Here is a 131,867-nt window from a genome sequence, read left to right on the forward strand (position 1 = left end):
ATATATGGCCAGCACAAATTAGATTCAACTGATTATTTTTTAAATAATAATAGGAGACAAAGTTTGGGAAGTTGGAGAGTGGGGGTGGATCTTGAAGGAGTTAGAGAAATGAGTTGAATATGATCAAAATAAATTGGGTTAAATGCCCAAAGAATTAATAAAAATACTTTTTAAAGAAAGACATGTGAGCTACCGAGTGTGGCTCCAAACCCAGACACCCTAGCAACAGAGGTACATGCTTAACCTTCACACTGCACACCTCTCATTTGGCCTCAAGTATACTTTCAGCTTAATTAAAAATGACATTCCAGTAAGTGATTTTCATAGCTTACTTGATAAGAGGGAATTTAGCCACATAAAGTTTTAGGCAGCATTTACAAAAGCTAGAAAAGAATTTTAATGCGATTGCTGAGTTCAGCAGAGGCTCAGAGAGGTCTCAGAGCCATGAATAATATTACTGGTTTTAAAAGCAACTCTGTTCCTTAAGACGGCAGAGCTCTGAACAGAACAGAGAGACTGAAGTACACGCTGAAAGCCCCTATGCCTAGTCACAAGGAGTCACTTAACAACCAACAGCTCTGCCATCAACACATCCTAAGAGTTAACAACTGATTTGTAAATCATGAGCATTTTAATGAACTATGTGTCTCACAATTTAGACCATTTGGTAGGTTTTACAAGTTTAGACAGAGAACACAAGAGAATACATTATTTACGTCTTTTCACTTATTTTTATTTATTGGTTTTTCAAGACAGGGTTTCTCTGTGAGGCCCTGGCTGTCCTGAACCTCCAGGCTGACCTCGAACTCAGAGATCTGCCTGCCTCTGCCTCCTGAGTGCTGGGATTAAAGGCATCCACCACCACACCCGGATGATTTCTTTTTATTTCTTGCTTGAGTTATACATGAATTTATATTCTTAAAATGCTTATTAAGTATTTAATACTATCCCCGCATATACTCATAAAAAGATGTTTTCTTAAGTGTGTATGAGAGTGAGCCCATGAACTTATGATAATCTATGAATAATATTCAAGTACCACTACTTTACAAAATAGAGCTCTCCAAATTCAGCAATCACACAGACCACTCATCTCATCCATGTCTGAGGATAGGGCCGTGCACAGAGAACCAGAATGGCCAGATAAACCTAAAAGAGCCACTGCAGATATATTTAGATGTCTTTTTCCTTTTCTCTTTTTAGGCTCCTTAGGGGAATCAACAGCTCCCTAATTCGCATGGTCCTGTCAGACTGCATCAGGATGCTTTCTGCGACACAAATTAAGACATAAAGAAAACTCTTGGCAACCAGCCAAGAAAGCTCACACAAAAAGAAAGCCTAGAGGTACAGCAATGCAAAATTCTCTGTTCTTTAGAGAGCTGAGAAGCCTTTTTCCTGAAAGCATCCTCCACCTCAGCAGACTCCCTCCCAAGTCACAACCAGAGGCCAGAATTGTCATGTGTGCAGCTCAGAGCAAACACACACATAGGGAAAGAAATTGTGCTAAATGAAGCAAACTTGTCAAATGCCCATTACTGTCCACAGCATCCTTAATGAGACTTCATCAGTTGAAAGTCAGAGAGAAAACTATTTGGGCTACAGCGCTACATTCCCTTAAAAATTTATAAAGCTGGACCATAAGGAAGAGAAAGAGTCATTTACCATACTGATTATATAATTATTTCCCCTTCTTTCAAAAGACTGCAAATGCTGTCAAATAAAGCAATTATCATATCTCAACCCTGACAAAAATGCCCATTAGTCATGCAAACAGAAAGCTGGGTCTATACTGGGATCTATTCTTGCCATTTCTTTATATTTCCATCAAGAGACTAGTGGGCCAAGCATTTGGAAGAAGCCATTCAAATTGTCAAGCAAGCATCTATTCAGAGTAGGTATTTAGAGATGTCAAATATGAGATTGGAATCTGTAGCAAATAGTTGAAAACCACTCAAATGGATTAAGTAGTTGAGTACAGTTTGGGAGGGTCTTCCAATGAAGCTTGCTGGCTCAATCATTTAAGCAATATTTCCGGGGACCCTGGGTGTCTCGGTTTCTGTTGTTGTTGTTATTGTTTTCGTTTCAGACTCTGCCTTTTACAGGTCAGCTTCATCATCAAAACACATTTGATGGATATTCCTTCAAACATACATAGTAACTTAAGCTACACCATGACAACAAAATAGAAAATTAGCTGCCTCTGTTTCGTCTCACATTTTTATCCTGTATGATCCATGAAAAGTAACATGTCAGCTCCACTGGCACATATCCAGGTCTTGGGATCTCTTTCCTCACCTTGAAAGACGTCATTTGACTCAACAAAAATTAATACAGGGGACCAGAGGAAGAATATGCAAATTGACTTGGGTCAATCATCGCCTATTTCTGGATCTGTGTGTGGGATCTGTGCCACTCAAAATCACATGACAAAATAGAGGGTGTGTTGAGTTTATAGTTAGAAGAAAACATGGAAGGGATGAGTGTGGGAGTAATCAGGCGACTCCTAGCACACCTGCTGTCCATGCTTCAGTGCTTCCCTGAATAAAGAGATTTTCCAACAAGCATCCAATTCCCAGGACTATTTCAGACAGAGTGACATTTTACAAAACCACATGGCAAGTTTTACTCATTCAACTTGAGATAAATAAATCCATAAAATCGTGGCATATTTTAATAACAGCATCCCAAGAATGGGATCCACGGTACCAGAGGCCTCCCCCATGGGCTCTGGCACAAGGTTGTGGCTGCATCTCTCCCGATGAAGCATCATGTCAAACAGTTTCTGATTCATGCTTACTGAGCTGTAACCATTGCTAATTGAGCTTGGAGATTTAGTTACTGGCATTGAACACAAGATATGAGCCTGGCTAAATGATAAGATGCCAGCACAGATTGGCATGCAGATCGTTTTCACTCAATATCCTTCCATTGATGGATCAAAGCACTCTGGGCACAGCAGTTGACCAGGAGGAGATTCCAATACCTGTGTCTGTCCATTGTCTCCAAGCTGTAGCCTGGCAACACAATCAAAAAAAAAAAAAAAAAAAAAAAAAAAAAAAAAAAAAAAACACAGAAAGAATTCTTACCTTCCAGTGATCTACCAAGCAATGAGATGAGAAATGAGCAACACAGAATCTACAGACCAAATATAATGTTACAATCATAACTTCCCTATAGTCTTATCTATCCAAAGTAAATATGACCTCTGGAGGGAGTCTATACATTTATACTTGAAAATGACTACTTGAACAACTCACTTGATGGCCATACAATTTGATTGCCTACTCTGAAAACTAGTAGCAACATAGTGGCATATCCACCCAATCCATAGTTACACCCTGTCTTAGTTACTCTTCTGTTGCTGTGAAGAGACACCAAGACCAAGGCCACTTATAAAGGAAAGCATTTAACTGGGGGCTTGCTTACAGTTTCAGATGGTTAATCCATGATCATCAAGGCAGGAAAGCAGACAGGCATGGTGATAGAGCAGTAGCTGAGAGCTTTATATCCTGATCCACAGGTAGCAGGCAGAGAGAGATAGAAACTGAGGTTTTGGAAACCTCAAACCCCACCCACAGTGACACACCTACTCCAACAAGGACACGCATCCTAATCCTACCCAAACAGTGCATCTGTCAACTGGGGTCTAAGCATGCGAATATATGAGCCTATAGGAACCATCCCTCATTCAAGTCACCACACCCTCTTTTCAGTGCCTTCTAACACACAGAGGCGCTGATATGCAGGTTGTAGCCCTTGTAAGTAAAACCTGGCCAAAGTTAATCCACTCATTTTTCTCCCTGTAAGTATGTTTTAAAAGGCTAGGAAGGGCGGGGCGGTGGTGGCGCACACGCCTTTAATCCCAGCACTCGGGAGGCAGAGGCAGGCGGATCTCTGTGAGTCCAAGGCCAGCCTGGGCTACCAAGTGAGTTCCAGGAAAGGTACAAAGCTACACAGAGAAACCCTGTCTCAAAAAACCAAAAAAAAAAAAAAAAGCTAGGAAGGGAAACAAGTTAATCTCTATTAGAATAGTGAGTGGGCAAAATGCCTTCTGTCTGTGATGCTCACAAGCCAGAGTCTCATGCACTGATGGACAGAGGAAGACTATGCAAAAAAACAAATGCCTAGAATGCAAAGACACAAAGGAACTGAGAGGAGACTAATGGCGTCTTTACCACTCCTGCCCTTCAAATACCCAAAGGAGTCCTGTCCAAAGTCTCCACAGCAAACCTATGTTCTCAAAACCAAACTTCTTCCCATCAGCTCTACTTGTGTAAGACACTCTTTTTTGTTTGTTATTTACAAAGAATTTTAATGAACAAATGACATCTAACTCACTGGATGACTGAGAATTAACAGTAATCTATAAATGAAAAGCAATATTGAAAACTACTAAGGGCTGGAGAGATGGCTCAGTGCACTGGCTGTTCTTGCAGAGGACCTAGCTATGATTCTCAGGAGCCTTGGGAAACTAACAACTGTCTGAAATTCCAGTTTCAGGGGATCAGGCGCCCTCATCTGGCCTCTGTGGATACTGCACTCATGTGATGCTTAGAGACACACGCAGGCAAAACACCTATATACACACACACACAAAAAAAAAAAACTTTAGAAAAAAAATGAAAACTAATAGACACACTAGATCTGGACAAATGTGCAATTTTTTATTTACACATGAAATTATTTTGGAGAAAACTACATCTCTGTATAGAAAAGTGTCTCCCGTAAATTAGATAAAGTTAATCAAAAGACATTGGTTTTACATCCTTAGGCATCAGGGAAATGCAAATCAAAACAACTCTGAGATACCATCTTATACCTGTCAGAATGGCTAAGATCAAAAACACTGAAGACAGCTTATGTTGGAGAGGATGTGGAGAAAAGGGAACACTCCTCCACTGTTGGAGGGAATGCAAACTTGTACAGCCACTTTGGAAATCAGTATGGCGGTTTCTCAGAAAATTGGGAGTAAGTCTTCCTCAAGACCCAGTTATACCACTCTTGGACATATACCCAAAGAATGCTCAATCTTACCACAAGGACACATGCTCAACTATGTTCATATCAGCATTATTTGTAATAACAAGAACCTGGAAACAACCTAGATGCCCCTCAACTGAAGAATGGATAAAGAAAATATGGCACATATACACAATGGAGTACTACTCAGCAGTAAAAAAACAATGATATCATGAAATTTGCAGGCAAATGGATGGATCTAGAAAATATCATCTTGAGTGAGGTAACCCAGACTCAGAAGGACAAACATAGTATGTACTCACTCATAAGTGGATACTAAATGGGAGGGAATGGATGGCCAGACTGCAACCCACAACTCAAGAGAGGCTAGCTAACAGGAAAAGACCCTAGGAGGGACACATGGATGACCCTGTGAAGGAGAAGTGGATGAGATCTACATGAGTGAACTGGGGGTGGGGGGTGGCCGAGGGCGAGGAGTGGGGGAAGACAACATAGGGAAATGGGAGGGTCAAGCTGGAACAGGGACAGAGTGGGAGGGCAGGGAGGAAGATACCATGATAGATGAGGACATCATAGGAATAGGAAGAGGCAGGATGCTGGGGAGACTCTCAGGAATCCACAAGGTTGACCCCACCTTGGTCTGCTGGCAGTGGTCCAGAGGGTGCCTGGACCGGTCTACTCTAGTGACCAGCCTAGCAAATAACCTGTCATCACAGAGTCTTTGTCCAGTGACTGATGGAGGCAGATACAGAGATCCACGGCCAGGGACCAGACTGAGCTCTGGGAATCCAATTGATGAGAGAGGGGAGAGATACTGCAGGCGAGGGACATCAAGATCATGATGGGAGGACGTGCAGAGATGACCGGCCACACTGGTGGAAGCCCATGAATTGTGGACTGGTGGCTGTGGTGCCCCCATGGGACTTGACTAGGCCCTCTGGATACGGAAGACAGCTGTTTGGCTCAAACTGTTTGGGGGGCACCAAGGCAGGGGGATCGGGATCTGTTCCTGATCTATGGGCAGGCTTCTGGAATCCGGTGCCTGTGGTGTGACACCTTGCACAGCCTTGGTGCAGTGGGAAGGGGCTTGGACCTGCCTAGGCACAGTGTGCTGGCTCTGCTGACTCCCCATGGGAGACCTCGATTTGGGGGATGTGGGGTTGTGGGGTGGCTTGGGAAAGAGCGCTGGGGGGTGGGAGGAGGGAGGAGGGGGAGTTTGTGGATAGTATGTGGAGTGAGTAGAAAATTTCTTAATAAAGAAAAATGAAAGAAAAAAAAGATGTTGGTTTTATCACCGGTCTTCAAACTGTTGCAACAGAGAACCAGACAGTAAACAGTGAAGCCTGTGAGCATCTCAGCTCAATAAAATTGTTCTATACCCGGGGTGTAGCCATAGATAAATTGCAGATACTAATTTCTTCCAATAAGATTGTACTCATGGACACTGAGGTGTGAATTTCAAATACATTTTACATATCACAGAATATTATTATTTTTATTTTTTTTCAACCATTTACAAATATATAAGGTATAAACTACATTCTTATCTGTGGGACACACACATAAACAACTTTTAAAAAATCTTACTTCAAATTGTTAAAAGAATTTACCCTCAAGTGTAGGGGTCCATGCCTGTAATCCCAGCACTTGGGAGGCTGAGGCGGAAAGATGAGTTCAAGGCCGGCCAGTCTAGGGGACATAGTGAGATCTTGTCCAGTAGTAGGAAGGGGCGGGGAGGGAAGATGAGAAGTTTGTAATTGTATGTTTCAGAAATACTTATTTTTTTCATCATCTGTGTTTCTTATTTTTCTGTGTAGGCAAGTTTGCCATTACTTATGGAATTATTTTTAGGTAAATTTTATAAAAAAAAGAAAATGGGTTTTGAACTGTTGTTCAACTATCATGCCACTTGTGAGTGTGCGTATGATGGATTTCCAAGTCAACATATCTCAGAGATACGTGCATACCCACGGCTACAGCTAAGCTATTCACAAAAGCCAAAAAACAGAAGTCTGGATGCTCATCAACAGAAGAATGGATGAAGAAAGAATTTTGTTCGACTATAAAAAAAATGAAATGATGAGATTTACAGGAAAATGAATGGTATTGAAGATAATTGTGTTAAGAGAAATAAGCTGACCTCAGAAAGAAAATCTCTGTGTGCTTTCTTTCATATACAAACTCTAAATTTATATGGAAGGGGTGTGTGTGTGTTGTGTGTGTGTGTGTGTGTGTGTGTGTGTGTGTGTGTGTGTGCATGTGTATAAAATGAAGGTGCAAAAGAGGATCATGAAAAGGGAGTATGAGACCTTAATGGGCAAGGGGAGGGATAAGATAGGGTAATGGGATGCATGGGCCATGACAGCAGAAAGCAGGGCTATTTGGACTATTTAGAGGGAAGATGAGGACCAGCAATGGCAGAACAGTCACAAGGGAGGGCAGCAGATGGGAAAAGTTGAACAAATATAACTACATCTGCACATGACCATGGTAAAACGAAACCCACTACTTCCTCACTAATTTAAAGAGTTAGAAAAGGCCGGTGTGGCAGCACATGCCTTTAATCCCAGCACTCTGGAGGCAGAAACAGGCAGACTTCTGAGTTTGAGGCCAGCCTGGTCTGCAGAGTGAGTTTCAGGACAGCCAGGACTGTTATACAGAGAAACCCTGTCTCATAAGAACCAAAAAGAAAAAAGAAAAAAGAAAGAAAAGAAAAGAAAAAAGAAGGAAAGAAAAGTTAGAAAAGAAGAAAAAATAATTTGCAACAAATGAGGGGGAAAATGTAGTTCAAAGACGCAGGGAGGCTTGGGAGGCTCCCTGGACCTTCAGCAGTCTTCTGAGAGCTGAGCTAGACCCAGGTCTCACTTTGACAAAGCAGAGAAGCCTACTCAACATAGAACACTTGACCAAGTACTCTAGCCTCAGGCATCTGGGGTCCCAGTTCCAAAAGATGAGAGTCCTTACCCCACAGCCTAGAATCTGGTGTGCTCCATCAGCAAAAAAAGAACACTCAGTGAGCACAACTACTTTCTCACATGATTGAACAATGTGTTGTTGGGTTTCCCACCTAGAAAGGAGACTGGGGGAGCCTATAAACAAACACTCACAATGGCCTGCCATTCCTACACAGCAGTAGGTCCCCAGCAGCGTGAACTTTATAGACACCATCCATTCACCTCTGAGCTTTGCACTGCTCGCTAGACACCATCCAAAAGATGGGTGCACTCTGCCAGATGCTGCGGTCCCTTCTCCGGCATCCTTATTGTCAACTTGTAGTGTGATTTGTCAAAACCTTAACTAAAAATAGCAACACAGCTGGCGACAGTGGTGCATGCCTTTAATCCTAGCACTCAGGAGGCAGAGGCAGGCAGATCTCTGTGAGTTCGAGGCCAGCCTGGTCTACAGAAGGAGATCCAGGACAGGCAACAAAACTACTCGAAGAAATGCTGTCTGGAAAAACCAATATATATTGTGTGTGTATATATATATATAATAGCAGCAGCTGCAATAATAATAATAAATAATGCTGTGATTGTAACACTGTTCTCTTAAGCTCCACTTTTCCTGAAAAAAACAAAAATGACTCCATTTGAGAAACAGGCTCAGAGGCTGTAGTGATGGCTCCATGGATACAGGTACTTGCCACCAAACTTGATGGCCTGAGTTCAGTCCCCACAGCACACAGGGTGGAAAGAGAAAGGGACTCCCAAAAGTTGTCCTCCAGTCTCCACATATGCTTACTCTCTCTCTCTCTCTCTCTCTCTCTCTCTCTCTCTCTCTCTCTCTCTCTCTCTCTCTCTGTCTGTCTTTCAATGTAAATAATAATAATAATTTGTTTAATGAAAAAATCACATGTCAAACTCTAAAGTCATGAACATTTATGTCCTAAGTCTTGGGATGTAGCTAATGCTGGAGAGACTGCTCAAAACGCAGAGCCTCAGGCCTCCCTCACAGACCTGTCACTCTGTGCCTTCATGCCCCCATTAAGCACCTTCGAATCAGACACTTTGCCACTTCCATAACAGTGCTGCTCTGTCCTCAATAGGAGTTCTGCTTCCATGCTTGTTACAGTAATCTGTACTGGAGGGGCCTAAAACTCGGGGAAGTTAGATAATTTGCCAGGGATTTGCAACTGGTAAGTGGCAGAGCCAAGATTTGTCTCCCTTGCTCATATTAACATCTGTCCTTCCTGATTTCATGCCAGGTCCAAAGGTATGTATGCAGAACCATGTAGCCAGCTTCAGAAAGGGCCAGCTGACTCAGGATGTGAGGTGAGCATTAATGCTGCAAAGAAGATAATGTCTATACTGTGGTCATCCTGCTTATCCACAGTTTCCCTTGCCAGGGTTTCAATTACACACAGTTGGCTGTCAAAGAAAGAGAGGGAAGAAAAGGGAAGGGATGGACAGAAGGTGAAGGCAAGGCAGAGAAAAAATACTGCATGAAAAGTTCCACAAATAAACATTCATACATTCTACATAACGTTCATTATGTCATATATATATATATATATTTTATATATATATATATATACACACACATATGGGACTAGCTGTTGTTATTAATTTCTTACCCTACTTCATTTCCAAGCTAGCTTTGATCCCAGATATGTCTAGGAAATCCATAGTACTGATGCAGTTTGACATTAGCCACAATTTTAGGGACCCACTGCAGGTCTAGGAACACACCCTTTGTGGATAAGAAGAACCGCTGTACAAACTTCACCTTAGAATATACTACATTAGGGACAGCAGAAGCAGACACTGTAATTGTGCCCCACAGGAATGAGACTTCCTTCATACTCTACAAAAGGAGCATGCTCATGTTGCTTAGGAGATTTATCTACCAGCTTTAGGATGCTGATGTGATGGTGGCGGTCATAAGAAACTCATCTTCTCTAATGAAGAGTGGCCCAAGGCAGCTAGCTACCTACTCCACTGCCAGCTACAGAAAAATGCTCTGGTGAGCACTGAAGATATGGATGACTTCTAAACAAAGAAAAAAACAAGAAGTACTTGAGTCAGAAAAACACAAATACCAATTTGGAGATTCTTGGGTTGATTTGTGCTCAGAGTTGTCTATGACTCAAATTAAAGGGCTATCCAGACCCGCAAGAGAAAATGCCAGCTGGGACCTGAGCTACAGGCCCTTGAGACCCTGTGGGAACCCCACAGCACCAGACTGCATGCCTTGACTCTCCTGTCGGCTTTGCTCAAGGCTGTATTTATCTTACCTGGAAAGATCCCTGGTGCATAATACACAGTAAGTAGTCACTGAATAACTAAGAATTCCATCACTAAAAACGAAAACAAAATTTTTGAAAACAAGAAAAGAAATGATTACTCAAAAAAAAAGAACAAAAAAAAATGGAGCTGGAGAGATGGCCTAAAGAGTAAAGCATTTGCCTTGTACATGGGAGGACAGGAGTTCAGACTCCCAGAACCCAAAGCAGTTAAGTGTGGTGGCACCCTGTAATCCCAGCACACAGGGAAAGGGAGGGGGAATCCCTGGAGTGAACTCGCTATCCAAGCTAGCTGAAACAGTGAGTTCTAGATTCAGTGAGAGACACTGTCTCAATACATAGGTGGAGAGCAAGGAAGACACCTGACATGAACCCCAGGCCTCTACATCCATGCACACAAGTGTGTACATACATGTGAACTCAAGTACGTACATGTGCACTTACCTACATGTGTCCGCAACGTTGGAACATAGATCTATTCTAATTTCCTTTCTGTTGCTGTGATAAAGTGCTCTGACTTAGAGCAACTGTCTTAGTTAGGGTTACTAGAACTGTGATAAACACCATAACCGAAATCATCATGGGGAGGAAAGGGTTTATTTATGCTTCCACAACTCTATTCAATCATTGAAGGGAGTTAAGACAGGAACTCAATCAAGGAAGGAACCTAGGGCAGGAGCTGATGTAGAGGACATGGAGGAGTGATGCTTACTGGCTTTCTCCTTATGACTTAACTGCACCTATTTTCTTATAGGTCCCAGGACCACTAGCCCAGGGACGGCACCACCCACAATGGGCTGGGCCCTCCCACGTCAATTACTAGTTAAGAAAATGCACTGTGGGCTTGGCTACAGGCCATTCCTATGGAGGCATTTTTCTCATCTGAGGTTCCCTTTTCCCAAATGACTCTATCTTGTCTCAGATTAACATAAAACTATTCAGAACAGCAATGCAGGGGGAGAAAAGATTTTTTTGGTTTACACTTCCAAGTCTTTGTCCATAACTGAGTAAAGTCAGGGCAGGAACTCAAGGGTAAAAACCATGGAGGAACACTTCTTGGTGACTTGTTCTCAGGCTCATGTCCAGCTAGTTTCCTTATGCATCCCAGAACCACCTGCCAAGGGAATGGTACTGCCCACAGTGAGATGCACCCCCCCATACCAATTAATAAGCAAGACAACTCTTCACAAACATACCTGCTTTGGGATGTTCTGTATGTTAAATGTGTTGCTCTGATTGGTTAATAAATAAAACACTGATTGGCCAGTAACCAGGAAGGAAGTATAGGTGGGACAAGGAGAGAGGAGAAGTCTGGGAAATGGAAGGGTGAGGCAGGGAGACACTGCCAGCCGCCACCATGACAAGCCGCATGTGAAGATGCCGGTAAGCCATGAGCCATGTGGCAAGGTATATATTTATAGAAATGGGTTAATTTAAGATATAAGAACTAGATAGCAAGAAGCCTGAGCCATTAGGCCAAACAGTTTAAATAATATAAGCGTCCATCTGTTTATTTTATAAGTGGGCTGTCGGTCTGCCAGGCTTGGCGGGACCTGGAGAGAAAACTCTCCAGCTACACATGCCTATGGACCAACCTAATAAAGACAATTACTCAGATGAGACTCTTTTATTTCCCCCAGGTGATTCCAGGCTGTGTCAAGTTGACAGTTAATGCCAAGTAGGACACATACACAACACCCACACCACGTGCACATACAAATGGATGGGAAACAAGCCAGATCCAATGATATAAGCCTAACACTCAGAAGGCTGGGGCAGGAGAACAGAGAGTTGGAAGTAATTTTGGACTATGAAGGGAAACTGGCCTCAAATAAACAAACAAACAAATAAACAAACAAATGTAAGGGAGGGAGGACAGGAAAGAAAAAAAGGGACAGAAAAAAATGAAAGACTTTAGTCCTAACACTTATTTTTCAGCTGTGTGGCCTTGAACGAGTTGCTTCTCTGGAGCCCACTTATATCACTGATAAAATAATTTGATGAGTTGGATTAATTACAAGGTCCTTCGCAGATTCAAAGTAATGCTACTTTAATTAGCAGTCAATGTTATTTATTTCTTTTTTATGTGTTTGTGTTTTCTGATTTGTTCTAAGTTCTTTTCAATGGGCGTACACTTTCTATATAGGAAGAAAAGATTTACTTTCAAAGACTTACAAATTAAATTAAATTAAAAACAAGGACAAGTCCCTCCCGAGTGTGCCCTGCATCTGCCTCGCTTTTAACAAAAGCTGGATGAGATGTTTTTCACAGTCTCACCTAGGGGGAAAAGAACTTACAATCGTGCTGTAGGGAGAGCTGAAGCCTTCAAAAGCAAGCGAGACTTAAGCTGTTCTATTTCTGAAGCACAAAATAAAATCAAACAAAAAGGGAAAATAAGCTGCCACTTGGCCAGTGCCAAGTCTTCTCATGCATAAACAGAGATCCATCCAGAAAAGCAGCATTCTCAGTCGGGTGAGACAAATCCCCGTGCTTTGTGGAAAATTCCCCCGGCGAGCTGGCATCAAGGACACTGTCTGCAGTGTGTGTCACTGTGTGCAGCCAGGAAAGCAGAAAGGATGGAAGGATGGCCTGGGCGGGGAGAAGGAGCGCCTGGGTGACAAAGCTGCCCTGCTAAGTCCCCTGCAGGCTTGTGGCTGATACAGAGCTGAATGTGAGAGCCCCGCCCACCACCACCTCAAGCAGAGCAAGCCCTGGAGATGAGGGCTGGGGTTAGCCCTGCATCTCCGTTCATCTATCTTTTCCTGATCCACCAACCTACCCAACTCCAGGGAGACCCACTGTGAGTTGTTGCTACTGCTGTTTTTAAATGTTGTCTCTTGTAACCAGGCTTGGCCTTGAACTTGCTATGTAGCAGAAGCTGTTCTTGAACTCGTGATCCTCCTGCCTCCACCTCCCAAGTGCTGAGATTACCGGTATGCATCCCTGTACCTATCCCACTTTGAGGCTTAACAGGGCATGCAGGTAGGCCCTTTATTCCACGGAACTATGATCCATTGACTCTCTCTTCTCTATGCCTCCCTTTGGAAGGGACTCAACCCTTTTAAAGCGTAGATGACATTTCCTGCAAGCCTTTGGCTGCATTGAGAACTGAGGGCCGGCTTTCCACTTGTGGCAACTCTGGCTGGTGAGGTTATAGGCAGAGTAGAGCTTTGCAGGGCCATCTGAAACCACATGCCAGAGCTGCCTTAACGCGCACGCGCGAGGGCAAAACTGCCTTTAGCCAGTTGCAGGGCTCCAGTCAGTAAAATGGAAGAGAGCCTGAGGGGAACATGAGAGCAGTTCTAAAGACAGGTGCAGGGGCAGGGTGGCTTGTAATCCCAGTACTTGGGAGACTGGAGACAGGAGCATGATTGAGAGTTCCAGGCCAGTCTGACTACACGGTGAGTTCTAGACCAGCCTGAGCTACACTGTAAAACCATATCACACACACACACACACACACACACACACACACACACACACACACACACAAGAATGAGAAAGAAAGGGAGGGAGGGAGGGAGAGAGGGAGGGAGGGAGGAGGGAGGAGGGAGGGAGGAGGGAAAGGAGAAGAAAAAAGAAGAGAAGAAAAAAAAAGCCAATAAGTCAAATGCAGGAGACACACACCTGTACTCAAGGTGCTCAGGGAGCAGGAGGATTGTGGGTAAACCCAGTCGGTGCAACAAAGCAAGACTCACTCCATCTAGTCCTAGGTCTGGATTTTTTGAAGACAGTGAATGAAGAATGTCAATAATTACTGCCCAAAACAAACTTAAAACTTCTTGAAGGTGGGAATTTTACATGAAGAGACAGGAATCAAAAATAAGTCAAAGAATTTCACACTCCTTGTTCCCGTTCACGTGCGGTGTTTAGCAGGCAGGTACAGAGCACCCCCTCTGCACATAGCCCTCCTCTAGATGCTTGGGTCCCTGGGCTGTGGCCACCACTCCCAGGCTGTGTAGCTGAGGACACTGTGTGATTGTACATCGAAGGCTCTGTTGTGGCTACTCCAGCAGCCTTTTGGTAGAGGAACTTTCTGAACCACAGAATTTCTGTCCCTAGAGAAAGCGTGACCCTGTGTTATGGTTTCCAATTTTGAAAGGAATTGGATAAGTGTCTCACCGATCTATTCAGAAATTCGTACTTATTTAGTTTTTTAGGTTTTGTTTTTGAGAATTTTATACATGAATATTGCATTTATATAATTTCTACCCTTTGCTCTTTCTTCTCCAGCTCCTCCTGTGTCCCTCTCCTGCTCGTTCTCAAATGTATGACTTCTTCTATAATACACACCTAGAAATTAACCTAAGCAATAAAGAGCAATACCTCTCTACAAAACAGTTTTAAAATCTAGTCAAGACCAGCAAAGGGATGAGAGATGTAGTTCAATGGCAGAAGATTTTCCCGGGTTGAGCAAGGAAGACCCTGAGCGCTGCCTCCATCACCACAAAATTCCAACTAACATTAAAATGATAGTAAGAATGATGAGAACAAGGGAAAGATCATTCATGATTTGTGTAAAATTAATTATTAATTATTTTAGGGTTTTAAATCTTCCTATCACTAATCTATAAGTTCTCAAGCTTCAATCTGAATGTATTTGAGAAACTTAAATATATTCTAAGACCACTAAGGGAAAACAAAGGTCCAGGCATAACCAAGTCAGCTTTACAACATTGCACTAAAACTAGGCACTCAAATATTATGAAATATTCTTATTATTCAATCATAGACGGATGGATCAACAGTGTATGATAAGCAACTTAGAAATTCGGTAATGTCAGCCCAGCCAGGCAGTGGTGGCACACGCCTTTAATCCCAGCACTCAGGAGGCAGAGGCAGCGATCTCTGTGAGTTCAAGCAGCCTGTCTACAAGTGAGTTCCAGAAAGCACAAAGCTACACAAAGAAACCCTGTCTCGAAAAGACCAAAAAAAAAAAAAAAAAAGAAAAGAAATATGGTAATGTCTTAGAGTACTTCATCTATTATAAAACATAAATGTTGACGAAAATATCTGAATGCCCAATAACATGTATTAGAAAGCCCTGTTTTTTGTACATAGGGAAATAAAACTAGATCCTAGTGGTACATATCTGTAATTTCAACACTCAAGAGCTGAGGCAGGAAGATCACACTTTGAGATCAGCCTGGTATACACAGAGATCTTAAGTGACGAATCTTGGAGTCACTAGTCTAGCCACAGATATTTAAAAGCCTGGGGACCATCTTAACTGTCATGATGACAGACCACCATCCCAAGCCACCTGGGTTTCCACTAAGGTCCTGAAATGTGTGTTGGCCTGTGCTGTTTTCAGTAGTAAAGTGCATGTACAAAGGCCTGGGTCACTCACACAGCTGGCAAGGTTGTTGCTGGCCTGTGGAGGGAAGGTCATAGACTCCCATCATGTAATCCCCTTGAGAGTTACCTGAGTGTTTTCATACCATATAGCTAGATTTTACGGGACAAGCGATCCAAGAAAACAAAACCGGAATGGTAACTACTTGTTTTATGTATTATCTGATTGCCACTGTGTTCCCAGGACAACTGTCACTTATCAGTTAAAAACTTTAAAGTTTAAATAAAAAAAAAAAAAAAGATTGACAACTTTAAAAACACTGACTATAAAAGGCAAATCAATTAGAAAGCCAGGTTTGTGGTGCTCCTGTCAGGAAAGGAGAAGCCAGAAAGAAAAGTTCCAGAATGACAAAATAAATGATGCTTTTAATGCCACATGCTGCAATTCAAAGTGTTCAGCATCCGTCAATGACACGGCAGCCATTTTTATGGAGCAGAAACTACAGAAGAGGCACACTAGTACCAGACCGTGAGGACACTTTCAATCTTCCACAGGACAAAGTAACACAAGAAGGGCTACTCGAGACCTAATCCACATCTTGTGGAAACACGTCAGACATTAAACTCTGATCTCGGAGGATATGTTATCATGCCAAGAGTGACTAGAACATTTGCAAAACTGGTCAAATACTAGGTAACAAAGGAAGCATTGGTATGTGATGGGGAGAAGAAATGCATTAAATAACAATCTCTGATCATAGCCATAAAAGATTAATAGCAACATTTTAAAATAGCAAAATGCTTACCTGGAAATTAAATTTTTCTCTTACATCTTAACTGAAGGGGGAAATGCCACCCACCCACAAAAATTTTCATAATTTTGACAATGTCATAATGAAAACTGTACATGTAAGAATCTGTGGGAAACATTTAAACTAGTCAGAAAAAAATAGTGACATATTCATATCAATAAAAATAAAATCATGAAAAAATAACTAAATTAGAAATTTAAAATGTTTTTTCAAACAACAAAGTTAATCAAAAGTCAGCACAAATAGAAAAACAATAGGCAAAAGTGAAAGTCTTAGTAGAAATTATAGAAAACCTGGTTGATAAACCAAAAAGCCTGCTTTATTAAAGAATATTAATAAAGTAGGCAAACTACTAGTTTACTTAATCAAGAGAAGAGGGTAGCTAGACACAAATTGTATACAATAAGAAATGATAAAAGGGAAAACCATTGAAATAGAAGAAAGCTTTGTGATTGGTATATGGAATGAATAAAAAAATTCCTTGATTAAAAAAAAAAGAAAAAGAAAAAAGATACTGAAATTGTACACCACCATGCAAATTAATGTGAAAATCTGTATCAAGGGAGCAATGTTTGAAGAGTACAGGTTATCTTAGTTAGGGTTTCTATTGCTGTGATGAAACACCATGACCAAAAAGCAGGTGGGGGAGGAAAGGGTTTATTTGGCTTACACTTCTGGATCACAGTCAATCACTGGAGGAAGTCAGAACAGGAACTCAAGCAGGGCTGGAACCTGAAGGCAGGAGCTGATGCAGAGTACATAGAGGGGTGCTGCTTACTGGCTTGCTTCCCTGGATTGCTCAACCTGCTTTCTTATACAGGACCATCAGCCTATGAGTAGCACCACCACCATGGGCTGAAGCCTTCCCCATTGATCACTAATTGAGAAAATGCCTTTCTGCTGGATATCATTTCCTCTCTGAAGACTCTAGCTTGTGTCAAGTTGACACACAAATCCAGCCAGTACTCAGGTTATCAGACTTACTCAACTTACAAAGCTAAAATGAGCCAATTTTTAGAAATTAGGAAAAAAAAGTTAATTATCCTTCTCACATGGATAACACACATGCATACACACACACACACACACACACACACACACACACACACACACACACACAAAGACTTTATAAGAAAATTTTATCAAACCAAACAGTAAGGTAGTTTCAGTGCACAAAAACTGTCCCAACGGAGAGAAAATAAAAACTTTCAAAATCTTTTTATGAAGCAAATATAACATTCATCCAAAAATCTGATTATCTTGATTTTAGATAAATGCCTAAATCCAAACAAATTTAATAAAATTGTAGAGTAATACAGCTTTAAATATTAATGCAAGAATATTAAATATTTACTATGAAAAGCACAAATCATTACCACACTGTGAAAATAATACATAATGACCAAGCAAGGATATAAGATATACTTGTTTCAGAAAAATCTGTGGAGCAAGGCCTGGTGGTACACACCTTTTAATCCCAGCACTGAAGAAACAGAGGCCCTTGGATCTCTGTGAGTTCAAGGTCAACCAATGCTACACAATGAAACCGAGGCTCAGAAAAAAGGAAGACAGGAAGGAAGAAGGAAGGAAGGAAGAAGAGGAATGGAGAGATGGGGCAGGGAAAGAGAGAGGGAGGAAGAATCGGAAGAAAAAACCCATGAACAAGTGCTAGTTAAAAGTGACTCAGTGGTTAAGAGAACTTGCTGCAACTTGGTTCCCAGCACCCATAGTGGGTGGCTCACAACCACCTAGAACTGCAGCTCCAAGAGAGTCAATGCCTCTGGACTCTGTGGGAACCTGCACTCATGTGCACATACCCACACACAGGCCTACTCACATACATATAATTAAAATTATATAAAAGAAAAAACTGATGAATATGTATATAAAAACACATACAAGCATATGCACACATGTGCATAGCAGTGATTTTGTGTGCCATAATCATACTTAATATAAAAATATGTGCTAGAATGGAAACACATAAACTATGAGCCAATAGCTGAGGAGCCCCCAACTGGATCAGGCCCTCTGGATAAGTGAGACAGTTGATTAGCTTTATCTGTTTGGGAGGCACCCAGGCAGTGGGACTGGGACCTGTCCTCAGTGCATGAGTTGGATGTTTGGAACCTGGGGCTTATACAGGGACACTTGGCCCAGCCTGGGAGGAGGGGACTAGACCTGCCTGGACTGAATCTACCAGGTTGAACTCAATCCCCAGGGGAGTCTTTGCCCTGGAGGAGATGGGAATGGGGATGGACTGGGGGGGGGGGGGGGGAGGGCGGGGGGGGGGGGGAGAGCAAGGGAATCCATGGCTGATATGTAAAATTAAATTAAACTATAAAATAAAAAATAAATATGTGCTAGATTAGTACCTCCAAAATGACCCCAATAATCCCCATTTATCACATGCTCACTCTTTGTTGATCCGTCCAGGTTGACTAATCCTTGAGCAGTCTTGACCTGCACACACCCAAATATTGTAAAAATGCTGTGATATGGCATCTGATGTTATGTGGTGCTTCCATTCTGTTCTTTCTTGGCTCACTTTGCCCAGTGGAATTCAGTTACCATGCTGCAAAGACACTGAAGCAGTCCTGGAGAGGACACATGGTAGGAAACTGTGGCCTCTAGACACAGCCCAGCTTCAACCTACCAGTTATGTTACTGATCCTTTTTGGAAACATCAACCTATCCTCGGATGTTTGAAGACCCAGTCACCATCCTGGCTGCTACCTCTTCCTAAGCCAGAACTGCCTAGGTCTGCCTCTCCTGAACCATTTACTTACAGAAACTTTGGGAGATGATAAATGTGTATTGGCTGGAGGTATCACTCAATAGAAGAGTGTTGAGGGCTTGCCTGGCATGTGTATGGCCCTGGGTTCAATCCCCATGTCACAGAAAAGAAAAAGAGAATGAATGATTATTGCTGTCTTAAGCCACTGGGTTCAGGCATCATTTGTTAAACAGGTGTAGAAAAATCTGTGTTATAACACCAGACAATGGGATCTTCTGACACAGAAATAGCAAAATGAGACCAAACTACATTTTATGAATAAGACAAGCAAATCTTCCATGGAAGCTGGGATGGCTTTACCTGTAGGGCTGAAGCAGGCTGTCACTGAACAAGCTTTCCTGAGAGTACTCTGGATTTTTGTTTGCTTTGGGGAGGTGTGCTAATGTTGATAATTGTCTGTTAGTTTTATGCATGGTCAAAAAATCTTTTCCTCTTTATATGCAAACATTCTGGCCTTGTACTTGGCTAAAGGGCAGTGAATGGACTCAGAAAATGCTAAGCCTCTCAGTCCTGTAGTTTGATCTGGTCCTTACAATATATGAAAAGGACACAGGGTACTTGAGTTGATGAGAAAACCAAAGGCAGAGTGTAGGACACATGTATGCACTCCAATGGATACGTCTGCCTTGGAAAAGTATTTCTCAATCAACATGTCTACTAGCAGAGTTAAGTAGAGTCTGGTGCAAAGACTGAAGTAGAAAGGGGACAGACAGACCCGAGTATGGAGACCGAATCTATGTCATTAGTGTCCTGCACCAAGTATCTCTAGACACTGGTAAAGAATCAACCATCGGTAAAGAGACTCTAGCAAAGATGTATCTGCAGTAAAGCTAGAAGCTGATGATGTCTTAGTTCTCTATGTGCCCTCTAAACTTGGTGACCTTTGGGTTGACTAGGGGACAGTAAAGCTAGAGTGTATTGGTTTTCTTTGGTAACAGTTCCATCTTGCCATTGCGTGTCATTGTGCATCTTAAACCCCACTAGTCTGAGCTTGGCTAAGTCATCAGGGACTTTTAAGCTATAACTATTACAGCCTTGTGACCCAATCTGTTGTTTGTGGCAAATCTAATGTTTAAGGGTCCACTGTTTACCTGCCCTCTGTCCCCTTGTGGAGGCCCTGTTCCAACAATGCCTTAAACACTACTGAAAGACACAAAAATAACTTAGAACCAATGGAGAGTTAGCCCTTATTCTCAGACAGGATAAAGTAACAAAGTTAAGAGATTATTCTCCCCACACTAATTCACAAATTAAGATAGCAATAAAAATGTCAATAAACTTTTCTGTGAAGCTAAATGTGCTGCAACCAAAGTTTGTATCAGGAACAAACAGTAGCTACAGAAATACACAAAAAAAAACAAGCTATGTGAAGTTATGTGAAGAGGCTAGCTCCACCAGATACTAAAAACACTCAGCAATGCTTCTGTGATCAAAGCAGTGTGGAACCCACTCATGAATACGCAGACAAACCAAGATGCCTGGACCCAGGCACGAAAGAAAATTAACCTCCAATAAAGGATAAAGGTGGCCTTTATAACACAGACAAGACCTTTTTTTTCCCCCTTTGTTGATTATTTCTAAATTTATTTTAATTTTTTATCATTTGACAGTTTCGTGCCTCTATATAATGAATTTTAGTCATTTTCATCCCCTTTCATCATTTCCCTCCCCTGAGATACTCTCAACAAGCACCCCCTCACTTCCGTGTCTTTTTTTTTTAGTGTGAGAAAACACACAACTCAACTAAGTCCATTAATCCCACTCTACACAGAAGTAAGTTCCATCTACATGTAAAAACTAAAAGCATGAAATATACAATTTATCTGTAGCTTGGTATTCTAACTAAGAAAGGAAAGCTGGTTGCAAAGGGGAAAAAATAAATTTAACCATATGAAAATGCATACAGTTCATGCAAACAAAGTAAAACGGCAAGTAGCCAATGGGGTGAAATATGTGAAAGATATATCATAAATCCAAAGCTATTTCTTAATAGATCTGACATTTTTTAAATAAAAGAGAGGCTGAGTAGTATGGCATACACCTAACATGCCAACACTCAGGTGGCTGATACAGGAAGATTGTCTGAGGCTAGCTAGCTTGGCCTACAAAAAAGAACCTTGTCTCTAAAAGCAAATAAAATAAATAAAAGTAGGCAAATTCTTAGTAGAGCAATGAGCTAAAGACACACGTGATGCCTAAAAGGAACAGGCAGTAATCGTAAATCATAGGAAACCATTTCACTTTCACCTGTAATAAGAGGAATTCACATAAAATTAGCCCAACATACCATTTCTTTTTCATCAAACTGGAAAGAAATTTAAAAGCTTGGCAACATATTCTGTTGGCAAGGCTGGGAGGCAGCCTTACATGTTGCTGGTGGGACTATAAACATCACAACCCTTATGTTGAGGGAATTTGGCAATCTCTAACAAAATTACACATGGATTTTCTTTTTAACTCAGAAATGTCCATTCTAAAAATGTGCCCTGCAGGTACATCTCCAACAATAAGAAAATACATTTGTGTTTGGTAACTTATTACCACACTATTTATACATCCAAAGAATTGGAAACAACCTAAATATCTATATCCAGGCAGTTAGTAGAATAAATTGTGATATATGTAAAAAATAAGCGCTGGGCATTTTGAATAAAGAAAAAAAGGAAGATTTCTATTCATGCAGCCAATATTGATGAGAGACAGAGCAATAGCACACAAACATATTTGTATTTCTAAAATATGCAAATGTAGTTCATTACAAAAGAAGAATTGGTTCTTGGCAAGCTCACCTTAGTCATGAGATTACAATTAACACCTTCAAAAATTGAGGTGGTTTGAATGAAAATGGCCCCCGGAAGACTCATATGTTTGAATGCATTAGCACCAGTTAGTGGAAATGTTTAGGAAGGATTAGGAGGTATGGCCTTGTTGGAGAAAGTGTGTCATTTCCAGCAGACTTTTGAGCCTTCAAGAGCCCATGCCAGGCCCAGGCTCTCTCTCTCTGCCTGCAACTTGTGGATCAGTTGTGAGATCTCTGCTATTGCTCCAGTGCCATGCATGTCTGTCACCATCTTCTGTGCCAGGATAGTCAATGGACTGACCCTCTGAAACTTTAAGTAAGCCCCCAATTAAATGTTTTCTTTTATAAGTTGCCTTGTCGCCGGGCGGTGGTGGCGCACGCCTTTAATCCCAGCACTCGGGAGGCAGAGGCAGGCGGATCTCTGTGAGTTCGAGGCCAGCCTGGACTACCAAGTGAGTTCCAGGAGAGGCGCAAAGCTACACAGAGAAACCCTGTCTCGAAAAACCAAAACAAAAAAAAAAAAAAAAAAGTTGCCTTGTCATCGTATCTCTTTACAGCAATAGAACAGTAACTGAGATAGCAATGGTACAAAGTCATTTGATAAGCTTGTGGCCCTGATTTGATGTCTGAGAATGCATGTCCTTTGTGGAGATGTATGTATGTATGTATGTATGTATGTATGTATGTATGTATGTATATGTGTATATATATAGAGAGAGAATATATATAGTCCCTCAGCTCACTAGCCCATTGATTTATACAAACATATATATATAAAACCCATTGTTATATACATATTCATATACATTTAAAAAATCATTAAAAATGTCAGATACACCCAAACTTACCAATGATCTGCAAAACCATACAAAATAGTACAAAAGATAACCCCAAGGGACACAGAGAAAGAAGGAAACAAAAGATGATAGATAGATGTGTGTGTGTGTGTGAGAGAGAGAGAGAGAGAGAGAGAGAGAGAGAGAGAGAGAGAGAGAGAGAGAGAGAGAGAGAGCTGCGTCTAGTAGAACACCACACTTTGGACTAGAACCTGGGAGTTGAAATCCAGTAAGAAGCCTATATGTGGAAGAATTCATGGAATTATGGCTGATAACAACTGTGTAGATTAAGCATCAATTGCCTTCACTAGTGTTGAGAACTTGACCCAGCTTTGAGAACAGCTATAATTTTCCCACAGAAACAGCTTTCCCCTTCAAGCCTGTAGCATGCACCTAAAGAAGGCTCAGGGGTTGTCCCTAAGTTTAGAAGCATACAGCACACAATGATACGCTGTGTGCTGGCTCTAAAGACTTCTCTCTAGAAGAGCCTCACTTATATTCTAGTAACGTTTCATTGGCCAAAGTAATTCCCACAGTCATGTCTAATTTCAACGAGTGGGAAAGAAGTATAATTCTACCATGTATCCAAAAGGTAGGGAGTAGGTAAATTTTAATAATTAGTGTTTATGACGAGTGCAGCCCCAATGTGAAAATCTCAGCTACTATGTTTGCAGGAAGATCCGTGACATGAAAGCATTTCTAATGTTGCTGAAGCATGGATTTGAATCAACCATACTGTAAGCAGCAGCCTGTCGGACAGGAACAGGAATATGCTAAAAAGATACATGTGTGCCTCTCTTTGACGTCAGACTATTGAAACAAATAAGCCCAAAAAATTAGAATTTCTCCAGGAATTTCATACTAGGGGGAGAAAAAAACACCTAGACCTGGGTCTGTGAAAGACCTTTTCTCCAGGAAAGAGATCTGCAACTTCTCAGACCCTCTTACAGAGGAGCAGAGGAGTGAAACCAAGAAAATGGCAGGTCAATGATGTCAAAGGAAACCAGAACTGCCTAATCGTGCATAGTTCTTTCCTTCTATTCACAACCAAATTTCACAGTGGAGCCTTGATGATGGACTTTGTAGAGGGGGTGGGGATGTCACTGGAACTTTTCATCCCTCACCCCAATGTGACCACATTAAATAGACCTCCTTTTTCTGCTTTTAATCTGGTTCTTTAAATTGGCTAATTGCAGATGGGTACCCAAGCTGGGCTCGTTAGGGATGCAGGGGTACAATCTTGACCCTCAGTGTCTCTGATAACAATACTAATGAAAGTAAAGCTTTGTAAGAGTAGAGATGCAAATTCCTTACCTGTGAAGGAGCCAAGATTGCAACTTGGCTGTTGTCAGTTGTAGCATGTATGAGACCTAAGCATTCTTATACATACTTTGGGGCAGTTTTGTCCAACAGTGAGTTCTACATGGATGAGCACATTGTCTCTCTTCATTGTCTAATACAGCAGCAGCCACTAAATACGTATGTATAACCATTACGCACTTGAAATGAAGCTAATGTTGCTGAGAACATTTCAATGTAATATAATCTTAAATAATTTAATTTGAATTTAAGTAGCACCCTGAAGCTAATGTTCACTGAATTGAACAGTAAAAATTTAGAGTTAAGTTTCTGGACTTCCAGTGTCTCGGATCATCTTCAGAAGATGCATAAAATCATCTAGAATTATAGATGAGATGTTGAGTATGCAGCAATAACTGTTTGTCTTTAATAATACACAGCTACTCAAGAACCAGTGTTAAATAAATTAGGGTGGATGTCTATGAGGAGAGGGTATAGGGTGAAGATAAGAAAAGAAAAAAGAAGAAAAAGAGAAAAGAAAAAAGGAAAGCAAAACAAAGCTTTGTTCAAACTAAAAATGATAGCAAGCCAAGGGTTGAAGAAAAAAACTTAATTCTTTGCACCCAAGGTACTAAAAAGAAACAAAGATTTCATTAATTTTCAAGATTGTTCTTAGCTTTCAAAGGAGTCTAAGACTCCCACCAAAATTGGAAGAATCACTGACCAAAATCTATTCTCTAACCTCAGAACAGACAGATCCAGAAAGGAGTGAAAATCAGATTAATTCTAGGATACTTGACATAATTAGAATTGGCAGTTGACTGGTTAACCCACAAAGTGAAAGTTTTATATACTTGTATGTATGCATGTATGTATGTATATATGTATGTATGTATGTATATGAATGTGTGTATGTGTGTATGTGGTATGAGTGTGTGTGTGTGTGTGTGTGTGTGTGTGTGTGTGTGTGTGTAAAGTCTTAATACATGATCTAGAGCTGGTCCCAAACTCACAATCCTCCTGCCTCAGTCTCCCAAGCACTGAGGCTATATGTGAACACCACCATAGCTACCAATACTATTTTTATACAGTATTTTATTAATTCTTTGAAAATTTCATACAGTACATCTTGATTATATTCACCACACTTCTCCAAGATCCACCCTCCACCTCTCCAACTTCATGTCCTTTTTTTTTTCTTTAAAATAACTAATCAAGTCCAATTTGTGCTGCCCATATGCTCATATGAGAGAGACAGGTGGGTAGGGCAGGAAAGGGCTTGAGGAGAGAGAGAATAAACACTAAAGGGTGCTTGAGAAAGCCACATGGAAACCTACAGTTCTATAAATTTATCAAATAGACTTTTTTTTTTTTTTTTTTTTTTTTTTTTTTTTTTTTTTTTTTGTAGAAAAGAGTTTAAGGGATAATGAATGGTACTCCAGAAAGCCACAGGCTGCAAATAAAAAAATCCAGGGCCAGGTATGTAGAAAACCTCCCCTCAAGCTGCTGGTCAAGGGTGTCGCAGAGACCTCCTCAGAACAATGCATTTTATTGTCGCTGCTCTTGGTCACCACCAGAACGCCACGGTAAGGCCCTGTCACTGAAGACCCCACACATTTTGTTCATAGGACATGGAGGCATCAAGTTGGTACTGACTAGGGCGCTCCCTTCCCGGTGGCCAGCTTCCATAGTGGCAGAAGGTGCTGTGCCGGTCGCTGGTGAGGGAGGCGTGACTGACTCATCAGCATCTTACCTACCCTGCTTTGACCCCTGTAGACTGTAGCCATGACTTGTGTGGCAGGAGAGCTCTTGGGTGCAACTGTGGCCTGTCAGTTTTCTATCTTACACTGGGAAACACGGTTCTGAACAGTCTTTATTTTCCTCTGCGCCATCTTTCTTCCATAAATCAAAAGCGTGTTGTATCTCAGGATTTACGTAAGTGCATGCATCAAGAGCATACACTTCTGAAGTAATCCGGGTGCAGCTACACCAGGGAGTTTCACAGCTGCCCCAGATGTTTGCCTTCACCTAGCCCACATTTAATTCAAAAGCAATTTTTCTTAATTTAATGTAACAAGTCTTTCTAAAGAAAAAAAAAACCTAAAATTCATTAAAATAGTCATTCATTCTCTGTGGTATGTCCTTCTCTCCCTCCCTGCTTCTTCCCTTCTCTTCCTACCTGCCCCTCCTCCTCCTTTCTTCCCCTCCTCAAGTGTCATGGTAAACCAAACACTGTCCATAAAAGATGTCCTTGGGATCTTTAACAAGTTACTTGATATGATAAAGGAGTTTGACTTGAGGAGATTATCTTGGATTATCGAGTGGACCCAAACTTAGTCCCAGGGTCCTATCTGAAAGGACAAATGGAAAGTCAGGGGACAATTTTAAAGTGCTATGCTGGTGTCTCTGAAGCTGGAGGAAGAGCTGAGCCACAAGCCAAGGTATGTGTGTCGGGGGTGTGGTGGGGATAAGGAAGACATTTCAGTCCAGTGAAGTCCATTTCTGCTCCAGTGCTCAAGGAAGGTTTTAGGTCATGGAGTTTGTGATGCTCTGTCAGAGTAGCGACAGGAAAGCAACACACCAGTTTACTTCCCAGGCATTAGACGAAATAAATGCAGGAACAATAGGCATGATCCTTCTGAAAAAAGAACTCTTGGGACACACAAAACCCCATATTTTAGATCCCAAACCAACAGGTTGAAGGAGTGGATTATTAAGAATGCTGTATTAATCGTCATATTTTGTAGGAAACTGGAGAGTGTTCTTGAAGAAGTCATGATTAGTTTTCTTTTGTGAATAAGCAAATGAATTCAGAGGGATTAATTAAGCTGTCTGGTCACATCAGTAGTCCATGGCAGGCACCAGCCAGCACCTGAACTGTGATCCCTTTCATTGGAAAGGTCTTTTTTATTTCTCAGATGTTAATCCTATTTCATTTTTCCAATAAAATCTTACTTAATCTAACCTGCCATAGCTTTATTATTGTAATAGTGAAAAAAAATCACAGTAAGAAATAACCACAATGGGTAGATAATGGGAATTTAATGAAGGGATTTTTCCCATAGCTATATTTCTACTCTTATTCAATAATACACCATGGAAGTCCAGATGACATATCTCTCTCCTCTGGGAAAGAGGACAAATGAGGCTGCACTATAATGACATGACATCATTAAAGAACACAGTATGTCATGATCTGAAAAGTTCCACATTGGTGGACATGCTAACATGGGAGGTGGAAAACCCATGAGGCCCCGCACATAGAAAAAGAACTCCAGGCAGCTAAGGAATGCTGAGTGGGAAAAAATCTTCCCCAGGGAAGAGTCCCCTAATTTGCTATCTAATACCAAGTTGTCAGCTATGAAATGGTATACATACAAGTAACATTATACAAACTGAGTAGGTTGTATTTCTATATTTAGGTGTGTGTGTGTGTGTGTGTGTGTGTGTGTGTGTGTGTGTGTGTAACAACTAGAGAAAAAGAGTCCATGATCTTGAGAGGGATCAAGGGTGATGGAGTACATGGAGGGGTTTGGAGGGAAGAAAAGGGAGGAGGGGGACACAATGTAATTATATTTTAATTAAAAATTAATAAAGGAAAGGCAGTAATAATGTTTTAAAAAAAAAGAATAAGTTTGTGGCAGGAGACACAAGTCAAAGGCCATGCAGACATTCATCTTTTCTATCGCAGGAACTTACTGTACATTTACTTTTGAAGTTTGCTAGAAGTATGGCCATGCAGCCATTGAATAACCTCATTCTTGGATAAGCCACATCGCCACTGTGAGTCTTAGGCTCGTCATCTTTAAAACCCCTGCTACTATTAACTTCAAAAAGTTCCTTCCAGGGACTAGGGAAAATTACACACAGATGACGACAACACACACACACACACACACACACACACACACACACACACACACTTAATAAACTCAAAGGTCCTGCTCAGAGAAGAGGAATTACCATCAGGAGTGAAGCAAGCAAAACAGTGATTGGCATGCCCAGCGGCACAGTGAGAAGAACCCACCCCCTCCAAAGTGAAGCTTGAGCTCATCAGAGACCACGAGCCTTTTGTTGAAAGTCTTGCTGGCTTCACAGCACTGTCACCCAGGACCTTTCATCACTGCCTCTGATGTCTGGGAAATGTGAGCCAAGCATCATTTTAGAAGAAAACAAAATGACAAATTGAAGAAGTCCAGGCAGGTTCCTTTGCAATTGCAGCCTGACCCTCACCGCAACTGGCTCCCCCTTAGATGGTTTCATTCAACCACGAAGGCACTCTGACAGGGGACAGTATTTGACTCCTGCTGTATAGTGACACGATACATTTATTATCAGGGTAAAAATGTCAACAAAAAAAAAATCACAGGCACTTTCATTTTTCTGTTGTTTGTTCATTCATTTTTGAGTTTGTATTTTAATTACAACATTTCTTCCTTTTTTCTCCCTCCAAACTCTCCCACTTAGCCTGCCCATTCGCTTTCAAATTTCATGGCCTCTTTTTTCATCAGTTATTATTGTATGCATACATATGTGCATATACATATATATTCCCAAATATAACCCGTTGAGTCCATATGATACTAGGAGACACAATCTCATAGCAATGTATCTGATCCTTTGACTTTTTCAATCTTTCTGCCCCCCTCTTCTACAATGTTCTCTGGAGCTTAGGTAGGGGAGTGTTTTGTAGATGTATCCACTGGGACCGGGCTCCACAAATCTATTTATTCATTGGTTGTGGTTTTCTGTAATAGTTTTTGTCCATTGCAGAGAAAAGTTTCCTTGATGAGGGATGAAGACTGCACTTATACTTTTGTTTCAAAATAAAAATAAAAACGTGCCTTTGCTCTTTAAAGTTGTCTGTTGTGGGCTATCACACTGTGTGAAAATGTATTGCTGTGATTGGTGTAATAAAAAACTGAACAGCCAATAAGTAGGCAGGAGAGAGAGGCAGGACTTCCAGACAGAGAGAGCTCTGAGAAGAAGAAAAAGGGAGTTGCCAGCAGGACACAGAGGAAACAGGACATGCAGAAATAAAGGGGACTTTGGCTAATGACCAGCAAAACACCAGATGAGCACCCCAAGAAACACGAGGAAACTGCAGATGACACGGACCCATCCATCTTGAAAATGGCCACAACTCCCTCAACGTGCAATAAAACCCTGGATTTGCCCTCCAACCATGAAGGAAATGAAATTGACCATTTAAAATCTTCTCAAACAGAAATACCAAGCTTCCAAAAACTCCAATAACACAGCAAGCACACAACATTTCCAGGATTTGAGCTCAGCTTCTGGTCCTGGGTCTTCCGTCTCATCCACCATGACATGCAGAGTTAACGAAAGAATTTGTCCATAGCCACTTCTCAAGGGACATTTGGATCCAACCAGATGCAAAGATTCCTAATCTATTACAAAATTTACTTTTCGAATTTGACTTTTAAAAATGGAAATTCAAATCTCAACAGGAGACACTGTTTCAACAGAGAAGCTTGGGCACTACTTGACTTTTTATACTTCCCATAAATGCACTCATTGTTCAAATAAACAGGGAGGCTGGGTATTCCTGCCAGCAGCTTCCATGTAGTTCACTCAGAAAACAGGTAAAATGTACTTGGGAGAACACACCGGAAGGGAGGTCTGTTATCTGGAAAGTGAAGAGCTTCACGGAGGCAGGGCCAGCTCTACCACTGTAATTACAAGAGCCAGGAATCAAAATACTGTTTCATTAAATTTCCCTTTTCTTCAGGTTTTTACACCTTCGAGACTAATTATACCGTGGGGTGGTTTGAATGAGAACAGCCCCCATAGGCTCAGATGTTTGAATGCTTGGTCCCCAGCTGGGGGAACTGGTTGGGAAGGACTAGGAGGAGTGGCCTTGTTGGAGGATCTTGCCAGTGGCTGTGGGCTTTAAAATCTGTAAGTCATTGCAGCTTTATGTTCTACAAGGTTAGGGGTTTGCTTCAATATTAAAATTTTGAGAAGAGCAGATGCTTCAAAGGGCTTCTTCATACGCATCTCAGAGATGGTCCTAGGTTTTCAAGGGAACAGGTGCCCTAGTCTGAGAATCACCGGCCTTGGACCACAGGAAGACGTATCAGAGGGGAAAAAGTTAACAGTCTGCTGCTTCTGCTCTCCCGTAATTTGTCTCCACAAACCCTGTCCCTTCACTAAAGCCTAAAAACATTGTGAACACTCCTTTCTCCAGGGAAGTCATTCTTATACCATTTGACAGAACAATTAACACCAAAGGAAACAGGTTACTGGGCCAGTTTCTGACTTCATACATAAAGACTATTCTCTATGCTACACTGGCTCCAGTTATAATCTTACCCGTAAATGTTTAATCTAATTTAAAACTGTAATTAAAATTTGCAGTAAGCCGGCACCTATCACGTGACTGCAAATTTTCCAAAGGCAGATAGCCAGTCCACAAGACACCAGGAAGGAAACCGCCTTGAACTCTTTTCTGCTGGCTCTAAGGATATGTTGCCTGGAGTGAGTGTGTATTGGGGGGAGACCAAAAGGGAAGACATGATTGAGCATTCTAAACCTTCCTGCCAGAGCCTGGATGTCTGAAATGCTATTTGCAAAAGAAAAATAACAGACAATAGGGTTCCCTCATAGCCAGTCAAATCTAATCAGCTGCAGGTATGGCCTCGGTGGGACACCCCTCACAATCTCCAACATTCCATTTCCATTATAATAAACTGTACTCTGGGGTCATTCATTCATCAAATTCTTTTCTTTCTAGCATTATAGGGGCTTTTAATCTCGAAAAAAAAAAAACCCACTTACAACCATGTATTGAGAACAATGTTTCAGCTTCTCTTATAGCTTCTGTATGACCCACACCTGAGCATGTTTTTTATATCTTGAATTTCTAGCTATCCACTCCCCTCCAAAAGCTTCTACCCTAAAGACCAGAAAGATTTTTTTTCTTTGACTGACAGGGACAACTTTAGTTTCAAAAGATCAAACTAATAACCACATACTTAAACACAAATGACAGTAGGCTTCCATCCAGCAAGTAATCTCCCCAAACCTCTAGAAAAAAGAAAAAAAGACAAAAAACTAGCAATGTGTCCATTTCAATGTCTGAACAAGTGACGAACATCCGAATGCAAGGAGACACCTGAACTCCAAACAGGAAAAAAAAACATGCATGCAAATAGCATTTTCTCCTCTGTCATCGGATCTAAAAGTTCATCTTGGCACCAACACAAAGAAGTAATGATTCCATCAGCAGCTACCAGATGGCAGGCACGAAATGGCTGTAACCTTCTCAGAGAATGCCGGAGAATGGCTCCGTGGAGTTTAATTTAACGGTGACTGCCATTTCCTCTCTGCTACTTCTTGCACAGCATGTCAGGCCATAGTTCTCAGGTCTGGCCATGCAGTGACTAAGGTCAACACCATGAGATATGCAAGAGGAGTCGGGAGGCATTTGTGAGACTTCTTTTTTCTTTCTCTTTCTTTCTTTCTTTCTTTCTTTCTTTCTTTCTTCCTTTCTTTTCTTCTTTCTTTCTTTCATTACCTTGGATCTTGTTTTTAGACAATGCAGGTCAAATTTCTGGTCATAAGAAAATGGGCTGCCCACGGTGGGATATTTTTTACATCACTTTTCTTCTCTTGGTAATTAGGAGACATTGGAGCATCTTTTGTCATTAGCCAGTAAATCGATCCTTAGTAAGGGACCACAGGCAAACACCAAAGGGAAAGGTCTTCATGAGACTTCCTCCTCAGCTAGCTTCTTACAGTGCCCACCCATTTAGACCATTCCTCTAAAGTTGGTGAGAATCGCCGCCCAGCTTATGACCACCTGCGGTGCCTCCCCCAACCCTGGCACCAAGAGCTGCAATGCAGCCATAAACCAGAGTCCTCATGGGTGAGGCCCAGGCATCAGTCATTTTTCAGATTCCTCAGGTGGTCCAAGGTTGGCTAAGGTATGTAAGAAGTAATACATCTGAATTTTCTACAAGTTTCTGTAAATTGGTTTATAGAAAGCTAACCTCTGTTCCTTAACTTCTACCCTAGGTCACCCCAGCATTGGTTTGTTATTCTTGGGATGTTCCTTTCCCACTCTCTCTCTCTCCACTAGCCTCCGTCTCTCCAAGGTTTGGTTAAAGTTATGGGGTTTGGAGGTCAGCCTGCAATAGTGAACATGGGGTCCCCTCACCCCAGGGAGATGCTGTTCTGGCACCGCAGCTCTGATCTGGAAGGTGTCAGACCAGGCTGCTCCTATGTGAAGGTTGAAGAGGCTCACGCCTGAGTGTCCATTCCCCTTTAACCACTGTGCACTGGAGAGCTCCCGGCTGTGGTAAGATGGTTGGGGGAGGCTGCTCCACCCTTCTGTCTATGAGGCTGGACCTACAAGAAGCTGTCTTCTTCTAAGATGCCACATGACCCACCCTAACTCAGGCACTATCCGCAACTGTGCATCTGACAGTGAGCTTTGGGTCTACCAACCTCTATGTTTTTGTGATGTGATGATCTCTGCACAGTACATCTTATGCTGACCTCTCCTTCCTGTATCCCTTAAACCAATAATCACAACTTGCTTTACCTAAGAAGTGGCGACGTCGGGTCTTATTGTCAGCGTCATGTCAGTATAAGAATGCTTCAAGCCTTCTAGTGACCTATTAGTTCAAGTCAAAAGAGATTTTTATCTTACACACAGCAAGTACTTGGTAAGTGCTGGATGAACCAGAGTCTCCTCCTAAAAGCAAGGTCATCACCCAACCCTGGCTCTAGCAAAGGAAAACATCAATAGCGTCTAGACGGGCACTTCAGTAACAAGGCACAGAGATCCACTCAAACACATCCAAGTGAAAACAGACAAACAGAAACAATGTGCAGGAGGCAGAGCAGAGGTTCAGGCCGACCAGAAGCGGTTCTGCCCCGCCCCCTTCCTCTTTTGTGCCATCTAGCTCCACTATGGACAGTGGGCCTCATTTCTCCCCCCTAAAGACTCCAGTCCTTTGCACTTGGCCTACTTGGGTCAACCACTAATGGTGGCCTCTCTTTATATCTCAGAGAAAGTTTATTGGCTCACCTTGAGGGAGGGAGGAGTGAACATCCTGTTACCTACTACCTTCATCCGAAGCAGATGGCAAAACCCAGGATTGCTACTACAATCACTAAACACACATTATGCTGGGAGATGTGATGTCCTCAAGAAAGTGTTGTGGGATATTTTGATCTCACTCTGACACTCCTTAGACTGCCAATAAAGTTAAACCATGAATCAGGGGGCAGAGCCAGAGACTAGCTGACTGGAATTAGCCATAGAGAAGCCAGGAAGTTGGATAGAGAAGATCTAGAGGAGGAAAGGGTGGGACTACAGCTTGTCACAGGTTTTTGGTTTTTCGGGATGAGGAAGAAATGGACTCATGCTGTGTGTCTGGCCAAAAAGCCAAGGTCAGCTGGTTGCTTGGCTTCTCTGATCTAGCAAGTTTTCACGCTCACATCTGACTTTTGAAGAGTCTTTGTTACTAAAAAGAACAATAGAAACTTAGTTTAAACTTGTACATCGCAGCTGAGGCCGAGTCCGGCTGCCAGACTGGAAGGTCCTCCAGGGAGCAGCCTACGTGGGCAGTGGGCCGCTGACTGGGTGGCTGTGGGGCCTCAGACAGTAATTCAAGTATCAGCAGATTCATTTGCAGCTGCTAAGCTGACAGAAAAACTATAGTAGTTTTTACCCATAAATACTCATTGAAAAAAAAAAACTGCCTTTATTTCTACAGGACAATATTTCATAGCTCTAACTCACAGTAACACTGACTTTAAAACACTTCGTCCTTTATCAAATCCTAGTCAGAGGTATTTCCGTTTGGATTTTAATCCATGCTGTTTCACATTATAGAGCAAAATACATCTGAAAACGCAAACAAAGATGGGGGAAGGGTTTGTACAGCAAGAGAAATGAGTTCGAGCCACGCCTCGCCTACCTTGAGTCCGCAGTCTGACAACTGTGGCTGAAGGCAGGAAATCGGAAGGCCACTCAGCCACTGAAATAGTGTCCCAAGTCATGACAGCCACGCTCACTCACTTTAATGTGAGCAAGGCAGCATGGACAGCCTCATCAGATGCTGTTCACTGCTACTTGACACAAAGTGTGTAGTCACATGACTTCCCAGACCCCTGGAAAATGAGAGGAAGGCTACCAGAGGCTGGCACGGAAATGGTGCAGGAAATGTTGAGGAAAAGGAAAACTCGCAAGGCACCCTAGAATCCAAGGAGCAAACCCTGTCTGAACGGGGGCATTCACAAACCCGAATAGGGCCCAAAAGAGTTAAAAAGAAAATGACAGCCTTGAAGAGCCTTCCTCGATAAATTCCAGTTACAAAAGCAGGAAATGTATGCAAAATTGGGGGGAGGGGTGATGTAAGTGGTTTTTTAAAAAGATGTGGAGTGTAAAAGAATGGCCTCAAGTTGTTTATACTATGTGCCCCCACAATGTCTGAGAAATGTGTATTAATTCATAGATGGCACTGTCTATAAAATGTACAAAGTAATTCACATGAAAAGAAAATAGTAGCTTTTCCATTGGCCAATGATTGAAAACCTAAGAACCCTCCTGGTGAAAACGACTCAAGTTAGCTTCCTTCTTTATAAGAAGGTTCTGAGTGATCACATGCGCTGATCAGTGGACTCAACTGACGCAAAACCTTCTTAAAGGGCAGGAGACATATAGACCAAAATAATGCTCTCCCCACATCTGTCTTTCGCAAAACGTAGTCTGTGTTACAGAACCACACATGTCCTAAAGAACTTGCTTCAAAATGTAAATCCAGAGTCTCAAGTGGATATTACAAGAATCGGAGTCTGTCGAAGAAGGTTGAGCCTGCACTGCACGTAACAGTTCTGGGGAGGTCTGGACAGTCTCTCCATCACCATACAACGTCACCTTGAAGGGAAGGCTCAGCAACACAGTCAGGAAGCCAGCCAGATCTGTGAATGAACCTTCCCCATTCTTGTGCCCAGTGTGTCCAATAAAGCCACACTCCTGACTTTGGCATTTCTCATCCAACTCAGTAGATGACCAAGTGCACACTTTGATAAAATATACGTATTTTTTAAACTAAAGAATCCTAATTAATTCTAAAAAGATGAAGATTTTTAAGGATTTATTTTTAGTATTTTTATTTATATGTATATGTATGTTTGTATGAATGGATGTCATATGTATGTGAGTAGCACTCAGGGACCAGAAAAGGGCATCAGATTCCTTGAAGCTGGAATTACAGGAGGTTGGGAGCCTCCAGATGTAGATGCTGGGAACCTAACTTGGGTTCTCTAGAATGGCAAAAAGTACTCTTAGCTTCTAAGCCATCTCTCCATCCCCAGCTCTGTAATATTTTTATAAATGTTTTATTTTTCTTTAAGACTTCCTTTTTAACTATGTGTCTGTCTGGGAAGAGGTATGCATATGGATGCAGTGCCATCAGAGGCCAGAAGGGGGCATTGGATCACCTGGAATTGGAGTTAACACATGGTTTGTGAGTTGCTAGGGTGGTTCTCAACCTGTGAGTCACGACCTGTAAGACCATCAGAAAACACAGATATTTACATTACTATTCATAACAGCAGCAAAATTACAGTTATGAAGTAACAAGGAAAACAATTTTACGGTTGGGGGTTACCACAACATAAGGAACTGTATTAAAGGGTCACAGCATTAGGAAGTTTGAAAACCACCACTCTAGAAGCATGGGCTCAGAAGTACTGGCTGGCAAGCATGCATGGCAAACAGAAATGTTTGAGCAGTTCAGAATTTGTTGTTGACACTTAAAGTTAAAAGGTTTCTCCTCCTCCTCTCCATCCGTCTCCTCGGAATTCCTCCTCCTCCCATTCCTTCTCCTCCTCCTCCATCCTTTCCTGGAAAGGTGAACATCTCAAGGACCACATAAAGCAGCCATGTGGCCAGTCACGGAGGCAGGGGCTTAGTAGCAGTGTTCCCACCTTCAACCACCTTCTGCAGTGACCTCAGCCCCCCCATCCCCCACCCCCACACCCCACCCCCACACCCGCTTCACTCACCACAACAATTGTCAGGACCCGCACACTTTTGCACCAGCCACCCCAGCTTAAAGGAACCTGGCACAAATTCAGTCTCTCTCTGCCTCACTCTCTTGCTGAAAATTCCTGCCACAAAAATCCTTTCTTGCCTCGCAGGTGTTAAGGAAGAAATCAAGAACTGAGCCGGGCGGCGGTGGTGCACGCCTTTAATCCCAGTTCTCGGGAGGCAGAGGCAGGCAGATCTCTGTGAGTTCAAGGCCAGCATGGTCTACAGAGTGAGATCCAGGAAAGGTGTAATGTAGAAACCCTGTCTCGAAAAACTGAAAAAAAAAAAAAAAAAGAAAAAAAAAACTCAAGAATTGGACAGCTGCCACAGTTGGAGATCAGCCTGGAGTACGCAGCAAGTATTGGACCAGCCTGAGCCACAATAGTGAGAACATATCTAAAATAAATAAGAAAATAAGAAGAAAGAAGTCAGATAACGTATGCAAATGGCCCAGACTTTGGGCACAACTGAGTTACTTTAAAAGTAGTGATCCCAGGATTCCACAATCAGAGAGTCTGACTTCTCTGTCTGGGGTGCACCCTGCTCTATGAGATGGATTGGAGTCTCCTGAGTAACTTTGGTAGCTAAAGAAGAGAAGCCTGGCCGGGCAGTGGTGGCGCACGCCTTTAATCCCAGCACTCGGGAGGCAGAGCCAGGCGGATCTCTGTGAGTTCGAGGCCAGCCTGGGCTACCAAGTGAGCTCCAGGAAAGGAGCAAAGCTACGCAGAGAAACCCTGTCTCGAAAAAACCAAAAAAAAAATAAAGAAGAAGAAGAAGAGAAGCCTGGCTTTGTGAGCTTTCGAGTGCAGAGAGCTGTATTTACTCCCGCATCAACCCCCAAGTAAAAATTTCTTGTCGCTCTCATCCATAATAATTCACTTACTTTTGGAAAAGGAAAATTATTCTAATGCCATTTACTAAGTGGAAAACAAGGTCAAAATCTACTCTGACTTCTACCATTCAGTTTCCTTCCAACGTAAAATGCTAAGGAAATGAAGGGAAATTATCCCAAGAGACAAAACTCAAACAGCACCAATAGCTCAAACACAGTAAGAGGAGGCTCACAGTGGCAGGCTTGTATGCAAAAGCACAATTGCTTTGAAATTCATCAATGCACATAGCAGAGAAAATTTCAAATACTGAAAGGGGGTGGGGGAGGAACAATTTCCTTAAGTCTTTTCAATAATGGCCTAATTTTTATCTTAAGATGAATTCCAAATTATTACTTCCTTTCAAGCTTTCTGTTAGACGGTATGCATTTATATTTTGGCTTCTCATCATGGGAAATGCAAACTAATGTCATCGAAATTTCAACCACTAATACCATCTGCATCACAGCTGAAAAGCAGGCGCTCAGGCTAGGTGTATAACGCCATTAGTACAGTGCTTTCCGGCATTCACCAAGCTGAGTTCACTCCTCAGCATCCACCTGTCATCCCAACACTCTGGAGACAGAGGCAGAAGGATCAGGAGTTCAAGATCATTTTTGGATACATAGAGAGTCTGTGTCTCAAGAAAAAAAAAAAAAAAAAAGAAAGGTAGACAACAAAAAGAATACAGAAAAGCAAATGCTCAAAAATCATTTCACATAATAATAGATCCTATTTAATATTTTTAGAAACTATCTTAAGTCAGTCCAATAACCTCATTGAGAGCCATTACCCCATTGCACAATTTTTATTTAAATTAGCTGTGGAAAGGTTTAAAAATGATGTGCACACCCATTAAATAATCGGTGGCAGAACCTGGATTTAATCCGTACCAATCTGACTGGCCCCAAACCTGTGCTCTTCAAGCTAAACCCACAGATAGAAAGAATCGTGCCTGATTACTCCCACTTTACTAGTCAAAAACAGAGCTGTATAGTTTGTGCCACATCACAAAACAAGTTAGTGGGAGCCACAGCCAGACTTATTCTTCACTCCATGTTCTTGCAGAGGAACAAGCCAGAGTTTACACGTCATCTCCTAAAAACTGTACTGACTTCTGAGAATCTCAAATATTCATACATAGGTGGCTTAGCTGATCATGGTATAGATGTGATTAGCTGACCATGGTATAGATGTGGCTTACCTGACCATGGTATACAAGTACTTAGCTGACCATGGTATACGTGTGGTTAGCTGACCATGGTATACATGTGATTAGCTGACCATTGTATACATGTGGTTAGCTGGTATACATGGGGTTAGCTGACCATGGTATACATGTGGTTAGCTGAACATGGTATCCACGTGGTTAGTTGTTGTACATGGGGTTAGCTGAGCATGGTATATATACATGTGGCTTAGCTTCACCACAGCTCTGGCACACTGCCTTTCTATTCCATCTCTCTGGAGAAAGGTACCAGGGTGGACCTCTTTATGTGTCCCAGAATCCCCTCCTGGATCCTATGAATGCGGATGCTGACAGCCAATGAGTATAAGGTGCCTTCCCAGGCCTCCATCCTGCCCTTGGCCACCCTGACACCATCACATGAAATCAGCAGAACATCTTGAAGAAGCATAGATATCATCTGATATATTCTCTCCTTTTATTCATTCATAAGATTGTAAAGAGACCATGTCATAAAATCCAGCTGAAAAGGTCTCATCTCCATGAGTCCCATGATTTGAAGCAGGCTCCAAAGCAGAGTGTCAGTCTGTGCTCGGCAGGGAAGGTCTCCTTTTCTCTAAGCCACAGATTCTGTGTCCTGAAACTTGCATCCAATAATTGTGCCTATGATGTCGTGGCCAAGAAGGAATTCTCAAAAAAAAAAAAAAAAAAAAAAAGAAAGAAAGAAAAAGAAAAAAAAAGAGTAAACACAGCGGCAGCTTCCCTGCAAGAGAAAGAAATAGGTTTTATCACCTAATAAACACGTCTCACCAATCAATACTTATTTGGCCTCTTTTCTGAAGCAACTCCCAAGAGTCACTTGAATTCTCTCACTATGGATAATTCTTGAAGAAATTGCATTCCGACCTCCTAATGATCTTCGAACAAAGCAAGCACCTCATTTTATTAAGTGCAGCTACCTAGAGGAGCTAGTTCAGAGTGGAACTCAAGATACAGCTAAAAGTGAGATCTTAATCATCCCGATGAGATAGAACTCTACTGTGTTATCAAACCTCACCAAGCCAGTCTCCTGAATGCCAGTGGCAAGAACAAACAGATGTCAGGGCTATTTGTTTTGTTCAAAACTGACAGGAAATCAAAAATCCATCAAAAAGATGTGCCAGCAGCAATGCCACAAGCATATTGGCTAGTGAGATTTATATGCCTTCGTTTTGGTCCATGAGAAAATTACCTAAGCTTTCTACATTTGCAAATGCCCACTTGGACACACGGGTCAGCGAGTTCATGAATGTTACTTTTGATGCTAGGTACCATGAAAAATGTAGGCATGTGTTACATGAATTTAAATCCTACATTTTTATGTTTTTGTGGGGGTAGGGTTAGCCCTGACTTGTCTGGAACTCAGAGATCTGCATCTTAAGTGCTGGGATTAAAGGCATGTGATGTAAAAATATGAAATAATATCTCCTCTGGCACATTTATGTAACTCTACAAATTGTCTTTTAAAGACAGAGAACTCGGCTGCAGAGATGGTTCAGAGGGCAAAGGGCCCAGTACACAATCGTGATGTCCTGAGTCCAAATGTCCAGAAACCATATGAAGTCAAACGCAATAGTATGTGTGCCTATCATTCCAGGACTCAGACAAGATTGCTCCCAGGCCTGGTACACACAGCAAAACAAAAAGCAAGAGACTCTATCTTGAATAAGGTACAAGGTAAAAATCAATACTTCAGATTATCATCCCCTCTCTCCTTCCCTCCATCACACACACACACACACACACACACACACACACGCACACGCACACGCACACGCACACGCACACACGCACATGCACACACCTGCGTTTATGCATATAAATGCATGCATATATATATGCACATATGCAAAAAAACAAAAGAAAACAGAGAGTTGCAAAATTCCAAAGTTGGTATATCAATTGATTTATAAACAGTGCCCATATTATTACCATGCTACAATGACATTGTCTATATTAACAGAATGCCTGTATTTCTATTGCACTGTATTCATGTGCACTGGACCTCTCTGAGTGTGTCAGTGACCACTGTTGATGGCACTTTTAATTTCACTGTTGTTAGCATTTTGATATCTTTTCATGCCTTAAGATAGCATGATATGAGTCTTCACTAAGTGAGGCTGTTAGCATAAATGCAGAGGAGATAAACTGTCAAAAACTCAGGAGCAGAGGTATGATGTGATCCATGTTATAGTTTTTAAAAGGCCACACAATCACCACCACAATCCTGGACACTGATTTATGAAACTAACTCAGGAGACAAAAAACTTTGCCCTTCTTGTTTCCAACAAACAACAAAAGGAGAATAAAGTAAATAATTTAGGCTGTTAATGGCTGCAAGGTCTCTGTCAAAACTATTCCAGTCTGCTGTTGCAGCTTTGAACGTGGCCAAGAGCACAGTTGTGTTCCAATAAATCTTAATTTATAAAAAGCAGCAGCCTGGTTACATTTTTCGGCTACAGTGTTCTGAACTCTATTCTCTGTGTGGTCCCTCCTACCCATTATTATATATTTATTTACTTTTTATTTTAGTTACATCTCTCTCTCTCCTACACCCACCCCCCATGTGCGCGTGCACGCATTTACATACACCGCACATGTGTGCAGGTCATGGGACAACCTGTGGGAGTCAGTACCCTCCTTCTACTACCTGTGGCCACAAGACTGAACCCAGACTACCAGGGTTGGAGGCAAACACCTTCTCTCACTGAGCCATCTTTTCAGACATTGTTTTTAGTTTCAAAGCGGGTCTCACTCCATACCCCAGGCTGCTCCCAAACTCTCAGCCACCCTGTCCCAGCCCCCCAAATGCTGGCTCCTTTCCGTTTAATTTTATCACTTCACAACTCAAGAACAGTACACGCCCCACCTACAACTTATTTTCCATAAAGCTATTTTTGAGAAAGGAAGAACGTTCCATGAAGACAGAAGCATTTTAAACTACAAAAGCTTTGTAAAAATTGTCGTCAAGAAAATGGGAAGGAGAGAGAATAAAGCTGTGGCTGGGCTACAACACCAAAGCCTCAAATTTTTCTAAGTCTGATTTGTAGTGATGATTACAGAACTATTTATTTATAATTCACAAAATGGAATCATCAATTTAATTTGTATATAAGTAATAACTCAATGAAGTTGATTGGAACAGCTTAAACCTTAACTGGTAGTCTTTAATTTACAGTAATTGTAGATGCATATGTGAAGAATATATATCCCTTCCTTTACATTTACTCCTTTGAGAAAATGGGTTATGAATTATGGCAGACTGCTCTATGTGTATAACACAGGAACTCTGTGGCACCAAATGCTACTGCCCCACTCCAAAGTCCTGGTACTATGCAGACGTCGACCACTTAGCTACCTGAGGCTGCTTCTTATACACCAGGATAAGCCCAAGTCATAGGTTAGTCTCACATGGTAAAAAGGAAAAAAGACAATCCAAGTGTCCTACCTCTTGATACTACAAAAACATTATCATCTACGAAATTCATACTGGAGAACTGTGTATCAAGTCATACACACAGGCTAAAATCATCATCATCATCATCATCATCATCATCATCATCATCATCATCTCCAAAGTACAAGTTTATTATTTTGTGCTAAGCTGTCCTGGGCTCCAGGGGCCACAGGCTGGGCATGACTGAAAGACAACAGGCCACACTGTAAACTTTTTAAATTTACTCATCTTTACTAACAACACTTTAAACCCAAACTGACTTAGAACCACAAGCTGGCATGAGCCTTGACTCCTTGTTTCAGGTAAATTTTCTCTAACCTGGAGCTTGTCTACATTACATTCAGATAATAAACAAACAAACGAATGAATGAATGAATAATGCAAGAAGAGGCTTTGATGAAAAAAAAAAGGGAAAATACAGCATGCAAACCATTGATAACTGATATAAAGGTAAACATATACCCAAAGATGCTAAAAGCCCAGTTACCTGCTTTCTTGGTGTCCTAGCACTTGACTGCCTCCATCATCTCTACCCAGGGATGAGATCAGGAGAAACACACACCCCCCCCCCCCCCCGCAAGACTTGGTCAACCAGAACTCCAGGAGTGGGTCCACTAGTCTATGCTTTAAAATCCTCCACCTGTTCCTGATGTTGACTAAAATTTCAAGACCACTAATTCAAAGCTTGGAAACTAGCAAGCATTGCCTTTCCAAAGTCACTCGTGTAACTTAGAGCTGACTTCAGAGCTCACCCCCTGGGTAAGTCGGGATCAGTGCCCAAGAGCGCGCGCACATTAGTACTCAGTGAGAGCGGGGTCTATTAAGATGGAAGTGCCCAAATGGAAGCCATTAAAGATGCCTCTACCTGGGACTACAGAAAAGCAAAGCCATTACTGCATCCCTGGGGAGATGGTGAAGATGAGAGCCACCATCAAGGCCACAGGGGTGATGGCTCCAACCATATCTCCATTTAAGTCCATTTGGCCTGTGCAGCTGGTGGACACTGGAGAAGGACAGTTAACTATTGTGAGTTGAATCAAGTGGGGACTCTAATCATGAACAAGCTGCACTTGCCTTGATTGAATAGATTAATACATTTCCTGGTCTCTAATATGTGGCTGTTCTTTTCTTTGTATCTGACCATAAGACCCATCAGAAGCTACTGGGTTTTTTTTTTTTTTTCAGTTGGTATCTTTTATTACATTATGAGATGTATTTAGAAGATCTCATCATGTATTATGAGAGGGCCATGAGCCCTTGAGGGACAAAGGGTAGAATGTTACAGTTCAAGGTGTCTGGGTGTCACATTGATAAAGGATGGGCTTGTTTGTCATTACTGTCAACTGACTGGGTGCAGAGGTGGTTGGGACATACAATTCTAGGTGAGGCTGGGAGGATATTTCCAGAGAAATGTATCCAAGAACGGAAGACATGCCCAGAGTGTTGGTGGCATCATGGCATGGGTTGGGATTCTGAATTTAACATAAATGGAAAAAGGAGAAGACCGAATGAGCACCAACATTCCTGTCTCTCTGTTCCCTGCTGGGCAGGCAATGGGACCAGCCACCTTACAATCCTGCCACCACACTGTACTCCATCTCTTCTTAAAACATAAGCAAAATAAATCTTCCTTCCTTGTAGTGGGTAGCTGTTCCAGCTTTGACCTGGAAGTACTACCCCCATTGAGGCTTCGGTAACTGTCACACCTACAAGGTGGGGCTGAGACAGGAGCCCTTAAGACCTGAGATCTGGATGTGCTGACTCTCTTGGTTCCTGGATCCTGGATGCTGGAGGTAGACCGAGCAGAGTTCTCCAGAGAACACCGCCGGACTGCGCTACACCTTTCCCAGACCCTGTAACCTATCCCTTCACTTGTAAGTTATCCCACAAAATAAACCTCCCTTTTAACTATGTGGAGTTGCCTTAATACTACAACCAATACTTCCTTAAAGTTGCTTCTGTGAGGTATTACATCACAGTAGTGAGCAGAGTAACTAATATAGTCAGCCTCACAGACATGCCAGCCTAGAAAAACAGGGAGATGAAGCTAAGTTCTTTATAATTTGTTTAAGGAGCAGGATGGATATAAGAGCAAACCATACTTAGATTCAATTCTAACACTCTATGAGCACCTACCACGTGCCATGCCTGTACTAAATTATCTTGTTTAGTCCTCCAATAACATTGAAATCTACTATATGTCAAGTGTATACAGCTAAGTAGTCATCAGAATGGTGGGCGTACAACTTGCAAATCAACAGAAATGCAACTCTCCAACTCGTGTCCATTCAGAGGCATGACTGACATGCTTTGAAACTCAAGGTACTTGTATATGAATGGTCCTATCATTTCTTCTTCGGTTAATTGCTCTCAGAGTTTGTTGTATGCCACAATTAAAACACCAGGTTGTTTATAGAAAACTATGTGTAGAGTGTCCTTTTAAGCTGGCCTAAGGTAATTATGAATTGCTAGTCTGTGCCCTTGACAAACACTCCTAATCACCTAAGGCACTCAAGCCAGAGCCCATGAATTATTCCTAAGATTCGGACTCCTCCTGAACAGCATTTCAGGCAGTGGAAAGTATGTGCTTATTGCGTATCCCTTATCCAAACTGCCTGGATCCAGAAGTATTTTGGATTAGGGAACTTTTCATAATTTTTGCACTATTTGCACATATATAATGAGATTCCCTGGGATTAGAACCCAAGTGTAAAGACCAAATTCATTTCCTTTTTATATAGACTGTATACTCACAGCCTGAAGATCATTTATATACAATACTTTCAGTTTACCTTGTTTGGACCGCCACCCACCACATAAGGTCAAGTATAAAGTTTGTCACACAGCACTTTAGGTCAGCATTCAGGAAATTGTATACTTAGGAGAATTTCGTATTTTGGTCTTGGGGATTAGTTTCCAGACTAGTAAGATGTATTTGTTTTAGTTGGCCAATCAACACGTTCCTTTTCTGTGATCCTTCCTGCCCCAATTACAGCTTTAAGTCTCCCTTCTTATTGTTCTGAGAACAATAAGTAAGCTTCAGTTAATCCTGAGAGCGGCCTTTACAAATCTCTGCCACCCCAAGGGCCTCAATCATGGCAGATTATACCGAACAGTTTTAGCAATTTGAAAGCAGTTGTAACTCAGCGCATAGTACAAAACCTGCTTCGAAAATCAGAAAGCCAAGCAAATAAAGCTGCTGAGCAGATAACAAAATGCCTGTGAAATAGTATTCTATGGGTATCACTGGGAAACGTACAGCGAATAGCTCAGGGAGGCTGATTCATAATGCCAGGTTTATAAGCATGGAAACACGGCTTGAGTAAATAATTCTGATTTTGCTTTTGATACTCACTGATGATTCTTTATTCCACTAAGGGGGCACCACACTGTTCCTTTAGCAGCATCTCCATTATTCTAATTCCCTACAGAGAGAAGAAAGAAAAATCAAAATGCCATCTTTCATAGACAAGCACCATTACATTTATCACAACCTTTTCCCTTCAGGGAATCCGGGTCCTGACCATATACATTCATTGAAGAAAAGTGGGCTCAGTCATCCCTGACATTTGTGTAATATTTCACTCAGCAATCCCCCCTTCTGCTTTCTCGGCACGTTCTCAGAGCTGTTTAGGAGGTGGGCAGAGCGGAGTTTGGAATCTGCTTGCAACATCAGAAGGCAGTCCAAGCCCAGGTAAGCAATGTCTCACAAGTGGCACAGCTTGCCAGCGTTGGGATAATGGCCACTGTAAATGTTTGCTGAATGGCGACAATTGTGCTGGCTTCACTGCCAGGGTTCATGCGTGCTGGTGTAGGCAGCAGGTGCTACCCTACCCCACTGAGATGCTCTCCAAGATGAAGGCACTCTTTCCCCACCCACAAGAACCTATTAGGGACCGCTGCAGGCACAGGGACATCTCAGCCAAGGCACATCATCACCTGAGGTCATGCCCTCTCTCCAGTGCCAGCTCATATCCTATGACTGGTGGATATGAAGACGATAATGACTCTCTTCTCTCAGTCGCCAACAACTGGGAAGGGTATTGCACCCCCATGGCTCTCCGTGGCACAGCTGAGACCTCTGCTGCAGCTGTATCTCAGCCAGCCTCCCTGGTTTCCCTCCTTACAGAGATGCTCCCCGCACAGCCCTCTCCAACACACTCGATACATACATCCCCACTCTGACGCCTTGTTTGATACAGACAAAACTGCTTTCCTAGTTAGAACACAGATGTTCAAAGAGGTTTAAGTGTGCGCCCAGAGCTCTGACGTTGTGAGGGGAAGCCAGGAAAGCGCACAGGCACTTCACCCTGCTTTCAGCCCCACACACCAGTCTTCTGCACGGTGCATTCCATGACTTCCCACGCCACCCTGCCTACCCTTGTTCCTGAAGGAAAGAAGATGGCAGATACCCCTGTCCTACTTTTAGAGACCAGTTCTGCAGGCTGGAGAACAACTTGCAGGGAAAGATGGGGCTGGGGCCTAACTATGAGGTAAGGTCTTAAAGACTGCACAGCTGGATCCAGAAAGAAAGGGGGCTGCTCTTCACAGAGACTAGAAATGTCGAGAATCATAGCAATGAAAAGAACTTCAAAAAGGTTCCCCAGGCCTCTCCCAGAAAGGCGGGTTTAATGGGACTCTGGTGGGGCCCCAGAGTTCTGTACCTTTAACAACCTCTCACGTGATTCCCTTAAGATCAAACAGGGCTGGGCAATGCTGAGTTGGCCTACAAAAGAAGGGCTGGGACCCACCACTGGTGCTTGTGTGGGACAGGAGACAAGGACTGGAAGGAAGCAAAGGCATCACTAGTGAACCCAATAAAACAGGGGCTTGGGAAGTGGCCGCATGGTTGAAGTGCTTGGCGTGTGAAGATGGGGACCTGAGTTCAAACTTCCAACACGTTCTTTTAAAAGACCAAACAAACAAACAAACAAAAGACGTTGACCACACATCTGCATTTCCAGCACTGGAAAGCAAGAGAGCAGAGACAGATAGCTGGGTATATCAAGTTCATTGTCAGTTCTAGACAAATCCATGGGCTCCAGGTTACACAAGAGACACATCTCCAAAAGATATGGTGGAAAATGGTCGAGGAAGATGCTTAACAGCAACCTCTGGCCTCCATATGCATGCATATACATGTGAACCTTGTATTCACATTAGCATACCCACATGAACATGAACATACATCACAACACACACACACACACACACACACACACACACCCCTTTCACACCAAAGCAGAACAAATGAGATATGATTCTGAAAGACCTTCCAGCTCTGCCAGGGCCATCACCCCAGACAATGCTGCAGCATTAAAGGATCATGACAGAGGCTGAGAAGCATGGCTTGTCAGATGAACCAGGACAGCAAACCAAAGGACCAGTAACAGTCATCTGAGCCAGGAGACTTGGACCCTATTTACAGCTCACAGCCTTTCTAAAGCTGGGTTCCTTAGGATGGTCACTTTTACCAAGAAGTGCCTTTGACTACCAAGGTCAGGGGACTTTGAGGCCATCTACTTCCAGTACACCAAACCACCTAGGGCTACCCACAATAGAGATTACAGGCTCCTCAACCCCAACAGTGACTTCCATATGAAATTCCAGGGCCAGGACCTGGAGCTTTGCATTGATAACACACTTTGTGAGATTCTGAAATGCAATTTCCAAGGATTTGTAAATAGTAGCTCTGTAACATTTCTAAGGTCCCCCTCCAGCTCTGCCCATCTGGGCATGATGAAGCAGGTGCTCTGTAATCACACCTGGAGATGTCCTCTCAAACTGTACTTTGAAAGTTAGTCTCCTGTTGGGACCAGAGAGATGGCTCAGTGGTTAAGAGCATTAGCTGCTCTTTGTAGGGGACCTGGATTCAATTCCCCGCACCCACATCAGACAGCTCACAACCTCCTGCAACTCCAGCTCCAAGGGGATCCTACACCCTTTTCTGGTCTCCTCAGACACCTGCGCTCACATGCATATACACTCACATACACATATAACTAAAAATAAATCTTAAAAAACAAACAAAAAACTAGTCTCCTAGAACACTGGGGAAGAAGAAGTGAGGACCAGGGGTACAACAACTAGTAACATAAAATCTACCAGATCAGGACAGTGTTCACTTCCGTTTTCATTTATTCAACAATACACCTGACTAATATTTATCGTGTGCCTGCTATGTGCACTGGATAGTAAATAGTGAACAGCTAAGAAAAAGTCCCTGCCCTTTACAGGGAATTTTCTTTCTTGTTTCACTTTTTTTTCTTGTTCCAACAACCCCCCTAATGTCCTCTTGTTTCTAGAAAGAACAAAAACTGCCACCTAAATTCTTTTTTCAAACTTATATTTTTCAGAGTAGCTGTCCACATCTGGACAGTATGTCTTTAAAACAAGGAAAGCACGTTCTTTCTTGGGAAGAGAGAACTAACCCGTAATCTGTCTCATCCGTCTATATTAAGACCTCCACCACTTACCAGGCCACTAATTGACGTAAATAAAGATTCCAAGGTTTGCCCTGGGAATTCAAAGACGTGGTTTATTGAATCAATTACGTTCACAATGTGACAGTTGATTTTTCTTTCCCTCTTTTCCCCTCTCCTAGCACTTCACTCTTAAGTAAAGTTAGATCTAGAAAGGGGAGCGTGAGGGCAGGGGAAAAGGCGAATAAAGTGAATTAAGAAAAAGAAAACTCCGAACAGTAGGCTAGCCATTATTTGGCACTTCTCTTGGTAAGGAGGGGCCAAATCAAAGCCCAGTCAATAGTACTTTCAAATAAAGTTCATTCTAACACTCAAATCTCACCCCAGAGATGAGCCGTAAAGAGGCTAAATTTATACCCCTTATCACACAATGAGGCCTGCATGCAGAGTAAACATTAAGTGCATCCACCTTTCGGATATGCTTTAAAAGCTTTTTGGGCTGACAAACCATAAACCAGCTTGATTTTATTATCTCTCTGCCATCAGAATGGTTTTTCCTCTATTACTAGGCCATCTTTCCCCATTTGTCAATGCACAGGCAAGTAAGCCATCTCAGGGCCTCATGTCCCTAATGTCAGGACAGCAACGCCTAACGGTACTCCCATTTAGTCTCAGAGCCTTTCAGGTTGGAAATCCTTCACAAAAACCCTTTTCTGTTTCTGAGAAGTCACTGATGATTACTGCAAGACCAAACTGTGTCTTCGGGAGAGGTAGAATCAAAGATGGCTAGATCTAGATAGTGTGTTTATTTTATAATCAAGTTGATGCTCCCTTAATGAACATCTGATTTACCTGGGAGGCTCCAAAGGGAGTCATATTAGACCTTACAAAAATTACAGACACCAGAGCAGTTCCCCAAAGGCATACCCACGCCGAGCTCCTAATAAGAGAGCTGCTCACTTAATTATCGCAGTAATAAAAATGGTGTCAAAGACCCCACTGGAAAGAACTTCCTTCTTGTGATTCATGGCTTTAGAGCAAATACTGCCTGAGCTAGCTAAATTTTTGTCAACATGACACAAGCCAGAGTCATCTGAGAGGAGGGAGCCTCAATTGAGCAAATGCTTCCCTAAGACTGGCCTGTAGGCAAACCTATGGGGCATTTTCTTGACTGGTGATTGATTGATGGAGAAGGGTCCAGCCCATTGTGGGTGGTGCTATTCCTGAGCAGGTGTTATTAAGATATAAAAAAACAAACTGAATAAGCCATGAGGAGCAAGCTAGTAAGTAGCGTTCCTCCACGGCTTCTGTTTCAGTTCCTGCCTCTGGTTTCCTGCCTTAAATTCCTGCCCTGACTTCCTTCCATGATGAACTATGATGTGGAAGTGGAAGCTAAGTAAGCCCTTCCGTCCCCAAGTTGCTTTTGGTCAATGGTGTTTTATCACAGCAATAGCTAACCTAATTTAGACACTGTCCATAGTACCAGCTGCCACTGTGTGTATGAGGCTTCATCTAGCAGCATAAAGATCCAACAGGACATGATGTCCTCCTGACAAAAACACACACTCAGAGGTCATGGTCTCATGGAAGAATGAAAAACAACTGAGAGGCAAGCCAATCTCTAAAAAGTGTTGTAACTTATAGAAATAAAAAAAAAAAGTATGAAAGAAAGAGGGAAGGAGAGGTCAGGTACACAAGAAGAGACAAGTCGGAAGAACAACCAAGAAGAGGAGAGATATGAGTAAACACCAAAGTGGCTTCTGAGCCACAGACACCAGAGAAGGTAAGGAGGGACCCCAAGAAGGTTAGGAAAAGGCCTTGGAGCAGGGAGCTGCATACAGCACTTTCGCTGTTAAGCAATTACCACAGGAAACTGGACAGAATAGGGAAGGAAACCGGATGATGATACAACCCCATCTTCCAAGCTCCTGGTTCTCCACCCCTCACACACACACACACACACACACACACACACACACACACACACACACATTCTCCTCCTTAGCTCCACTTCTTCCTGAAAGAGACAATAGCACATAAAACCTCCTATATAGCCACAAATGACACCGTAATCAGCTAATGACTCTATTGGAGACATTTGGGGCATATCCAAGTTTGCTGTGAAACTTGGTGCAAAATTTAAAATTCTTTATACCTTAACTGCCTCCTCTTTGGATAGAGATAGCAACATGGGCTTGTTTTCAAATCTGGGGAAAATCATGCCTAATCTGATTACCATAATTCCTAGCGTTAAAATGCTAGTTTATAGTAAACTGCCTGCAATTAAATAGCTGTGCTTCCCCTGAATCTTCCTGTAATCCTGTGGGGCTGGAGGCACAGCTTCACTGGTTCCCAGCATGCACAACGGCTCCATCCCCAGCACCGCTTAAACCATATGTCTGCAATCCCAGCATTCAGGAAGACGTGGAAGGGGGGGGTCCAAAATTCAAGGTCATCTTTGGCTACCTAGCAAGTTCAAGATCAGCCTGAGATGAATGAGATCCTGTTTAGACGGGGACGTGGCTGATGAAGCAGCTTAGCAGGTAAAAGCACTGGCCATGAGGTCTTGACCACCCAAATTTGATCCCTAGAACACAGGTAAAAGGTGAAGAGACTACTTCACAAAGTTGTCCCGACCTCCACGTATACAGCATGGCATGTGATACCTCCACTCCCCAACTGCCACTCCAACACACACAGAAGAATAACAAACGGGTAAACAAACAAGGATGCATGCATCTTGTGGAAGAGGACAGCCTTGGGACACAGGAGACACAGCATCACTGTCCACTGAATGAATGCAATAGTTAACCAATCAATAATCAATTTATATTCCTACCACTTTATATGAGATGGAAAGGTACACACTTAAGGTACAAGTTTAGCTTATGTTTCAATCCCAGCACCTTCGGCACAATTCAACACACAGTAGGTGCTCAGTGCTGATGGGCTGTAAAACTTACCAACATATGACTTATGGATGCTAGAATAATGAGTTTAGGAAGAACTGCTCTGAATGAATCTGCCTCATGCTCAGCATCCGTGAAGTAGAAGTGGGAGGTTCAGCATCACAAGAGCTGCTGCAGAGATGAAAGGACCAAACAGGGAAAGGATGAAGGCATGAGGAGGAGGAAGAGGAAGAAGAAAGAAGAAGAAGGAGAAGGAGGAGGAGAAGAAGAGGGAATGATGGAGAGAGAGTCAGGAGCACACACCAGGTCTGGAGAAATCTGGACTAGTCAACAAATATTGAGAAAGAGAGATACTTTTCAATGTGAAAGTTTGTGTTATAAAATCACTGGCCACTTAACAGAAAGCTTTGCATCAAATTTAGTTTAAAAACTTCATTACCCTTCAACTTCTATTTTCCATTAAGATGGCTTCTATAGAACTTGTTCAGAATCATCTTGTTAACAATGCAGAATTCTGAAGACATGAATAAGGTAAAGTAATAACACTTGGTTGCCTCAACTCCCAACGTGACCTGTGGCCCTAATCATACTCATCAGGCTCTGTTTGGTCTGTTTCCTTCCCAATCTTCCAGCCACAGCCCCTCTGCATTCTCCTCTGACCATGGACATGACCCACATGCCTGCTTCCTACTCAGGAACATATCTGAGCCTTCTTTCTCACCCACTGTTCTCTCTAAGGAACCCCAGGTCTTCAAGGGGCAGTCCTCCTGCAGCATTCACAGCTCAGTTGACCTACCCCCTCCTCAGCGAATGCCAACTCCTGTCGCCATCCCCGCATACACAGCCAAGCCAGTCTAGATCCAATCTCCACATGTCACTATCTCTGTAGTGGCCGTATAGCTTCTAAAATATCTGTCACCCCCATAAGAAGGTATATTTCATGAGATCAAAGAAAGAGCCCATGTGTGTCCACTGCTGAATCCCACCTACACTAGAACCCAACAGGATGGGCTTCATTTGTGAAGGAAAGGAAGGAGAGAAAAAGAAATGGATGAAGCAGGAGATGAAAGGAGGAAGCTATCTGTATCCAGTGTTCTCATTAAAATATGAGAAACACTGAGCAAAGCTCTCCAGAAAAATATTTTATCACAATAAAGCATCTTTTAATCTGATGCCCAATTCTTTTCAACTTAGAGCTACCTTCATCTCCAAAACTGGAACAGCACCAAATAACAATAATAAAAATTTATTAGCCCATGCGTTGTGCCAAACACTGTGGGAAAACCTTCCCAGAGCAAAGCTCCTCTGCACTAAAGGATGGTTATTTGTGTTTGGGATGACACCAAAGCTCAGAAACATTGAACATCCCATCCGAAACCACACAGTAACTAAAAACCAGAGCCTCCAGTTGACTCAAGGCAATCAAGCAGAAGAGCCTAGAATCTGGCTAGGCTGGAAGTTCTAAGGAAAGTGTGAGACCCCTATTACAATGCCGGATGTATACCAAGAGCTTTTCTCTCTTCCCTGTTTGACTATGGCTCAAAAATTCTGATAAACAAATCAGACATTTTAGTCCTGTTCCCAAACAAAATGTCATGAATTTTAATATCTGAGTCAATATCTAATCGTATCTACAAATTATCTCAAATACAATACTTTTCGAGTAGGAATAGTCAGATATAATATACAGCTTTGATATAATTTCCCCAATAGTAACTGATACATTCTTCAGTAAGTTTTATTTTCACTAATCACCCCCAAATCTTTAGGTATAACTACACAATATTAACTGCTACAATGATTCACACACCTCCGTTTCACATTATTAATCTTTCTCTCTCCTGAAGGAGAATATTCGATTCTTACAACTTGCAACAGGAAATAGTATGTCCCCAAATAAGAAAATCTAAAACTTGGGAAAGATCTTGTATTTTCTGAACCAGAAAGAAAACCCTCAACAAGGGGTTGAAAGTGGCCCATCTGATTTAGAGAGCTCGATAGCCAAATATCAGGAGGAAAGAGGACACTGTCATTTTCATGGTCCCTTCTCCCCCTCAGCCCCACCTGACAAGCATCAAGTCTCTAGTGTGCTTCTGTATTTACATTCCTTCTCCACCACCCAACATGACTCCATCTGTCTCTATTTTGACTGTCTAGAAATGTGAACTGTGCACAGTTGTATTCCTCCTGACTTGAACTTCATGTGAAACACAGCTTTCCTTCACCGTTCATCAAGGCCAGCCTCTCACACAGAGCCAGCCACACCCCACCTGAGACCATCACGCTACTGAACATTCATCTCTGCTTAGAAGTCGCCATCCGTGGGGCACATTCACTCATGCCGTCTGTGTCTGTCCTAATGACAAGGAATTCTCTCCTATCCTCCAGCAGAGTGGCTTCAGCACCTGGCACCAGTGGGCCCCATTACCTACTCTTGTTATGACAAACTAAAAAGTAACAAGCCTTCTATCAATTCCCTTTGAGTAGAGTTTTCTTTTTTTTTCCTGTTCACCAAACTTAAGCCAAAACATAGCTTCTCCATTTTCCTTCCTTACTCCGAGATAAAATAGAGAGCCAAAGTGTCTGTACATGTTATCAATGAATTGTCTCTAACAGAATGCATAAAATCTAACTGTTGCCCAGGAAATAAATAAATCCAACAGATTCCTAGATAATTCTCCTTTTGTTTTTATTTCCACCCCGGCCCATCATCCTGCTTCGGTGTAAATCAATAATATTTGCATGCATGTCTTCAAATTAGGTGTTTCCTTTGAACAAGCTATCATTTCCTACACCCATACATTAGTAAAAAGCCCAGTTCACCAAGTCTCAGCAGCATCAGCGTTACTGCAGATGTGTTATGGGCTGACTACAAGCCTCCGTCTCACCCACATCTTTAATGTTCTCCACAGTCTTACGAGGTGAGCTGCTTTCACCCTCCTCATCTCCAGGGAAGGAAAGAGTCTCAGGTAGTGAGACCCTAAGTCCACACGGTTTGCTCTGAGGATATTGCAAACACTGCTTGTAGTTTGTTCTCATAGTAGACCCTAAGTGGCAGGCCTGGAATTTCACCCTGGATTTCTCCAGCTCCTTGTAACAATGAGCACTTACCTCAATGAATTTGTTTGCTTGCCTGCGTAGAGAGAGCAGAAGAAGCATTTTGCTTCGCAATGCTATCTTATAAGAATTAAGTGAGACATCTAAAGCCACTTGCATACTGCATGCCTGTGTTAACAATGCTTAACCTTCCAGTCTCCCTGTGGCCTAAAGACAAGTGCTGACCTCTGCAAACGGAGCTGGCGAAGGGGGGAAAAACGATGGGGGGAGGGGTGTCTTTCACCACAAAGCTCTCTTCAGTCAGTGTCCAGTGTCCAGTGACTCACAGAAAACGCCTCCAGCGACCCACCTCGAGCATCTTTACATTCACAAAGTGTATTTCATCCCCTCAAAGAGACCCTGGTGCTTCTGGGGTGGCTGACACACCGGATGGTGAACCAGCCTTCCTGAGGTCACAGCATTGGTTAACAGCCGGAACACAACTGGAATCTGGACCCACTGAAGAACTGGTTCTCAGCAGGCAGACAAAGCCTTCTACTGTGCTACAATACTCCTGGACTCATCAAATCCTCACGCCCAGTCTATGAGCTAGTCACACGGGTTAAGTGACACTCAGAAAGGAAGTTAGGCGGTGGTATGCTTGGCTAGAAAGCAGCAGGATCTAGTGACTCTCTCAGTTTCCTAATGCCTTTAAAAGGTGTGATCATGGTCTAGCATGGTGGTATGCTGCTATAATCCCAGCGCTCGGGAAGCAGAGGCCATGGGATTAGTAGTTCAAGGCCAGGCTTCACTTCACAGCAAGTTCAAGACCAGCCTGGGTTCCATAAGATGCTATGGAAGGGAAAATGGGATGGGATGGGGAGGAAAGATGTGTTTGTAGCTTACACATTGTGTCATGTCACTTACTTCCATCTGCATGTATGTGGTCTTCACTTCCTAAATTTAGGAGCAGAATGAGAACAAACCACAAGCAGCATTTGCAGTATCCTCAGAGCAAAACATCTCACCACACCTGGGCTCTAGAGAAGCCAAGCATACCCACAGGAAGCATTTCTGCTCCAATAAGTTACCTATGTATAGAGCGTCTTGGTCAGCTGTCCAACCAACATTTTATTTCCCACTTGCACCGGTGACTTTTTGTTGCTGTGACAAAACACCATGTCCAAAAGCAACCTCAGGAAGAACAAGCCTGTTCTTGCTGACAGATCCAGAGGGAGAATCCGTGATGGCGGGGGATGGACGATATAGCAAAAAGCTAAGAGAACACACGTTTAACTCCATGCAAAAAGCAAAGAGAATTGGAAGTGGGGCTATCAAGTCTCAAAGCCTGGCCTCAGGGACATACTTCCTCCAGCAAGGCTCACCTAAAGGTTCCATAAGATCCCCAAACAGTGCCAACCACTGGGGACCGAGTACTCAAATACCTGAGGTTATTGGCTATCAGGGGCATTTCTCATTCAGAATACCATATCACTAAAGGTCTTTTGTTGCTAACCATGCCCATCATTTCTTGGGGGACAAAAACCACAGATGAGCAAAGTGCTAAGTCCCTTTTTGGAGCTCATGATGGTGGTCTTCATCATACACTCTGTAGAGGGGCACACGAGTAAGCCATGGAAAGTTCCAGAAGCAATCGTTTTAAAGTTCTAAGTATTTCACATTTAAAAATCAACCAACTTAAAACAAAGGCAACATTTAGGAAAGCTCTTGTGGAGAAACACATGTGAAATCCTCAAGGTGGGGAACAACTCTTCGGTCTATTTACCTCATTTGGAATTCAACTGGCCAACTCAGCTTCTCTGAGAAATATATCTGTTACAATGGCAGATATTTGTTAAAGATAAAAACAAAATCTTTCCATAAAGATTTAAAGGTGAATGACTACTAACTTCGTTTGTTTGGCTAGTTGGTTGCCTTTTTGTTCCTTTTTGTTTGTTTGTTTACTTGTTTTTGCTTTGTCTTGTTTTGTTTTGTTCTGTTTTTGATACAGGGTCTTGCTATATAGCCCAGTCTGGCTTTAAACTTGAAATCCTCCTGCTTCAGCCTCCCGAGAGTTGGAATTATACCTGTATATCACTACACACCTCTTGTTCACCTCTTGCTTTCAAAAGACAAGAGTCAGGCAGTGTTTATGCAAACAGATATTTAAAAATCCCCAAGTCCTGTTAGAAATTAGTAAGCGGTAAAGGAAAGTTGAAGAACCGGACGCAATGGTGACAGGCTGACGGTTTGGAAAAGTCACTCCACCAAGTCAACTAATTAAGCAGGCAGTGTTTTAACTGATTAATTCCTAAGCCTCTGCTTAGTCTCAGATATATCTCTATGGATTAATAACTCCCACGTGGATGAAGCTCTAAACCTATCTTTGATGTGAAAAAATATTATGAAATTCTTTCCTTTGATAAAAAAAAGTATTTAAAACTCTTTCCTTTGATAAAAAGGTATTTAAAGAAATTACCTTTAAAACCAAAAACGGAAAGCAATCCCAGCTCTTGTGGAGAAACTCATGTGAAATCCTCCAGGTGGGGGACAACTCTTCGGTCTATTTACCTCATTTGGAATTCAACTGGCCAATTCGGCTTCTCTGGGAAATATCTGTTACAATGGCAGACAGAAAGACTTGGGCTGCTAGGAAAGTAAGGTGGGGAAATGGGGTGGTTGTCTATCTTAAAGCCACTTAGCCTAGGGCTAGGGGTATAGCTCGGGGTCAGAGCACTTGCCAAGCAGGAAGCCCTGGGGTTAATCTTCAGTACTGTTAAGACCAAGACCATAATTTTTTTTATAACAGAAACACAGCAATAATAATTTTTCCTATTTAAAATCAGACATGTATGTAGCCTGCTCTTCAGTGTAGAGACAGAGATCTAACCACTGATTTGAATATGGCACTAAGTCTTGCCCCCTGTGTGGTCTTAGGCCTGTCCCTTCTCATCTATTACATACTCATGAGGGTACCCACCACAGATGAGTGTTGAGCCATCTGAATGACACAATGCATGCAAAGTACTCGGGCTCCCAAGTCATCACCTAAGAGATATTTGCACATCCATGTCTACTGTTTACTATTCATGGTAGTAAAGGACCAGCCAAGAGGCCCATTCAACAGATGAGTGGAAAAAGGAAATGTGGTACATACACACAACAGGGCTTGACTCAGCCATAAAGAAGAACAAAATTAAGCATTTTCAGGAACATGGATGAAAATGGAGATCACTGTAAGCAAAAGCCAGGCTCAGAAAGACAAATATTGTATACTTCACCTCATACACAGAATGTAGGCTTAAATTATATGTATGTGTATAGGTATATGTTATACAGACCATAAAGTAAAAGGGAGGCCATCAGAAGTGAGAAAAATGTCTAAAGGGGAGATCAACAGAGCGTCATGAAATATGTGTGACTTAAAGGCAGAAGGAGGAATTATTTACAGGGTGAAAGGGACCCAATAAGAGGATAGAAGAGAGGATGAGGAGAGAAGGTTGTGGTGGCCCAAATAGTAACAAAATATATACAATCCCAGGTATAAAAATGCCACGTTGAAAACCATTCCTTTCTATACTAACTAAAAATCAATAGATAATAATAATGGCAATAAGTAAAATATTGGAGTAAAAGATATTACCTGTGCCTAGTGTTTTTATTACCATCCCATTGGTTCTGTGTTTAAAAAGAAACTACTTTGCTTTAATATTAACTCGAAATAGAATAGAATCATAAAATTATTACCAGTTCTGGAAAATAATATAATAATGTATTCATTAAGTCAATAAATATCCACTGAACCCTGAGAAACTTTTGGATCCTGAGGGCAGAGTAGTCTGAAAATCTAGACTTGACTTTACAGACTCCATCTTAAGAAAAGGGCCACCTAGACTTGACTTTACAGGCTCCATCTTAGGGAAAGGGCCACCATCTCAGACCACCTGCTGTACTCAGTCTCAGGAAGAATCACAGGAATGTGCCATGACAACTTGAACAGATACAGGGCAGTAAAGTTTAACAAGATCCAGATATTCCTGCAGACATCTTCTCTGCGATTTATGGCCCTTGAAGATATCTAGATATTCCTGCTGAGCAGTCCAGATAATCCTGTTCAGCAGATTGTTGTGGTTCCCCATCAAAAGTCTAACCCAATGGTTTCAAATATGGTTTCACGCCCAAAGTCTAGACCAATAGTTTCATAAAATCACCTTGCCCCATATCCCTTCTACCCAATCCCAAGCATGTAATTCCCAGCTTGTGGTTTTCTCTATTAAAAACTTTCTACACCTGGGCTCATGGCCGCTGCACATTTCCTTCCATCTGCCTTGCAGTGGCCCAGGTTGAACCTGAATAAAAGGACCCTTATGTGCTTGCATGGGAAACTGGCTCCTTGGTGGGCTCTGGGGGTTTCCTGAAATGGGTACAACAGTAGTGCATTCCATTTGGAAGTCACTCTGCAAGAAACATGCAACTTTACAAAGCCCAGGGAAACAATTGCACATTTAGGAGTTCTTCAGTTAACCTTTTCTAAGACAGTATTGCAAACATGAAAGGTTCTAGACTCCAAATGTTTACCTTGTGTCACTTGTGACATTGTAACATTGACTAACATTAGGAGTTAGAAATAACCTCAATGCTCAGTACTAAATAGCAAAGTAAGTTATAACCACTTAATGAAACATAAAGTTTATGTAGTTCATATAAAAGGCACTTGTGATGAAATGTTATTTGAAAAAGATATATAATTGTACTAATAGTGTGGACATCGATGTTTGAAACATACAAATAAAGACTAGATGGAAATGTACCAATTTGTGTTGTTGGCTTGTTTTACTGTTTGTTTTGGGGTTTTGTTTTTGTTATTGTTTTTGTTTTTTGCCAGTCTTGCTATATAGTGCAGGCATGATTCTCCTGCCTCAGCACCTTGAGTGCTAGGATTACATGCATACACCATTAAGCCCGATTCCAAATTATGCTTTAATGCAATGATCCCTTATGCTTCATTACACTTGCCTGTGAGTCTCATGCTCACCAGGTAGACAGCATTATTCAAATGTCATCCAGAGAAAGCTGGGCAAGAAGACGAGGAAGGGCTCAGATTTAAACCCAGGTCAGGCTGACTTCAAAGGCAGGCTCATTATAACCACTAAACATTGTCTGCAATGCTATAATGGGGAAAATAAGTTTTTGCTTTTAACTTCCTTGCACTTTGCTTTTTAAATAATGACAATACAACAACCGATCATTTGCTTTGTGCCAAATCCTGACCTGTGGTATTTTATATAACTCATTTACTCCTTCCAAGGACTCTAGGAAGTGGGAACCAATACAGTCCTCATTCTGCAGATGAAGAAAATGAGACGCAGATTCTAATGGCTTGTCCAAAGTCACACAGCTCTTCTGGGCAGGGTATTGCCACGAATGGCTCTCCAAACAATCCAATTTAAAACATGGACTAGTTATTCAGTTCATATACTAGTTATTCAGAACCATTTTTAAACAAGCCTCATAAAAATTATGTAAAAGATTTTCAAAGTCTTTGGGAGGAGATAGTCACAATTTCTTACATTTTAACCATTTCAGATATATCTAGAAGATTACAAACTAATAAAAAAAAAAAGAGTCGATTTTGTTGTTGTTTTTGTTTTTTGTTTTTTGTTTTTGGAGACAGGATTTCTCTGTGTAGTCCTGGCTGTCCTGGAACTCACTCTGTAGACCAGCCTGGCCTCATACCCCGAGATCCACCTCCTCTGCCTCCTAAGTGCTGGGATTAAACTCCTGCACCACCACTGTCTGGCAACAGTCAAATTTTTAACAAATGTAAGTCTATTTTAAAATAATAAAAGCTGCCGGGCAGTGATGGTGCATGCCTTTAATCCCAGGACTTGGGAGGCAATAAAAATTTTAATTATAGCCTTTAAATTCTATTTACCTTGGGAATCAATATGAAAGAAGTTAATAACTGCAAAATGAATTAACTCCATTTTCTTTTGCTCAGGAAATTTGGAGAAAAATAGAAAAAACAGTTGAGGACCAGGTATGATGGCTCACGCCAGTAATCCTAGCGCTTGGGAGGTTGAGGCAGGAGGATCAACATGAGTTCAAGGCCATCCTAAATTCCAGGCCCAGTTAGGGCACATGGACACTGTCTCAAAACAAAACATGAACGACAACAAAATGCCAGGGAGAGAAGTGAAGGCTGAGAGGGAGAGAGGATTCTAGGCAGAAGGGGAGAAAGAAAAGCAGTGTAAGACATCTCTAAAGAAGAAAGACAGCTAAGGACCAAGGTGCATCAAAAGACAAATCCCACACAGCAAAGAGAATTAAAAAACGATCAACTTGAAAGTGGCAAAAAGACATCACTCTAGCCAGGTGGTGGTGCATGCCTTTAATCCCAGCATTCGGGAGGCAGAGCCAGGCAGATCTCTGTGAGTTCGAGACCAGCCTGATCTACAGAGTGAGTTCCAGGACAGGCACCAAAACTATACAGAGAAGCCCTGTCTCAAAAAACACTCTAACAAACTCAGGGTCTCTAAACCCAATATTCCTTTTCTATGGAACAGGCAGACACACGGAAGGAAGCCTCTTCCACAGCACCATTGCTGATGTCTCAAAAGAAGCAAAGCACCCAAAAGGAACCAAAAGTCCCCACATCAGGGAACCCAGGGAGCTTTTCATTAGCACATCACACCATTGCCTGTGGACAGCTTACTGGACCTACGGGAAAGAAGTGAAGTTACCTTTCCAATCCAAGTAGCCATTCCTACACTTTTGAATTTAACTCCCAAACTGAGATTGACTGATGGGATTTTCTGGTCCTTTTGGTCAAACTGAGCCTTAATTTAGTGCCAAGAGCCTAGCTGAGGACAAGATGGAACTTACAAGTGGTCTTATTGATTCACAGCAAATCTGTACCTCAAAAGCACTCAGTCCACACATGTGCATGCACAAACCCTGCTCTCTTTCTTTCTTTCTTCTTTGTCTTTTCTTTTCATTAGTTGTTGTTGTTGCTACTTGGTGCAGGCCATTTCATACCTTTAAGTTCTATGCCTGCCTCAGGTTTATATCGGGTAGGTAAAGATTTATGGTGGCCACAAATCCTGTTCCCATTGTCTTTTTATGTATTTGAATCTTGTACAACAGACAGAGAGAACAAGCTCTGGAAAACTCACACACTGGTGGGAGATTTGATCCAGGACAATGGCAAGAACTCAGCTCCCGAATGTCCCAGTGCCTGACTGAGTGGAACAAGGGAGCACTGGAAAAAAGAATGTCACAGTAAGAGCTAAGACAGCAAGGACACTTTCTCTACTGTCTAACAAATGTCAACTTCAAGGTCACAGTTAACCTAACGCTGTTGGAGTCAGGTCATTCTCTTGACTTATCTCCTCACCTAGACTTCTGTCTTCACACTGGCAGCTAAGAGAATGGGCTCCAAAATCACACAGCCTGGACTCAAGTCCCAGTATTATACCTCCATGCCCACATCTGTTAAGAGGGGAAGGTGGAATAGCTGCGGCCTCTTTTCCTGGCTATTGGGAGTATGAATGTTTGAGAAACTAGGAAGTATTTGGACCACAGTGTGCAATCAGCTACTATCATGATTCTATCTGGTTTCCCCTAGAGTTTCTAAACTGTATTTATGGGAGGTATAGATCAAAAGTAAGTCATCTTACTCTATTACTGGGACCAGCATTTCAAAAACCTACAAATATTTATAATATGTAGCTTGGCTCATATGAACAGGACTGTGATACAAAATTATTAAGACCCTACCATGTGCTCATGGCCACTTCTGCTAAGCAGTGTTTTATTAGCATTTTTTTTATTTTTAGTATTATTATCTCCGCTACACTTAACCATTTACTTTTTAAATGAAGTATCTCTGATGCTCTTTAATCCCTACATAGATAAAACTATTTAATTCTTATGTATGCTTAAAGACAACAGATAGGAAAATGTTGTTTAGAGATAAAGGGAACTAGGAAAGAATGAAAAATGCATATAATTTTAGAATTTAAAATGACTTAATTCCATGTGATTTTACAGAAAATGATAGGTCCTGGGTTCCCTAACTCACAGCCAGATCAGCATGCTCATTGTCACACTATGGAGGCATGGTCTTTCCTACCATCATACACACAAGGACCCACACACACACCCAAACCTCAGGAAACCACTTCCTAGCCTTTCAGACAAGCCTTACATTCCCAGCTTTCACCTTATTTAAGAAAAAAACACATCCCAAATTTCCCAGACTTATGAGAATCCCGAAAGCTACCACACTGAGCAAATTCTATAATAAACAGGTGAATTCAAATGAGTCATTTGGGGATTTGTGATTCCTAGGCCTCACAGTCAAGGCAAAACAAACAAATAAACAAAAAAAAAACTATTATGACTCAGAGATCTCTGACCCTGAGATGTTTTCCCCAGGAAGGCGGTGTTTCAGGGGACTCTGTGACAACAGACTGAGCGGAGCGGAGAGGGAGGGGCCATTCAAGATGACAGACCGATCTAGAAGTAAGTTGTTATTCTCACAGCATCAAATGAATTACTGTGACCTGAAGTGGTCCAGTTGAGGACTCAAGAGTGGGATTCAAAAGCATTATCACCAGACATAAATAAGAGCTGGGAAGAGACTTCCGGCACTGAAGAAAGAGCATATTTCATCTGGTCTGTCAAGTGGCTCAAGCAACATAACGAATATTTAAAGGATGCACATGAGCAAGCAGGAAATGGAAGTCCTCAGTCCTCAGTCTATGTCCTCATGATACGCCTGTAACTTTAACATCTGTTGTTGAATGACACTAATCCTTGCTCTGTTCCTCTCTCTTGGGATTACTGACTTTAAAACATCCCCTTTTCAAGAGTTGTGACTACCTCTGCAAGTGTATACATGGGACGCACAGTTCTCAGTTAAGGAACTCAGCATCCACACAACACCCACATCAACGTCACACAACATAAAAGCCCAGAGGGGGACTGAGGCCAAACAATGTGGCACTGGCAGAACCAATAACTGTTATCATTTCCAGAATAGATAATCAGGGGGGTAGAGCTGGCATTTTTACTTCTGCTTCACAATTCTATGAGCTAAAAATAATCAGGCCGACAGTTCTAAGACCCCAAGCCATTCATTCAATTCAGACAAGCCTAGTACTGAACTGGTAGAAGAAACTATAAGCTGGCAGAATTATTTTTGGAAAGGAACTTGATAATACGCACAGAAGGTCTTAATCCTAGAAGCAATCAGAAATGTACAGAAGTATTTATACTCAAGGATTTGACTCAACACTATTTCCAATGTGGAAAATGAAGAAACCAATAATAAAAGCTATTATACAAAAAAGGGTATTATGCAAACAGTACAAGGAATATGTACTGTCTAGATGTAGCCATGCACACCTGTAATCCAGTGCTTGGGAGGCAATTGCAGGGGACCTAAAACTCAACTACAGCATGAGCTATGAAGAGTTTGAGGCAGCTTGAGCTATTTGTGAGAGCATATCTTAAAAAGTAAAGAACAAAAAATACAGAAATATGTGATGACAAAGAAAAATGTTGACAATATGCCCATAAATGAAAATACTGGGCTGAATAATTTCAACTTTTTTAAATATAAAAACAATTCATCTATATCTATGCAAACATACAGAGACACATGGAAAGAGCTACATCAACAGGCTAAAGGAGAATGCATTATTAGAATTACAGTTTATATTTCACTGTATTTTGATAAAATATTTGTGATTTAAGAAGATAATTAAAATGTTTTGAAAGAAACAACACAAACTTTTCCTTTACCATTGTATATCTACAATAGTATTTGAGGCTGAGAACACAGCTCACTGAAAGTGTGTTTACTGAGCATGTGCAAGGCCATAAGCTTGATCTCCAATAGCGCGGCGCGCACACGCACACACACACACACATACACACACACACACAGAAGAAAGGATGAAGGGACGCTGAGTGAACAAGACTCCAATGCTTCAGACCCAAAGTAGTGTTTGGCATGGGCACAGCCATAACAAAGACTCCAGTGCTTCAGACCCAGGGGAACAGCAAAGCCTTCCCTAGTTGAGACTCAGCGAGATGGCAAAGCCTTTCTTGGTCTGAGTGAAAATGCTGACAATGTGTTTGGAAAAACATATCCACCATGGCGTTCTCCTCCTGAATGTTTAAGGCCTGGGGACTGCTCCCCTACAGAAACTGCTCCTACAGAGATGAACCAGATTTGCCTCCTTGTTCAATTGTATATAATAAACCTGTCTCCTTGTTTATCCGTATGAAATAGCCCTGCCTTCCTGCTCGACTGTATGTAATACATACACTGAGCTCCAAGAGTGCTGTGGCTTCTTCATTAGAGAGCCCAGACCACCTGATCCCAACTTTTCTATACCTGTTTATAAGTCATTTCTTCATTCCCTCGCTGCTCCTAATCAGGGTTCTGGGACCCACGCCAATAATTAAGCAAAAGAGAGAAGCAATAACATCTAGAGCCAAGCTCAGTTAACTGTCAAAAGATTTCCAAAGATAACTAAAATCTCATCTAGGTGGGTGATGGGGACCCACACCTGTAACCTGCACTAGCAAGCTCAGGCAAAATTATGAATTTCAGGCCAACTAAGCTACATAGCAAGTTCCGAGTCAGCCAAGGATGCCACCATAGAGAGATTCTTGTCACAACAAAACAAAACAAGATAACAACAAAATCTTCCTCAAGTAAGTACTGAAAAGGCTATTTACAGGACCGGAGTTCAATCTCAGAATAGACGTACAAAGCCAGGACTGGTGGTGTACACTGGTAGTCTCAGTGCTGGGAGCACAAACAGACAGATAGTCCTGCCACTCACTGGCTTGACAGCCTTGCCTGCCCAGGGAGCCCCAGGTCCCAGCGACAGACGCTGTGTCAGCAAACAAGGTGAATGACATCTGAGGTGTAACACCAGAGGCTGGCCTCTGCCTCCACGCTCATGCATACACATGTTGTGGGATGTTTATACACTGCGTGAAGGTGTAGTACTGTGGCTAGTGTAATAAGAAGCTGAACGGCCAATAGCTAGGCAGGAGAGATAGGTGGGATTTCTGGGAAGAGAGAGGAAGGAGGAGGAGGAATCTAGACACTCAGGGAGACAGAGAGAGGAAACAGGAGGTGCAAGATGGAAGAAAGGTAAAGCAATGTGTTAGAATGAAGATTAATAAAAATATGGGTTAATTTAAGTTATAGGAGCTAATGGGACAAGCCTAAGCTAAGGCCAAGCTTTCATAATTAATAATAAGTCTCTGTGTCATTATTTGGAACTGGCTGGAAGGACAGAAAACGAGTCACTACATATACATGTGCATGTGTATCTGTGTACACGCGCATACACACACACACAAACACACATATACACACACAGTTATTTGCCTATAACTACACTTCTTGTCAGAAAACATCTTTTAATACTAGTGACTATTGAAGGTTAATATATGCCAAGCATGCTCACAGACTTACTAGTCCTTCCCAATCTCCATGGAATAAACAGATGAAAAGCTGGGTGTCTGGGTTGTAAAGTGTAACATCTAGAATATCAGACCAGTGGTCAATGAGCCTTTCTATGAAGCTTCACGCTTACTCACTACATTGAGCATACGCCCAGAATCCCATTTCATACTAAAAAAAGTCTTTGAAAAGCACAGCACACTCTTTCAGTTCAGGAGTTGATACTTGTATATGGTTATTAGGGTGTCTACAATTTGCTTCAAAGCACTTCAGCATGCACAAGGTAGTCCTATGGCATGTATGTGTTACATCCTGTCATATGCTAAGGACAGCCAGTGCCTTCACGTGGGCCTCACAGTCCAGTGGATGGCATGACTATTCTAATCAGCAATCTCACTCTAGAAATTACAGTTATCTTTACCCTTGAAAGGAAATTAGCACAAGGCATGCTAAAATTGAATTTTCACTGGTGAAATTGGTGGCTGATTAACTACCATAATGCACGTTAGAAATAGACTCTCTCGTTAATGCAATGAATGGGACTTAAGATACAGGGATCAGCTCAAAATGTCGGAGATTTTCCCATCCTTGCGTGACTATGGAAGCTATACATCTCAATTACGACCATTCAGGACCAGCTAGTCCTACAGCAGACCTCTGGTCCAGAAGACACTGGCTGCTTCACACTGCCTCCTTCTAACTGCTCTCCTTATTATGAAACCGTGGTGCTCAAACACACTGAGGATCTCTGTGCATATTCTGACTCTAGTTTACATACAGAGAATGCATTTTGGCTCCCCAAACCCACGGCCTCCTCTCGTTGACACCACTCCCTTGAGAAAGGGCATCTTATGCTACAAAGAACAGGATCCTGAGGAGCTTTGCTTCTGCCTCCACAAAGTTACCACCAGCTCCTCCACCCCACCCCACCCCACCCCACTTCCAAAATAGCACAAGGCAAAGAGGCAAACCGAAATCACAACTTGGGGCGAGCTGCTCCCACATGGCTTCTTTTGAGGCCAGAATTCACTTTTCACTTCTCCACGGAGGCTTTGGAAGATAATATGGGTGATAACAATCTTGCCATGCAGTGTTCTTTTTTTAGCCAGTTCGTCTCTGTGGTTAGGGACGACTACAAATGCCGAGGAATGCAGAGTTCTCATTATCCGATCGCACAGACGTGCTCTTTCTTTAAGTTTGTGAAATACATTTTTCAATGTGTGATAAAATAATTTGTTATCTCAACCACTCTTGTAGAAGGCCCCGTTATTAGTGCCATCCTTATTCTCATCACGCTGATCAGAAGGCTGAAGCAGACGTGGAATTCAAGAGTGTGTGAAATATTTGTTACAGAGACAACTGTAGGCAAGTCAGACCATTTGAACATGACTTTAAAGGTCTGGTTTGGGCATGCTAAATCTAAAAAATCTGAACATGACAGTTTAGGATGTGAGCTTGTTACTTAGGTTTTTTGAAAAATCCAGTTTTACAATGGATGATAATTTCCTACAGTCAAAGAAATTCTGATCTAATACATGTGATCCAAAATAACATTTGAAAAACCCTGGCTAGGCTGAGTATGGTGCTGAACACCTTTGATCCCAGCACTCAGGAAGCAGAGGGTGGTGGATCTCTGTAAGTTCAAGGCCAACCTGGTCTACACAGTGAATTCCAAGACAGCCAGGTTTATTTAGGAAAGAAAGAAAAGGCCTGGCTGTATCTGGTTGCATGATTTTTTCAAACTCACTCTATTGGTTATTTATTGCTGTGTAACAAATTACCCCAACTTTGCAGATTAAAACAACATGTACCTAGTATCTCTCTGATTCTGTGTACCAATGGGCTGTGCTCACATTCCATTACACATCTATGTGATGCCTCTCAAATTGAGACACATGCCATATGTTCTCTAGTGCTCAAGGGCTGAGAACTTAGTGTATATGGACTCTCTCTTCAACACAGGCTGGAAAAAGATACCCAATAATGGAAAAATTATAGCTGCTATGCATAAAGTTGTATGAGAAAAAAAAACATATTTTTAAAGTCTAGTAGTTAGACAAAGAGGAAGCAATAACGGTCATTCAAACAGGAAAGGAAGGAAAGAAATGTGTGTGTTTGTCGATGAGATGATCTTACCGTATAAAGACCCTTAAAAGATTCACCCCCAAAAAGATGTTAGAATTAATAAATTTAATGAAGTTTTAAGATACAACGTTAATACACAAAATGATAGTATTTCTTTATATGGGCAACTAACTAAAACACTTTGAAGAGAACCATTCACAGCAAATACAAGAAGAAAGTCACTCACAAATAAATTTAACCAAAAAGTTCAAAGATTGTGTGTGTGTGTCTGTCTGTCTGTCTGTCTGCCTGCCTGCCTACCTGCCTGTGTGTCTGTGTGATGTGTGTGTGTGTCTGTGTCTGTGCATCTGTGTGTGTTTCTATATGTGTATGTGTGTCTGTGTGATGTGTGTGTGTGTCTGTCTGTGTCTGTGCATCTGTGTGTGTTTCTGTGTGTGTGTGTGTGTGTGTGTATGTGTGTGTGTGTGTCTGAATGTATATGTTTGTGTCTGTATATGTCTGTGCATCTCTGTGTGTGTCTATGTCTGTGCATGTGTGTCTGTGCTGGGATTTTTGCGCAAGTGTGTGTGCAGATATATGTCTTTATGGAGTAAGAAATGAACCCCCAGTGTTGGTCCTCAGGAGCTGTCCACCTTGTTTTGTGAGACGAAGTCTCCCACTGGCCTGGAGCTTACTGGGAAACTAGGCTGGCTGGTCAGCAAGTCCCAAGGATCTACCTTTTTCTGCCTCCTCAGCACCAGGGACTAAAACCTAGCTTTTTTTTATGAGTTCTGGGGGTTGAAGTCAGGTCCTCATGCTTTTGTGACAAGCACTTTATTGACTGAGCAAACGATATCTGCCCCTAAAACTATAAAAATGACCATCCCCTATTCTTCTGCTGTTCCATGTTCTTCCATCATAACCCGGCTCCCTCTTCTTACATTCTTTTATCCTCGCTGTACTCACATCCCCTTGTTTTGATTATCTTAGACATATAACACTGCCCTCAACACACACATGGTTCAAGTGCAGAGACTGTAGATGGGACTGTAAGAGTTAGAGACCAAGGGCACACTCTGGGGTCAGACGAGCTTTGGATCACATTCCAGTTCTCCCACTTTCTAATTTAGTAACCTTGAGAAAACTGACCCATCGACTGGCACCTCAGTTTCCCTTTCCCTGTGCAAATGAAAGAGAACAGAAAATCCCAACTCACTGAGTTGCTCAGAGAGGCAGACACGCAATTCACGTGAGGCGAGGCCTAGAGCTTGTCATCTGCAACTCTCATCCTCACGGGCTGCCTTGTTAATACCCTCCTCGGACTCAGAGTGTTGAGCATGAGCACGAAGGCAGGCTTTATCCACTCCCAGCATCAGTAGATGTTTAATCACTGTCTGCCATGCTTCCCATCCTCAGCAATATACCCCAAACTAAAGCTGCACAAGGCACAGTCTCCATCCTGTGAATGATGTCTCGTATCTATGTGTCTCCAGCACTCTACCCAATATGCCCAGCACACGGCTCATCAAAAGATGCTTGTGGGGTTGAATAAAGTTGAAAATGTAGCTATGAGCATGATTCATGTTCACATGGCTGGCAGGGAGGTGAGGATAAGTAGAAAGTATGACAGAGAAGCTTGTGATTGTGATGTTTTTAACTCTTAAAAGCAAAGAGAACATGATTTATATGTGACCTGATTGTTTCAACTTAAAGACTCTCACAGTTTTCACTCATATCTCCAGGAATGCGTAAAAATACCTCTTTGGTGGATGAACAACCTTGGGCAGAGGAACTGCTGCCAGGTCACAAAAGTGATGGGCTGGTACACAGCAGCCAGCTTAGGTACAGCCTGTACCACTGCCTGGGCATGCCTGAGGCTTGGCACCCAAGGGAAATCAGCAACGCTGATAACCACTGCGTCTAATCCAAGGAGAGGGCAGCTTCTGACGGGTATGTGAAAGCCAGCATGTGTCCAAGAGCCCCAATTGCAAACTGCACTGGAATAGTGAAGGAAACGGAAAAAACGCAATTGAACAAGCCCCTGGAGACCCAGAAACACAAGTGACCTCACCTCCAGCCCAACACCAACAGCCTGGCTTTAATTTACAAACATAGATAGACAGTTTGAGTGTCTAGTTTTGCTTTTACTAGCGGAAAAAAAAAAAATAGCTATCGGATCCCCCTTTGACACCACTAAATAGCCTCAAGGATAAAGTCCGAAAATGAAAATACAGTCACCTAACACACACACACACCGGCAAGAGCACTTGGACAGAAGCCAGTTATGCAGACTCGGCTGTGAGGTTTACCAGGAAGGCAGGCTGGCCCTAGAAAACAGCCTCGCGTGGGTAAGAGGTGAGAGACACTTAAGCATGGCTGCCTTCTAAAACCAAAAAGCTAATTAAACTTAGCCTCTTCAGAAAGCAAAGTTAGAAAAGCCAGCGGGAAAAACATATTCTCTTACTTCCAAGCATAATCAAGAAGAATGAAGGGCTCACCAGGTTAAAGCATTAGAATCACCTGGTTTTGTTGGCTTTGTTCCCGTGAATATTCCTAAGAGGCCAACGATGCACTGCTCTGCATGCTACTTCCTGCCTATTCACTTCAGCACACACATGTGAGGTGCTACCCAGAATATCACAGGTTAGGGAGCAATCAGGGTCAAGACTGAGAAAGCTGGGGCTGAAGACATGGCTCCGTGAATAACAGTACTGGCTGTGCAAGCATGTGAACCTGAGTTCAGATACCAGCATCCACATAAAAAGCTGGCCATACGTGTGTAACACACACACACACACACACACACACACACACACACACACACATGTGCATGCCTATGACCTAAACTTGGTAGGGAGGTGGAAGACTGGAGGATGGCTGGGTCTTGCTGACCAGCAATCTAGCTTCGGGTTCAGTGAGAGACAGAGTAAGACACCTAACATCCTCTTCTGGCCTGCACAGCATGTGGTGGGGGGAGGGGGAAAGTGGGGGATAAGAAGGAGAAGGAGAGAAAGGGATCTGTGTGTGTGTGTGTGTGTGTGTGTGTCCGTCCCTCTTCTTTTTCCCATTAGGGTACAGAGTACAGAGTGTACTGTGAGAACGTTGTAGAAACAAAAATGCTTTGGGAATATTTTCCCCCAAAGCCCTTTCTCTGAGAAGTGACCGCATCCCCAATCCCCACGGTCACGGCAGAGAAGAAGGTCATGTTTGTACAGCTGTCATTCAACCCCCTGGTCCTGTTTGACCTGTTTGCAAACAAGGGCCTCTTCGTCCAGAGACATAAGAAAAAGAAGAAAGACATAGCCATTCTGCTGGTAGAAAGAAGAGAGATGCAGTCAGTCTCTTCATTGGCTAGAACTCTATTCAATCCCACATTCCACTAAACAGAGAGAACCAGACTGACTGAAGAAGAGAACCAAGAAGCACACACATCTCTACAGACCAGGAGGGCGGAACTGGAGAAGGAATCCTACAAGGGTCCTCAGAAGCTCCACCTCAGTGCAGCTCTTCCTGAAGCCAGCAGCCAGCCTCAGCACCCTTGCACCATTCCAGTGACCAAGCTCGAGTGTGTTCTGTCACTTGCAACCAAGAGATACAAGAAGCGTAGGACACAACGCAAGTCTGTCCTAGCACAGCCATTCATGTGAAGGTCACTGGGCTGAGACGGTCAGGGCTTTACTGCCTCTACCTGGGGCCTTGAAGAAGAGTGAACACTTGCCAATAAAAGATGGGATGTGAGTCTAGAGCCTACATTTCACTATTTCTATGACCGAATAAATACATTTAGCGCCTGGTCTTAGTCTGATTCCTAGTGCCGTGAAGAACACCATGACCACAGCAACTATTATAAAGGAAAACATTTAAATGCAGCTGGCTTACAGTTTCAGAGATTTAGTCCATTATTGTTATGGTGGGAAGCAAGGCTACCATGCAGGTAGACATGGTGCAAGAGAAGGACCTGAGAGTTCCACACCCACAGGCAACAGGAAATGAACTGAGTCCCACACTGGGCATAGCTTGAGCATATGAGACCTCAAAGCCCGCCCCCACCATGACACACTTCCTCCAACAAGGCCACACCTACTCCAACAAGGCCACACTTCTAATTACGTCACTCCCTATAAACCGAGCATTCAAACATGAGTCTATGGGGGCCATACTATTCAAACCACCACACCCACATTTCACACGGCACCTAGCACAAGGCAGGTACTCTCCTGTAAGAATAAAGATGATAGGGGAGACGACAGGAGTATACTGGGTGTACTTATTGAATCACCTTTCACCAATAAAATGGGAATGCAGATCACTTCATGTATCTTACAGGATCAAGATATGATTAACAACTATTAAAAGGTTCATACTGATGACAGATAAAATACAAAACCACTTGGGTGAATGAACAACATGTATTTATCTAAAGTGAAGTAAGCGATAATTTCCATGATGAAAACAGCCTGCTATCTGTTTTCATAGGGACCACCCGATAAAATTTTATTTTATTTTACAAATGACTATGTGTAGCCAATTTAATAATAAGAAACCTCAACTCAACTTTTAAATATTATCTCTCCCAAAAGGGATTCCATCCTTTTGATGAATAGACTTGTGTGCAAAACAATTATACTTAATTATTATTATTACGGCTTTCCTAATACAGGATTTAATAGATGAACAAGGAGTCAACTCAGTCAGAGACACAGTGATAAAATTAATTTTCCCACCAGGGGCATTACTTTGAGACTGCAGTTTTGCAGATAAGAGGGTGGTGGTGGTATTTTTCTTTTCTTTTCTTTTCTTTTTTTTTAACAAATGCACATATTGTGGTCTAGCAGGAAACAAGCACAATAATCTCTCAGTGAGTAAAAGTGACATCACATCTTCTAGGAGTTCCACTACTCCCTTCCAGCCTAGGCTAAACCAGTCTGGATCCATGAGAGAAACCCCCTCAACTAAGTCAAGAACACATCATTAATCTCAACAACCCAGTGCCGCGCTCCTTAGAACATATTCAGACTGGTTTAGCCTGGTTAAACTTTGGACTTAAATAACAATTATTAAGAGAAATTTTGTGGATATATTTATTTATTAACTCCCTTTTTTTTTAATATCACCTCATGATACTCTTTTACTCTGTCCTATTCAATACCCAACTGATTCCTCCATGTTTTCTTAAAATTAATGTTAGTTCAAAGTGCAAGCAAGCTTACCTTCTGGGCTCCATGTCTTAAGAAGGTACTAGCAAAAGTTTCCAAAATGCAGTTGAGAAATCCAGCCCCTGTGATCGAAATTCTGCCTCTTTGAATAAACTCTGTCCTGAAAAAAGAAAAAAGAAAAAAAAATCTATATACACACACACAAAATTCATCTCCATGGCTATCTGCATAAAATAACATAAAGCAAGCCATGAGGATAGGAGGGACACTCGATGGGAAGAAGATCCTGCTAGGCAGGGAGAGGGAAAAGGAAAGGTAATGGGGCATCAACGTTATCACAATCCATCTTTTACCTGCAACTGTCAAAAACACTCATCTTTCATGAGACTTTTCATTCTGATATATAAATTATAGACACTTTCAGCAGCATAATTACCATCTAAAATTAACATGAAATGATATCCATAATAATTGAATAATTATTGTTAAAACAAAAGATTCTATTTAAGATTGACCTAACTATGTAGAGTTTATACAGTACAAACAACAATCGTTTGAATTAAAAAATATTCATTTCATGATGCAAAAATGCCTCTTCAAGAAGCGACCACAACCATTTTGCTAGAGTGATATAGTTTCTAATTGCCTTCCAAATACTTCTCATGCCCATAGATTAATGCAGCTCTCATCCCTTACCAAAGAAGCTTTTGCAGCAGATGGAGGCTATCCTAAAGAACCACAGCTGGCTGGGGGGTAGGGAACCAGTGACTGTGGAGTGTCCATCTGTACACAGACCATCTATAATACAAGCTCTGTCCCAAAGCTCGGGAAACAACCGAGAAGAGAGGCAGAAAGATTGCCCGGACCAGAGGTCAGGGAAAACTGCTGTCCTCTGGACATGGTGAAGATGTTGCGCCCAGGAACCCTCAAGAGCTATGGCTGCCTACACAAAACCTGCACCAGATCACACCAGTCTACATTCCTGCACGGGTGGGGGAAGGGTTCATGAGTTAACAAGCTAGTGATGACCCACAATGTCTGATCTGAGAGTCAGTTTTCCTCACCAACAATCCCCCTGAGAGGTTGTCCATGCCTAAGTGGCCAGCCATACACCCATGTACATATGGGCAAACTAACTGGACTCAGTAGGGTGTGTGTATATGTGTATATATACACCTATATAATTACAGATGAGAAGACGAAGTTGAAAGGGAAGGAGGGACATAAAAGGAGCTGGGAGGAATGTAAATAAAATTAAAATATATTGTACTCCCGTATAAAATTTAAAAATTAAAACAATTAAAAAAGAAATTAGCACTCTTTGGAGAGGAGTGCTGCTTTCCTCATGGCAGAGTCTCACTAGGTAGCCCTGGTTGTCCTGGAACTCTATAGACCAGGTGGCCTTGAACTCAAAGAGATCCACCTGCCTCTACCTCCCAAAGGGAGGGACTAAAGCTACGCACCACCACGCCCAGTTGGAAACTCTTAATTTGCAATTGAGAGGACTACAGTTCAGTTAACATCTAAATACATGTATTTCATGGCAATCCAGACCAAGAGCCCCTCTCATTATATGCCTAACATGAACTTGCTCCATGACAATAAATGCAGTTAGTTCCTCTGCTTAAAAGCAAAATGCCTCTTAAAAAATGGGATCTGAGACCAGTTTCGGCTTCCTGACCTTAAATAAATTGTTGACTTTCTATAACCAATTTCCTCCCATGTAAATGGGACTGTAATATCACCCATTTACAATATTGTTATAAAGGAGTTTACATGTATAACATGGATATGTAGAATGACATGTGCTAAGCATTTGCTAGAAATTCTAGCAACAGTTGCTACAGAGAGGCAGGCAGGCAAACGAGGAGACCACAAAGCCAGAAATCTGGAATAGGTACTGAGCCCCTGACACGGGCCAGAAGGGACAGAGAGCAGATGGGTTACCATTTCTATCATTTTAATTATCAAAACTCTACCAATATTAATTATCCCCATCTCATAAAACAGAGATTTGGGTTACACTTGAGAATGATATAAGATGGCTGAACAGGAAGCCTCCAGCTCTCACCCCACCCCACCCCAAAAAGACAATGACTGAACAAAAATTTACAAACAAAATTGCCTTTGTGAGACCTCCTGAAACCAATTAAGAGATGGAAGAGTATACCCAAGTGACGGCAGAGCCAAGAATAGTCACGTCAAAGCCAGTGAAGCGCGCCGCTTTTCCTCACTGTAGGAAGAACTGTCTGTTGCTGCGGCAGAATTACTAACATGAGCAGCTGAAGGAAGGAGAGGTTATTATCGCTGGTGTTTGTCATGAGACTGGGTGTCAAATAACCCAGGCTGGCCTCAAACACTGTGTGGTAGGAACTGGCCTTGAAATTCTGATCTTCCATCTCCAGCTCCCAACAGCTGAAGCACAGGCATGCACCACTGTGCCCCACTGCAAGAGAGGTGTGTTTCAGGTCCTGGTTCATGGGATAATCTGTATTGCTGGGAAACGTCTGGCTGCCTGGCCACCCCAGCTCTGTGCCATTGGGAGGCTACTTGCTCACAAGAAAGGAAAATCCAGGCACTCCGCTAGCTTTCTTCTTTTTCCCTTTTTTCTCCAGTCCAGGACCTCAGCCCAGGGGATAGTGCCACCCACACTCAGTACAGATTTTCCCCAGATTAGCTCAATCAGTCTGGAAAAGCTCTTACAGATACCTTTAAACCTGTCCCTCACTACTGCCCTAAGTGATCCTTAATCATCTGAATTAGCCATCACACTCCAGATAGCTCCCTCCCAACTAGCACAGTGGGGCAGAATGGGTCGAAAATTACAAAGGCTTGCTTCTCCCACAGAAGAGAAAAAGGAGATAAATGTGCATCGATATTGTGGCTCTAGCAGGCCTTCCTGAGGGCGTACTCTGGGGAACGGAAACAGTATACTTGGATGCTTGTTGGTCGCTAAGAACTAAAGCCAACACAGCATGCTGGTACAGCCCTTAAGGGTCTGTGGAACCACCAGCAAAAACGAGAGGTTATAGGCTGGGCTCTATGACAGGGCAGACTTCTGCATCTGGGAAATCATATATACAGTCCCAGAGACGATCAGAAGAAGTTTGAGAGGCCGCCACACTCCCAGCTGAGCTGTGTAAGCCAGCCCATGACAAATGGTGGTCGTTGTTTCATAGAGCCAAATCTCTCTGAAAGATCACAGGACAGACGGACAGACAGACATACATACACATGGCAGGGCAGTGGGGGAAATGGCCCAGTCATAGAACTAAATAAATGTCTAGAAACTCACCCTAAAGAAACAGGTATATGAATTACTTGACAATTAATTTGAAATAATTATTTCTAAAAATGTCCAACTAGCCATTCAAACAACTACATAAACTCAGGGAACTGAAACATGAACAGGATGAGACTATCAACCAAGACAAACCACTTTAAAAGCAGAAAGCAACAGCGGCAAGGGACTTGAGGACAGGCTGTTCCAAAGAGGAAAATGAATGGAGAGACATGGTGAGAGCTTTGGAGGCCTACGGACGCTGTCAGGTGGACCCACTCATACACTGTGGAGTCTTAAAGGAGAAATCAATGCCAATGGAGAATTGGAGAGATTATATAAAGCAATAACGGCCCAAACTTCCCAAATTTAAAAGAAAAGAAAATGTGCGCACGAATTCAAAGTCTCAACAAACTCCAAGCAGGAGGCGTCGAAGGAGATCTACACCAGACACATCGTACAGTGTCAAAAATCACAGGGGGAATATCGAAAGCACCAAGAATAAAGTAACCTGCCACATACAAGGAGCTTCCGGGAGGTCGGCAGTGGATTTTTTTTTTTTTTTAATCAGAAACTTTGCAGGCCAGAGGGAATTGGGTTGATATATTCAGCACGCCAAAAAGAAAAACTATAAACCAAGAACTCAACAAAACTACCTTCCAGATATGAAAAGGAAATTAAGATTTCCAGCTATGCAAAAGCTGAACATATGCATCTCCACTAGAGACTTGGGCTGTAGTTAACCTGTCCTGGTTTGTTTGTTGAAACCGCTGACTGCATGGTTACTATATGCCATATATTACATATCATATATAATCACAAATATATATAACATATATTTACATGTATATTTGTGATTACATATGACTCTATATTACATATCATATAAAAAAACCACAAAAAGATGTAAGTATAATATATATATATTTGTGATTTTATAATGATATGTAACATATAGCATATGTGCTATCTATATATAGATACATACCTATGGCAGAGCTAGTGAAATGACCCAGTGTATAAGAGTGTTTCCTGGCAAGCATGAGGATCAGAGTTCAAATTCCCGGCACCCACATTAAAAAAGGCTAGGTGTAACCATGCACACCTGTCTGTAACCCCAGGGCTATGGCAAGTGGAGGCGGGAGGATCAAGGGGACCTGATGGTGGCCAGCCTAGTTCCTGGTTCGGGGAGAGACCCTGCCTCAAGGAAATGAGGCAGAGAGTGATTGAGTAAGGCACCCAGCGTCTTCTCTGACTTCCACACACACACATGCCCATACCCTCACACACACAAATGTACACGTTCACATCACACACGTACACAATACATGTACATACCACACAAACCAAAAAAAAATGGCAGCCTTAAATTTCGGTTTTATAAAAAATAAAACACTCCTTTTTAAAACGTCAGTGCTACGAAGAAACATTTTCAATTAAGGCGCCTGCTAACTTTGGGCTCGCCCTTCACTTCAAACCTCTTAAGGCACCACTTCCTTTTCCTTTCCCCACACCATACTGAAAATGAGAGGCTCTTCCGGGACCTCACTGTGTAACAGGAAATGCAAAGGAACAAGTAGGTGAGTGTCGGCATCAGCTGACCGCAAAGCATTTCAACAGAGAAAACCCATAAGGCCCCAGGCACAAAGTAGCAGACAGTCTCTGAGGAGCCACACTGCCCTGGTTTGCTTTCTCTTGCTGTGATAAACACCGTGACCAAAAAGCAGCTTGCGGAGGAGAGGGTGTATCTGGCTTAGTCTTCCACCTCACAGTCCGTCACTGAGGAAAGCCAAGGCAGGGACTCAATGCAGGCATCGGGAGGCAAGAACTGAAGCAGGGACCACCGAGGGATGCTGCAACCTGGCTTGCTCACCTTCCTTTCTTATACCACCCAGGACCCCCACTTCAAGGACAGCAGTAGGCTGGGCCCTCCCACATCCTTCATGAACCAAGAAGATGACACACTTTGCTGACAGTCCAATCTGGTGGGGCATTTTCTCAATTGTGGTTCCTTCTTCTCAGATGACTCTATTTTGTATCAAAGTGACAAAAAGCTAACCTGCACATACACATTATCTGAAAAGCCCATACGTGGCACAGCTTTTATCCATCCCATGATAGTCTCAGGAATTGCATGATATGGGAGATAAAAATGGCAAGGAATGTGAACCCCAGATTGAAAGGTGCCTCGGGCTTTGAAGTCAGATTTTATCCGGAAGGAAGGAAAGCGACTTCTCCCAGCACAGAGGATCTGACACAGATTAAGAGCTGTTGGTCCATCAGTGACTGACTGCTAGCCTTGCTGTGACCACTGATGCCTGGAAACAACCCTTTATACCCCACTTGCAGTACAGCCCTTACACTTCATGAATGCAACCACATTTGTCAGAGGAACTAGTTATCTTTGCAATCAAACTGCTCGGCACAGAAAATATTTTCTCAATTCTCCCTACCTTCTTACATCTTATGGAGAAGAGAAAAAGCCCAAATCTCCTGGACGTATGTTCCTATGTGTACATACATATGTGTGTATACATGCACTTACACACAAAAATATTCTGATTAACACTGAACTCAACAAGATGTGATTTTAGTCAATCTAGCAAGTGTGGCCTTGCCTTTTCTGTTTCTTTCCCCGGTGCTGAGTATTAATGCAAGCCACGCAAGCTCTCTGTCACTTAGAATCATCTCGAGCACATACGCTCGCCCTTGTATCTAACAGCAGTACCTACATTGAGATCAAGTCACAGCAAAAATCTAAACCTTCAGCCTCCTCCCTCCCTCCCTCCCACCTCCCACCTTCCTCTTCCTGCTCCTACACACTGCGCGCGCACACACACACACACACACACACACACACACACACACACACGAGTTACCCCACCCAACCTAACACATACACCTCTGCCTAACCTGCTTCTTAGATTTAAGCTCATTTAAAATGCTTTATTCATGTCCAACGACACTCTGGTGACATTAATCTCTCCTGTCTTTATTCTGGATTAGTCGGAGCAGACTTCTACAATGACTTTAATATTTAAAGATGAGGAGTTGAAGAGTTTCCCACTCTTTGGGAGAGATTAGCATTGAGTCCTCTAGCAAGCGTAGGGGAAGGGATTAATCAAAGTCTCTCTCATATCATATTCTAACCAACAGCTCTTTCTGCCAATCTGAGAAGTGAGTCCTCAGAAAAGCGTGCTCGGGGTCTGTCCACCTGTCAGAGACCAGCAGGGCAGTAAAGAGGGTCATGTCCTTGTCATCCACAAGATGGGAGTTCACCCTACTATATTTCAAGACTGTCAGAGAAGAAAACAGTGCACTCTCAGTAACTCAGAGCACCGTAGCACTTTCTCCCTGAGACACACGACTATCTCGAATGTCTCTTGTCCGGACGAACTTCGGTTTAAATGCCTCTGAAAAGCACAGCTGGTTGTGCAGCATACTTTAACATCAGCTGTTTTCTTCAGCTTTGTGTTCATTAAAAAAACAGGAACGAGTGAGGCCTGAGCAGATAGCTCAGTTCGTAAACTGCTAGCTGCACAGGTGTGAGGACCTGAGTTCAGGTCCCCAGCACCCATGTCAAGCTGGATGTGGTAGGTCATGTCTGTAACCCCAATGCATCTAGGGTGAGTTGGGACGTGGAAACAGGAGAACCCCAGGAAACTCCCAGAAGCTCGTGAGCCAGGTACCCCCGTGTATGAAGTGGCAAACAAGAGATCCTTGAGCAAACAAGATGGAAAGTGAGGAGGTCCAACAACCAAGGATGTCCTCTAACATCAGTGAGTCAGCCCCTAACACACATGCACATACATGCGCATGCGCATGCACACACATATGCACACATGCACAAACACACACAAGCACACACAAGTTTTAAAGGAAACAAAAAAGGGTGGTGGAGCGATGGCTCAGTACTAAAGAACACTGTCTGCTCTTCCAGAGAACCTGGGTTCAATTCCCAGTGCTCACATGGCAGCTCACAACATTCTATAACTCTAGTCCCAGGGGTTGCACAATGCTGTCTCCTGGCCTCCACAGGCATTGCATGTATGTGGTGCACAGACATGCATGCAAGCAAAAGACCCATACACAATAAATAAATTTTAAAAGAAGAAACAAAAACAGGATGGACAGACTGACTGAGATGTAATGTTAACTAACAGAATCTGGGAGCATTAGGATTAGAGACGCTGCTTATTTATCATACTCTCCTGTGGTTAGCAAATCTTATATGCATTACTTTGACAATCACACAAAATTAAGAGTAAAGCCATGACTATCATTCCTATAGAATAAAACATTCTGAATAGGTTCCATGCAACCAAGAACCATTTTCAGCAAAGGTGCAGGTAGCATGGGCTAGCCCTTCACCCTGTGGCTCTCCGGATCTACACTTTGAAAGGTTGGTTCTTCCTCCCTACCTGGCGCATGAAGTGGGTGGTGTTTACGTCAAGAAGCATGCAGGGAGATTCGGGTTTCCTCCTGTCTTCCTCTCTGTTAAGCCTAGAGACGAATGTATCACACTCATCTTTACACACATTTTTCACACTCTCCGTCACACTCAAAACTCTCTACGGCGACAGTGTACATCACACCCAAACAACACGTCCTCGGAGGATATGCTGATATGCTTTGTAAATTAGTTTCTCTATGTAAATAAGAAAAAACTGTAGTAAAGAGATGTTGAATAACTTACCCAAGGGCAGAAGGGTTGATCCCATGCAGAAGTCACCCACGGCCTCAAAGCCTTCCCCTTTCCCTGCCCCACTGACTGACTAGTCCAGAAGATCATCAGCCACAAGTGTTACAGCTCCAATATCTCGTCAGTCAGTCTCTGGCTATGTTCAGTTTATGTCAACTGACTCTCAGTCAGCCATGCCTTTCTCTCCCTTATTACTGCTACTGGCGGATTTCTCACATCCCTTTCTCTTTTTACGTCCAAGGCATCCGCCTCCCCACTGGGGTCCTTGTCTCTAGAATCAAAATCCTCTACTCCACCCTGCCCGAAATCAGTGATCACCTCACTGCCTGTTTATGAAGGTGGGGCCCGTAAAGCCGGAATGCTCATATACTGACTTATACATCACTTGCAGTCAAATATCTGACTAGAGAATACCCAAACATTTTTCTAAGTAGGAGTATCTCTTTTTTCTCTATTACAGTCTCAATTCCAATCACAATAACTAGTGTGCGGCAAGAAATCACTGAAATGCATTAGGAAGGGAAGGAAAGAGGGGAGGGCCAGAAGAAAGGAGGGAAAGGAGACCTATTTGGAGATTATTGTGTCAAGGAAATTGTCCATCTGCTAAGGTCAGTAGAGGGCAGCCTTCACCAGCTGAGAGACAAGCCACCGGCACCGTGTGTGAATGAGCCCGGCTCATGTAGGCAGTACCAGGATCTTAGCTGCTTTTTGTTCATACACAGACATCATTCAACATACCACACACCAGAATCATGGAAAAGAACGCACAGCCCAAATCCAGGCACTCTGAAAATGAACGGCAGTTTAAACAACCAAGACTCCTTTTTCCTTCTACATTTGGGAAAATAAAATTCCAGGGAAAAACGTGGATGAAACTAATCCCCAGAGCACAGGGCCACCAACTTGGAAAGCTCAAAGGGGCAGTTTCCAGAAAAGCAAAGTTTCCTAATGAGATCCTGGCCTGGAATACTGGCTGGCTAGGTGTGGCAAATCTCGTCTAATTATCTTCATGATGGAAATTTAATTAAAGTGCCTTTGAAGGGAGGGGGAAATGTTCTACTGGCGTCGTGATGTGGTGACATCTCAGTTCCAACCAGAGTTTAGGGCCTTCTAGAAGCACACAGAAAGAAGGGTGACCAAAGGAGATGGGGTCCTCCAGTCAGCATGCTCAGTCCCTGGGTAACCCTGAATCTAACACTGCTGCAGAGACGCTCCCCCCCCTCCCCGCCCCGCCCCCGGCTGTCTTGCACCCATCACACCAGATCACGTGGCCTCCCATGCTGTTTGGCAAAACCAATTTCTGTAACCATGATCCCTGGAGACCCCCATGCAATCCACAGAGCTCTCAAATGCAGAGTTTTCAGCACTTGAGTACCTACTAAAGTTGTATTTACAAATGTGATATAAGTTCAAATGTAACATAAGCAAGCAATACAGGCTATGTCTACTGGACAGACAGACAGGCACAGCTTCAGGACAGGGGTTACTGAGCCACTCCTGACATCAGACCGGTTGGATCCTCCTCTAACCTTGCACTCGCATCACATAAATAAATCCCTGAAGCTTCCTGAAACTTTGTCTCCTCTGTAAAATGAGATTAACATTTGCTACTTGAATTGTTCCAAGGCTGAATTAAGGACATCTGTATAAGGTACTCTAGAGGACATGCACTTGCTCAGATCCAGGAACCACCAGCTCAGGGGATGGCACCACCCACAGTGGGCTGGGCCCTCTCACATCAATCATTAATCAGGAAAATGTCCCTACAGACTAACTATGGGCCAAACTGAAGGGGGCATTTCCTCAGTTGACGTTTGCTCTTCAAGTTGTCAAAAAAAAAAACTAATCAGCATACCCTTGCATTGGGCTAGGTACAGAACATCCCTACAAGGCTCATATGTAGAAGACTTGATCCCCAATACAATATATAGAGGTGGAGCATTTTGGAAATGATAGAGCCATGGCAAGTTGGAGCTAACAAATGGATTGATCCCTTGACCCATAACTGAATGGGTGATTGGGAGGCAAATAGAAAGGAGGAAACAAGGTGTGGGACCTCTGAAGAGTATAGCTAAAGCTCATTCTCTCTCTCCCTTTCCTCTTTCTCCCCCTCTCCGCCCCCCCACCCCCACCTCTCTCCTTCTCCTTCCTGGCTGCTGTGAAGCAAGAGGCTTTCCTCTTCCATGCCCTTCATCCGTGATGTCCACACCCCGCCACAAGCTTGATTGAAGGCCATAGGACCAGATGGCCATGCTCTGGACTCTCTGAAATGGTAAGACAAAATAAACGGTGGTTCAGTCAAGTCAGGTTTTTCCTCCGGCATGCTGTCACCGTGACAAAATACAGCCCAGCTCTGAGGATAACCAGGCTTCCAGGCTGATGAACCTCCTGACAACAGAGGCACATCTGAATCACCACGCTCCTCTCGATGGTCTTGGGGTCTGTGAGTTCTGCACTATATCACTGCCTGGCTGATAAAAACACTACCATTTTAATATTCTGAGTATTTAACTTATTGTAGATAGATGCATAACGACCACAAAGAAAGAGATGGCCCCCATGGTGTGTGCTCCCTGAGAGCAGACAATACCACACATTTTCTCCTCAGGCATCAGGCTCACTGGAGTCTCACTTCTTCACCCCTTCCCTTCATCAATCATTCCTCTCACACACGTTCAAGGGGCTGCTGAGAGCTTCCTATGCTTTTTAGTGGGATGTTTGCGCTGGGAAATGTTTGCTGTTTGCTGGAGAAGATTATCAACATGTCACGCTTTACAAGATTAACTTGAACTTTGCAAAATGGGGATAGAGTTCTAAAGGGGTGCCGGCTCTGTATCTGCTTATCAGTAGTGCCATAGGACACTGGCTGGTTATCAAAGTTTCCAAAGCTACTGGGCAGATTCACCTGGAGCCTCTACAAAGGTAGACTCACTGCAACACATCTATACTTCTTAATTCCCCTCTGAACCTTGGAGTAAGACACAACTCTAAACCTACGGAGGATTAAAAGTACCAATGGTGTCCACTAAGAGATTTCAAAAGCTTTCACTCGTGAGTGCCACTGAATGTTCTCTTGGCTAAAAATCATTCTTTCCTTCTCAGTTATCACCTCTCCTTTCAAACAGCTTACTCCACTTTTCAAACATAGTGCCTTTGAAGAGTCCCCCAACATCAGAAACATTTACTCACCATTAGTGACAACTTGTACATGTTTATCCCCTCCAAGTGTAGAGCAGTCCCCCTTAGGATCTTACTAAATCTGCATCACTGTGTGAGGGAGCTCAAGCCAATGCTTCCCAGAGCAAAGAGCACACAGGTGACCAAGAGCATCAATGAGAGTTTCCCATACCAGAGCACAAGACTCCTTCCCCGATCCCAACAGAGCTTCCCACACTCTACCTACCCTCTGCCCAGTAACATTTCTTTCCCCTCCCTTCCACCACTCCTAATTTGGACCAGATGTACTACCTGAATCCCATTAACATTAATCATTCATTTGTCAAAGGGCCAGGAGCACCTTCTGTGTGGCATACACTGTGCTTGACTCTGGGTTACAGAAAACCATGACAAAACCCTCACAAGATAGGAAGTACGGGTAAGGAAATCAGAGCAGACCCTGACAATGTGAACACAAACATCAGAAGGCAAATGGGGTCCTTGATGAGGGCAGTCATTCTGAGCCCAAATAAGGCTCTACCCAGATGTTGAGTCTGAACAGACGGGCCTTGTGGCTCAGCTGTCGTAAGTGGTGATGAACTCTGCTAATTGTTAGATCACCCTCTGGTGTCCTGGAAGTCAAGGTCAATACAGGCAGGGGGAGTTGCGTCTGCAGCTGAGTACAGGAGCATTCACTCAGGCTGTTAGGTAAAAAAGCACCCTCAAGTCCTGCAGCACCAGACTGAGTCTTAGAAATAATTGCCAAGTAAGTGAGTAGAGCCAGAGGATGCTAATACTTGGGAAACCATGAGCCTGGAAATCGATCGAAAGAGGGCAGTGCCAGCCTTAAAATCTCACAGAAATCACCCAACTGCTACATCTGCTGCTGAAACCAACATTAAAAAGTTCCAGAAGAAGAATGAGATAGATATACAAACAAACTGCCCAACAAGTATCTCTCGAAAGATATAAATCATACTATTTGTGATTTGTTGGATAATTACTTGAAACTTGGCTCTTTCAGCCAAGAATCTAAAACTGAAAACTTCAAAGGTTACATACCTATTTATTAGAATGAGTAATATTCACCTGGGGATCCTCTATAAAACTATGAAACCAGACTGTTCAACCCATTCATTTAATCTGTTTGTAAAATTTCATGTGTGCTTTCAACATCTTTTGTACTCTGTTCTAGGAGTGGTTTCACTGAAATTTTTATTAAAAAAAAAAAAATGAACCTTCAACACTTTTGGCATATACTTAGCTGAGCTTTTAAAGTCAGATGTGAGGTCTTACGTCATCAGAGCACAAGGATGGAGTGTTGGACGTGGGAAAGTTCAGATAGGAGGCGCTGAGATGCTACACCGAATGTAGAAGAATCATGGCCTCACTCAAAAGCAAAAAACTCCACCAAGGAGAAACTGAAGGTATAGATTAACTTGCCACAAGAATACAGTTGTGGGGTGAGGAGCAGAAGGCAAACTCCTCAAGACGACGACGACTGTCATCTAGAACAGCATTACTTAGGTAAAATGTCAACTACTAAAACCAAAGCAACTCTGCATCTACCACGGTCTGCAACAGGATAACAGAAGTCTATTGTAAAGGAAAAAAAGAACAAATCAAACTACTCAAAACTAAGTGGGTGTACTCAAGGACTCACAGCAGCTATGGTTCTTAACATTCCACCATGGATAGGGGAGGGGTCCGTGAGGTCCCACCCCTCCCAGAGGATCCACTGACAGAAAATGGACACCGGACAAGGAAGACACAGTCCTCAGTGGTGTGGTCACTGACTCCCCATCCTATGCTCATGAAAACAATCCTAATTTAATTCAGTGACGCGCGCGCGCGCGCGCGTACACACACACACACACACACACACATCCTGAAAGTGGAAGGGGTCTTCTCAGGAAGAATGGTTTCAGCAGGAAAGAAAGCAGAATGAGAGTTGGCAACAGTAGGCGAAAACGACCAAAATTCACTATTATACACGTATGAAACTGTCAATGAATTAATTTTTTTTAAATGACTTTTAAAGGGGCCAGAGAGTTGTCTCAGCAGGTAGAATTACTCTGTCAGGCCTGACACTCTAAGTTCAACCCCCAGAACCCACACAGTAGAAGGCAAGAACTAGTCCCTACAAGTTGTCCTCTGGCCTCCACATACATGGCATAGCACACATGCACTCGAGCACACACGCACACAGAATAGACATCAAAAAGTTCTAGTTACAAAGGAAGAACTCAGACCTAAGAAATGGAATTAAAACGGGTGTAATAGTGGTTAGAGTACCTAAGTATCACTGCCAAGCTGCTCTGGTTCTGAGGTCACAAAGGCAAGAGCAAGAGAGAGCAAGCTTACTCGACCTTCTTAGCCAAAACTGTGATTTCCAAGTGGCAGCCACAGGCCACACGTGGATGCTGGGACCTCAAAACGGTAATGGCATACTGGATGTCAGAGGCTCGTTAGAAATTTCTATAAAATATCCCTTAACTATTTATACTAATTATATGTAGATATGATAATATTTTGGACATATTGGATTAAATCAAAAATGTTACTAAACTTAAAGAAGAATCAGTTCAAACACAAATACTAAGAAACTAATAAGCCTATCTCAGAATGGAGGTTTTCAGAAAGCAGAAATTATCATATTTTTCTTCTTTTTTTTTCACCACCACTTCCCATTTTCCTAGTAAAAGCTCATTCCCACAAGAGATGATTTTAATTTCATACTGTTGTTGTTTTGTTCACTTTTCTATTTTCTGGCTTGTCTTGAGGGGTCCTAAGGGCAAGGAGAACATCAGCCTGGAGTCTGTGAGTCCAGAGACGCTGACATTCGCCAACACACTCCACATGGCATCCTGGACCTACACACACCAGTCACTGTACAACAGAGAAAACAACATCGACGTGGGGCATTGTCCATGCCAAATACATAAATCCCTGAATACACATCTTTCCTGGACTTACATCTGGCTCTGGAAGTAAGACAGCAGGTTCCCAGTCCCATCAGTCTTAAGTGGGGAAGTGAGCACTTTTGGGGATGGCGTACTGAGATAACAGAAAACCTAAACATGGAGCATAGTCTTGCAAGATAATGGTAAACAGTTCTAAGCATAATTTCTGTTGCTCTATTTTGAACTATGCAAACGGAGGCTACAGCTCAGTGGTAGAGCATCTGCCAGGCTTGCCCAAGTCTTCAGTAACACACATTCATATTTATTCATTCTCTGTCTTTCCACATATACACATATCCATACTACAAATTAGAATTGAGTCATAAAAAAATTCTTAGATCATAGATAACAGGTTGGGGGGGGTGTGGTTCAGTTGGTAGAGAGTTGGTCTAGCACCAAGTCCTGGGTTCCATCTCCAGTACTGCATACACCAGGGGTAGTTGCATAGGCCTGTAATCCTAGTACTTGGAAGGGAAAAGCAGAAGAATTACAAGTTCAAGGTCATCTTTGGCTACATAATGTATTCAAAAGACCAGCGTGGTTAACATGAGACCCTGTCTTCAAAAGAGTAATTAAATACGTGATAAAACATACAATTGCAGAGATTTCCATTATAACACTGCAATAGCTAAAAGTTCAGAAACCTAAGAGTCAAGTAAGAATGGACTAAGAACAGTAGAATGTAAACTGTATGTAAAAAGTATGTAAATAAGCATGATGTCTAGTTCATGTGATTTGTTGCCCAGAATTAATATTAGTTATCAGAGTCATAGTCATGCATGTGGTGGCACACGCCTTTAATCCCAATACTCAGGAGGCAGAGCCAGGCAGATCTCTGTGAGTTCGAGGCCAGCCTGGTCTACAAAGTGAGTTCCAGGAAAGGCACAAAGCTACACAGAGAAACCCTGTCTCAAAATAAAAAAATAAAAAATAAAAAATAAAGAATTATTCTTTTCATATAATTTTTTAAAAAAACATAAAGTGAAAAGTTTCCTGGATTATCTTGACAAATAGTAATTTAACTGACACAGACAGCTTTTAAGACTATCCAATAGCCCAAATATAATACCAAATAACATGAACAAAAAAACAGTACTAAAATAAAGAGGATGAAATGAAAGCCTTACTTTGCATGCATCAGACAACACCATCCTTTTACACCATCTGCATGCCAACAACAGAGCTCTGTTCCCTGGCCCCAGCTTTTAATCCCAGCCATCTATGTCCCATGTCAGCTCTGGGCATCAGCCAAGCAAAAACTATGGCTCCGTGGCTCTCCCTCTGATGTGAATAAGACATGCTTCCTTACTCATCCGAGAGGCTGCTGAAATATTCTAGCATCATTGATGTGTGGCCAGAGCTGTGCAGGAGGAAATGATATGGAAAAAGGCTGGGCCATAAGAATGGCTTTTGCATTGGGACAATTAGTTATTTGAAGGTTTTATTATTTTCATTAAAACTGTAGCTATATTATAAATTTTTTCAGGCCACACAGAACAGTCATAATAAAACACAGTAAATTATCTTCTGAAATCACATTATTCACCATAATGGTTGTCATTAATATTTAGTGCTTGTGATGTTTTACTTTTGTTTCAAAATCTATCTTTGGGTGCTAAAAATGATGACAGACACCAAAGAAGCTGAGGCAGGAGGATGGTGGGAGCCCAGGAGTAAATAGCGGAGATACTTGTCTCAAAAACAAAATAAGGAGACTGAAGAGAGGGCTCAGCAGTTAAGAAGCACAGCTGCTCCTGCAGAGGACTGGGTTTGGTCCCCAGCACCCACAGCAGCTCACACACATCTATAATTCCACTTCCAGGGGATCCAGTGCCGCCTTCTGGCCTCTGCAGGCAGGAGGCACACATGTGGTGCACATATAAACATGCAGGCAAAGTGTCATACACATAGCAATATAAAAATCCTTCTTTTAAATGTTTTCAAGAAATTGATTGTGGTAATATTGTGTTCCCCAATGTATTGTGCACCTTAATAAACTTATCTGGGAACAGAGAACAGAACAGCCACTAAATAGACATAGAACCCAGAAAATGGTGGCACACACACCTTTAATCCTAGCATTCCTAAGGCAGAGATTCATCCGGATCTCTGTGAGTTCAAAGCCACACTGGAAACAGTCAGGCATGGTGACACACACCTTTAATGCCAGGAAGTGATGGCAGGAAGCAGAAAAGTATATAAGGCGTGAAAACCAGGAACTAAAGTCTGTTAAGCTTTTAGGCTTTTGAGTAGCAGTTCAGCTGAGATCCATTCGGATGAGGACACAGGGGCTTCTAGTCTGAGGAAACGAGATCAGCTGAGGAATTGGCGAGGTGAGGTTGGCTGTGACTGGTTCTGTTTCTCTGATCTTTCAGTGTTCATCCCAATACCTGGCTCCAGGTTCATTTTTATTAATAAGGCCTTCTAACAATTCATGCTACAATTGATTGTTTCTCACCCATTGTACTTATAAAATGTAAATTGTGTTAATTAACTACAGGCCATGCTGTAGGGAAGTAAACTCTGCTGAGTGCTGTTATGGAGTGCAAACTTGTATGTTAACACAATGAAGACAACACTCCAGAATCTGTTATGAATCATGTGTCTATGTACCCCAAAATTTATATGTTGCCATTTTTATTTTATTGAATTGAATTGCATTGTATTTTTGGTGCTAGGGATGGAAGACCTCATGCATGGGGAGACAAGCTGTGTACTTACTCCCCAGATGCCTCCAACCTGTATGTTGAAACCTTAACCCACAGTGGGAAGGAGTTAGAACACTGGCCTTTGGGATTCTGTGAATGCAGAACTCAGCCATAGAATCCTTCCATGGAGGAGAGCACATCACATGTTCTCCACCATCAGGTTTAACAGGAGACAGGCTAGAAGCAGGCTCACAGACATCAGATCTGCCAGTGCCCACAGAATGGTCTTCCCAGCCTCCAGAGCCATGAGAAATTCACAGGTGTTGCTTGAACAGCCAAGACTGTGGTATCTAATTACAGCATCTCAAACTAAGATTTCCTGGAACTCAAATTGTGCGTGTCCTGAAAACCAGCCCACAGTGCTTTAAAATTAACATATAAGGCATACGACCACTGTGGGGATCCCTGTGAGCTTCACGGACACAGGAAAACATTAGCGTGAGGTAAAGAAAGATATTTGGTTCGCTCAATGTCGTTAGCCAACATCGATTCAAACTTCTGAAGCCTGACACCAGGCCAGTTTATTTAGACACATTTAAGTCTAGTACGATTTTGGAAAAAAGTTTCCTGGTAGCAATTATCCCAATCCCATATGGTCAATAAATCTTAAGATGTGACTACACAGAAACTCTTTTGAAAAATATGCATGACCTCCACCATGAATGATTGCTTAAGGGCCTAGGATCTGGTGTGGTCTCTGATCAAGATAGCATAGAGGTCAGCAGGCTCTAAACTACACGTGACATCTCCCCTGAGGATGGGTTCTATTGACTGAGAAACAAAGATAAAGATAAAGGTCAAGGGAGGGAGAGTCTGCAGTAAACATTCTGGGGGATTTGGGTGAGGTATGGCTCTAGAGGTAGTCACCAAATGTCACCAGGTTATTAACAAGATCCACTCTCAGCCTTCGGGATGGAAAGCAGATATTCATTCACTCCGTTGAGGAGATAACTCAGCATGATTAACACTCCAGGTTTCTCCAATGCTTATCTGTGAGCCTTCTACACACCACAGAATCCACTTAAAGTCACACATTTCAGGAGCATTTAGTATACCTGCAGGGTTAAGCAGTAACTGTGTACATATGTATCATATGTACAGTTGTGTCACTACTGTGTGTGTGCTAGGAAAGGTAAATTTGATTGTTTATAGATAATCTTGCAACAAATACAACACTGAAAATTTTCACTGAGTGAAACACATATCACGTAAGAGTCATATTCAGAGGACATGCAACTCATGGATTTGCTATTCTCCTTTACCGCAAAGAGAAACTAGAGTCCATCAGAGTATCTACCGTTGTGGCAGTAACTAAATAAAATGTAGTAAAGTTGGATCGCATGCAGAAATCATCTAGCTCTATGTGTATCAGATAGGCAAAGCTCAGAAGCAGTCTAGTAAACATAAAAGATAAGTGTACAAAACTTGGATGACATAAAAATCATGCATGTAAAAAAAAGACATACAAACTAAGCAGGTTGGGTGAGCCTGTGGGGAAGCACCTCCTTAAGTCTACTGGAATTGACAGGTGCTAGGCAGGCCCACTGGCAGGCTCACATGCGTGAAAACATCAAACAAAATATTTTCCTTATTTAAACTCTATTGAATACCCGGATTGACTTTAAAGGTCCAAAAAGAATATTCAACAAATTGGTGACATTCGTTGCCTTGGCGAGAGTAAGAAAATACCAGAATTTGGAGGGTACTTGGAGTTCTGTCATATTTTCTCCAAAGAAAACATATTCATCCATTGCTTACATGATTAAAAATAATGTGAAATACGTCTCATAGGCAGAGACCATAAGTATGAAATCATGTGCTGTGTATGGATCCCCACACCCAACACACACACAAACACACACACACACACACACACACACACACACACACACACACACACACAGGTGATCTTACCAATTTGGATTCTCCACACTTTCCCGGAAGACAGACTCTTCCCTCATGGATGCATACTGTGTCCACGTGAGGCAGTGACTCCGTATAGCCATGTTCCTTTCCTGAAGACTGAGCCACGATTCCTCTTCTAGCTGGACATTAGGTACCTTTAAAATACTCACCTGTCCAACAGAGAGAGGACAGCGTTCTCAATTTAGGAAGAGCAAGCTACATGAAGACTGCCTAGGGTAGATCTCAGCCTTAGATCACAAAAGGGACAAGTGGTCCTGATGTAGGGATGGTACTTCAGCAACACCCCTCAGTCTCTGATAATCAGACACACTGTGGCCTCACTACATGCTGCCCGGGACTTGCAAATGGCCCAGGACTGATGTAGGCCACTAAACAAGTTATCAGCTGCCTCATGTCTCCTCTGGGGCAGGCCTTCTTGCGTTGATGGATTCTCATCAGACCCACCTACACGCTCCCATGCAGGGCAGTATCCAGAGAAATATTTTCCTACTTGTAATCTCTGTTCAGTCCCTAGAAATCGATGCTTTCCCAGGTGGAGAGGACAAGGAAAGCTACAAAGGCAGAATTGTACAAGTCAAAGCCTTAAATTATTTAAGAATTGAGATACAAGACGAACTTGAATGCCTTTTTAAATAATAGATTCAAAGTGCGTATATAGGGCAAAGGCAGCTATGAACTCTGGAAAAGCTAGTGATAATTTGCCGCTGAAGCGCAACACAGCTTTCCATCTGCAAGTCAAAAGAGGTTCATCTTCTTCGTGGTTCTAGCTTTCTTTCCACTAAGGGAATAACTGTTTTAACCCACGATGAGGAATGGATGGGAGCTGCCATTTTTCCTAGTATAAGCACAGCAATTTAATCTGCAAGCTAATCCTTAGTGCCCAGAGTCATTCTGTATCACACAGGGAATCTCTCCTGAGGCATTTTTTTAAGTGCCTATCAAGACGCTCTCCTCTTATGTATTAGAAGACCCCCATCAAAAATCCTACATTGTGAATGAAGGGCTCCATAACTGTTTCAAGTACTGAGAATAAAAGACAGCAAGTGCTCAGCCAGAGATGGGACATCGATACCAAACAGCTCCAGGTTCAGGGAACCCGGTGGAAGAGGGGAAAGAGGGAATGTAGGAGAGGAGTGCTGTAGAAGGCTATCCTACGGACATGGCATGGCTATTGTACCTATGAACTCAGAAGAGCTGTGCTTACCTGCATTAGACCTGCGTAAGAGCAAGCCAGTTAAAAATCCAGCATAGACAGCACAGACAGGGGAGGGCTTAGCTGAGGAGTTATTGCAGTTGAAGTCTCCTAAAGTCGAGAGAGCTACTTTTCTTTGGAGGGGTACCCATACCCCAGTGGATAACTACAAACCCAAGCAGATATGGGCAACACTAACTAGACTCAACGATTTTAAAAATAACAATACTAAAGCCAGGCGGTGGTGGTGCACGCCTTTAATCCCAGCACTCGGGAGGCAGAGCCAGGGCGGATCTCTGTGAGTTCGAGGCCAGCCTGGGCTACCAAGTGAGTTCCAGGAAAGGCGCAAAGCTACACGGAGAAACCATGTCTCGAAAAACCAAAAATAAATAAATAAATAAATAAATATAGGAGAACATGAAGTTGGGAGGGAGATTCTGAAGGAAGTTGGAGGGGGAAGGGATAGATAAGATCGAGACATATATGTATGTGTGTATACATATATGTGTATATGTATACATATATATGTGTGTGTGTGTCTACATATATACACATGGAATTTTCAGAATAAATAAAAGCCATTTTTTAATACTTCTACAGCTAGGCATGGTAGTACACACGTGTTATTTCAGAACTTAGAGATGGCCAACGTCAGAAGATTATCCTCAGTTTGAGGCCAGCCTGGGCTACACCCTAAGTTCCAGGCCCACCAAGGCTATGGAGTGAGGGAGGCCCTCTCTGAAGAAGAAAAATCCGTGTTTGGTTCAAGCCATGCAAATGATGCTTTCAACTTACCTCCGTCCAACACAGAATCATCAGAGTGCTTGAGGGTTTCAAAGAGAGAAAACAATTTTCTATCATGAAGATTCCGGCATCAGTGACCTTATTTCACAGACATACACACCAAAAGGCTTGCACGGGGCACTAAGAATTCTATGCTTTCAGAGACGGCTGTTACTTTTGACAGTGCATTGCAAAACACAAGTGTGCACTTCCTAACCGAACATGACACTAATACGATCTTCACACTTCTTATTGTTCCTACCTATTGCAAACCACGGACAGACTAGTGAAGACACCACTTCGTTCAAAATGCCAAAAGTGCCCACAAAATAATCATCAAATCTCCCCACATCCACAAAGAGCCCTTCTCAGAAGGGACAGAGATGAGACACCCCAGCAGCATCTACTAAAACTGGGATGGGCATGAAAGAAATATTTCCCCTACAAAACGATGAGACTTGGGAAGTGGGAGATTCTGACACTACTTTAGATCAGAAAATGCTGTCTTTTTCTATGACTATTAAAACTCCTCAATTTTGTACCCACTGTGATTAAACTCTGAAATGAATTTACCTTTCTTAAAATTTCTGGAACCACATTCTGACAGATAGCAATCCTCTTTCTATAGATGAGTCCTGTTGATTCATCTAGAAAAAGAAAATTTCATAGCCAAAAAATAATTAGGGAAAAGCGAATTCTTATCTAAGAGTCCATAGAGCTTTTTAACTCAACTTCAATTTTCAATATGTAGAATTCTTATAGATAAGGTTTAACACAAAATTAAGTTTTCCGGGGGCTGGAGAGATGACTCCATGGTTAAGAGTGCTTACGGCTCTTATAGAAAGTAAATAAGTTTGGCTCCCAGCACCTACCTCAAGCAACTCATACCTGCCTAGAACTCCACTTCCAAGGAATCCACCACATCTGGTTTCCTCAGACACCTATATCTAGGCACACATACCTTACAGACATATACATAAACAAAATATGAAATAAAAAAATTTTTAAAAAACATTCTTCTTTTCTGATCAGTTTTCTAAGCCAAATCACAAATGCTTGAGAGAATCACTTAAGCCTGTAACTAAATAACTACATAAGTCACACTCATAGAGGAATGAAATCCCTGTGACCAGAGCATTCCTGGAGGAGAGTTAAAACTAACAATAAAAATAATAAGTGAAGTTAGATGAGAGAAAACAGAAAAAAAGACAAACTGTAAAGTACTGTCATTTCTCTATGAATTGCTAAGGCTCAGACACAAGGCAAGGTTTCTCAGTGCTCTGAATACAGCTTTCCTAACAACCCCTGTTGCAAACACTATGGCCACCAGGAACCCGCAGTCAGGAAACAAATGTTCCACCCCTAGCAGCCCTTTGGTAACCTCAGACAACGTGAGCAACACATACATTAAAAAAGGAGTCCCTTCTGGGCATGGTGGCACATGCATTTAATCCCAGCCCCTGGGAGGCAGAGGTAGTTGGCTCTCTGTGAGTTCTGGGCTAGCCTGGTGAACATAGCAAGTTTCAGGTCAGCCAGGATTAAATAGTGAAAGAAAAAAAAAAAAATGGAGGCAAAGATGACATCCTGAAATGAACAGGATTGTTTACCATGTGACAGATAATGACTTCCAGCCTTTTAAAAGTTAGGTCATGAGGGAAGTAACAGATCCAGGACTTGAAATCAGGTTTGTCTCAGGCCAGAGAGCAAGCTTGTCCCATACTACATACAGGTCCATGAGAAGAAGTTTACAGTCTATTTCTATAGCTGCAGGTATGCAGAAAGCAGCCCCATAAATAAGACGGTTTCATGTTTACGCAGCACAGGGGAAGCTGCAGCCACATCACCAACAGCAACACCGGTGGTTTCTGAGGCTGAAGAGCATGCTGGGCCAGGCTCTGGTGTCTCCACAGGCTTGTGCATCAAGTGCGCACATCATCAGAGCTCCCGGCACTGCCCACGCCTCAAGTCCCAACACTAGCAGTCACAATGTCTCCCCTGAAGAAGGAAATGCAGAGATCACCAAAGACCCCCGAGGTGGAGCAGTCATCATTTTCTGAAAGGGGTCATGGGGTATATAATTTAGATTTGTGGGCCATATGGTCTCTTTTGCAAATACTCAGCTCTTGCTATAACTCAGATAAAGCAGCCATCAATAGCATACAAACAGAGGGAGTGGCTAATGTGCAACAAAACCTTGCTTACAAAAACACCCAGCATGAGCCATAATTTGCCAAACCACAGTAGGGTTCACAATGGCTTCATTGCTGTAAATTGCTTAGATTTACAGCAATGTCACATCTATCTGCTATTTCTCAATAGCCCGGGCTAGCCTTGAATTCCTGATTCTCCTGCCTCCACATTTCAATGGCTGGGATTACAGACATGAGCCGCACCATGCCTGGTTTCATCTGTGTGCTATCTACAAATGTTTTGCCATCTAAAAATTGACATGGGACAGAGATACAGTCAAATGAGCTTGGGCAGGTGAGTCTCTCTGTGCTTTACTACCCTGCATTAAATGGGAATGATCTTAATTCCTAACTCAAACATTTCTAAACGTTGAACGAGCTAATCAAAGTAAGATGTTGGCACACATTAAGTACTTCAACATGTCACCTGCGCAGCCTCAGTCTTACCATCAACTATAATTTAGAAAGTGACAAGAGCCCTGTAATAGATAGATATAATAGACATACACACAGACACAGACATAGACACACACACACAGACACACAGACACACACACACACACACACACACACACACACACACAAATACATCCTTTACAAAGTCAGTATACTTAATGAGCATAACTAAAGTACGGGCATATTCAGAGAGCTTACCTTTCTTTTCTTCCACAGTTTTTACAGAGATGACATTTTTATCCATGGGGTTGGGATACTAAATGAAAACACATAAAGAAAAGTTAGCATTCTCTTTTGTCAACATGAATTAGCTGATAGAAATGACAGGTACCTGTAGGACCAGTAAACATCTTCCAAGAAACATCTATGTAAAACCCAGTTTTAAATCAAGGATATTGGTTTTACCATTTGGACTCAAACAAATGAGGCGGGCTTTCATGAAATCCAGGAGCAATTTATTTCATTTGGAGTGTGGGGATCTTGCCCACATATGTATGTGTACCATGTGAGTGCTTGGTGCCAAAGAGAGGATCAGAGGGCGACAGAACCCCCAAGAACTAGAGTTACAGATGATTATGAACTGCCACATCAGTGCTGGGAATTGAACCCAGGTCCAACAAGAGTAACAAGTGCTCTTAGTCAATGAGCCATCCTTCCATCCCTAGGAAAACCTTTAGATCCTATATAAGCCCTGAGCAGAGATGAGAATGAGGTTGGAATAAATAATAACAACAACAATAATAATAGTGATGAACCAGCCTAACATAAACCAAGAATGTTCTTGGAGCCAGACCTGTGCTAAATGCCTTAATTATACCATCCTGTCTAACTCTGATAGCTATTCTGTTGTGAAGGAGTTACATAATATTAGCCCCAATTTTCAAAAGTAGGAACTGGATGAAGACTGGGTTGATTCAGGAATTAAATAGGCCAGTCCAAAACAGAGAGAATTCCTTTACTACTACTCTGGACCATGGTCTAGTGACTGTGTTAGAACCTCAGGAAATAATAATAAAAGGATAGGATGTCAGGCACACAGAAGATATTCAATAAATAATTTATTTCCTTATTAAATTGCCCTGGAAGACAATTTAGATACACCAATGTTGCTAACATCTACCACTTTTAACCTACTCAATTTACATACATAGTCTGTTAATTCTCAAAAGCATAACATGAAGTTATGTTTTCTTTTCTATTTCCTATATGGGAGATGAGGCTTGGAAAAACTAAATACCCTGTTAAAATCGTTAATAATTACTGCACCTGGGATAATGTAACTTACCCCGGATATTGTCTGGCTACCTCCACATCCATTGTGAAGTCACCTCTGAGGTACTCTAACCCAACCTTTCCATTACTCAGATGTGGGAGGAGAGAGAGGATATGAATCTCTCAAAGCCACAGGATAAAGTGGCTCCTAACTGGAGACTGATGCTCTTGGCTATCTCCTGCCCCCTACTCAGGTCCCCAGCTTCATCACGTGATCAAATGGCATCTTAACACACTAAGCAGAAGCCAAGTGCACTGCCCAGGCTGAGGTGGGGAGAGGAGTCCTTTGCCTGAAGATCTTGAACTTCAGGACTCCCGAATCCTTAGAAATTAAATATAAAACTCTATCAGTATGGGTCTCAAAGAACCAAAATTACGAATGAAAAGGCATTTGTGCATGCATTCACTTGGTTCAGTCCTTAATGGAAAGGCTCCAAATTACAATGATTGCCTCCATGAAGCTTAGCCCTCTGGAGAGCAATGCCAGTATGAGAAGGATGGGCTGAGGATTCTGCTCCTCTACAAAGGAGACTTCCTGCACACAGCTCCTTAAACCATGAGGACGGGTGTGTGAATTAGCCTTTTTACACTAACGTAAAATGAAATTGTTTCCTTACTGTATTCCAGCTTGTTCATCACATACCCATAAACGCATTCTGACTAAGTGTTAAAGTCACGCTGTAATTGTCGGAAGATAACGAAACTAAATTATGAAGGAAAACAGAATGCATCACCAGACAGGCACAGTAATAAAACTTTCTCAGTGCTGATTATATCACTAAATTATCAGTGAAATTCTTACAGGTTAAACTACCCTACTTCACACTTCCATTTAATTTTCATTTTACCTAATGAAAAGGGATATTCATTTAAATAATAAGGTCCCTCTTCATCTTGTTTATGATTAGACAGGTAGAAAGGTGAGAGATAGATAGGTAGGTAGGTAGATAGATAGATAGATAGATAGATAGATAGATAGATAGATAGATAGATTCTTATCTTTGAGTTTTAGTGCCATGAAGAGACATCATGGCCACAGCAGCTCTTATGAAGGAAAACATTTCATTGGAGCTGGCTTACAGTTCAGAAGTTTAGTCCATTATTGTCATGGTGGGAAGCATGGCAGCATGCAGTCAGACATGGTGCTGGAAAAGGAGCTGAGAGTTCTACAACTTGATCCACAGGCAGCAGGATAAACCAGTGCCTGGCTTGAGCTTCTGAGGCCTCAAAGCCCACCCCCAGTGACACACCTACTCCAACAAAGCCACACCTCCTAATAGTGCCACTCCCTATGAGCCTATGGGAGCCATTTTCTTTCAACTACCATAGATAGATAGATAGATAGATAGATAGATAGATAGATAGATAGATAGATAGATAGATAGAGATAGAGATTATAGATAGATGACAGATAGATAGATAGATAGATAGATATAGATAGATAGATGATAGATATAGATAGATGATAGAGAGAGAGATAAATAGACAGACATATAGATAGACAGACAGACAGACAGATAGACAGATAGACAGATAGACAGACAGATAGCCAAATACTGTTCCAGACACTGAGGATATGGTTGTGAAATGAAAACCATGTAGAAGAAACAAACAAGAGCAGTAAATAAATATGTCAGATCTCCTTAAGAAAATAGGACAGCGTGGAAAACACTTAAGGGTCACTCATTTTACAATCCTTGCAAACAGCTGTAGGAAAATGGAACTTTTAATAGCGGAACATGAGACCATGAACTGTTCACTCTAATAAATATCATTCGCAAAATCGAAGTTGTTTTCCTTCATGAGTTAACAGACATAAACCTCAAGTTTCCATAAAGAATGGCAAAAGAAATTAGAGGTCTGGGTGAAATAGCTGAATGCCACGACATGGATGGTGTGAATTGTAACGCTTTTCAGCAATTAAAAGTGCATTGAACCAAGGCTCTCTCTACCTGGCATTACTTGAAATAATAGAATGCCATCTTGTGGTAACCTACATATCCAAGTTTTAATTCTTACACACGAAATATATGAAAAGCCTGATTCTAAGGGATTAAGAGAGGAGAGGCTGCTCAGAGCTCATACTAGGATCCCTTCCCACCAGCCTCATGGTTTCTGAACATCTATTCAAACACCACATGACTATGGAACTGATCCAGCCAGATCCAAATATACACTGTGCCCACTCTGAGCATGTTATATAGTGGCTGCTCCACACGATCCCATTTAGTTCTCTTCCAAACAGGGAAACATACTAACAAGTATTATGATATGAACTCTTCTTGTTAAAAGTCTCATGTGTAAATCCTGCACACGAACAGAGATGAGCCTGCCCATCCCCTCTCCATACCAGACACTCCTGGAAGCAACATGGTCTGTTGACCCAGTTTCTGCCAAAAAGCCCTTGTCTTTTTTGAGCCTGGTTCAATGGATGTGTATACACATCAGGTGCACTGTATTTTATCAGAGTCTGGAGATTTCTCAAGGTACATTTGGCTTTATTTTTTATCTTCTTTATGATTTTACTTCCTTCATAGAAAAAGCAGGCAAATTCTTTTCCTTTCCCAAGATATAAGTCTACTGCAACACTAACAAAGGTAAAATACATACTTCTAAGATTGTCACCCATTCATTCCTTTTCATTTTCCTTTTTACATATTACAAGAGGCCAGGCCGGGTGGTGGTGGCGCACACCTTTAATCCCAGCACTCGGGAGGCAGAGCCAGGAGGATCTCTGTAAGTTCGAGGCCAGCCTGATCTACAGAGCGAGATCCAGGACAGGCACCAAAGTTAACCAGAGAAACCCTGTCTCGAAGAAAGAAAAAGAGGCCATAAACCATTTGAATGGAGGTATATTGAATGGGTAGATAAAGCTACTCCTAGAATCCATAGGTTATTAAATGAAAATCCCATTTCCAGGGATGGGCTACCTCCCTCCAATATCCCTCGGGAGCCTCCAAAATAACACAGGTGGTTGCCACTGCTGTTGGCTGCCCACTAGCACTAGATGGTTAGACCCTGTTGATGAAGACAGCACATGCTCTGGGCTAAGGACACTGGGAAACTAAGCTGGAGGTGAGCTGGATGCTCCCTCCCTGGTGACTGGCCCTCACAGTGTCAGCAGTGCTGAGACAGCTGTGGGGAACCTGTCCGCAGCTGTCTTGCTCAGCTTTGGACCCTGCAAAGCTGTCCTGCTGAATTGCAACAGCAGCAAGTCCATTATGGGGTAACCAAACCCCGCCCCTTTTGTTGTTGTTGTTCTTGTTGTTGTTGGTTTTTTGAGACAGGTTTTCTCTGCGTAGTTTTGGTGCCTGTCCTGGATCTCACCCTGTAGATCAGGCTGGCCTGGAACTCACAGAAATTTCCGGCTCTGCCTCCCGAGTGCTGGGATTAAAGGCGTGCGCCACCACTGCCCCAGCAACCAACTACTTTTTAACTGGATTGGAGGCCTGCTTCACAGGATTGAACTAGTGCTTAGTACTGTAAGCCTAGTCAAAGTCCTGTGGCTGGAGAGGTCATGTGTCCAGTAGAAAAGCTCCTGCTGTTGTTTGCTAAATGGATATGCTGTGTTCATTGAATTGGCTTCTAAATAACTATGTTTATCATTCCCACAGATGAATATTGTTGTCCCCTCTGGGTGCAGACCCTTCTTTTTGCAGTAAGTAGTGGTTACTGAGGAGATATAACTGCTGGTCAAAGTGCTAAGAGGAAGTGACGGTTGAATGCTCAGCCCTAAAAAGGACATCTATATCACCGCCTTCAAGGCTCAGGGAACACGGTGAAAGAGGAGATTTAAAGAAAGTAGGAGCAGGAGAGGGGCTGGAATGTTGTAGAACAAGGTCTCCATAGTAGAGCACAGCCGTTGCACTCTTAAATTCATAGCAGCTGCACGAGATTGGGTCGATAGCCATCGTCCCATGAAGAGGGGACACTTACAATGGCTCAGCCTTCCCTCTCCGAAGGTCTATAGACAGTTAATGGTTGTTGTTGCGGGGGAAGGGGGCGTTCTCTTCAGTGGGGTAGCTACGGGTGAGAGATCCACACTCCTGTAGATAGGCCCTGTCCATGCTCCTGTAAGCACCCAAGTGAAACTCAGTAGCCACCCACCCGTCTCTCTGTCTCTCTTTCTCTTTCATACAACACACACACATGCACGCACACACATATGCACACACATTATGAAAGGGGGAAGTAGTTGGGAAGAGGAAGGGTATCAGCGGGTGTGGGAGGAAAACAACAGAGGGTAATGAGTCTCAATATGATAAAAATACATTACATATGCCTAACATCATAATGCAACCCATCATTACATATCACGCATACATGCTAATAAAAAGTTGTTTAAAAGGGAGGCCCAAAAAGCCATATGATGCCAAGTTTGGAGAAAGCACATTAAAGCAAATTCATAATTATGAAAGTGAGAGGCCAAGGAATTGAGTCCATCTATTATAGGAATAATATTTAGTGCACTTGTGGGTGGAGCTTTATGGGGCTATAGCCTCTACTTTTGTTTGCTAAGGGAAAGTTCATCATTCAGAAAGTAATCTCTTAAGAGCAGGAAGTTATTAAAGTATCAGCTCTCTGAAAAGTTCAGAAGTCAATACCTGCCTTTTGAGACACAGTCCTCCTCACCATAGTCAGTATCTTCATAGGAATCACCGTGGACCTGCTTTTGAATAGGGTTATCAGAGAAAGCATGAAGAATGAGGACCTGTAGAATGCCTGGCCCATTGGCACACACCATGGTGTGCTTGACCCCCTATAAGGGGATCTGGTACCCACTGCCTCCAAACATGTACAAAGGGCCTTGCTGTGTGTTCAGCTACACCGAGACATCACCATACACTGCCCAACCTTTTCATGGTCTCCATAAAGTAGCTCAATCCGGAAGAAAAGCAAAGTTGCTTGTTACCAAGATCAAACGAGTCATCAGTTAATCAACACTGCCTTCATCTGCCTGGTATGGAAACTCAAGCCTGTGAATTGCCGTACTAGGGAGGCTGGGGGAGGAGTACCAAGGGCCCAAGGCCAGTCTGAGCTACAGAGGAAGACATAATTTTAACAAATGCACTTTGCCCCACATTATATGTCTGTATATACCCCTGAGAAAGCTTGGTACAATAATCAATATGTTCCTCTCTGCTCCCTCTGACAGGAAGCACTTTCAGGACAAGGTCATGTTTTATTTATTGTCAAAGGGTGCACAGACTTACCATGAATAGCAATTAATAGGCACATAATGAATATGTAACTATTAGCACTTTGATAGATTTAAAAAAAAATCTTCTTTCACACACTAAGCCACAGCCTCCCCTGGATGAGTTACTAAGCACGCTTTAAAATTTAAATTGCACTTAAAAAATAATTTATCATGCAGATGTGCACCATTATTCATGCTCACCTTCTCCCTTATTGTTCTAAGTTAGTAAAGATTTCTGCAGACTGCTTCCACCCCCCAGCCTTTCAGGTTCACATTCCTAAACAAACATAAAGATCCCCAGAATTTAGCAAGTGCTTTGGAAGCATTTACCAAGCCCCAGCATTAAGCTAGGTGCTTACATGGAAGTGCACGCATTAATTAATAGCCCCCTAGCAACCTTAGAAGATGTCTATTAACCTTATTTTGTAGACGGGGAAACTGAGGCACGGAAACATGAAATGACCTGTTCACACCCCCACCACTGTCGGCACTACAACCTGACTTGAGAGCCATGCTCCTCCCCCACCCCCACACCTTCTCCTTCATGCCACACATCAGCTTGCAGGAGAGCCTAGGAATGGAAGACGAAAAGTGCCACCCAGCACAGGGCATAAAGGTCATCTCCAGGCTCTGCTTGACACTGAGGCCTAACATCTGGGGGAATGCAGATCCTCCTAAATGCTTCTGGGAAAGATGTGCCACCCACGTGAGTGTCAGATTGGCAAGGGAGTGAAGATGGGATCAGAAGGAAACATTATTAATTACCCAATCAGTTTTCTACTCTAAATGGAAATAGCCATTCATAAATCCCCTTTATGAGCTTAAGGGTAAACACTGATCCATTCCAGGCAACGCGCCGCTGGAATAAATAAAGCTTTAGGTCACAGATGGAAGTGAAATTTATTTTACTCTATTTTCTTACAGTATCCCAGGGATGTTTCTGGACCCTGTGTTGACTTTCATCTGTAGGGGTTTTGGTTTGTTTCCTTTTGTGAAATGGACAGTGGATGTTTCACTGTGTTGCCCAGGCTGAACTCAGCCTTCTGAGCTCAAGCAACCCTCCGCCTCAACCTCCCAAGTCCTGACTTTAGTGGAAAATTGTATACTATGAACCACTGGAGGGTGAGCTTTCTTCATGGATCAGAGTGTGTTGAATGTTTCCCGTGTTCTAGAACCTCTCTGGGGACTTGGGATACAACACAAACAGCTGGTACAAATCTCCATGGAGTTTGCCCACATTCTCAAGGAGCAAAGTCAACCTGAACAAGTCTGCAGTGAGAAACCTCAGGGTCTCTGGCCTCATTTGCACAGACAAGAAAATCCACTCATCACCCCAGCTCATTTGCATCTTTAGGAATGACTTTTAAGTCAGGCGGTGGTGGCGCACGCCTTTAGTCCCAGCACTTGGGAGGCAGAGCCAGGCGGATCTCTGGGAGTTCGAGGCCAGCTTGGTCTACAGAGCGAGATCCAGGACGGGCACCAAAACTACACAGAGAAATCCTGTCTTGAAAAGCAAAAAAATTTAAAAAAAAAAAAAAAAAAGAAGAAGAATGTCTTTAAATTCCAGGTGGGTGACATGTAAGAAAACCCCTTAGCTCCCAGCACATGAGAGACAGGTCAATCAAAAAAGCCTCCACGAGCCTCCACGAAGAAGTATCTTCTTTGCCACCACATTTGTCTACACAACCTTCTAGTCAAACAGAAGGAAAATGCTACATGATGAGTGCTGGTAAGGTAAGAACCGGACAGCTAGGAGGTGGTGATGCACGCCTTTAAGGTGGATCTCTGAGTTCAAGGCCAACCTGGGCTACAGAGCGAGTTACAGGACAGCCAGGGCTACACAGAGAAAGCCTGTCTCAGAAGGAAAAAAAAAAAAGAGTTGTATACAGAAGGGAACCAGGGAACCCAAAGACACCGTGAATGAAGTCGTCACAGAAAGCACAGCATAGCTTCTGAAGGAGCCGTGCTGGGTCTCCTAGCACTCTTCCAAGAAGAGGCTGAGGACACTACTCCACAAGCCTTGTGTCCTTTGTTTTCTAGGTACCACTCATCTTTGAAAGCACGCGGCTAATGTTTTGCCCGCAGCAGCCAGCAGACAGGTGTAAGGAGATCAGATAATCTTCGCGTTTTAAAAATAGTAGTGAATTAGAACTTGGAAGGTGAGTCTGGACGTACCAAAAGCCACAGATCAGTAGATTCTATTTAAAACACAATGTCCTCAGTTCTAAAGCAGCTTCGCCCACCATTGTGCAAAATCAGATTAAATGTCCCCAGAGCTTCTCACGTGACTGTCCCTTCTGCCTACGGCTTTGCTTTGCTTTAAAAAAAAAAAAATCATCAATTATTTTTTTTCTTCAAAATCATCTGCAGCATAAAGACTAAAAAAAAAGTAAAAGCCTATTTTGCCCAAAATATAACTCTCTCCACCCAAGGCTTTATAAAAAACACATGCCTGTCAAACTGCTACATTTTTGGTCCTCACAACCAGCCTAGAAGGTGGTGGCATCACCATGAGAAGAGGAGGCTGTGCATACAGCTGAGCATGCTGCTTATTGCATTGGGGCTCCCAATCAGGTGAGTCAGTGGACCATACCCACCCTGAGGAAGTAATTCTTTCAGAAAATATATATTTTTATAATACTTTGAGACCTTCACACAGTGTACTTTGATCATATTCACCCCTGACTCCTCCCCTTAACTTCTCCTCCCAGACATACCCCCATCTTCCTACCCACCCCAAGTTCATGTCCTTTTACTATTATTATTATTATATAATATCCCATCGACTCTAAGTTATACCGTCCATATAGTTCTAGGTGCGGGGCCATCTACTGAAGTATGGTAGACTGACCAGGAGCTACACCCTATAGGAAACTAACTCTTCCTCCCTGAGAAGCCATAAACTATCCCTAGATAATCCGTTAGGGGGGCTCACGAACCCCTTTCCACTCCATACTAGAATGCTGAGTGTCTAACAGCTCTTTGGTCTCATTTCGGGGAGTGTTTTTCTGAAGTAAGTGGTGGCTAACACAGAAACTCACAGCTAGTCAAACTGCAGAGCATAAGGGACTGTGGGGTGCACATCAACACACACACACACACACAAATACACACACAGAAGAGAGAGAGAGAAGAGAGAGAGAGAGAGAGAGAGAGAGAGAGAGAGAGAGAGAGAGAGAGAGAGACGCAGAGAGACCATTCAAAGAGGGGATAGAAAGACTGTGTGACTGTGTAAGACTCAGAGGTTGGGAGGACCAGAAATGGCTTCTGGACATAACAGGAAGTTTCACTCATAGTTCACGGTAGCTAGGGCTGCCTACATGAATCCCTTTGTGTTGATATTTTAGTTTAATTTATTTGGTTTGGGGTTTTCTGGGACAGGGTCTAGCTTAGGTAGCCCAGTGGCCACAAGTGTGTGATGACCATCCTGCCTCAGACTCACCATGGCTTGGGTTACAAGCATAAATCACCACACCTGGGTCCTTCCATAGTTCTTAAACATGCCAAACACTTAGCTGACTTATAAGAACTGCATCAGATGCTGACCGGGTGTACTTATATAAGTGACCTCAGCCACACCACATGACACTCTAAATCCAACCACATGAGCTCAGTCAACCCACAGAATCACCAGAATTAAAAGCCTGTCGCTAGGCAAGGCCACTAAGTTCTGGAGTGATTTGTTGCAGAGAAATGGCTAACAACGGCTGTGTCCCATCATCACACATCTAAGCTAAGCTTCATGTTAGATACAGGGGTCCACCCAGAAGAGCGGACCCTGAGAGGTAAATGAGCCAAAGGGCACCACACCCAGCAGAGCGGAGTCTTCAGCCACTGCCCTCACCACATCGTCTCCTGAGTGGCCACTGTGTCAGGGCTGGAAGGACAGGCTGCTGATGAGACATGGGCCTCGGATTCCGATGAGCTGAGATCCTGGCTCTCCTACCTGCTAGCTGGGGGAGCTTGAACAGTTAGTTACCTAGGCTTTTCTGAGCCTCAGTTTCCCTACGATGTGAATGAGTCAGTCATGATGACTTCTTAGGCTGCTTGGAGGAGTAGAGATGACACTATTATTCAGAGCAAATACCCACAGGTATACACACACACATACACACACACACAGACATATATACATACATAGACACATACATACACACATGTGTGTGCATAGACATACACACAGAGTAAAAGAGAGAGAGAAAGAGACAGAGGGAGGAGGGAGGAGGAGGGGAGAGAGAGGAGGAGGGAGGAATCACTTGCCAAGAAAACTCCTATCCACGTTTCAACCTTTCTTTTGTTTGTTTGCTTTTTGTTTTTCGAGACAGGGTTTCTCTGTGTAGCTTTGCGCCTTTCCTGGAACTCACTTGGTAGTCCAGGCTGGCCTCAAACTCACAGAGATACGCCTGCCTCTGCCTCCCCCGAGTGCTGGGATTAAAGGTGTGTGCCACCACCGCCCAGCTCAGCAAACCTTTTACAGATGCCACGTTTCCGAGAAAGTCTACCTAAAGGACTCCATGTGGGACTGCTGCAGGCCTCCCCACCACTGTGTATGCTCCTGGTGTGAAATATGCATCACCCACTGAAATTACGCTAACCTCATCATCATTAAATGTTGGTCTCACTCTCTAAAACCCATCACCTTTACCTAAAACCAGCATGTGGGTGCACACTACAAAGAGGAGTGTGTGTAGTGTGGTGTGCATGGTTTTGTGGGGGTAGATCTGCTCCAGGAGAGTTCAAAGGGGAGGAGGACACGCCAGAAGTCATCTCTGATGTTCTAGACGGTCAGTGAAGCCTAGACCAAGTACCCCTCCATTCTGAGAAGGCAGAGGTCTCCCTTTCATGATGACAATCCCTCCCCAAGGGGCAGTTACAGTCTGCATCTTGACTGCTCCCCACAGGCTGTGTGTTAATGGTTAGGTCCCAGGGCACCCCTATTGAGTGGTGGTGGACTCTGGAAGAAGTAGAGAATTGTGGGAAGAAGCTCTAAGGCAGTGAGTACCTGCCCTTGAGTTGGATTATGGGACTCCAGCCCATCCACCCTTTTGCACTTCGCTCCCTGGCTCAGACCCAAGCAGATTTGCTCCACCATGGGCTGGAGATGTTGCTCCTCCACAGGCCCAGAATGGCCAGGCAACTGGGGTGGGAATTTCTTGTCAACTTAACACAAAGTAGCATCGCCTGCAAAGATGGAGCTTCAGTTCAGGAATTTCATCTTTCAGACTGGCCTGTGGGCATATCTGAGGGAGGGACAATTCCTTGACTAATGATGGATGTGGGAGGGCCCCACTCACTCTGGATGGTGCCATCCCTGGGCAGGCTGAGCAAGGCATGGAGAATAAGCCAGTGATGCCCCTCCATGCCCTGTGCTTCAGTTCCTGCCTCTAGGTCCTGAACTGAGATTCTACTTTGGCTTTCTTCAGTGATGGGCTGTGACGGGGAACGGTAAGATGAAATGAATCCTTCCGTCCCCCAAGTTGTTTTTTAGTCCGTGTTTTTATCACAGCAACAGAGGAGCAAACTAAGACAGAAATTGGTACAGAACAGTGGAATTTTGCTGTGATGCACCTGACCATGTTTTTTGGGTGGGGGGAGAATTGTGGAAGGATTTTGGAGCTTAGGGCTGGAAAAGGTGAAGTGTTCAGAGTTCCATGAGCTCTTACAGGAGACCGGAAGAAAGTAGCTGAGCGAGCCAGGGAAATTAAGCCAGTAAGCAGCATTCCTCCATGGTCTCTGCTTCAGTTTCTGCCTTGTGCTCCTGCCTGGACTTCATGCAATGATGAAATGCAGCCTGTAAGCTGAAATAAACCCTTTCCTCCCCAAGCTGACTTTAGCCAATGTTTTACTACAACAGAAATCCAACTAGAACAGGTCATCAGGGACCGGAGCCTTCCTCACAGTGAACCGGTACAGACATTTTCTCCTTGCAAGTCCATTATCCCCAGTACTTCATCACGGTGGAAAAGTGACCAACACAAAAAGCACTAGGTAGCCACACTCCAAACTGCCAGTCTGAACAAAGCATGGGGAGTCAACTGTTTCTTCTATGTGCCTAGAAGCCTGGCCTAAGACAAAATGTACACCAGATTCACTCACTTATTCATTTCAGACTTTTGCTGAGGCCCTGGCAGGTACAAGGCACTTTCTAGCTTCCAAAGTTCAATGAGCTATTCCTCAAAAAAAAGAAAGGAGGGGAAGGGGAGGGAGATAAAGAAAAAGAAAGGTCTCCATAGCAACACTGTACTGAGTACCCTACTCAACCCTCACTAACTTGGGTCCCCAACTGTGTCTCCCTCAGTAATGGAGGCCCCCTCCTGTAATGGAAGCTCTAACCATTTTCCCAGCACTCCCTGGGTCTAACTAACTTCAGGCTATACAGATCCCATGCTACATGCCCAAGGGCAGCTGCAATCATGCCAAGTCTTGGTCAACACTGTGAAAGCTGAAGGGACTTTGAAGATGTATGAGTACAACTCCTCTTTCTCTCTCTCTCTCTCTCTCTCTCTCTCTTCTCTCTCTCTCTCTCTCTCTTCTCTCTCTCTCTCTCTCTTTTTTGAGACAGGGTTTCCCTGTATAGCTTTACGCCTTTCCTGGAACTCACTTGGTAGCCCAGGCTGGCCTCGAACTCACAGCTATCCGCCTGCCTCTGCCTCCGGAGTGCTGGGATTAAAGGCGTGTGCCATCACCGCCTGGTTGATAAACAGGTTGATAAACACTCTAAGAATTAATTATCGGGGGCTGGAGAGATGGCTCAGCGGTTAAGAGCACTGGCTGTTCTTCCAGAGGTCCTGAGTTCAATTCCCAGCAACCACATGGTGGCTCACAACCATCTATAATGAGATCTGGCACGCAGACAGAACACTGTATACATAATAAATAAATAAATCTTTAAAAAAAAAAAAGAATTAATTATCTGGGCCAGGCCGGTGGTGGTGCACGCCTTTAATCCCAGCACTCGGGAGGCAGAGGCAGGTGGATCTCTGTAAATTCAAGGACAGCCTGGTCTACAGAGTGAGTTCCAGGACAGCCAAAGCTACACAGAGAAACCCTGTCTAGAAAAACAAAACAAACAAACAAACAAAAAAGAATTAATTATCTCTCTCGAATCCACACAACACTAGAAGTGTGCACTGTTTTTCTCACACTACAGATTAGCAAACTAAAGTCCAGAGAGAGTGAGCTTGCAGGGAGTCCCACAGCTATTTAGTAAAAGAGAAAGTTTTGAAACTGTAGAGTAATGCTGAGTTACCAAGATCACAGCTTAAAGGACATGCATAAGGAGTGGGTGATGACTGGAAGGCCGGACTAGACCATCCACCCAGGGAGGCCACCCAGAGCCCACCCTCTCTGTCTGAGGCGGGCAGGATGTGGACGTGATGCCCGGCACGGCACCCTCCGCTCCTGAGAGCAGCCTTCGAGGAACTCCGCCTCCACCCTCCCCTGTGCATCCCGAAAGAAGCAAGCGCTCTGGAGAGGGACCTGGAGAGTGAGTTGGGATCCCTGTGCTTTGGGGTCCTGTCACCGTGCGGCAAGGCGTAGGGGGCGGACGGGGCGGGGGCGGGGGGACGGGCGCAGTTCAGGCTCTCGGCAGCAAACGCACCGCCCAGGTCGGAGGGACGGGTACCTTTCGGAGGAAGCAGGCGACCACCTGCTCGAAGGGGTACTGGAACACCTGGTGAACGTCCACGGTGACCCCCATGTCGCGCACCCTCCTCCAGGCGCCTCGCCGAGCTCTGGCCACACCCCGTAAGCCAAAGGGGCGTGCACTTTCTCTCCCCTTTTCAAACTTCTCAAACTTTATTGTCCCCCTCCGGAGACAAGGCTACGGGTCACACCCACGTTCCCTTTCCCTTGTGCCTTATCAAGATATCACCGGAGACGCCCCAGACCCCAGCGGCCGGGAATCAAGCTCAGTCCACGTCCCCACCCTGGCCACGCCTGCCCTGCCTCTGAGCCACCCGGTTATACCCTAGAACCCTGCTCTTTGCAGCCAGAATTTTAAGCCATCATTGCCGGAGGTCACAGTTTTATCCTTTGTTGACAGAACCAAAAAGAAACACGGTGTAATAAATAGGAGAGCCTCCGCCCTGAAACCGTGGGTGTGTGTGGTGTGACAGCCCTGCTCAGATAAGTCCAGCGACACAAAGGCCAGCCGCTGCACACTTCGCTAATCTGGACGGCTGCCTGAGGGGTGGGGCTGGGCCTCTGCCGAGGAGGAAACTGCCCTTCTCCCAGAACCATCTAGGAAATAGAGTTGACCTCTGTATCCAGCTCTAGGAAGTTCCTTGGCTAAGGTTAAGTAAGCACCAGCCAGCAAAAGCACCAGCCAGCAAGAAAAGGGATACAGAAGAAATGTTTTCTTTCCTCCAAAGAGCAGTTGTTACTAGAAGCAAATGCTACATTTATTCACTAAGTTATTCACCTGTTTCTGCACACGGGTTGTGTAGAACTGTCCACTGCAGACTCAGCGATTTCAAACCGTCCCTGCTGCTGGGTAAAATGAATGAGGCGTGGGCTGACACCCATTCAATAATGTAGGCAAATAAAGTCCCAGGGACTAAGACGTGTTGGTGCTAGGTTGAACAGGAACATTCCCTGAGGTGTTGACATCCACATTTGCCTGGTCTATTCGGGGTCACTCTGGGAGACAAACCCTGTTATCTGAACCCAAAACCATCCACCTCAAGGGGCCTTGGTTTTTCTTCCATCCCCCCATTTCTTGCTTTTTTTTATTTTTATTTTGTGTGTGTGTTGTTGTTGTTGTTGTTGTTGTTGTGTTTTTCTCCCCACCCCAGATTTTTTTTTTTAAGAGAGAAGGGTCTCACATAACCTTGCTGTGTTAGTAGATTAAAATGAATCCCTGGTTCTCCTGCCTCCACCTCCACAGGCTATGCTTACAGATATACACCCACATACTCAACTTTTTATGGGCAAATACTCTTCCAACTATGTTATATGCCTTAAGCCCCTCCAAGGGGCCTTTGAATGGTGTCAGGCCAATGCTCTATCAATAAACAAAATATCTCCAATCTATGCGCTCTCTCACCTCCCTTCATCTCAGACCACCATCTCCTCCTTTCCCTACCAGGTTCCTAGGCCATAACCTGGATGTCCTCCTCATAAATAAAGGAGGAGATGGTGGTCTGAGATGAAAGGAGGCAAGACAACTGTGTAGCTTGATCTTCTTAAGGGGCCCCCTGGCAGTCAGGTCAGGATCCATCCCTGGTGCAGGAGCTGGCTTTTTTGGAGCCTACTACCTATGGTGATACACCTTGCACAGCCTTAATGCAGGGGGAGGGGCTTGGACTTTCCTCAACTGAATGTTCCAGGCTCTGCTGACTCCCCATGAGAGGCCTTACCTTGTGGGAAGAGGGAATGGGCGGGGGGAAGTTGGGGGGAAGGCTGAGAGACAGGAGGAGGGAAAGAGAGAGAGATCTGTGGTTGGTGTGTAAAATGAAAATAAAAGTGATGCCTCTTGAACATTTACTACCCTTTAGAATATAATTTCTTAGCCAGGCGTTGGTGGTGTATACATTTAATCCTAGCACACAAGAGGCAGAGCCAGGTAGATCTCTGAGTTCAAGACCAGCCTGGTCTACTGAGTGAGTTTCAGGAAGGTCAGAGTTACAAAGAGAAACCCTGTCTCAAAAACAAACAAACAAACAAACATATATATATATATATGTATATAATTTCTTAATTATAACTGCAAAATAATTGATATTTAGTAATAGCAGCCAGCCCCAACGCATCACTAAAGTCTCCTACCTTCTTTCCTACTTGAGGGCATCCCTCTAGCAAGGGTCCTTTCCTGTATCATCAGCATCCACACCTACAAGATCATTACAAGCAGCACACAAAAACACTATGATTTCTTCCACCCTAAAACAAAACAAGAAAGCACCGTTAACTCCCTGGATCCCTCCAGACAGCTCCACTCAATTTTACTCCTTGGGAGAGAGAAGCCTGTAATGTCCTGAGCCATTCTTATAGCATTGTCCTCCACCATTCCACTCAAACTACAATTGTCAAATTCCCAGTGACAAAACTGCTAAGTTCCATCATTAATTCTCTGTGGTCTATGTCTTAATTCAAAACAATTCCTTTGTACTCCAATTGAATATCTTGCATAACAAGGATGTGGTCATTATTTTTCTTTTAATTTTTAGTTGTATATGTTTATGATGAATAGTATTGTATTACCTAAGGTCATTTTCATACAAGTATGCATCATACACTGAGCAGACTCTCCATATCCCCTGCACTTCCCCCCCCCTCTTTTATTCTCCTAGCTGTTTCATTTCTGCTTTCTTTTTTTGTTTGTTTCGTTGTTTGCTTGCTTGCTTGTTTTCAAGACAGGGCTTCTCTGTGTAGCCCTGGCTGTCCTGGAACTCATTTCATAGACCAGGCAGGCCTCAAACTCAGAGATCCGCCTGCCTCTACCTCCAGAGTGCTGGGATTAAAGACATGTGCCGCCACCACCCAGCTATTTATACTTTCTTTGTTGCTGATGATTTTTTTATTTGACAGTTTCATGCAAGTATATATTTTGGTCGTTTCACCACCCATGACTCTGTCTTTTCCCTCCCACTCCCACAGAATTCCTCCCTTTTCTCATTTTCAACTGTTCTGTTTTATGTGTATGTCTGTGTGAGAGAGAGAGGGGGGGAGAGAGGGAGGGAGAGAGAGAGAGAAAGAGAAAGAGAGAGAGAGAGAGAGAGAGAGAGAGAGAGAGAGAGAGAGAGAGAGAGAGAGAGACTAAATCTAATTAGGGTTACTGGCATGGCCTTGGATAGGTATTATTAACTGGAGCATGGACAACCTACCAGCAGCCACACGGTTGAAGAAATTGACTACCCTGACCCCCAGAAACCATTAACTGCCAATATCTCCTCACGGAGGAGGAGGGACTCACCTCTATCCTTCCTCTATCCATGACTGAATGTCAACAAGCCCAGTCTTGAGTAGGTCTTGCGCAGATAGCTAAAGCTTATTTTAATTTGTGAGTGCATTAGCCATGCAGTGTCCAGAAAACCATTTCACTGAACTCTTCACTAGTTTTCTGGTTTCTATATTCTTTCTTCCATCTCTTCCTGAACTTTGGAGGGGGTGATAATCTAGACATATATATATAAATGTCTGGAGTAAGTCTGAGCACTCAAGATTTACTTATTCTCAACACTCTGACCAGTTATGAGTCTCTGAGCTGTCAACCACTGCAAACAAAAGCTTCCCTGACCAAAGGTGAAAGCAGCATTAATCTATGGTTATAAACAAATATTTAGGAGACAGTGTGACACCAGGTTCCTTTAGAAAAAAAAGACAGCAGAAATCTCCTCACTGAGGTCTATGACTTCCCCAGCGTTGCTTTTGACCAGGTTTACAGTAGCAGGAATGAATTCCCTCCTGTGAAGCAGGCCTCTATTATGATCAGAAAGCCGTTGGTTATCCCCAGAATAGTCATGCCATTATTGCACAAGTGGGTACATCTTGCATGACAGATGTGTCTTGTCACTCTATGGGGTGGACAGCTGGGTAAGATCATTGACTTTTCTCCACCAACAGCCTACGTAACACCCCCCAACACTACGAAAGCTAGCCAGCAGAGAAGAATCTTAGGTCAATCTTGATTTCTCTATATTCCACAATCACTATACTTTCATGTCATGTATGCATATGTTAGTTTATATGTCTGTATAAAATCTAGGAACCACATAATAAAATATGTGTATCTTTCTAAGATTGGCTCAATTCACTTCTCACGGTTATTTCCTGTTGCATCCATTTTCCTACAAATAACTTTACTACATTCTTCATTATGGCTGGACAGAATTCCATCATCTACATATACCACATTTTCCTTATCCATCCCCTTGTTGATGGACACCTAGGTCAGCTCCATAACTTAACTATTGGGGAGACTGCTGCAACAGACATTGATGTATAAATATCTTTGTGGTATATTGACTTGAAGTCTTGGGGTAAATCCCCCATAGTGATTAGGACTATTTTTAGTTTTTGAGGAACCTCTATTCTGATTTCCATTGTTAGACTGATACACACACACACACACACACACACACACACACACAGGAACAACGGTTAATTTTTAATCCCTGAGTTACATAACTTTTCCTGGGGACACATGAACGAGCATCTGTTCACTTCATGTAGGGTGCCAACAAAAGACCAAATGCCAGAGTAAATGAACAGTTGCACCAAAACCAGCCTGGTGAACCAATTGGTTTGCTGCAGCATGAATTACTACGAAAAGGTACCTGCATCACTAAGAAGCCCACTCATAGTTGGCAACAACTCACAGAAGCTCCATCCCTACACTCTTTCCGCAGGTAGCAGGCAGCTCCACCAAAGAGTCTTCTTTCCCTGTGCAACTGCTTGCTGCCTATGGTGACCTGGAGACAGATCCCATGAGTCTTGTAACTTTCTGAGATTCTTGACTCTTATAACTTTGATTGCTTCCTGAGTCATATGACCCTCCGTCTAAAGGGGAATGTTTTACTTCAGGGAAAACAGCTACAGAAGCCCCACCTTACTAAACCTATAAGCAGCATTTCTTTGAAATGCTGAGTGATGAGTGGGCCAGGTGCCATAGCTCCTACTTGTGATGAATGTCTCTATGGGAGAACTCCAGGATATCACCAACCCTTCCTTACAGAGGGGTGAAAACATCTCCTAGCATGCCTATAACCCCAGGATTTGGGAAGTGGAAGCAGGAAGATAAAGTGTTCAAGACCAGCCTGAACTACATAATGCTTTGTCTCAATATATCCAAATACACACACACACACACACACACACACACACACACACACACACACACACACATATATATATATATACTGGGAGCCTGTACAGACCCACAAAGCAGAAATCATTTGCTTGAAGGAGTGTATTGTGTGTTTGTATTGTTGAGAATGATATCCCCAAAACATGGTAGGTTTGGGCCTGGTGAGCAGTTTAACTGAAGAAAAGAAAAAGACCTTCGCAGTAGGCTCAGAACCTCATCTTGCCTCTTCCCAGCAGGGCAGGGAAAGTCTGTTTAGTTCCCTTGTCAGCAAAAGTTTGGAGCCACTGAAGATGAAGTGGTTACCTCTGGTCTCTGCCCTGAGCTCTCATTAACTGAACTCATAGAGCAGGAAAAAAAAATACTGATCTAGCAACATAATCAGACAGACCTTTTCCTCACACACCATTGTCTTCTATTTCAGTCTCACCCAGTATCTGAAAAAGAATCCTTTTTAATCTACTGTCTGTTCTGCAGGCACAGTGGACTTTGACCCTGGCCATGTGTGTTGCTCTCTTTGTCAACCATTACTGAACCTAAAATCCTTGTCTGCCTTATCCATTGCTTCCTTCCCTGCCCGGCGGAAGAGGAGCATATGAGTTTCTGAATCATGCTGGGATGGTGTTATTTCCACTCCTGTGATTTTTCTCCTTTTCATGTTAGTATGTGTGTGTGTGTATGTGCCTTTCCTTTTTTTTATCTTCCTGGTATGAGTTCATTCTGAGAAATCTTCAAAGGATAGAAGGTAAAGTTCCCTTAGCCCTTGTCTGGTTTTGTTACCACAGAATGGGGCCTTGGGTGCCCACTCTGCTCTAACCACCAGTTTCTCCCAGAATGTGTCCTTAGGCAGCTGCTCACTAACCTCTGATTAAGTGACTACTAAAGGCCAAAAGTGTGTCCTGAAAGGTTAAAGGACCCAGCTCGTGTTGGCACTATGTGAGGTTGATTGGCTGAATGACTGGTCTAAAAGCAAATGCCACCTGCTCATTTCAAGGACATCAAAACAGTCTAAAGGTAAAAATGCATGCCAAGCTAAACAGCACAAGGCCTGTGGCCATGTGGCAGAGTTACTGCCAGTCTGTACACTAGAACTCTTCATTGCCGAGTACGCCTCCCAAGGAAGAATAAAGGACTATGAAACCAGTTTGTTTCTTGACGTATTTAAAAACTTGTTGGTGTCTTAGTTACTTTTATATTGCCATGACAAAACACCACAACCAAGGCAGCTTATGAAAGGAAGCATCTAATTTGGAGATTCACAGTTCCAAAGGGTTAGAGTCCATGATCATCGTGGTGGGGAACATGGCAGCAGGCAGGCAGGCACAGGGCTGAAGCAGTAGCTAAGAGCTAATATCTAATCTACAAGTACCAAGTATGTGCAGAGAGATAACTGCCTGGGAATGGCGTGGACTTTTGACCTCAAAGCCCACCCTCAGTGAAACACCTCCTCCAATGAGGCCATACCTCCTAATCCTTCGCAAACAGTTCCACCAACTGAAGACCAAGCAGTCAAACATGTGAGCCTATAGGGCTACTCTCATCCAAGGCACCCTAGGTGGTCAACCTCTTGTGTGATGTCTTTGTGACATCAAAGAGCTCACCAAGGAGCTCTTGTGAGATACCGGACTCATTTTCTCTCTCTCCTCAGTGGCTCATCTTTCCGAATTTTTAATTGAGATTTCCAGGGGGGGGGAGGTTTAGCAATTACAGTTGGTCTTGCCCCAAACATGTAAGTGAATTTCAGAGTCTGTCATGGGGGAAAGAAACAGGAGAAAGTTAGGAAGTTCCTAGATCTTCAAAAGCTTAGAATACCTAGTCTTGGATAGCATTCAAGGTCTTCTAACTTCTTTTTTCCTGGTTCTAGGGATTAAACTCACGGCCTTAAGTGTACAAAGCTACTCTTTCTGAGATATGCCTTCTACCCATTCCAGTTCTTTTAATACAAAAACAGTAGCAGTTGAAATCACCAGGTCATCAGTCCTGGTGATTTCAACTGTTACAAACTGCACTGTATTGGTACAAAATGCCTGTGTTGAAGTCCTAACCCTTCTATAGTTGCATTTATCTACCTGTTCATTTATTTGGGATGCTGGGGCTGGAATCCAGGATCTCACACAGACTACGTACATACTCTCCCATTGAATTATAGCCCTAGTGATGTAACTATACTTTGCTATAGGGGTTTTTGAAAGATGTTTAAATGAAAATAATGTTATAAAGTTGAGCCCTAATCCAACACGACTGTGGCATTAGAAGAGGAAGAGACGTGTGCAGAGGAAAGGCCTTTGTGAGGGCAGAGGGAGAACGGTCATCTACAAGCCACAGGGAAGTCACTCTGCTGACAACTCCCATTTCAGACTCACGGCCTCCAGAGCAATGAGAAAACACATTTTCTGTTGTTTAATCCTTCCGCTACACTTTGTTGTGAATCCTGGCAAAGCAACTCATCTGCTGGGACCTTCCTTTCTGATGAGATCGAATTCGGAGGCACTGGAGTTGGAATGTCAACCCATTTTTAGAGAACACATTTTAACCCAGAATGCCAGGCATAGACTAGCAGGAATGGAAGACAGAAGAGATCTTGAAGGTGCTGAACTCCACCTCCAGTCTTTAATCCTTTTGTGTAGTCTGTCTTTGGATTCTCTGAACTTCAACAGATCCTTCCATTAAACCTCTCCTTTAGTACTTAACTTAATTTGAGAGTTAAGACTCCTACCTAACAGGATGCAGGAAGACAGAATAAGCCGCCATGAATTCATATGCTAAAAGAAAGAAAGCAGTCACTTTATTGTCTAATCTATTTTCTGTCCCAAGATCAGACCAGCTCCTGAGACCTTGAAAAGTCAATCTGCTATTCACACTTACCTTGTTTTCACCTTGATTGTGGAAAAATCCAAAAAGAAATTCATTCATTTTGTTTGGTAAAATTACATCCTTAAAAGGCCAACCATCTCACACCGTTAGTGGCATTTTTTTTAAAGCCTCTATGTAAGAAAATTCTTCTCTGAGAAGATGGGTTTTAAAAGACTTGTCTCATACCAGACTGAAGGCCAGAAATTACTGAAGGTCATCTACAGTCATACAATAATGTAATAATAATGACTAAAATCCAAAGGCAGAACTAGAGAGATAAATGAGCGGGTAAAGTCCTAGCTGTGCAAGCGTGAGGACCTCAGTTCGAGTCCCCAGTGCACATGAAAAGCCAGGTGCCGCCTCACACCTCTGTAATACCAGCACTCCTGTGACAACATGGGAGGCAGAGAAAGGAGAACCCCTGGAAGCTTGAGGGCCAGCTATCCCAGTGTACAAAGCACAGTGGCAAACCACAGAGACACCCTGGAAGTGGAAGGTGAGAACTTATGCCTGAGGTTGTCCTCTGACCTCTACATGCTCACCATAGCACATATGTCCATGATCACACTCACAAATGCATGTGTGTGCACACTTATGCAGACATACTCACAAAAGAGAGCGGGGGAGAGAAAGAAAGAGAGAGAGAGAGAACTTCAAATGAAATGATGCTTGTCCAGCCTATAGGAGGCTGAGAGGAGTTAGGCCATAAATTTAAAACAAAAGAAATGAAACAAAAACAAAAAAAAAAGGCAACTAAATGTAGTGAGACACAGGAACAACATAGTAAGCTTCGTGTGGTTTTGGTTCTTGATGTTGGGCATTGATCCAGAAGCCTCAAACATGCTAAGCCCACGGCTTACCCATGAGTTCTCCCCAAGCATAGCCCTTTAGTATGAGTAACCTCAAGATGTCTCTCCTTGGGGCAGGCAAAAGGACTCAGCAATTAAAAACACTTGCCACATACATGTGTGATGTGAGGTCTAATCGCCACAACCCACCTCAAGGTGGAAGGAGACAAGTGAATCAACAAAGCTGTCCTGTGATCTTCACATCTACACATGGCACACTCATGCCCACATACACATCATGCACACACACACAACAATAATAATAATAATAATAATAATAATAATAATAATAATAAAGTTTTTTAAAGGAGAAAACCCTTTTCTTCCTGTGTTTACATATTTTTGCAGGGCTGGATATCAAAACTTAAGACAACATGCATGCTAGACAGGCATTCCACCATTGAGCTGCATCCCTAGGTCCCAACTCATTTTTCAAGGGAGGTGGGATATGATAAACAGAAAAGGTCTTCAAGGGTGGAATGGGTGGGAAGAAGGGAAAAGAATAGAAGAGACACCGTGGCCAACCACAAGGAGCCCCAGAGCAAAGGAAGAGTAAATTAGCTCTTTTAAAACAGTAGCTTTAGCTAACCATTTTTCCCCCAAAGGACTGATTGATGAGATTGACTGGAATGGTAATGTTATTAGCTGATGAAGTACCTACCACCCGAGAATAATGACAGCTAGCAAATGATATCTGTTCCCAAGCCCCAGTGCTGTCCAAAAGCTTTCACATATACAGTTCATCTGCAACCATCTGAGGAGATACATGTTTATCTTTAGATTGGTTTCCCTGGCAACAGATTTCTGGATGAGGATTTGCATGCATGGATATTAAGAGGTGCTTTGGGAAGATACATCCTGAGGAAGTAAAGAATACAGGATGAGACAGAGGGTCAATGTGGTCCCAGAGTTGGTTCCATTTGAGGCCATTTCAGTTTTTCAGGAAGCTCTATTGACAGGACAACCAGATAAACGAGTCCCCTGTAGCAAAAAACAGGTCCAGCGAGACCCTAAGAAGGTGAGAGTATGGGCTGCGAGGAGAGGTGTAGGCAGAGTGCTGCTCCGTCATTAGTGTGATTATTCGTGGACTAGGATGAAAAGACTCAAGCGTGAAGAGAGTCACACATCCAGAGCAATCAGGATCTAATTTCACCAAATTCTGGTCTGCAAAGATAAGAGAAAATTGTACATGTGCGGAAAACTGGAGGAACAAGAAAACTGGGATGCTCTGAAGCCTTAACACACAAAGACACTGATGTTTCCAAAGAAATGACATACTGAGCAAAAGAAAGCTGGGGAGTTAGGAAATCGTGGGAAAATAGAACTCAAGAGGTAAATATGATAGTAGAGAATGTACTCCTTTCAGAGATTCCCATGACTATATATATATATATATATATATATATATATATATATATATATCCACTGACAAAAAAAATATCTCCTAAAATGGCCACATCAAGTTTAACCTCAAGCAAATGCTTCTCACCAGGCATGATGACACACACCTAAATCCCATCATTCTGGAAGCTGAGGATGAATTACAAATTCAAGGGCAGCCTCAGCTGTATAACAAATTCCAAGTCAGCTGGGGCTACCAAACCAAGCCCTGTCACAATCAAAGCAAAGAAAAAGTAATAATAAAATGACTTACTTTAGTGGGGTATGGTGGTACAGGCCTGTAAGCACTTGGGAGGCTGAGGCAAGGAGATTGCTGGGATACACAGTAGTTTTAGTCAAGCCCAGGCTATATAGTGGGATCCTTTCTAAAAGGGGTGGTGGTGGATGGAAATGCTTTTCCTGGGTTAGTTCAATGAAGAGCTGGGTGACTGAAATCAAAGGAGCATTTTTGTTTGTTTCTGAGACGGCATCTCACTGTCAGCCTAACTGGCCTCAAACTCAAGCTCTTCCTCTTCAGCCTTTCAAATATTGAGATTACAGATATGTACCACCAGACCAAGCTTTTTTTTTTTCTTTTAACTTTTTCTCCTTTGGGATTGTTGTAGGAAATAGGAGAGGGTCAAACCCAGGGCCTCCTATAGGTCTTTACCACTGAGCTACATCCTAGTCCCCAAAAGAGTGTTTCTGATTAGTGTTATTCCCATGCAGAATAAAATGATTCCTTGGTACCCTAATTCTGGCCAGAAGTCATAGCCCCTTTCCTAGGCAGAGTGTGAGCATCAAAGAGTGAGTTCCAGGGATGCAGCAGATTTGTCTGTGACATGAGCCCCAGTGTTATCCTTCCATAGGCCCAGAGGTGATAGACTTCTCTACGTCCTTTACTAGGATTACTCCCATTGAGCTGCTCACGGGAACCAGGGGGTCAAGCCAACCTTTATTTTCTACATGAAACAACAGTCTAGTGATGACGTCAGAGTCTCTTGATGGAGTAAGCAACTGCCAAAGGATGGGGAGCACATTCCGTACCCCAAGATACTAATCAACGCATCAGCAGCTGCTTCCCTAACCTCAGAGCTATCGCAAAGAGGATGACTAAACTTTTCTGGGCATAAATCTCAAAAGATTAACTGTCTAACATAGCATACTGGCAAACAGTCAAAAGGTGCCCCGTGATCTTGGAGTGAATGGCAAATGTGATAGCTAATGACTCATGCACAAGGGTCTCCAGAGGAAAGGGCCAGTCTATACCTCATCCCGGAGTCCTGGAGGTGGATGGAGTTGCCTAGATGGAGATCAAACAAGAAAAAGACAGTGATGCTAGTTCCTGCGTCAAGCACTTCTGAAACTGGACTCAGGGACTGGTGTAAGCGAATGAGTAGCTCTTGGTTCGCCCTGACAGCACACTTTTCCCACTGGTATTTCTTAAGTATTGTCTGTGTGCACCTGGCAAAGAACAGATTACAGTATAAAGGAAAGGCTAGTGTAGCTCCTCCTTCAAAGGGGAGACTGTAAATTGTCTGTTGTCTATCAGAATTTGTTCTGCCTTTCCATCTTCACATAGAATCCTGCTCTCCTAGGGACTCTTGCCTCACTCCTAATAAGCACCATTTCCCAAGACAGAAAGCTTTGGGGCTGCTCCTGGTGGATCTGAGGATCACCTCCACTGCCAGAAGAGAAACGCAGTGGGAACAGGGCCCAGTATGGATCAATGAGACATCAAGAAAGTCTTCTGGAAATAAGCTCTGCCTGCTCTGGATACAAACAAAGAAGTGATCCCAACCAAAGCGAGCAAACATCCCGTCAGCAGGTGGCCTCGGTTTGATACCTTATGAGTTTGCTGTATAAGTACCACGCACTAACCGATTGCGCCACTGGAGCATCCTTTACACCACTGGCATCAGTACACTGTCAAGACCATCAACAACTCAAAAAGAGAGACATTTTATTCTGGCCTTTGGTTTCAGAGGTTTTTGTGCACGGTCAATTGGCTCCATGGCCTTTGGGCCTATGGCAATGCAGTAAGTACATCATGGTGAAGAAGCTGCTTGCCTCATGATGTCCAGGACACAAAGAGAGAGGACAAGTGGAACCTTAACATCCCCTTAGAGATTTATCACTCGTGTTCTAACTTTATTGCAGCCACGCCTGTACTTAACACATGGCTTTTGGGAAATGTTTAAAATCCAAACCATCACTTTGATACAGTGTTAACGATTTGGAGAAACCCAGGGTTTCAGTGAACCCTAGACCAACTATCTGAAACACCATACAATTATCATAACAATGTACTAACAAGCTTACTTTTTAAAAAAAAAAAAAAAATTTATTTATTATTATGTATACAGTATTCTGCCTGCATGCCCTGCAGGCCAGAAGAGGGCATCAGATCTCATTATAGATGGTTGTAAGCCACCATGTGGTTGCTGGGAATTGAGCTCAGGACCTTTGGAAGAACAGCCAGTGCTCTTAACCTCTGAGCTACCTCTCCAGCCCCAAGCCTACTTTTTAGTTAAGGCACTATGTACCTGAGGCTGTGACTTATAGATTAAAATAAAATAAATAAATCCTGGGTTGGAGAGATGGCGCTGTGGTTAAGTGCATGCATTGCTCTTGCAGAAAACCCAAACTTGGTTCCCAGCATCCATGTCAGGAGGTTCATATGCATGTAACTCCAGTTCCAGGTAATCTGATGCTGTCTTCCTGCCTTCGTTGACACCTGCACTCATGTGCACATATGTACACAGACACACACAAATACAGTTAAAAATAGATTTAAGAAAAATAATCCTAACTAGAAAAAGGCTAACAATCTAGGCTTAGCTTTCCTGGAGAGACTGTTTTTCCTACCTTCAAACTATGGCTAAAATATCGAAACTGGTGGAATTTCAAAAGATGCAGCTATTTTTAATAATTGTATCTAGAACACCCAAGGAACACTAAATGCTAAATCATCATGCAATGCAGATAAGACAGAGTATAAACAAGTCCTCTGGCAATGGGGCTGCTATTCAACAAAACATTACAATTATTTCACAATGATGTGAATACTGAATATATATATATGCCAGTCATTCTTTGTGTAGCTGCTTAGAGGACCTTGCATACATTAAGTCTTTTAACCACCACAGTCTGGCACTGTTATTACCCAGTTTACACTTGAAAAGCTGAGGAGAAATTCTGTTATTCAGACAGATGTATTTAAGAAAATCCACTTAAAATGAAAATTCTCAATTGCCAAATAACTGATGACTAATACACATAAAATCTTAGCCGGATATGCTAGTAAATACCCATACCCCCTATACTCACTGAGGCAGGGCTTTCATGAGTTTCAGGCTAGCCTGGCCTACCTAATGTTAATGAAATCAGAATAATAATAAAATTATAACAGAAGGATACAGAATTCTTAGTTTGAAAACAATGGGGGAAAATAAGAATTATCTGAGCGACAAAAGTTTGGAGATCATTACACCAAAGAGGACAGCGTAGTAGAAAGTATGGCTTAGCTCTGTTTGGCTGTTTCTTCATACAAAAATAAATAAATTAATGAAATAAAATAAAACAATAAAGATAGTTCAGGAGAAAGGTTTGGAAGTTGATGAAACCTTATGTAACACAGGAACAGAAAAGAACGGCAACGTGCACAGTTAAATTAGGAATGTCAGCGGGAAATGATGACCTTTAAAAGTCTTTCTTCAGCTCTGAGTGACCCAGCAGCAACATTCACAGCACCTACTCCAGCGTTCTAGTGCATTCTGGGTCTCTCGCAAGGCCTTCCACGTGGATTTCTTCTGAAGAGAGGCACAATCCCTCCGAGGATACCTAAGTCCGTGACTGAAAACCAGAGGAAAACATTAGGGCATTTTTCCCACTGTCCTTCTGTTACAAAAAGATAAAAAATGGTTCCAAGGATGTCACCATAGGTCTATAGAGGGTCAGGGGCCACCTGAAGCCTCCCCTGTACGGTGCCAGTGTTGGAAATAAAAAGTGTAGGCTTACGTATTGATGGCATGAAAGTAAAAGTGAGACGGTCTAGGCACCCAAGGGGCTGATGGGAGGAATGTGGGGAAAAAAAGAAAAGGGAACTTGTTATGCTCAAAGTGTCTTATATACGTGCATGAAAACGGCCTTATGTAACTCCATTTAATAAAAAAATTAAAATGTATTGTAGAAATAAGGCACAGATAACAAAAGTGAGACAAATTAAATGTACTTTCAGGTCGACAAAAATCAAACAGTGCTACCCCACCGATTCCGTCCTTCCGGAGAGCCTCGCTCATTCCAGCCCCACAGGCTTCCATCCCTCCAGGGTGTGCTCTCACAGTGAGCGCTAACTGCCTTTCATCTTCCTAAATCTTTGTCACCCAACTGTCCTATGGTGTTATGGCTTGGTCTTGCCTATTTTTATTTTTTTTAAGAAGAGGAGAGGAAGAAGCTTTCAGGTGGTGTTACAATTTGAGCATCAAAATCCCTATCGTTGCCGTCACCATACCTTCCAGGAACAAGGTAAGTCTTGGGAAAGAGTAGGGATTTGAGATGATGCAAATAGAAAGCTTAGTAAGGCGTCTGCCCCAAAGGTCACTGTAGTAGAAAATGGTGAACATAGTCCTTGCTAATTTTAATATTAAAAAGGAATCAGTGTTTCTTCTACTAATTTTGTATGTATGAGACATAGTCATCTGTCTGTCTCTCACTGCTTACAGGGAATGAACATGGAAACTGTAAACCAAAATCAGGCAGAGCTATTCCATCTGAGTGACCCCTTCCATGAACCATAGAGGAAAAGGTTCTACAGTGGTTTCCAAAATAACGAGCTATCAGCTGCAAAGCTCACAACCGAAGACTCAGTTCGTCGACTCTAGAGATTAAGTCTCCGTGATAATAAGAAATACGTCAGTCTCTAATGCTAAGAGAACAAATCAATATTTGATTCCGACAAAGCTATCAGTTATATAACAATTGTCAAGAGATAATATTTTTTTTTTAATTGAAGAGTAGACGGTAGGCTGCAAAATTAAGCCTTAGGCACAAGATATGGCCTGAAATAGTCTTGGTGATATGACAGATGTCAAAGAACTACAGAAAAGCCATGATGGAAAAGGTGATTTGGATTAAAATCATGTCAGGAGAAACAAATAAACCTGTGCAAGGATTAATCCACCCATGTACCATGTCCCAGTCTCGGGGTCCTGATAAGATAATCTTTTGAGTCTGCTAAGAATTTGGTGGCCCCAGAAGGCAAAAGAAATAATAATTAGACTGAAGCCCAAGCATTTGTCCAAATGAACGTAGAAAAACAGGCACAGAAACTGAAAAAAACTACCCCGTCTGCAGTGTTGATGCTGCACAGTAGGAGGGTGCAGCTTCAGCACCAGGGTCTGCCGTCTTTATCTGTTCATGCACTGGATGTTAGAGTGTTTGAAAGCCTTGGTCATCCTAAATATAAAATTGTGACCACTTTACATTTTTCAAGGTTACTGCTACAATTTTAATCAGTGTTTAAATGCTCCATGAAAACTTGGTTTGGGGATTTAGGTATCAGGTTCATGAGCTTAATAAATTGAACGTTAATCACAGAAATGGTCATGAGTGTCCCTCAGCCTGAAGAAAAAAGAAAAACAAACTGGGGACATCAAAGACCCAGCAAGGAGCTGGACAGAAGGTACTCTTATTCTGTATCACTTACCTATTCCTAAAGAAGGAGTCAGCAGAGGCCTGTGTGTTTATTTTGGTTTGTTTGTTTGTTTGTTTGTTTAGATAAGGTCTCATTGCGTCTCAGTCTGACCTCTAATTTACTATTTAGCCAAGAATGACATGCTTCTGATCCTCCTGCCTCCACCTCCCTCCCTAGTGCTGGGATTAAAGGTATGCACCACCACATCCATTTGTTTGGTGCAGTGCTTAGGAGAGCACCAGGACTTCATGCACACGAGGTAAGCACTCTAGTAACTGGGCTAAATCCCCAGCCCTTTACATGCTATCTTGAAACATTGACTAACTTGAAAGTCAGAGCCAGGAGCCTGTGGTTTTGGCTCCAGGGCTGTCATCCAGGTACCAGGGCTGCAGTCATGTTAGGTTGCGCTGGGAAAGGTTGCCCTTTCAAGCTCCCTCCTGTGGTCACCGGCAGGTTGCTAGAGCCCACATAGCACTCCTTGTCACATGGACTTATCCAAAATGCCACATATGGCCTGGGTGAGCCAGGGAAAGAGTTACTGTTCTCTATAACCAAATCTCAAAGTGACGTCACATTTTGACCCTGCCCTTTTGTTAGAAGAAAGCTTCTGGGCCACCAACACTTGAGGGGAGGTGATTACAGAAGGGTACAAACCCAGAAAGCAGGCCTCACTGTGTTTTGGTTTTTCGTTTTGTTATGTTTTGTTTTGCTTTGCTTTTTGCATGGTTTCGCTGGGAACCCCAGGCTGGAATTGAACTGAGGAACCCCTGCCTCAGCCTCGGTTCGGGGATCAGGGTGTGTGTCACCATGCCAGGCTCAGAGTCACTTTAAAAACTATCCATCCACCTGTGAAGCTTTCTTAAGGTATTGACACATAAGATAACAAACAACACACTAAAGGCCAAAGGGTGAAGCCAGATGTGTCTCAACAAACAACACGTGGCCAACTCTTCACGGAATGCCTGTGTACTGGGCACTATGAGAAGATGCAGAACATACAGTGATAACTGAGGCACGGTACCTTCCGGAAAGGAACTCCAGCTGAATGACTTAACTACTTCCTTCTTTTCCTTTTCTGACACCTGCCACTCCGTTTTGCGAATATCTATTTAAATCTCTGGGTTTCTGTGGGAGTATAATTACCCCTGGAGGAAAACATCTTTCTTTCATCTTTCTGCATGCCTGTGTCTTTCACAATACCTGACATACAGGAATCCTTGAAATCTACACTTTACATTTATAAAAGCAGATATGGCTGGTTATCAGCCATATCTATTTTCATATAAATCAATGGTCCCAGTCTTCTAAGAAGTAACTAGTGATGGGGGAGAGATGCTTAGGAACTGGCTGACAGCGATGCTAAAGGAACCAGGCAGAGAAGCTCTGGGAAGCAGGTAAACTTTGACCTTGTGTTATCAGGACCAATTCAGTGAGGGAGCTCTGCTGAAGTGTCTCCGGGTCTGCTTCTCTCGGGGGTTCTGCATGTTCTCTGATACAGGCAGGGATTATATGCCACAGTTTGGGCACTGACATAACTCCATTTCTCTCTCAAATAATTGCATGACTATGAACTCTCAATAATTACTATGTTTAATTAGAAAAGGAGGCGATTCAGCTAATGAGGACAGGTGATAAAAAACAACTGTGAACATTTCTTTCAGATTTACTTTTTGCATAAACTTCACTCCAATTAGGCTCCGGTGAACCACAGTAATTTTTTTTTTTTTTTAGAACTGTGGCCAGCGCTCATTTACATGACTATATTGATGAAATGATTCATATTTGTGGAAGACTTAGAATATGGAAGCATCACCTTCTGTAGGACTCAAACTTAATTGATATTTGGAGTCAGTTTATGTTAGGAAGGTAAATTTGGGGTCATAAAGGTGATGCTGAATGCAGTTTCTGAAATATTTTTAAAAGGGTAACTCAATGAAGATCTTTTCTGGAAGCAAAAATTAATTATTTTTTTCTTAAAGTAGAGAAGCCGGGGTTGTAGCTCAGCTGACAGAGTACTTGCCCAGCAGGTGCAATGTCCTGGGATAGATCCCCACCCAGTATTGTAGAAAATTGGATGTGGTGGTACACACCCATATTCACAGGGAGAGACAGGAGGACCAGAAGTTCAAGGTCATCCTTGGTTACACAGTGAGTTTGAGGTCAACCTGGCATAAATGAGGCCTTCTTTAAAAAAAAAAAAAAAAGTTTCTCTATAAACAAAGGTTTACAACCTCTGGGTATGGCCCTTCTTGTCTCTGCTAGATAGGCAAGGAGGGTGACTTACAAGTATCATCCAACCAGGGCAGAACTGAGAAAGGAGGTCCCTGGATGCCAAAGATGCTGTGTGTGAAGTCTAGGAGTGACAAACAGGCCAAAGGGATGAGCCATTCCACTCACAGCCTGAGGATAGGAGTGGACTAAGATGGAAAGGCAGAAAAAACCTCAAAGTCTATATCCTCCAGTAAGGCTAACCCTTCTAAGATTCAAATGCCAGAGCCTATAGGGGACATTTCCATTCGCACCACCACAGGGGTGGGGGTCGGGGGTTAAGAGGACAGTAGGAAATACACTTCGCTATGAAGATGACTGAAGGAGCCGGGAAGTGGGAAGAACTAAGAATAAGGTCTTGTGGCCATTAAGGCTGATGTGTGTTTGTTCAGTGAACTAAATGAGCGTGTACACACCCGTCCGGACGACAGGCCCAGCTAACCTTTGCCAGGCAGAGAAAATGAAACGCACCCAAGTGAACAGCAATGGACAGGAGCAGAGCGGTCCCCAGATTGTAAACTCAAATCCGCGTATCACCTTGACTTAGAGGCCCAATGCTGTGATTTTATTAGTGATAAATACTAATACTTTTTTTCCACATTTATTTCCTAAGAGGCACTGCACATGCCTGGAACATAACGGGAACCCAATGTAAAAACAGCTGTGTTACTTTGGGATTTTTTTTTTTTTTTTTTTTTTAATCTGAGGATCGAATCCAGGGCCTTGCACTTGCTAGGCAAGCGCTCTACCACTGAGCTAAACCCCCAACCCTACTTTGGGATTTTTAAGTTTAGTTTGGCTTTGTTTGGTTGCTTTTTTTTGTGTGTGTGTGTGTGTGTGTGTGTGTGTGTGTGTGTGTGTGTGTGTGGTGGTGGTTTGTTTATGCTTTTGTTTGAGACGGGGTCTAACTATATAACCCAGGCTGATCTCAAACTCAGCATTCTCCTGCCTCTACCTCCCCACCGCTGGGCTTACAGGCAGGGGCCATCATACTCTGTGAAACGTTCATTTGTTCATTGGGAAAAAAAAAAATCCTGCACTTTCAGAGGACATGGCATTGTAATCACAGCATTGTCGAAATGATGTTCTGGAACCTTCACACTTGTTTCCAACTGTAGGGATTCTGAGTCCTAAGAGGACCAGTCTACCTTGCCCTAAAGTGTCCTCAGTCCCGACCCCCCACTCCCACTCCCACCCCCACCCCGGGCGCGGAAGACACAAATCAGGAAGTGTATATTCTGGTGTAGTTATTAAGGAGACAAAGAATACAGAACGAGATTTCTAAAGACAAAGGGGAGTAAACAAACCCCATAGTTCCATCTTCAGAACACATCCATAGCTGGACCAGTTGGTACTACACGGGCTCTAGCTACCGTGAGCGACCACCAGCATCTCTGCCATCATCGACCCTGCCCGCCTCCACTTCTCCCCTTACCCCTCCCTTCCCAACACAGCAGCCGAGCGGCTCAAACACGGCGTCATGATTCTCCTCTGCTCAAACATTAATGCCCGTTCTCAACATTTCAAACGGGGAACGCATTACGGGATTTGGTTACAAAGATTCCTAATTGCTCGAGCAGAAGCCATGTGGCAAAAGCTGCCAGGCTTGAAGAAGGGCGGGGGGTGGGGTGGGGGTTGGGGGAGATGGAGAGTTTTTCTTCCTCCCGTGCGCAGCCTCCTGCCAGCTCTTCTCATTGGCAGAAATGGCCTGAATGCCATCAGGCTAAGGAGTCTGGGAAGTGTAGTTTTCAGGCTCCTGTTCCCCTCGTCCAGGGGAAAGTATAGAAGAGGTGCATGTGACATTGACTGACCAGAAGCCCACGTTCTTACCACGGCTTCCGAGAAAGGTTCCCGCCACCCAACACTGTGGGGTCTACTCTTACCCCAGACATCTCCAGGGCTCACTGCAACACAGTTCTGCTAGGCCTTTTCTGAAGACACTTTTCAGCGTCGCTATTCCACAACCACTTCCAGCTCTTAGTCCCGTGAGATGCTTTATTTTTAGCATGGATGTATCCCTTTCTAACAAGCTATACATTCTGTACATAGCTGTAGTGTATAAATGTATATTTCTCTGTAGCATTTTATACGGCTATCACATATGTGAGTATTACATAAATATATGTATTTAGGCATCCATACGTTTACCAAAATATAAGCTCCAGAGGAACCAGGAACTTGTCTTTTTGCCTGCTTCTATATCCTTGATGCTCAGTGGGTATTCGTTTTGTTTTTTTGTTTTTTCAAGAAGAAAATTTAGTTTTGGCTCATGATTTCAGAAGTTTATAGTGATCCAGCAATAAGGTTTAATATATTTAATATCTTATGAAGAGGTCAGATGTTGTGTTTCTACCACAATAATAAATACCTACCTACTGGATGAACATAATTAGTGTAGCCATTAATAACATATTTAGTGTGTGATTATTTAAAAAGCTACCCACCCTTTAGAGCATGCAGGACAGGTGAGGGAATGACAATCGTGTGTGTGTGTGTGTGTGTGTGTGTGTGTGTGTGTGTGTGTGTATAAGAAAGACAAGCCAACACTTCTCACACCTTCTTCTCTGCGCAGCCTCCCTAAGTCTACCAAGGAAGTAGCGAAAGATAACTCAGAGGTAAAATACATGCTTAGCATGTGCTAGACCTTGGATTCAATCCTCAGCACCAAAAGAAAAACCAACCCACTAAGGCTAACAATGTATCCTTCTTTTACTCCAAAGACATAAATCCCATCCTGCAATTAGTCCATCCTAGTAAAGCCACACTACACACTACACTTGAACTACCTTACCTGTTGCACATCTGTCTCCACTTAAACTGTAAGACCCACAAGATGCCAAAGGCCTGGTGTCTTTGGGTTACCTGAGGCCTCAAGCACCTCAATACTGCCGTGTGTGTGTGTGTGTGTGTGTGTGTGTGTGTGTGTGTGTGTGTGTGTATAGCCGGGGGGTGGGGTGGGGTTGGGGAGTCAAACCATGCTTGCGGCAGAATGTTCCCATCAAAGAGTAAAGTACTTAAAGGTCTCTTGACATCACCCCTTCTGCTGCTGCGCTAGGAAGGCGGAAAGGTGAGCAGCTGTAAGAACCACGCAGGGAGGCAGGAAACAAGTGACACCAGACACAAAGGACTCATGCGGGCAACAAGGAAGCAGACAAGAGCATCGTGGCCTCCAAGGGCGTCTGCATCTTTTTATTAGAAGTATTCATATCGCCCACGTGCAACCCACTGTTGATTTAACAGAGTCTAAGAGAATAACAAACCTTGAAGAATCACTAAGCTACAAAGTCAGAACTATTATCGGAGATAAGCCACGAGTCTCGCTAGGTAACGGATTTCGGTGTCATTCTCTCTGAGCGTGGGGAGTGGGTGTGCAAGCTACAAAAGTTCATCAACAAGCGTGGTTTTAAAACTTAATAATGGTTTTTAAG

At 42.9% G+C, this 131,867-nt stretch overlaps 1 protein-coding gene across 4 annotated transcripts; it reads right to left on the reverse strand.

Annotated features, from left to right (window-relative positions):
• Window positions 1-38,640: 38,640 nt before the first annotated feature.
• On the reverse strand, window positions 38,641-112,401 carry Prelid2 (PRELI domain containing 2). 4 transcript variants are annotated; one of them, XM_037197117.1, is made up of 7 exons: window positions 112,359-112,401; window positions 96,317-96,374; window positions 94,047-94,120; window positions 91,487-91,647; window positions 72,818-72,923; window positions 45,038-45,107; window positions 38,641-38,949 (listed from the first exon to the last, which is right to left on the reverse strand). In XM_037197117.1, the coding sequence occupies exons 2-6, from the start codon at window positions 96,360-96,362 to the stop codon at window positions 45,048-45,050; spliced, it is 447 nt and encodes a 148-aa protein (XP_037053012.1). In that variant the 5' UTR covers window positions 96,363-96,374; window positions 112,359-112,401; the 3' UTR covers window positions 38,641-38,949; window positions 45,038-45,047. The 4 variants fall into 4 exon arrangements, with proteins under 4 accessions (XP_037053012.1, XP_028737537.1, XP_028737536.1 ...); XM_028881704.2 differs by lacking the exon at window positions 112,359-112,401 and adding an exon at window positions 110,215-110,360; XM_028881703.2 differs by lacking the exon at window positions 112,359-112,401 and adding an exon at window positions 110,191-110,360 and having other exon boundaries at window positions 38,641-38,876.
• Between the last annotated feature and the right edge of the window lie 19,466 nt (window positions 112,402-131,867).

The sequence above is a fragment of the Peromyscus leucopus genome, chromosome 19 (genome assembly GCF_004664715.2).
Source record: "Peromyscus leucopus breed LL Stock chromosome 19, UCI_PerLeu_2.1, whole genome shotgun sequence".
NCBI classification, from domain to species: Eukaryota; Metazoa; Chordata; class Mammalia; order Rodentia; family Cricetidae; genus Peromyscus; species Peromyscus leucopus.

Excerpts from the sequence above, each read along its gene's own strand:
- Prelid2 (XM_028881703.2), bottom strand. The coding sequence starts at position 110,289 with ATGGGGGTCACCGTGGACGTTCACCAGGTGTTCCAGTACCCCTTCGAG. Across the intron at positions 96,375-110,190 it reads CCGTCCCTCCGACCTGGGCG|TATCCCAACCCCATGGATAA; the intron begins GTGCGTTTGCTG and ends GTTTTCATTTAG. Across the intron at positions 91,648-94,046 it reads TTCCAGAAATTTTAAGAAAG|GTGAGTATTTTAAAGGTACC; the intron begins GTAAATTCATTT and ends TCTGTTGGACAG.